This window comes from Miniopterus schreibersii (genome assembly GCF_964146895.1).
Source record: "Miniopterus schreibersii genome assembly, chromosome: 12".
NCBI lineage: Eukaryota > Metazoa > Chordata > Mammalia > Chiroptera > Miniopteridae > Miniopterus > Miniopterus schreibersii.
Window position 1 is genome coordinate 68,876,007 of NC_138112.1, and position 135,699 is coordinate 69,011,705.

Below are 135,699 nucleotides of genomic sequence, written 5' to 3' on the forward strand. Positions count from 1 at the left end.
AGAAAATTGAAAGTTAGGAAGCATATCCCTGTCACCCCACCATCTGGCCTATCAAATGCTCTCTAAGCAGGGGCAGACAAACCTTTAGAACTTGGAAGGTCCCTCTCACTCTCCTTTGGGTCTCAGGACACAGCCAAGAGTGCCCAGTGCACAGGGGCTGCGTCTTCTGGTCTGACCCCCATTTCAGCTGAGAAACCCAGTCACTAGAAGTCAGAGCACCTAGGGCTCTGCTAGAGTGTGGACAAGGGGACAATATGACACCCATGGATTGCCTGGAGCCCTAAGGACTGGACTGCTGTAGGCTCTTCACATAAGCTGCCATCTACCCACCACTCACTCATCAAATATTTCTCAACAGCCCACCAGGTGTAGAGAAGTTCTTCTTAACACTTGCCTTGAATATCAGAGGGAGTTGGTTGGGCCAAACTCTTCCCCAGACCCAGGGCCTCCCCACCCCCTGCAGTCCTGGTCCTGCCTATGCACCAAACCCCTCCTTCGAGGCCAGTTGCCATCTTATGTCCTTGGCCTCACTTGCCCAAAGGCTCTGGTCAAGAGCCGCCTGGTCAGTGCCTGGGGCAATAGGAGGCTCTCTAGGGTAGGGAGCCCTCTAATTGGGAAACCTGGGCAAATGACAATGCAGCCTTGGATGGATGGATGTGCCCTCAAGGTGCAGGCTCCAGCAAGAACAGCTTCCCTCACTTGAGGCTGGTCCACATTTTGGTAGTGGCCCCTCTGTGAGCCCAGGGCCTGGCACTGAGGAAGCCCTTTGGGGAATACTTGTTAAATGGACTCAGGCTAATCTGACTAGAGTTTAGCCTGATGATGGTGTCCGCATTCAGTAGGTCTGGCCTGACCTAGCACACTGATACCTAGGCAGCAGGTGGGAGGCAGGGAGGCAGCCCCAGGAGTGGGCAGGAAATACAGGTCATGGCAGGCTATCTCCAGAGGCCTCCCTGGGGCTGGGTGGAGCAGTCCTTGGCTGGCCCCTCCTGGACCCTGGCTGCCTGGTAAGATCCTATATGGGGCAGGGCTGCCCCAGATGAGAGTCCCTTTATTGAAGGGACTCCCATATACAAGACCCCTTGGCCACACTACAAAGCTAAGGGCTCATCCTGAGCAAGGGAACCCAGAAAGACAGTGTCCCGAGGTGCCTTCTGGGAACACTGACCTCCCCATTACTGATGCTTGGCACCCCCATGAGGGAGCCACCACAACACTGGGGGCCTTCCCTTCCATGGTGCATCCTCAGCACTGGTGCCACAGAAAGATGTGCTGGAGGGAGGGGGTGGAGAAGGAAAATGAGGCAGTGGGCTCAGCTCCCCCCCGACCCACAAGGACCAGTGGAATAAAATCAAACCAGCTTTAATACCAATATAGTTCTCTCTTTTAAATATGTTCCCAGACAGGGTGCAGGGGCAGGCTTTTGGCAGGAAGAATGGAAAGGAAATGTGGAACAAAATGGAATGGATCACCCAAGGCCTGCCCCCACCCTACCCAGGGCCTCTGCCACGGGGCACTAGGGCCTGGGCTGCTGGAAGGGGAGGGGGAGGTGACAGCAGCTTCCTCTGGTCCAGTTATTGCAGGGGTGTGGAAAGGGCTCTCCTCCCCTCCACAACCCAAAACTTCTCAGGATTATTACTGCTTTTTGGCCCAGCAGAGCTGGGGCCTGGGCTCCACTGATCTGGGAGGGGCCCCTTTGCCTAAAATGGACTGCAGCTAAGGCATGGGGGGAGGGTGCCACTGGCTAGGCCTGGACTGCTCAGTAACTGCTCTGATGGCCCGTGAGAATGTAGAGGTTGCTGTGAGCCCCAGGGTTGTCGGTGGGAATGCTTTCAAGGATGATGTCTCTGGAGGGGCGGGAGAGAGGCGGATGTAAGCAAGGCGGGACCACGCTTGGGCACATCCATCTGGCCTTGAGGGCATCTGAAAGGGAGGCCAGGGCACCATGTCCTACCTGTGGGCCCCAAGCACTCGGAAGACTCTCGTCTCATCTGTGATCTCTTGGGTCACCTGAGAAGAAAAGGGACACTGAGGCTACCCCAGCGGGTCCTCTCCTAAGAGGCAGAGACCACTGAGTAAAGGGCAGCCAGGTTCCCGTTCCTGAGCCCCACTCACCTCATTGGTGTCCAGGCTGCGGCCTTGCATTCCATGGCTCCAGAAGGCTAGCACGCTGTCCTGCAGACACACTAGGAGGGGCAGGGCTGCTATGAGTCCTGCGCCTGCCCTGAAGATGTTGGCTTCACCAGCCACGCCCTAGGCCCAGATCTTGTGTACCACAGGTGACCAGGATGGCTCTTAAGAGGGCCTAGGGGACCTGACTTCTTGTCCTGCTGCCAGCGGAAAGGCCCGGGATACTCCCACCCCTACCTCTGTCTGCCTCACTCACCCACAGTCTCAATGGGGAAGTCAAAAGTCAGCACAGGAGCCAGTGTGGCTGTAGGCTCGCCCAGCAGGTTGACAATCCTCACGCAGCCTGCACAGGGAGAGGGCTGGTGGGCAGGGAAGGGGTGGCTCCCTTCTGGGGAGATGACCCAGATGGCTTCCCTCACCATCCCCACCCTCCACTGTCCGAAGCCTTAACCCCAGAGGCACTCACGGTCAAAGCAGACTAGAACTGTGTCCCTGTCCACCTGGATCACCTGCTGGGCCGAGCCTGGGAGCCCCTCTATAGGCAGAGAAGGGAAACATGAGCCACCAACCCTGTTGTTGCCCCAAGAGGAGGACATGGGGACATGCTACCGGCAGCCCTTGGCCACAAATGTATTTCATTCTTCCAACCTGGCAGGTCAGAATCTCACTGCACAGCTAGGGAACTGAGGCTCAGAGGCAGTGACCCTTCCTCAGGCTCACAGGGAGCTGGGGGAGGACAGGGGCTCTGGAGTCCGGAGAACCAGGCTTTGGGACTCAGTCGCTGTGTGACCTTGAATCTGAGCCTCGGTTTCCTCATTCATAACACAGGCATGATGATGCTACCCTTGCAGGGCCATTGTGAGGACTGAGGATGAAATCCTGTTCGTTAGACCCCTGGCTCAGGGCCTGGGGCACAACAGGGCTTCAGTTCAGTGCACTGTCTCTTCTCCTTTACCCACTGCCACTCACTCTGCTCCCGTGAGCTGTCCCAACACCCAGTGTCCTGCTTCCTTGTTCAGAATGGAGCCTCCAGAACCCACTTTGCCCAGTCTGGCTCTGTTCCTGCAGCCCCTGCAGTGTTGGTCAGTTTTTTCTTGCTGCTGAGCCCTTTGATCTAATGAAATCTTTTACCGGAGCCCAGCTGAAGGGAGGCTGGCCCTCAAGGTTTCTGTGTGTGTGTGTGTGTGTGTGTGTGTACACACACACACACACACACACACACACACGGCAACCCAGCCCTCCTGCTTACCAGGTGGTATGAGTACATCAGGTGTCAGACCGGCCTCCAGGGGCAGGACATGGAACAGGACACGGCAGCCAGGCCCCTCAGGGCCCTCGGCCCCCACACACACCTGCGGTAGCTCCTTTCCATCCAGGACCAGTGGCTCCAGCATCGCTGCTGGACTGGGCAAGGGGCTGGAGAAGTTCTGGAGGCAGCAGGGGTGCTCAGATCTTCATGTCTTCCCCCAATCCCCCTGCCACCCACTGGGGGATCCCCTTGGCCTCACCCCCCCCCCCGCCCCACACCTTCAGCAGCAGGAACTTCTGTAGCGGCTCATACCACTGCAGCAGGAGCAGACTGGTGGGCAGGGCAGCCAGCAGGAAGGTGCTGCCTGTGTAGGGGTTCCGCACTGCAAGAGAGGCAGGCAGTGGGGACTGGGCCGGGCCTGCACCAAAACCCCTTTCTGGTCCCATCCAGCCCAGTTCTTACCCACACGACACTGCAGGCAACCTTTGGTGTCAGGAATCTTGGTGGACAGGGCAAAGCGCCTGCAGGGTAACAATCAGGGCATGCATCACAGGTGCCATCCACAGGTGAGGGCCCCGCAGAGCCCTAAGAGGTGGGTACTATCATCTCCACCTTAGGTAAGAGACTAAGGCTCAGAAAAGCAAAGCACCTTGCTGTGTAACAGCTGTGAAAAGCATGGGATCTGAAGCTGGTCTTGTGGCTCCAGCACCCACCTCTACAGCCTGGAGTCTCTGATCATTCCAAGGGTTTAGATCTCAGAATTACCTCTGTGTGACCTTGAGCAAGTCACTTAACCTCTTCATGCCTCGATTTCCTCATCTGTAGAATGGGATAACAGGGCCACCCACCTCACAGAGTCCCAATGAGGATTCAGTGAGTTAATACAGCAGAGCCTGGCACATCGCATGCTCTTACAAAGGGCTAGCTTAGTCACTGAAAATGGAGAAATGAATGAAGAGACAAGAGCATGAAGGGGCCAGGCGCTGATGCAGGCTCCAGCTCCACCAGGCAGCCAGAGTGCTCACAGCCCATCCCTGCCCCACATGACCCGTGTCATGGATGGGCAAATGGGCTCAGAAATTAAGAAAAAGGCAAGAAAAAGGCAAATGGCCAGTGGCTGGCTCACTTTGGTGCCTGGGAAGAAGTGGGGCCCTTGCCTTGGTTACTGGCTGTTCCCCAAACCCCCAAGGGACTTTCTGAGACTGTTTCTTCCTCTGGGCAACAGGGCTACATGTCAGCACCCCTACCACCTCCTCCCAGTGACCGTCTGTGCCCCTGCCAGGATGTGGGCCCTGCCGAAGAAGCCAATGCCCACCTGTGTGCCTGTCTTTCTCTCTCTGCCCTGTCCTCGTTATCTCTCCCCTTGTTCCTGCCATTCTCTTCCCCAATTGGCCTTTAGCAGATATTTTTGTATTTGATTTTTTTCTCCAAGCAATTCTGGTTCTCCGCTCTTTATATCTGAAGTGGATGCTGTGACTCCGTGATTTTCCAGACACACACTCAAAGCTGCCTGTGAATTGTTGGGGCTCTGATAGGCCTTTTTCCTGCAAGTCCCGGGCCAAAGCAAAGACTGGCTTGGGGACTGAGTCAGGAAGCCCTAAGGCCGGGGGCTCCAGATGTGGTCCTTGAGTGAGCCCAATGCAGGAAGGCCATCTCCCCAGCTAGTGTAGCCACTGGCCTGGCCTCCCCGCCTGGCCCACGGGCTTCCACCACCTACATGGTCATAACAACATCTAAGCCCACAGCCTAGCCACCCCCCCCCTTGGAACTCCGCCTCACTCTGACAGAGGTCCCACTTGCATATCTCAAACTCAATGTGACAACACTGAATTCTGCTCCACCCAGAGCTGATGACAGCTCCATCCTTCCCGTTGCCTAGGCCAGGAACCTTGGCGTCATCCTTGACTCCTCTTTCTCTTCCATCCACCAACTGTCAGGAAATCCTGTTGGTTCCACTTTCAAAATAAAACCAGAATCCGACCATTTATCACTTCCTTCACTGCTACCCTCACCCAAGCTGCAACTCCCATGTGATTATTTCACCAGCCTCCTGACAGGTCTCCTGCTTCCACCCTCATCCCTCTAGTCTATTCTCAACACAAAAGCCAGAGCAATTCCATGAGAACCTCAGTCCACACAACTCTACAGTGGCCCTCAGGCATCTGTGAGTCAAAGCCAGAGGCCTCACTGTGACCACGGGGCCCTTCCAGATCATCTTGCTCTTAATTCATCTGCTGGTCCACACCAGCCTCCTTACTGGACCTCAAACAGGTCAGGCTGACTCCTGCCCCAGGACCTTTGCACTAACGTCTACTCCCCTGAGATGCCTTTCCCCCAGATACCCACAAGGTTTGCTCCATCACCTCCTCCAAGTCTATGATCAAACAGCAGTCTCAGCGAGGTCCTTCCTGACCACCTGTTGTTTAAAACCACAGTCCAGCCCAGCTGGCATAGCTCAGCAGTTGAGCATCAATCTAGGATCCAGGAGACTGTGGTTCGACTCCTGGTCAGGGCACAGGCCCGGGTTGTGGGCTTGATCCCCAGCAGGGGGGCGTGCAGGAGGCAGCTGACCAATGACTCTCATCATTGATGTTTCTCTCTCTCTCCCTCCCTCTCCCTTCCTCTCTCTAAAATGAATTAAAAATATGTTAAAAAAACAAACCCCACAGTCCATGCCCAACACCTCCTGGCCCTCCTTCCCCTCTTCATGTAGCACTCCCTCTATGCATCAATACAGAATATACTACTTTTTTACGTTGTCCTTCTTTCTCAACAAGAAAGTCTGGAGAACACAAGGGTCTCTTTAGTTCACAGATGTATTTCATGCCCCAGCCCACTGCCTGGCACATTCTAGGTGCTGAGTGAACGAGGGACTCTTCTACCTTGGACAACTCCCAGCACCTCACAAAACGCACAACACAGTCTGCTCCTCTGGAGGTCTACCCACCCCTCCCCCTCCCTCCCACTCACTCTGGCCTGTCCCCAAATCCTGTCAATCCCACTTTCTCAACATTTCTCCAGTCTCTCCTGTTCTCACCATCCCCTAGACTAATCCCCACCTTGGGTCACTACACTGGCCTCCACCTTTCCAGGTGCCCTCAGCCTCTCCCACCAACTCATCCTTCCCTATCACCAGAGCCTGCCAGCTACACCTCTTGTTTTCATCCGTCCAGTCGAGTCCCTTTCTTCCTCCCCCAGCTCCAGGAGAGGGCATGTGAGGTAGGCCTGCCCCCCCCCCCGCCCAGTGCATCATCCCCTGGCCCAGTGATGGCTCAGGGGTGGGCATCGGCCTCAGCTAGACCAATGAGAATTGGCCCCCAAATCAAAAAGAGAGAGAGAGAGAGAGGGAGGGAATTGGTCCCCAGACTTTTGTGGAAATTACTTGGAAATAGAAGTTCTGGTTCCACAGGGTTTTAGGTAGTAGAATGCTGACCTGGAACTGTGGGCAACTGATCGGAAAGCATATGTGAGAATGAAGGTGATAAGAGGAAAAGGGAGCCAAGGGATGCACGAAGATTCCTGATGCCATTTACGCCTGGATCCAGCTGGGCCTGAAGCTAACCCTTCTCCTGACGTTCAGCTACATGAGCCATTAAATTCCCTTTTGTACTTAAGCCAGTGAGTTGAATCGCCTGTCACAGGAAGACTCCTGATTGGCATACAAGGGTCCTTCTAAAATGCTCACAGCACTGCTGCCAGTTGGATAAAGCCCAAATCCTGGGCCTGGCATCAAAGGGAGCGCTCTGCCACCTGTGCAGCTTCCTCACAGGCTGCTCCGCCCTCCTCCCGAAGGCCAAACACCTTGTAACTCCCCAGTCCCAACCTGATTCACACTTGCTCTTCCCTCTGCCTGGAAGGCTGTTCCTAAGTGCCTGGCAGACTGCTATGCACTTCCAAACTCCACGAGCTCACCTGCCCTTTTTGAGGCTTCCCCTCCCCTCCCAGCTCTCCCTCCTCTCCCTCCAGTTCAGCTCAGGGGCTGACTCAAGCCCAGCCTAAAGCCTAGCACATACTAAATGCTCAGTAAATATTTGCCCCCCATCCTAAGAACCACAACTCCCACAATTTGCAAAGCAGTTTCACATCCACTACTTCCTTCTTGCCTCCCAACAGGCCTGGGGTCAAGGGGAGGGGAGTCAACTGCAGTGACAGATGAGGAAACTGGGGCTCAGAGAGGCATAGTGACGTGTCTAAGATCACAACATGTCTAAGATCTAAGGTCCCAGTAACGAGCAAGGCCAGAGTCCAGCTCTGACGGCCCCTCTGCCTCCCCCTACACCCCTCTCCCCTGCACATCCAGGCTCCCCCAGGGTCCCCGACCTGGGGATGATGCGCTGGGTGAGGCGGTTGGTGGGGATGGAGAGGGGAACCTGCTGCTGTAGTCGCCGCTGCTCAAATAGGCCTGGGAGGTCATGGGACCAGATGTGCGAGGATTTCCCTGCCAAGGAGGGAGAGAGGGGGGCTCAGAGAGTGTGCTGGTGGGCAGTATGCACCCCTGCCCCCCTGGCTGCCCCAATTTGTACCTGAGAGTGACAGCAGCACATTATTCACACAGTACAGCCAGGCGCAGCGGTGTGAAATCAACTGCAGGCCACAGAGTGACAGGTAGACAGGCAGTCAGACCCCAGGCCCCCCAAGGCCCTCTGCCCTCCTCAGCCAGCTGGGCCTCACCTTCTCCAGTGTATCCTCGTGCAGTTCATGCAGGTTGAGGGTGTAGATGCCTTCCTCAGCCCCCACCACCAGGAACTGATCTGCAAGTTTGGGCACGGGGTCAGAGGTCAGTCATGTGCCCTGGCCCAAGCTGGGGATTCCCAGGCTCCTGCTTCCTCCCTGCCCTCGGCCTACCCCGGGTGACAGGGTGAATCCAGGTGACAGCAGCGTGGATCCTCAGGGGACAGCCATTAAAGACCTTGGAGAAGCAGGCACCCATCTGGGGAGGTAAGAGGCTGATAAGGAAGCACAGAGGCAGTGGCTGGTGGGGCGGTAGGGGCTGCAGGGCGGCGGGGCAGACACTTACGTGCACCTTGGGGGTTGGGGGGAGCCCATGGCAAGATGATCTCTGGGAGGGAAGGGAGGAGTCAGAGTCAATGTGATACCCCTGGCCTCCTATCTCCCCAGTCCCTCTGTAGCACCCCCTTACCTCAGGATCCCCTCGGTGCTTCACGGTGGCCCAGGCGGTGGGGAGAGGTGGGGGGCTATCAGGGCCTGGGAGAGGCTGGGGTGGGGTTCCTGCAAGCAGAGACCCAGTGTAAATTCCAGGCCTAGCCCCCACCCTGGGCCTGCCTCCTGGTCCCCTGAGCCTGGGACTCACCTGGGGGGCTAGACAGAGGGTCCTCAGCTGGAGGCTTATGTGGGGATGGCCCCAAGAACGGGGCCCGCTTGATGGTTCCTATGGCATCATCTGGAGAGTCCAGCTCCTGGCGAGAGGGTCAGGGGGCCCAGCCCAGCTGATAGCAGGTCACCTTGTAACCTGGTCCCACCCCAACTGCACCCTCTACAGCACTTTCCCCCATCCCCAGCTCCAGCTTCCCTCCAGTCCGCACCTGGAGTTCCAGGACTGGCCGGATGGTCAGGCTCCTAAGGTGCACAAATCAGAGGGAAATGAAGTATGAGATGTGACTGGTCCCGGGCCTGGCTGCCCCTTGCCTCCTCAGGCCCAGCCCCTCACCTTTCCTCCAGGGCCTCCTGGACTGACTGCAGCAGGCTCCTGGGCAGGGAGGGGAAGGGGTCAGAGCTCAGCCTTTTCTGCAGCCCCTAAACCCTCCCCTGCAGCTTTCCTCTCCCTCACTCACCCACTCAGCTCCTCCTTTCCCAGCAGTGTCCACTCCTCTTCCCACTGTGGGGAAACCAAGTCAGAAAGATGGGGAGAGAGACAGAAAGGCAATGTGAGAGGGTGACCAAGAGGTTATGGAAGAGAGAAAAGATAGATGGAAAGTGAGACAGTAATAGGCAAAAGACTTGTGAGAGAGAGAGGAAGACAACGAGAGGCAAAGAGATTGTGAAAGAGACAGAAAAACCGCAGAGAATAACAGAGATAGCGAGAGAGTAAGGCAGAGACTGAGACTGTGGGAGTGACGAGATGCTGATAATGAGAGACAGTGAGAGAGCAGAGGCATGAGTCAGCCAGCCAGTGACAAAGGGCCTGCTGCAGTCAGTCCAGGAGGCCCAGGCAGAGAGAAACAAACGTGCTGAACAGGGTGGGGTGGGGGTCCAGGCGTGTAACAGGTGCACTTTTTCTAAAGGTATAGTCACCTTGCCACCTTCCAGATGACTGTCCAGAAGGACTTGGCCCAGGAAGAGCCCCCAGCCTTCCAAGTCCCTGGGTGGGACAAGCCTGCTTGGACAGCTTTCCCAGGCCCAAGGGCCAGTGCTTCAAAGACCCTTTGATTCGAGATGCTCAACCTCCAGCATAGCCCCCTAGCCCACCCCTCACACCACCCTTCCTACACAGCCAGCCCCTCACCGGCTCATTTAGTGGGTCCGTTTCCTTCCTGCGTGGAGCGCCGAATTTCACCTGGTGAACTGGGGGCCCAGCATACACAGGTTAGAGGGGATGAAGACTCAGGACTTAACCCTCACACTCATACCAAATTCATATACAGCCCCCAAAACAAACCACACACACACAGTCCCCCCACCCAATCCACACACATAGCCCCACCCACCAAATCCACACACCCAGCCCCACCAAATCCACACACACAGCCCCCCACCCCACTGACTCACACTGGATCTCTGAGGGGGTCCTCTCAGCCTGGCCATGCTGACCCCGGGAGTGAATGGTGTCTGGAAACATGTCATAAGTCTAAGAGAGAACACAAACAGTGGACACACACCAAGCACTCACCTCACACCCACCGCACACCACATCCAATGTGCTTTACACACATCCAAGTATTTATTTTCATAACCTTCTGAGATTATTGTGAGATTAAATGGCACCCTTATTTCGCAAATGAGAAAACCAGCACACAGAGGCAAATAACTGGCCAAAGATCATAAAGCAGAAGATGGCTGAGTGAGGGTCATGGTCAGCCTGAGCCAAGGGCAAGAACCTATCAAAAGGCAGTACAGGGAGGCAAGGCTGGCTCAGGGAAGATTCCTAATGGGTGGTTCACCTGGAGGGAAGCTCCCTGTGCTGGAAATATTCAAGTTAAAGGGACCTTGACCTAGTCACCTCTGCATTCCCAACCAGGTCAGGCCAAGACTCAATTCCCCAGCTCCACTCACTCACCTCTAGATCACAGTCTTCTGGGGAGAGGGTGCCCAGGTGGGGGTCATTGGCCTTGTCCAACAGCTGCGTGAGGAGAGCCCGAGGGAGCTGTTGCGTTGTGAATGGGTGCTGGAGGATTGAGGAGAGCTCAGGATGGTCGCTGGCCCCCAGGCGCCTGCTTTCAAGCACTGAGCCCACTGCCCCACCCCCTGCCTCCCACCTGTAGAAGCTTCTCTGCTGTTGGCCTCTTCTTGGGGTTCTTGGTCAAGGCCAGCTTGAGGAAGTGGTGGAAATTCTGGGTCCTGGTGGGCATAAGAGCCCCCAGACCCAAGTTAGCCCTCACGTAGGCCATCCTGCCAACTGCCCCTTGCCGCCACTCCAGAGGAGTCTGCTGGGCCTGCCCAGGAAGGAGCCAGCCAGAGGCCAAGAGCAGCTGGCCTGAGCAATACTGCTGTTGCAACATGGAGGCTCCTCCAACAACCACCTGCCCTTCTTCCCTGTCCACACCAGTCATGGGCCCAGAGGTGGGGCCCAGGCCCCTCCCACAGATGGGTCTGCAGAATACCAGAGAGGTCAGTCAGGGCTCTTGAGGCTACACCCTGGGAATTGGCAGATGGCTCCTCGACTCCCATGAAGACTGCTGAAAAGGGGGCCCCAGCAAGGGACATGAGCCCTCACCAGTGAGTCTTGTCCCTTAGCTTGGGCGGCTGGAAGCTGCTCTTGGACATGAGCATCAAGGCCCTATGGAGGGCAAAAGGTCAGGAGTTGCAGGTCAACAGGCCCCAGGGGTCAGGCAAGGGGCAAGTTTTCAGCTGACCTCATGGGGTGCAGGTGGAATAGAGGGGGCTGCAGCTCGCCCAGCTCAATGGCTGTGATGCCCAGGGCCCAGACGTCACACAGCTCGTTGTAGCCACCTTTGCGCTCCACAGCAGCCACCTCCGGGGCCATCCTAGAGAAGGGGTCACAAATGGGATGGCCAGGTGCCCCACCTGTGGCCCCTTCTCCCTCAACTGGAGATGCAGCCTCACCAGTATGGAGTCCCAATGAAAGATCTCCTCTTAGCCACAGATGCCGTCAGCTCGCCTGACACCCCAAAGTCAGCTGCAGAGAGAAAGAGCTACTCTCACCCGCCCTCTGACTGCCAAGCCCCACCCACCTCTAAGGTTCAGACTCAGGATGCACCTGGCAGGGCTCAGAAAACAGGCCGACTAAGTTCAGCTACAACTGCTAAGGTCCCCCTCCTGGGAAGGGTCAACCACCTTCAATCTCTGACCAAGTGCCAGATCAGATGTTGGACTCCATACAGATCCAACCACATCCAACTTCTAGTGGGAAGGGAGGACTCTTCTACTTTTCTCAATGGGGAAACTGAGGCCCGCGCTGTAAAGTGATTTGCCCAAGGACACCCAGCACTTGAATGCAGGCTCTAAGATTTCCAGGAGCTCCCACAGAACCTTCACCCTGATTGTGTCCCCAGGGTACTGACCCAGCTTGACATCTCCCTGGAGGGTGAGGAGAAGGTTGGCTCCCTGCAGGAATGGAGAAGAGAGAGTCCAATCTGGTGTTTCTGAGAATCTCCTCCCTCCCCAGTGCCCAGGCCAGACCCCTACCTTGATATCTCTGTGGATCTTCCCCTGAGAATGCAGGTGGTGCAGCCCCTGGGGACAAAGAGGAGACCCTGAGAGCAGCTACCCAGCACCATCCCACCTTTCCTGAACTCTCTCTGAGGACTGGGCCCCCCACCCAAGCCGCTTCCTCCTCCCCTCTCCCCAAACAGGAAGTGACTGAGCCAAGAGGGAAATGGGCTGCTTCCGGCACCAGGGCTGGGGCCCCTTCTCCCAGGACCCACAGCCCCTCAGGCCAGCCCTGCTTGAGGCACTCCACCCCCCCATGCACTGGCCAGCTGGGCTCCCTGCCCACAGCAGGGAGACTGGGGGTGTGAGCAGCCTCATGGGCCTAGCTACCTTCAGTGCCTCTCGGCAGACGTAGGCAATCTGCCTTTCCTCCAGGGGCCCGGTGGCTGAAATGGAAGGGGTGAGAGCTGGCACGGTGGTCTGGGGGATAAGCTGACCCTCCCAGGCCACCCTGGGTCAAGGAAAAACCAGGCAGTCTGGTATACAGAGCCCAGAGAAAGGTAGTATTTTTCTCAAGGTCACACAGTCAGTGAGGTAGGCTTGGGCCCCAGCCCTCCCTTCCTGGCACATGTTGGGGTAGAGGGGGGGAAGAAGGCTGTGGCCCTCTGGGGCCTGGAGTCCTGGCCCTCACCATGGTAAATCTCCTGCAGGGACCCCCCTCCACAGAACTCCATGCAGATCCACAAGCGGTCATTCCTGGGGGAACAGAGAGCTGAGGTGGGCACATGGCAGGGTAACATGGGGGCTGCCTGAGAGTGGGCAGGGAGATAAGGCAGCCTCACCTGAGATAGCTGCCAATGTAGGCCACCACATTGGGGTGGTGGCACTCACGCAGTATAGTGATTTCCTGCTGGAGGGAGCTGATGTCGTCCCCTGGGGAGCACAGGGCATGGGGAGGGGGGACCTCAGAGAGATCACCCTAACTCAGTGCCCTCATCTGCAAATGAGCATAGAGTTCTTCCTCCCTCCAGGCCAGACAGGTGCCAGGAGACAACACCTCCTAGGAACTGCCTCTCAGGGGGTCTCGGAAGTGTCAACTCTCCTCCCTCACACCACGCAGCCAGGCGCTCTGCCCTTCCTTCAGCGCAGAGGCCCTGGCCCCGGGCCCTCACCTGGGTCTAGCTTGACTATCTTGACTGCGGCCAGTTCGGATGTGACCGTGTCGCGGGCCTATTGGGGCAGAGGGGGAGAAACAGCATGAGGAGGGGGCGGGGCTGGGGGCTGGATCCCGCGACAGGGCGCGGAGCGGGCATCCTCCTGGCCACTCTCCCGCCCGTCCAGCCGCCCGGCGCACCTTATAGACGTCGCCATAGGTCCCAGCCCCCACGCGCTGCAGCAGCTCGAAGCGGTCCCGCGGATCCTGCAGCGACACATCCCGCAGCAGCGCCATGGCCCGGCGCCGGCGGGCCGGCGGGCTGGCGGACGCAAGCTGCGGAGCCGGAGCCGGCGCTGGGCGGCGCGGGGCGGGGCGGGGCCGGGCGGGCGCCGGTGGCTCGGAGGCCGCGGGGGCGGGGCCGGGACCTGGGGCGGGGACTGGCGGGGGATGCCCCGCCGCCCGGCCGGGAGGAGGCGCCCACGGGACAGGCCCTCGGCGGGAAGGGGAAGCCCCGCAGCCCCGCGGAGCCGACCGGGCCGAGGTCCTTGAGCCAGCCACCGGTTCCCTGCGAGCCCGAAGGCTGAGGAAAAAGGGCGCTCCACCCCCGCCCCCTCAAATTCCCAGATGAAACACAGACATGTACTTTTTTTACAAAATGTATTCATCTTCCTTGGAACTGAAAAATAAATCTATGTACAAAACAGAGATCAGGTTCCCCTCACCCACTCGCAAACCCCTGCAGATTTCCTCCGGGGTCCCCTGAGAGGGGCGGGACCTAGGGAAGGTTCCCAGAGGGTCAGGAGAGAGGTCTGCTCTGATCTGGAGCCAGTTGGTCAGGAAGGAGGCGGAGCTCAGGATTCACACAGGCTGGATAAGTTACATATCCGGGACTCGTGGGATAGGGAGGGGAGGAAGCTAGGGTTCCAAATTCTGGAAGCCCCCCCTTTTAAATTCTTTGGGGTAGGGGGTTTAGATTCCCAAGGGAGGAAATGTTCTCCAGGCTGGAGGCGGGACCTGCGCATCTAGAGTTTAGGGTGAAACTTCAGCCCCACGGGCTGAGAGCTACCCAGAGCAACACTGGTTAGAACCTGGGTTCGGAGGTGGGGTCTGAGTTTCCTGTGATTGGACATTTATGGGGCCCAGGTGAGGTTTCAATTGGCCAGCTGGGATGCTGGGGGATGAGATCTATATTCCAATGACGAGCGCTGGGGTAGAGACTGACTCTGGGACCCGGGTACCCGAGGCTCAATTTCAGGTAGGGGTGAGGCCTGGAGGCAGGCTAGGCTCCACTGTCTGGAGTGGAGCCTGGGCTCCTGGACGGCCTCGAACCGGACTAAGAGCCAATAGGGACTGAGGGCCAGCTCCCGTGCGCTGACAGGGAGTCTTAGTGCACAGTTCAGAGGCCCTTGCGCTGCCGCTTAAGGAAGGAAAGAGTGTAGTCGCTGGGTGTAGACACCTTCTGCTTTTTCATCTGCACTTGGGATTGCGCAGTGAGCTGCAGCTTGATGGCGCTCGAGTTGATCTTGGTGGCCACCAGCAGCTCCTTCATGCCCTTCATCTTCTCGCTCTGGAAAGTGAGCACTGGACCCTCCGGTGGCGGCGACGCAGCAGGCGCAGGCGCTGGAGCTGTGCTGCCGCCTTCCGGGCCACGGGCAGTGCTCAGGACTGTGGCTGGGGGCTTCCGGGGGGGTCCTGGCACCATGCCCTGCCCGGCGCCTGGGCCCTTGTCCAGCGCCGGCTTTTTGGGCGGCGGTGGCTCTTCGGGCTTGGACTCCCTCCGGGGGCCTCTCCGCCGGCCTTCCCGGGCTTCCTCACCCCAGGGCTCCTCCGCCTCAGCCGCCTCTGACTCTCGGCTCACGATTCGCACCTTCTGCCGCACCTGGGCGGGACAGGGAGCGCAAGCTGAGGGAAAGGCTGCAACCCAGTGGCTGGATCCCCGGGACCCAGCCTTGGCCATCATTTTGAGGCCTCAGTCTCATATGCACCCAGAGGGGATGAGCAGATCCCCTTCAGGGCCACAAAGGCTCTGGCTCCTCTATAGCTGCTGCCACCACCTGTCTTCCTCAGACCTGTGCAGCTGCCCCTCACCTGTCCTTCGAAACGACCTAGGGACTGCACAAGGAAGGTGGCCCAGCCCACGTGCAGCACAGGCGTGGGACTGCCTTCTTCCCACTTGCAGATGCCATCGTAGAACCGAAGCAGATGAGCGAAGCACTCTGGGTCATGGAGAGCAGACCCCTGGCTCTGGGTGCCCTGGGCAAGGGGGAAAGGAGGGCACAGATCAGAACCCTACTCACCCCTTATCACAGGGCACAGGCCAGGCCCCTTGTCCAAGCAAAGAGCGCTGGCTCCAGAAGAGGTGAGCATAGGGGGAGAGAATTCTTAGAACCTCCTTCCTTTTATAAAACCAATCCTTAGCCAGGACTTGGAAAAAAGGGAGAACCATTCCTTATCTCCATCCCACCCCCCTCAATTGAATAGGGAGCCCTGGCCATGAAAGAGATGGGCTTTACCCCCTTTACCCAAAGGAATAGGGGAGAAACCCCTCAAAGACCCTCAGCTCCCTGAAACCCTGGCCCAGGACCTTGGCTACTGATGAACGGAACAAAGCTCTGTGGTGGGCCACCTTCCTCATGCAGTCCCCATATCCTGTGACTGGGAACCCTGATTAGGTGGGAAGGTGGACACAGGTAGAGCCCTTCACCTGGGTCTGCTCCCCTGGCCGCTCCTCGCCAGCCTCCAGCAGGCTAGCTGCCTCCTTCAGCAGGTTGGGGATGACATCATTGGCTACTTCAAAGAACTCCTTGTAGATCTCTTCATCTTCTCGGCAGTAGTTGTAGCTGTGAGAGCAATAGGGAACTGTGGGGCCTCAGCCATGGTGGGTACCCCCAGGGGCCTGGTGGGGGATGGAGCCCAGGTTTCTTTTCCTGGATCATCTAGGGCCCAGGTGAGTAAAGTCCTCACTGCAAAATAATGATGTCTGTACCAGCCCTGAGCAAGAGTGAGGAGGGAAGCATGGGGCAGGGGGGGCAAGGTATACTGCTGGATGATGGTGGTTGGCAATTAGGAGGAAGAGGGGGAGGAGGGAAAGGTGTGAGGCCCTCATCAGGGATCCCTACCTCCTGGGTAGAGAGTAGCCTTGGCTGCCTACAGAATAGAGGGAGGAGTGGGGCTTGGGACCCAGAACTCACTATTGGATAAGGGTGATTGGATATTGGGTGGAAGAGGAACAAAGGATGGGCTAAGACCCTAGTGGGGGGATCCTCACTCCTGGATGACAGTGGCCGTGTCCGCCCAGGCCTGCAGGGCTTCACGCACATTGCGGTTGCGACAATGGTAGCCAGCCAGGTACATGTAGGGGTAGATGTGCTCATCCCGGTAGTAAGTCTTGGCTGAGGCAATGCCCTAGGGATAGAGCAGAGGGCCCTCAGGGAGGCAGCCCCCAGCTGTACCATTTGGCAGGAAAGTCCCATCAGATCACACCCAGAAGGTGAAACAGGCAAGATCCCAGAGAGTCCCATCTTCAGTTCCACCTCTACCCCCTGCCATCCCCTCTACCAGTTGCTCCTTCAGGTCTGCAGAACTGCCTGCTGAGGCCTGGGCCAGAATGCAGCGAGTGGAGACCCCCACAGAACAAGGACTAGGGAAGGGGAGCGGTCCAACTGGCAAGCTCAGGGCATGTCCCTTTCCCAGGCTTTCCAACACACTCCTACACAAACGCCAAAGCCTTCCGAGCCCAGCCCAATGTCCCTTCTACCCCTAGCCCCACCAAGTTAACACCCCCTCCTCAGTGCTCCCAATTGTAACATCTATTACACTCCAAGAAGGACAATGAGAGGCAGCAGAAAAGGACAAATCCAGGCTCTGACACTCCCAGAATGCCCCTCAGCACTGCATATGTACATGGTAAATACAAAATGAGTGATAACTCCGAATGCATACAAAGTTCTTCTCTCACCTGCCCCCTCCCAGTTCCTAGGTAGAAGGGAACCCCAGCCACTGTTGGGTTTCCCTTCTGTACCCTCCTGAGATGTCCCCACCTTGTGGTAGAGGGTGAGTGGGTCTGGCCGGCCAGGGGTGGGCTCCAGCTCCTCCAGATCTGCCAGGTTCCCCAGCGCCATGGGGTACCTGGAAAAAGGTCATGAGTCCAGGTTGCCACCCAGCCCTCAAAGGCCCAGCCTGGCCACTTCCCCCTACTGACCTTTCCAGATGTCCCAAGTCATAGAGCAGCCAGAGCAGCTTCTAGAGGCCAAAAGAGAAGTATGAGTTGGGGGGATGGGGGAGAAGTCCTTAGTCTACCAGGCAGAGGTGAGGTCCAACACCAAAAGGGATCTCCCATCAAGTGGGAAGGGCCAGAATTTAGAAACTAGCCCCTTATTGGAGTCAAAGCCCTTTCATGTCTTTAATACCACTCTCCCAAGAGCCCTGAGAAAGGCCAGGCCAGGAATTCTTAACCATGTTGCAAAAGGGTAAGTTGAAACTCAGGGAGGGAAAGTGCCCCTGCCCAGGGTCCCAAGGGCACACCTCACCTGCTGCAGCTGCAGCAGCTCCAGGGAGTCGGTGTGCAGGTCAATGGAAGGGTTGATGGCGCACACCATAAATGCCACCTCCATCTTGCGGTCACAGCGCATGTATGATCCTTTTAGGTACAGCCAGCTCTTGGGAGAGGACAAGACCAGATGTCTCATCATGGCCCACCTGTGCCTACTCCAGGGAATGACAGCCAGGAAAGGGGCCCTCCTGTGTCCCCTTCCTGACATATATAAGTGGTGATGGGAAGAGGGGAGTGTGGCTCAGGAAAGCAAAGCCAGCCCCTTGGGTGGCTTGGGCTAGGAGTGTGAAGGGAGCAGGGGGAGGAGGCAATACCCGCTCAGCCACACCAGCGTTGACTGTCTGGCCCCTTCGGTCCTCATTGCCTTTGCCATGCCAGGTGACCTCAGCTGTCTGCTCTCCATTGGGCCCAAACACAACCCAGGCATGGTCCTCAGACAAGGCCAGGTGGACATCCCGGAGACCCAGAGCCTGGCAGGCCCCCACCACAGCAAAGGCCACACCGGAGCTGTCCAGTTTGGTGCCTATGGAAGGGGGAGGTAATGAAAGAAGATCCTCTCAGCTCTGGCCTAGAGGAAGGGGGCTAGGTAGTGACTGGCCATGTTCCCTCCCACTGGCACCTCCCAGCCTGTGCCCAAACCCCAGACCCTTCTCCATCACTCCTCTATCCCCTTCCTCCTATGTGTACAAAACCTCTCCCTCCCCATTTACATCTCCTATTAACAATGGACTTTCTTGGATCTTCCTAGTTCCGGAAAGTTTGTTATCAGTTATAACAAAATGGGCAAAAATAGGACCAGGAGACTCCTCTTTCTTTCACACACCCACTGGCAAATACTCCTAATTTATCTCTGCACTTTTTTTCCTGTTAAGCTCAGAAGCAGCCTCAAATTCCTTCTCAAATGGTCCTCCAGGATGTGATTGCTAGTCAACTGGGCTTGGAGCAAAAAAAGATCTTTGCAAATCTGAGCCTTAAGCTATCACCAGGAAGTGAAGCCCCTGGTCTGTTCACTTTCAAAGCATTTTCATAGATATTTCATTTAATTGTCTCAAACATAGCTGGACTTTGGCTCCTCACCCCCCAAATCTACTGCTGCCCTCTGTGCCTCATGCTGGGCTGTAGGACTCCTAGAGTTGCTCACTGGCTGGGATAGGAGTGCTGAGGGGGCAGAGGATGGTTAATGGATTTGGAGCCAAGTGACTGGGGTCTAGTCCCAGCCTTGCCATTCTGTGTGACTTTGGCACATCACTTCCCCTCTCTGGGCTTCGGTATTCCTAACTGCAAGGGGGGGGGGGGGGATTGACACCTGCCCCACCTCACAAGGCTTACAGGTCTCAAAAAGGCTCTGTAAACCATGTGTTGTGAAGAGGTGGGCCAAGGTTGTCAGGTGAGACAGGATTCTTGCCCCTTGCCACCTGTGGGGCTCCAACCTGTGATGAAGCTGAAGAGGGATTGGATATGGGCCCGATCCTTGAAGTAGGAGCGGCTAAGGCTGTTCCAGATGACATCGGAGACCTTTTTCACCAGCTCGCGGCTGGAGACACCCCCCTCTCGAGGGTACAGAGACAGGTCGACGGCACCTCGGATCTGGGCGGTGAAGCGTGCATAGAGCGCAGCGATGATGGATAGGTCAGCAACTGGGAAGTAGGTAAGGCCGCCAGGAGGGTCGGGCGCGGGGCTGGGCTGGAAGGTGAGCTCGGGCACATTGGTGGGGATGACGCGGTTGACAGCTAGGAAATGCTCCACGAAGCCCAGTACCAAGGATAGGAGCACCAGGTCCGGCTCCTCTCGGCCCAGCTCGGCTGCGAACAGGCGCACCACGTCGTCTATCGAGCGTAGCGGGAACAGAGTCTTCTGGGCGGCCTTCAGCCCCATGGCGGCGGGCCTCGGCCTGCGGGCGAGCCGGGAGAGGGAGAGTCGGCCGGGCACGGCCAGGGAGCCCCTTCCCAGGCTTCTCTAAGGTTCCAACACCCTCCCACACACAGACACACACACAATCCCTTGCTTCCCCGCACCCTGCACCCTCCACTCGTCTGCTCTTGCGTTGATGAGACCCCCTCAGCCAAGGCTGTAGGGCCTCCTCGTCCCCCACAACCCCAGGAGCCCCGGCCCCAATGGGGGTCGCCCCTGGAACCCCGCTGAGGGACGCCAATGGCCACCCCGATCCCTCTCTGCGACAGTATCCCCAGGCCCTAGAGTCCGTCCGGAAGGCACCCTCTGGACAAGCCCCCCAAATCCCAAGAAGAGTCCTGGCTTCGGTCCCCCGCGCCCACCTCCGCGCTTACATCCCACACAAGGCACCGCGGCGCCCACCGCCTGGAGCCTGCTGGGAAATGGAGTTCCGCCCCTTGGGCCGCACTGCCTGCCGGGAAGCGGGATCCCGGGCCCTCTCCTACCCCTGCCGGGCCTCGAAATGGTGGCCGGCGGCGTCAGTCCACTGTGGCTTATGGGAGTGGTAGTCGCTGCTCCGGGCGCCCCAGAGGTAGGTGAGGAGCGGAGGCAGCACCGCCTCGCTGAGGTTCTCAGGGATTGGTCATTCCATTCTACGCAACCAGGTAGCCCAGGGGCCGCAGTGCACCCTGGGAGATGTGGTCCGGAAAGTGACCGGGCACCCTCAGGCTGTCGCTGCGCTTTTGCGGATTATCACCTGTCGGTGAGACGTGAGGAAAACGGGTGCTTTCAAATGCTGCTGGGGTGTAAATGTGTTCAGCCACTTCAGCTGGACATTTTTGGTCTCCATTAACACGTAAACGTGCCTATTCTCTGTCTAGCAATTCTTCCCCAGTTCTGCCCATGAGGAAACTCGAACGCATGTGCACAGAGGAACACCGAAAGAGGCTTTGCAGTTGTTTGTAATAAGGTGAAAGAAGAATGCAGTGCTTCTATGCGTCCTAAAATGGCTCTTCAGGACACATTGTTGAAGGAAAAAAACAGCAGAACAACATGTTTGGTGGGGTAGTATTTATATTAACATTTAAACCTTCAAAAAAAGTACTAAATAGCCCGTCTGGTGTGAGTCAGGGGTTCAACATCCACCTATGATGCAGGAGATCGAGGTTCGATTCCGGGTCAGGGCACATGCCTGGGTTGTGGGCTCAATCCCCAGTAGGGGGCATGCAGGAGGCAGCCAATCAATGACTCTCTCATCATTGATGTTTCTCTCTCTCCCTCCCCCTCCCTCTCTGAAATCAATAAAAAGACATATGTGTTTTTAAAAGTACTAACTAACGTTTACAGAGTCATTCATTCATCCCTTATTCATTCAGCAAACAGATTGTGTGCCCTCAAGGGCCAGGCACTCGGTTCTAGGCACTAGGTATGCAGTGGTGAGTAAAACATCAAATTTCTGCCCTGCTTCTCCTTTGCAGGTTTCTCCCTTAAAACCCATAAGCCCAGTGCAACCACAAGAAAACATTCAGCAAAACAAAACTGAGGGCATTCAACAAAATATCGGACCAGTACTCCTCCAGAGTCAAGGGCACACCAGGCCCGCCTGGCTGTGGCTGTGGCTGTGGTTGAGCTGGGACCTATGAACTAGGTCAGGGTAGGTTCCATCCCCAGCAGGGGACGGGCAGGAGGCCGCCCATCAATGACTCTTATTGATGTTTCTCTCTCTCTGCATCTCCTTTCCTCTCTCTGAAATCAATAAAAACAACAACAAATAAACATATATTTTTTGAATGTCAAGACCATGAGAGACAAGGTAAACTGAAGACTGATAAACTGTTGCAGATTAGAAGAGACTAAGGAGACAGGACAACTAAATGCAATGTAGTGGCTTGAATCCTGGAACAGAAAATGTTAATTAATGGAAAAGCTGGTGAATACGGTGGCCTACAGTTCCAGTTTGCCCATTGCTGAGGGTACTCCATATATAACTTTCAGTTTTAAAACCAAACCAGTGAAGTCTTGGGCACCTTGGAGCCCTACTTGTGAAATTCAAGTAAAGTCTGTAGCTTCACTAGTAATTTTCATCAATTAGTTTTGACAAATGTACCACGGCTGTGGAAGGTGTTAACATTAGGGGAAGCTGGTTAAAGGGCATGTGGAGAATGAAGTCACCAAGCACTGAGTTCTGGTGTTCTCCCTGGTGTAGAAGTTGGGAGACCAGGAAGACCCAGCAAAGAAGTGTGAGAGGGCTCTGCCAGAGAAACGGGAGGAAAACCAGATGAGCATTGGGTGCAGAAGACCAGGCATGGAGGCAGAGGCATGCAGGAGGCAGCTGATTGATGGTTCTCTCACATCAATGTTCTCTCCCTCTCTCCTCTCCCTTCTTCTCTAAAATCAATTTTAAAAAATTAATTAAAAAAAAAATGAATCAACCAATGACTCTGGCCAGTTAGCTATTGGTTGGAGGATCGTCCCAATGCACCAGAGTTGCGGGTTCCATCCCATCAGTGAAAGCATGAATGAGCGGAACAGCAGATCAGTGCTGCTCTCTCTAAAATAAATAGATGAAAAATGGGAGAGTGATAATATACAACTCTGTCAGGGAGCTTTCCTGCAAAGAAAAGGAGAAACATAAGATGGCAGCTGGGGGGGGCGGGGGGGAGAAGGTTATTGTTGTTGCTTTGTTTGTTTTTTAAATAAGAGTTTATTTGAGCCAAACTAATAACATATGCTGGGGAGCAAGATCTCAAATGCTCCCAGTGTTGCTGTTGTTTAATGGGAGAGCTGCTGATGGCCTTGAACAGATGGAGGGAATGGGAGGGTCTGAGTGAGAGGCTTGGCCTTTGCTGGGAACGAAAGGAGGCAGGAGATGGGAGGAGGAATTTATTTCCTGGGCTGCTTTCCTGCTTGGTCACGGCCAAGTTCTTCTACTGAGAGCCACAGCTCCTCTGAGGTACCACCACTGCCTCTTCCTGCTGCCAGGGCTTGGGCGCACTGCCACTCTTCGGTGGGTTCCTTAATGCTACCATCCCTTTGTTATTAAACTCTCTTCATTTACCCCCATTTGAATGTGTCACCTGATTCCTGAAAATACAGGGAAGACAACCTGGTCTTTAACTTTACTTGATACCTTCCCTCCTCCCCCCATTTCTGATCCCCCCCTTTTCTGAACCCCAGGAAGACAGATCCAGACGGGGAAGACAGCAGCTTACAAAGTTGTCTTTATTGCTTTCTTACTGCCTCACAGAGCGTCAGGGTCGACCCCTCCCGGGAATAGGGCATTTGAGGAGATAAATACTTATTTTGCCCCCCACTCTTCAGTAGGGGGAGGTTTAATAAAAATAGTAATATAATAATAATAATAATAATGACTGTGATCAATAATAAAATGTCCCCTAAGATCCCCTAATACACAGTTGGTCGAAGCTTTGAGAAAAAGGACCCCCCCTTATAGGGGAGAGTCAATGTGTGCCTGGAGACCCTCCAGTGGACCTGTCGGGTGCTCATCTCCTACCAAGTAGCCCATATAAATACCCTCCCCATCCCATCCCTGTTTAGGAATTATCTTCTCCTCTGGACGGATTAGATGACAATGTCAGTTGGCTTACAGAGCCCTTCCCTGTTTCCGACCGCACCAAGCCCCTCCCCAGAGAAAGGACCCATGGGTGTACCCCAGTTCCCTCTCCCCTCCACCCTTCTCCTTTTGTCTCTCTTCTTCAGTGATCCTCCTTTATCTCTCTCCTCTGGACGGCTTTTCTCTCCTTCCAATCACTGTCACCTCCTCCTCCACTTCCTTTCTCCCTACTTGCCCCTCACTTCCTTCACCTACATTCTTCCCCTGCTTCTCTAGCTTTTCCCCTGGATCAGAGCCTGCCCTTCCCACCCTGACCCTGAGCAGAGACTGGGATATAGAATGGGATATGCCCCAACCTGGCCTCACTGAGGGCTAGACAGTGTGCAGCCCAGACTTGAGACTGCTCCCAGAGACCTAGCCCTTCATCCCTCACCCTGACTCTTACTTACAAGCCTCCTGAGGCTTGGCACTGGAAACGAGAGTTTTGGCACAATCATCCCTGGACATGGGACAGAGGGGCCCCAGCCCATGGCAGAAGGGGAACAATGCATTCTATTCCCAGAGCTAGCACAGGTTGGGCTGGGTGTAGAGGCCAAAGGTGGATGAGGGCTAGGAGTCAGGCTCCCCAGGTCCTGGGAATTCAGGCCAGCCCCCAGTCACTACCCAGCCCAGGCTCTCCCTGAGTCCAAATTTCCACATGGTCCGGACCAGCCGGAGTGGCATTCTTCAGGCTCTTTGCTCCCTCACATCTCAGTCCTGGGATTTGGGTGGGCCCTGCCAGAGGGTGTCAAGGGGAGCTCTCTGACTCAGGGGCTAGGGGGAGGCTCCGGGGCCGCTCTGAGACCTAGAGGGGAAAGAGAAGGAAGTCAGGTGGAAAGAGTAAAGTAGGACTTTCCTCACTGAGTCAGTGCCTCCAGAGGCCTTCCCAGGACCCATCACCTGCTGCAGCAGGGTCCTTGGAGGAGACCAGATGTGAGGTGGTGGTGGGATTAAGTGAGAACAACCTGGGAACTTGTACTTAATCCTGGAGTACACATTAAGTCCCTTTGTTCATTCACTCTTCTTCATTCAATCAACAAACATGCTTTACTTTGGACAGAAGACAAACTTGACCCCCACCATCAAAGAGCCCACAGTTGAGGGAGGAGGACTGGCACAGCAGAACTGACAAGGAATGGGTGGGAGGAGGGCAGTGAAGGTGGCCCTAGCCCCAGAGAGGCAGTGATCACCTGCCGAGGTAGCCAGGTGGTCTCTGGGAAAGGTAATATTGGTGCAGAGCCTTGAGGGTGGCCTGGGTATTAATCAGGTTGAGGACAAGAAAGGGCATTCAAAGCAGGGGGACAGCAGGGGCAAGAACTTGAAGGTCTAAAAGAACATGGCAAGTCCCAGGGTTCTGAGTGGCCTAGAGTGGCTGGGGTGGGGGTGGGGTGGCAGCTGGAGAGGAGGCTGGGGGATCAGTGGGAACCTTCTCATCTCCTCTTAGATCTTCCCCAGTCTCCAGCCAGAGTGGGTTGCTCCCTGCCATGGGCTAGGCCTCTGTTAAGAATCCTAAGAGGTCCTCCTCTGTGGCACTGTCCCCATGTGCCAAGCACCATGCTGAGGTGTCATCACCTCATACAAGTCTCACAATAACCTTATTTTAGAGGCAAGACTAGCTCAGGAAGCCCAGGCACCTTGCCCAGGCCACACTGCTGGGACAGTCAGAGGCAAGATTTCCAACTCCAGGCTTCTGCTGGGGCCCACTGAGGGGCGAGACAGGTAAGAGTCTGCATCTCTTAGGATCCAGGGAAGGGATGGGCTAAGCTTGTTTTCTGGCCTCAGGTCTCAGTGAAGGGCCTAATACAGAACAGAACTGCTTGTCCTTAAGAGTGGGGGAGGGAAACGCCCCACTGGCTCACCTGTATCAGGGAGGACGCAGGGCTCAGAGATCCCTGGGGGCAGGACACTGACTCGCTGGACAGAGACGTCCAAGGCTTCCTCTTCACTGTTCCAGGAACAGGATGAGGAGACAAAAACCCAAGGTCAGATTTAAGGGGCCCAAAGGGGGTGGAAACTCGGGGGAGAAACGAGGAAGTACAGGAGGCTGTGGGGCTGTCCTTACTGGGGTCCGGGTTCCCATCGCTGCCCATGGAGGCTGGGCGCCGCGAGGCCTCTGAGAAGCTGTGGGGCCGCTGCGGGACGGAGCTGCGGCCACCTCGGCCCTTCGCTTCAGAAGCCTGCTAGGGGACAGTGCGGAGAGGTTGGAACTCAGCGGCACAACAGCCCATGACAGGTGACCGCAGCCAGCCGCCAGCCTGGACCGGCCGAGGGCCAGGGTACCAGGTGAGCGGAGGGCGGCGAGCGCGTCGGGGAAGCGGTGATTGGCTCAGCCTCACCAAAGAGGTTTGTGATTGGCTCTGGAGGACTGACCGGGGGCGGGTCCCTGGCGTTGGGCTTCCTGTCCGTAAGGCCCACGTGTACCAGGTGGTTGAAGTTGGTGGGCGGAGAGATGAGTTTGGAGCGCACAAAGGGGTCCTTCAGCATCTCCCTGGCAGCAAAGTGTGTTTAGGGAGGGTGGCAGCGAAGGTGGCCGCCCCCCGCAACAAGGTTCTACCCGCCTCCTCTCCCAGCGCCGACTCCCCGCCCCCCGCCCCCGCGCGGGCTTGTGCTTCGCCCCGCCCAGCCATCGCATCACGCACGCGCACCTGCGCTGCTGCTGCCGCTGCTCCTCCGACACCCGGAAAAAAAAGCGGCGCTTGCTCTTGGTGCGGAACAGCTGGCGCCGGCTGTTGTCGGTGAGGTCGGGGATGTTGAACTCGTCCTTCTCTGTGGGAGAAGCAGAGAGCTGGGCAGTGCTCACAAGTCCCCAGGGCCCCAGTAAGCTGGGGCTCAGGGTCACACACCCACACGTGTGCACAGGGGAACGCACACGTGCGGACCCACATACACAGCACACACACACTCCCTCACCTGCCAAACGGTTCCTGAGGTAGGTCAGGCGGATCTTCTCGGTGCCATAGAGGAACAAGGAGCCCTCTGGGTTCAGGGGTCGCACCTGAGGCAGCAGGCACAGAGGTCAAACCATGCTACCCTGTCCCACCTCAGGCCAGCCCCCCGGGTCTTGGCAGGCCCTCACCTTCTTGAGTGGCACCGTTTGGACCCATTCTGCTTTCCTCACATCAAACACATCGATGGAGTTCTCACTGAACATGGTCAGGTAGGGGACTGCATAACCTGCAGGGTAGAAACTGCCTGTGCTGTGCAGCCCTGAGCAAGTAAAGCACCTCTCTGGGCCTGTTTCCTCCTCAGTACTGTGGGGAACACCCTGTGCCCTGCCACACAGCACAGTAACTTTCTGCCCCACCAAAAGTCCTTCTGAAGACTTTCCAGGTCGCCCCACCCAACTTCCATAACAAATCAGAGATAACAATCTTGGAGTGCCACTCTATGCCATGCCAGGCATAGTTCTAACCACTTTGCATATTTTTTTCTCCTTTAATTCTCAAACAACCCCTAACTTACAAATGAGGGATCAGAAACCTCAGAGCTAAGTAATGGGCAAGGACATCAGTGGTGAGGGAGAGCTGGGAATTGGCCCCGGGCTGTCTTTCCACCGCCTACATGCTGAATGTCTGTGCTACACCCAACTCACCCCAGAAGAGCCATTGCTCATGAAGGGAGCTCTGTCTTTCTCTTTCAACCCATACTCCACCACACCAGTTTACCTGTGAATGTGCCAAACTCCCCCACTGCCCCACTCATTCATTCACTCCTCCAAACAGTCCTAGCTCCTGGGGTATGCTTGCCAGGGATGGGTGCTGGATGTGATGAAGAAACCAGCCCCAGCCAATGTGCAGGCCCCCAGTGCACCAAAACAGTCATTACAAGAAGGTGCTAAGAGCCAGGGCAGAGGTTTGAACAAAGAGGTGGAGTGAAAAGGAGCAAAGCATCAACGATGGGGAAGGGCAGGGAAGGGAGTATGAAAACAATGACAACAACAGCAATCATGGTAGCCATTTATGGAGGGTCTACAGCTCCAGGCCCTGAGCAGACATTGGTTGGGTCTGGACTTGGTTAAGAGTTTGACAGGTATGACCCCAGCCAGTTTTGCTTAGTGGTTAGAGCACTGGCCCTCAGACTGAAGTGTCCTGGGTTCGATTCTGGCCAAGGGCAGGCACCTCAGTTGCAGGCTCGATCCCCAGTCGGGGCTTGTGTGGGAGGTAACCAATTGATTTCTCTCTCACATTGATGTTTCTCTCTCTCTCTCTCCCTTCCACTCTCTCTGAAAAGTAATGGAAAAAATAACAAACAACAACAACAAAATAAATCTTTAAAAAAAAGAGTTTGCCAGGTACAAAAAGGAGAGCAGTTCAGGCAGGAGGGAGATGTGAGCGAAGGCATGGAAGAGGACGGCCCCTATAAGTACTGAGGGCAGAGCAGGCCATGGCCAGGCAGGAGGGTGCACACTGGCTTCCAACGCCAACCTCAGGAGCTGGGTAGGACCTTGTCTTCCTCTGATGTATGGGATACACCTCAGGTGGCCCGGCCCCACCCCGCCTCACCCTCCATTGGCCTTACCCCAGCCCATGGGCAATGCTGGCCACAGCAGCTCATGGATGCGAGACTTGCGGCCGGCGCTGTCCACGTAGATCCCAGCAGTGGTGAAGAGCAGCAGGAACTCACTAAGGCTGAGCTCCACAGTGCCCAGTGCCTCGCCCAAGCCCCCTCTTGACGGTGGCAGCTCCTCAGGCATCAGACCGCCCCCTAACGCTAAGGGCGCAGCCTCATTGAGCAGCGGGTAGAGCGAGAAGGCACCAGCTGCACCCACACACAGCCGGTCGCCCAGCAGCTCCAGGCTCTGCACAGGTGCTGGTGCCTGCAGCTCACGGATGCGATGGTGCCAGGGCCCCAGGCCTGGGCCCAGCTGGTAGCAGAGCACTTGGCGCTTGACAGCTATACAGAGCACAGGGGTGCGGGCCTGCAGGATGCTCCCGGCTACCAGCACCTGGCAGCCTCGAGACTCAGGGATCTTGGCACCTGTCACCTCTGCACTCTCCAGCTCGGCCAGGGGGAAGAGGCGCACGCTGGGGCCTCGGCCACACAGCACAACCAGAAGGCCCGCAGTGGGGCTCACAGCCAGCCGCTGCACCCGCCGGCACTCACCCACCTGGAAGATGTCTGCGGAGTTGGTGAGGGAGAGTGTCACCACCAGGTGGGTGAGAAGCAGCCGAGTGCCCATCCTCCTGTCCCCTGGGGCCTATCAAGCCCACCCAAGCCGGCCTTGGCCCAGCCTGACATGTACCATTGCTGTGCAGGTGGATCACAAACAGCCCCTCCTCGGTGCCCAGAGCAAGCCGGTCCTGGTCTGGTAGAGGGAAGGGAAGGGTCGGGGGTCAGAGGGTCTGTCTAGAGGCAGATAGTGGGCAGCCCACGTGCCCTTGCTGAGCCTGTTTCTCCCTGTCCCTGTGTCACTGAACCCTTCTGTCCCAGAGTCTAGAGTGGCTCTAATGGGTAAGGGCTGTGGGGACAGGGATGGGGTGAGGTCCTCAACCCCAAGCTATGGGATTTTGAGTACGTCTTGGAGCCTCAGTTTCCCCCTAATGTAAAGTGGGGACAATAATGATACCTTCCTCACACAGCTGTGGTGAGACTGTGGCGATGAAGCAATGCAGGGTAAGTGTGAAGCTCATGGCAACCCTTGTTCGATAAATGGCCCTGCTATGTGCCCCCGACTCCTGACTGACTCAGGGGACCTGGTGGACCTGCACCAGGGGAAGCCAAGGAGCACTGCCAGCACCTCTCCCCCAGCTGCCTGTCATGGAGGCCTCAGGCTCCTTGCTGAACACAGCAGCCCCATGGGAGACGGTGTGAGGCTCAGGTGCATCAAGGCTCCCGCAGGGTCACCCAGCTGCTAGTTAAGAGGGCTGGGAGCAAAACCCTCGTTTATTTCTTATTAAAGCCTTTGTTCTGTTCACTGGCCTGAGATTCTTTTAGAAAAAGCAGAAACGGAGGCACAGAGAAGTTGAGCAGCAGAAGCCAGGCCCCCTGCCTCTAGCCTGGGCTCCTCACAGCCATGCCTAGGAGATGGTCGAGGAGGACACATGTGCAAGGCAGAATCCACAGGTCATAGCTGCAGGGACTGGGCAGTGACAGCTGCCCTTGTTGACTGTGGCGGGGCCAGCGCTGTCCCTACAGGACCTGACTCCTCCTCACAGCCTCCCCCCAGGCCACACCCCCTGGGCTTGAGGCTCACCTACGATGGCAGCACAGAGCGTGCTGGGCAGCAGGGGCAGCCCATTGTCGTAGGCTTCCTTGAGTGTGAACACAGGTCGGGGCCTCGGCCGAGCGTCCAGCAGCAGCCGCTGCAGCTCGCCTAGCACCTGCAACCAGCGCTCCCGCTCACCCTCGCTCTCCGCCAGCAGCAGCACAGTGCATGTGGCAGGCGGCACAGTCAGCTGGGAGGCTGTCACCTATGGGCAGAGACCCAGGCTGGAGGGCCACAGGCCGAGAGCCAGTTGCCCTTCCTCCCTTCTCTCTCTCCAGCAGCTGATGCTTATTAACCCAGGCATGAGTTTGCCGGGTGCAGAGCGAGGTGCTGTCTTAGAGCAGGTGATGAGCAGACAGGGTGGGCAGACAAGCACGTGGACAACTGCAGAGCCCTGACTGGTGCTGAGCGGGGGAGTTTGGGGCATCGTGGGAATACAGAGCAGGGCCCCCAACCCAGGCTAAGTGGGGAATGGTGACCTCCCAGGGGAAGAGGCATTTCTGCTGGAGCTGGGGGAAGAGCACAATAACCAGGAATGGGGAGCAGCTGGCAGAGGGAGCAGATGTGAAGAGGTCCACAGCGCAGGGCACTTTTATAAGTGGAGAAAGCAAGGTGTGGTAAGAGCAGAGAGACTCCAGGGAGAGGTGGGGAAGGCCTGCAGGGCCAGAAATGTAAGGCTTCAGGCCATGGGCGGGAGCACACTGAGGGTGTCAGGGAGCCATAGATGAGTCCTGAACAAGGCAGGATATCCAGCTTCATGTATGGGAAACTCAGCCCTTCAGGATGGAGTGTGGATGCATGGACCAGAATGGAGGCTAGTGTAACCACCCATGTGGAGAGGAGCAGGGTGGGATGAAGGGGTCAGCCATGGGGATGGAGAAAAGTCACTGGAAGGGGGTCAGCATGACAGCAGATGGTAGTCTGGCCTATCCTGCCCCAGGCACTTACCCTGAAGATGCGTGGCAGGTCCTTGGATTGGGCGTGGATAACATCAGAGGGCAGGACAGGGGTGGCTGAGAATTGGGGGTCCCTGGGAGGTCCGTGGAACAGGTCAGAGGTTGTACTGCCCCTGGCTGCACCCCACCCACCCACTTGTCCCTTGTCCCATGCCACAGCCTGGCACCCACCTCAGATCCAGTGCCTGTAGGAGGGCCCCGCTGGCAGGGCTGAGCCGAGGGTCTGGGGCATCAAACAACAGCAGGCGAGAGTCACTGAGGGCAGCAAATACCCGCTGCCAGCCCCGCCGAACGCCTGAGGGCCGAGGCACCTGGGGAAGACAAGCATGGGAGGGCCTGCCAGGTGGCAGCGCCACCTCGCCAGTCCTCCCCCTTCCTGGCCCCAGCTCACCGACAGGAAGCCCTCATAGGCAGTGCCCGTGCCTGTTTCGGGGTGCACTCCCAGGGCTGCACAGAGGAGGTCAGGGGGCACAGGGCAGGGTGGGGCCTGAGGAGCACAAGTAGAGTGACAGAAGTAGCCGCAGGCTGTGGGGGAAGCAGAAGATGGCAGATGGTGTGAGGCTGGGTGGGGACAGCCTGGAACCAGGACTCTGGGCGTTCCCAGCCCCAGCTTCCCTGAGGCCATGGTGGCACCTGAGCTGTCACCAATTCCCCAAGTGAGAAAAGAAAGACAGAAAAACTGAGCAGTGGGGAAAATAGCCTGGGCTGAGAGAAAGAGCCTGGGTGTGTCAGCATCAGGGCCACTTTTGTTCCCTCCTCCTAGGGGTGTGGCTGGTGCCTGGGAAGTGGGAGGACAGGTAGGGTGAGGGGTCTCACCATCACAGCCCAGGCCCTGGCGGCCCAGGCCCAGCATCAGCGAGGTGCAGCGCAGACACTTGGTGGGGGACGGGAAGCTCCGGGGGCGCAGCATGTGCAAGCCGGGCTGAGGTGTGGGAATATGGCCATTACTCACGCCTGACCACAGCTTCCCAGGGCCCTGCGCCTCACCCCCGAGGTCACCCTGAAGTGTCAGGCAGAACCAGGGAATGAGCCAGGTAGCAGTGTGAACTCTGAGCCCCTGTGAGTCTGTGGCAGCACTAACACTCATGGCCACTGCCGCCACCTGCAATGTGGTCTGCAGGCCATAATGCACATGGAGGGACCAAGAGGGTCCTTGGAAACCCAGAAGAATGGCTTGGTGCCCCCACCCTGCTCCACCCCGCTAGGCACCGACCTTTGCAGGAGGACCTTCCGCAGGGGCTGAGGTAGCAGCTGGTGCTCTGGGGAACACAGCCTGCAGGGGAGGTTGAGAGAGCAGGTGAGAAGCGCATGGGCAGAGGGCCCCCCAATTGCAGGTTTCCCACGGTCCTTACCCCCAGCCGCAGGCTGCGTCGGCCCTCTGGCCTCAGCTCTGGCTCCACCCCAGGTCTCAGGGCCTCTCCTGAGATGCCAGAGTCCTTGGCAGAATCCTTCTGGGGTTTGGGGGCAAAATCAAGCTCCTTGTCCCTCTCCCCAGGGCCCCTCCCAACCAAACCCTGCACCAGGTTCTTACCTCTGGGCTGCGGAAAGACAGGAAGGGAATCAGGGAATTTGAGGACTTCGTGTCTGAAAACAGAGGGTGTGGGTCACAGCCCTGACACTTATTCCTGAGGAATCACGGGCCAGTGGGGGCCTCAGTTTCCACCTCAGTAAAATGGGGCAGTGACTGCAAGCTGTGGTGGTGGGACCTGGCATATAGTAGGTGCTCAGTAAGTGCTGGCTAACAGATGGTGGGGTAAGCGACAATCTGGAACAAATTCTTGTCTCCATGGCCCTGCAAGGCTGTGTGGAACCCCTCAGTAACTGTGAGGCTGGAGTGGGGAACTTGCTCCAGGACAGGCGTGAAGCAAGCCATTCACCTCCTGGCCCCCGGGTTCGCAGCTCCTCCCGAAGTGCGGCTAGCTCCTGCTGCAGGGACCGGTTCTGCTTCTCAGCCTCCTGCAGACGGCTGGGGGAGAACCAATGAGAGCTCACCACCGGCCTCTGCATAGGTCCTGGGTCCCCTCTGCAGCATCTGCCCCTGGGCTCACCTCTCAGCCTGCAGCTGGGCCTCCTGCACCTGTGTCAGCCGCTCCTGTAGGCCCTGCTTGGCCCGGATCTCAGCCTCCAAGGCCGACTGCAGCTCCAGCCTGGCTGAGGCCTCCATCTTCTGTAGCCGCCTTGCTTTCCACTGGTGGTCCTGGTGGCCACACGGCACCCATGTAAGATGTCCCCTGGGACTGGCTGCCTCAGAGGCCTCCTCCCACCAGAGCACACAGTGCCCATGCCACCTGACCAGGCTCAAAGCCCCAGCTCTGCCGATGACTCACTGTGGGCTTAAGTCACTGCCCTTCCATGAGTAGCAATCTCACCTTAGAAGGCTACTGGCACCCCCTCCCCAACGGGAATCTCTGGGGCTTACCAGCGGCCGGGCAGGGAGTGTCTGGGTGCCCACGTTCCTCAAGGACTCCAGCTCCTCGGCCATCTTGGTGGCCAAGGCCTGCAGGTATCCTCTTGAGACCTTCTCATCATTCACCCTGATCGGAAAGGGGGCTCAGGTCTTGGGCTGGGCTGTCAGCTCCACCTGGGCCCAGCCCCCCGCCCCCAGCCCCCTGGCACCCACCAGCTGAGGATGTCGGCGATCTGGGCCTCCCAGTTGCCCTCTGTCTCCCGCCGCTCGCCCTCCAGCCGCTGCCTGTTCTGCTGTTCCCGCTCCAGCTCTTCCACCAGCTGGGGGCCAGGTGGGAAATGGGGTCAGTTCACAGGGGCCTGAGCACCCCTGAACCCTGCCTGTGTCCACCCTTGCTCAACCGCTGCAGCTTGCCTACCTGCTACAGGCACTACACTGAGGAGACAGCCAGCCCTGAGACCTGCTGTGTTTCTTCCCTGCTCTGTCCCATTGCCTGGCTGCCTATCTTGCCCTCTGTCTACCCCGCTCACCCGCTCCTGCTCCTGGCTCAGCCGCTGGTTCTCTTCCCGTAGCCGGCAGAGGGCCTCCTCCTTTCCACTGAGCCTGGGGAGGAGAGGATGACTTGTTACTCCCACCTTGGGCCCTGGCCCCGGCCCCGGCCCTGCCCCAGCTGCCCAGCTTACTGGTGGCCGCAGGCCTGCTCCAGCTGCACACGCAGGGCGGCCACCTCCTTCCTCAGCTGTGCTTCCTGGGGCCCGCCCTCAGGCAACCCTGTGCCGTTGGTCTCAGAGGCAGTGTGGTTGGTCTGGAGGACACGGAGAGGGGTCAGGGCAGGGGTCCGACAAGCCATGGCCCACTCTACCACTGGGACACAGCCGTGGACCTGAGGGCCCTGAGTGAGGTTGGGCAGAGGGAAGTGCCACTTGGCGGGGGTAAAATCTCACTACCTTGACCTGGGAAGACTCCTCAAGGCTTCGTTCCCGCTGTCTCTGAAGCTGTGTCACCTCCTGGCTCAGGGTGGCCACCTGGGCCTGCAGCTGTGATGGGTGCAGAGGCAGCCAGTGCTGACCTTGTCCACCCCAAGCCTCTACTTGGCCCTGCTGCAGACTTGGGCTCTCCCAGCCATAGCAGGAATGGAGGCAGTGAACTCCCAGCGTGCTCATCCTAACCATCAACCCTTTGCTCAGGCCTCTGCCAGCCACAGTGGGGGGTGCAAAGGCACCTGGTGTTCCCAGAACCTCAAACCAAGCTCCCTGGGCTTCTTCTAGCCATGCCAGGAGTTACGGGGGCAGGGCCCTACTGCAGTCCCTGCCTACCAGTCACTTACCTCCCTCCGGGCAGCCTGGGCTTCCTCCAGCTGGGAGCTCAGGGCCTGGGTCTGGCTGGCTGAGGCTGCCTCTCTCTCCTGGGCCTCCTGCAGCCTTTGGAGCAGCTCCTCCTGCCGTCCCTGGGCCCTGCACAGCTCCTCCTCCTGTGCCCGCAGCCTGGCCCCAGCCTCGGCCAGCTCCTGGGGACCCAGTGCAGGGGTAGGGAGGGCAAAGCCTGGGGTCAGGGCAAGGATGTCCTGCCACCTACCACTGAGCCCTGAGCCACTCACCCACCTCACCGGGGCCTCACCTGGAGGAGCTGGTCTCTCTCCTGCCGTAGGTCACTGTCTTGGCCTGGGCTATCTGCAGGGGGCCCATCCATCTGGGACAAGGGGGCCTTGCTGTCCCTCAGCGTCTCTGCCAGGAATTGTCACTGAGACCTGCACATGCTGACTGCCCCAGCCTCAGCCAGGCACTCCACATGCGGGGTCTCATGGAACCCTCACCGCAGCCTGGGAGGTGGGTCTCCTCGGCCCATTTTCTATGTGCAGGCTCAGAGTTTAAGAAAACTCCCTAAGCTCACACAGCATGTACAGAGTGGGGGCAGGACTGGAACCCAGGTTTGACTCAGGTGTTCTGGGAAAGCAGGTCAGCCACCAAGGTGAGGGTAGGGGGAAGGAAGCAGCAGCGATGGCGGGTAGGGATACCTGACAGCCTGTCCTGTAGGGTCTGGACTTCCTTCCGTAGCTGCTCCAGCTCCCGATGGTCTGAGGGGACCTGCAGGGCCTCTGCAGTGGGGAGAGCCCACAGGTGAGTGGCTAGTCCGGTAGCAGTAGCCCCAGGTCTGACCCACTCACCCTGGCCCAGCTGGCTCCCGATACCATGGAGCTTCCGGCTCAGCTCCATCTTCTCCTGCTCTAGACAACGGAACTGCCGCTCCAGGGCAGCCAACTGCTCGGAGCTGCTCTCAGGGCCAGCACTGGGCAGAGAAGGACAACACAAGTTGGCAGAGACCCCACCTCCCAAAGCCACCTCCATTCTCCTGCATCCAATCATTCATTCACCCAAGAAACACCAACTATGTTCCAGGTCTGTACCCAACCCGAGGCTCTGTGCCAGGAAGAGAAACAAATCAGACCAGACCCTGCCTTTGGGAGGCCCCAGGCTGGTACCATGGGCAGCAGCCCAAAGCAATGGCTCCAAGGACCCCCAGGTTCAGTTTCAAGCACTAGCCCTGGCCCTTACAAGCTACGTGACCATGAACAGTCATCTAACATATCTGAGCCTCAGTTTCCTCACAGGAAAATGGAGGTGATAACAGGGTTTCTTCCAAGGATTATCAAGAGGACTTGGTGACATGGGTCCTGCCGACCCCACGCCCAGCAAACAGTGGGCACTCCATGAGTGCAGCACACAGTGGGCACTCCTGAGTACGAGTCAGGTGCATTTGCTTACACCTTGGAGTGCCTCTTCTCCCAGGACCTCACTATGGCTTCAGGTCAGCCCCATGCATGGAACTGGATCATCCTGCCCATTTTACAGAGGCACAAAGTGAGGCTCGGGGAACACTAGGGGCCCTTCCAATGCTAGGCTTCTGGTTCCGAGTCCAGTATACTCCCAGCCTGCCAGAGAGAGTGCTGTGAAGGCCAAATGCTGGGGCAGGACCCAGAGGGGGCATGGGCATTGAGTCACTAGGACCCCAAGGGCACAGGGGACTGTTCTCGTGAGCATACTTCCTCAGCACCTGTCACGTGCAGGCACCAGATGGCACATTCAGCCTCTTTCCCACATCCCTGACAGGATACACTCCCAGTGTCCTCTAAGCCAGGCAGACCCCAGCTTCTCACCAGATGTGTGAGCACTAGACTCACCTGCCTGAGGTATAAGTGAAGCCCACAAATGGTAGGTGGTGGCCTGAGAAGGTCCCATGGGAAGGTGGTGGCAGGGTCCCCTGTAGGAGGGGAAAGAGAGTCAAAATCATCAGGCTCAGCTCCAGGCTGTGGCTTGAGACCTGGGAGAAGCTTTGGGACTGGGAGTGCCGACCTCCTGCTGCTCAGATGGGAACACAGCCCCCAACTAAAAGGACCACAATTCCCATGCGTCCTTGAGGTTATGGCTCCTAGGCACTGCTGGGTCTTCTTCCTTATTCGACTTCTGGTTAATAGAATGACACAAGGTCAAAAGACCTTCACTTGGCACAACCCACCTCAGGGCAGGTGAGCTGTAACTCCCAAGAGCCTCTGGGGCCCGAAGGTCTGACAGCCTCACCCCCAGCCCAGCAACTGCTTTGGGAAACTTCTAGGGGGTTTTCCACAGTCATGGAGGGTCAAGCCAGCTTCCCTGATGCGGTGGGACCCACCACTCACTGGATGGTTGAGGGTGTCATCGTCCACATCAAAGTTGGAGGTATCCATGGGCCCTCGAAGTTCAGGAATATAGGGGGCAGTGCTGGTTGCCAGCCGCTCCCAGTCCACACCTTCGAAGAAGGGGTGGTTCCGGAAGTCATCCAGCCCCCCTCGGCCCAGACGCTCCTCCTGGCGGCACAGCAGCTGGCGGATCAGGTCTCGGGCACTGGCCGGCACATCAGGCACATCCGATGGGAACTGCAGGTGGTCCTGCAGGCCCGGGGGAGAGGTGTGGATGGGTATCTAGGATCCCACCCCCACCTACGGGCATCACCGACCTCATCAACTTGGGAGTCCCACTACCCTCCTAGAACCCCGGAGCCTGGCGGCCAGACCTCATGGTTCATGATCTTGCCGTAGGTTTCCACCAGGGATTCAGCATAGAAGGGCGTCTCCCCAAAGAGTAGCTCATAGGCGCAGACCCCCAGTGACCACCAGTCGCACTGTGGGCCATAGTGGCCCTTGCCCTCCTCCATGGCCTGCAGGATCTCAGGGGAGATGTAGTCGGGAGTCCCCACTGCCACGGAAGAAACCACCTGTCGGTGGTATTGTTGATGAGGCCATGAGGACAGCCTTGGGCTTGGCTGGGCCTGCTGGCCCCTCACCAAGCATCTAGGTCTGGCATCCCCACTCCCTAGGGGTCGGCTGGCCTGCTGCTCCCACCTGAGGCCTGGGCCTAGTCCTTCCTTCCCTTGGGAGCCTGATGCCCCTTGGACTAGGCCTGGTGCCTCCCAGGCCCTGGGAGCTTTTCCAGCCAAATGTCCCCTGCCCCTACTCTGGGGTAGGGTCCTTACCATGCCACTGTTGTTGAGACGTAGGCATGAGCCAAAGTCAGCCAGGCGGATGTGCCCATTCATGTCTAGCAGAACATTGTCCGGCTTGACATCCCTGGGGGAGGCACGGACAGTGAGGGGCCTGATCTGTGTGTATGGTTGGGTGTGTGTACACAGATAAGTGGACATCTCAGCATGTATATGCTCACACATGCTCCTGCATGCATGTGGGATGGGCGAAGGCTGGTAGCCAGGCCTCCTAGCTCCCAGGAAGGAAAAAGTTGGTTAGGCTGGGGAAAGGGATCCATAAGGATGACCCTTGGAGGCTGCAGGGTGTGCTATGGGGGACAGAGGAGTCAGACATCCCCAGTGCAAACCACAGCTCGGCTGCCCACCAGCTGAGTCACCTGGAACCAGGCAGGTGCTTACCTGTGCTAAGCCCTGACTTGTTCATCTATAAATGGAACAATAGCAGCCCCCATCACATAAGGTTTTTGTGAATATTCAAAAGCATCATGCAGGTGAAACACCCAGCACAGGGCTTGGCACGTGGTAAGTGCTCAGCAAATGTCAGCTGTTCCCAGAGCTGTCAGCAGGGGCTGGACAGGGCATCGGGAACTTTGTGGGCCCCACCTGTGGACGTAACCCAGCTGATGCAGAGAGTGGATGGCCAGCACCATCTCAGCCAGGTAGAACTGGGCCAGCTCAGGCGGGAGGCGGTCCTCAAAGCGGCTCAGAAGAGTGAGGAGATCCCCACCAGCGTAGTAGTCCATCACCAGGTACTGGATGGGGGTGGGTGGGGCAAGAATCAGATGGAAAAGGGGGACACTGCCCAAGGGCCCAACCAACCAGTGGTCCCGTGGGGCTCTGGGAGGCAGGGCTGTCTCCCACTAGCTCTGGGGTGGCCAGCTCCCAGCCAGTGCTCAGGCGGAGGCTCCAGGCCCTGGAGCTGGTTGGGAGGGTAAGTCTGTTGGCCCAGTAGGAGGGGTCTCTCCATCTCCAGGCAGCCCCCTCCCGCCTGGCCCAGCATCCTCACCAGGTATTCCTCATCTTGGAAGGCGTGATGCAGCGCGGTCACCCAACGGCTGTCCCCCTTCACCAGAACATCCCGCTCTTCCCGGAAACAGGCTGTCTATAGCAGGTTTTAGGAGTGGGGATGGGGTAGGATGAGAGGCCAGGAAAGCCCCACGCCGGCTACTCAGGGGAGGAGTAAAACTCAGGAAGTCCAGGGGGTCAGATCAATGTTGCCTGTGTGAGCCTCAGTGTTACATAAGGGAAGTGGGAATAACTCTGCTTGCTCCTGAGAAAGGTTTATAGTGAGAAAGGGATGGGGGATGGGCAGCTGTTGGGGCTGGATCCTCTGCCTGTAGGGCAGCCACGCCCAACCCTCCCCCTGCATGTCACTGGCAGCACATCCTCCCCCCTTACCCATTTTTAGGGTTCCTAAGTCCCACCAGACCCCAAACTAACCTCGGCCCTCTTCAGCATCTCCCATTTGTGCAGCATTTTCATAGCAAAAATCTGCCCACTGTCCCTCTGCCTCACCACGGCGACCTGAGACCACAGAGAGCACTGGGCTCAGCCCAACCTGGGTCAGACACCCTCCTCCCACCGACCCCAGGCCTTCTGCTCACCTCCCCAAAGGCTCCTCGGCCAATCACCTTCAAGATCTCAAAATCATCTCTCTGCAGCCGCAGCTCTTTCACCTTTGTAACGAACGGGCTGGCTGAGGAGACATAGAGTGGGGCTCAGGGAACCTTTGGGGAGAGCCCCAGATCCCTCTCTCAGCTGGGGAAAGCCAGGAGCTAACGTAACTCCTGAGGCCAGGGCAAGGATGACCTCCCCAGGGACAGCCCCTGGCCAAGGGGTTGACAGGCACTGCAGCCATTCAGCCATGATCAGGAAGCATGCAAGGTAGGGTCCTCACTCTGCTGACCACCTGGTCCTGAGACCTCCCTGAATCGATGGTTCCCTGGACCCGTCCCAGACTCCAGGTAGCCTGGGTCCCAGGGACTGATGGAACTTGTAGTCCTCCCCAGCTTGGGGGCTGACCCTGGCCAGCCAGGTCATCCTGGGACAGATGGGGATACCATTCCAGCCCCTAGCTCATAGTTCTTGGCCACCTAGCAAGACCAGGCCAGGGCCTGTCTTGGGAAACTGGACAGACAGCATTCCTCGTCCCCAGAGAGGCTTCTCTGCCATTGAGGAGCTGTGGCCCGGTCCTGGGACCCAGTAGGCACAGAGGTACCTGGCTGGGGGTGAGACCTGGGGAGCCCCAGAAGACAGGGAGGACAGCGGTTCTGCAGGGCTCTGGAGGAGAGGTTATCTCCCATGTGGGGCCTCCTCACCTGCAGGCAGAGATAGCTCTGCCCAGATCCTCACAAGACTCAAAAGCAAGGACAAAAAACCTTTCTCTGGCACCTGACGCTGGCACTGGAAGATGCGAACACTCAGGATCTCCTCCAGGTCTGACCAGCCCTACAACTCTGAGCCCTGCCTCCCTCTCTGGATTTGGCCTTCACCTGGCCAAGAACCTCCTCCTTCCTCACAGTCCCTGATACTCCCATGAGGAGCATCTCTAGTCACTCTCAGGCCCTTTCCAGGCCTGGAGGAAGGAACTGGGGCCTAGAAACTTAGGGAGGCAAGAGTGACCAGTAGGGGCTGGGGTCAGCTGCAGTCTGGCTCCCTGCCTCAGTTTCCCCCTGCCAGGAGGTAAACTCCCTGCCAGCTGGGCAGGTCTGTGGGTGGGACAGAGAGCTGCTCCACAGGTTTATCAGGCAGAACCCCCGCAGCAGGGGTGGAAACCTCATTACAGAAATTAATTGTCTCTTTCCCAGGTCTGTGTGTGCAGCTGAGAGGAGCAGCCACAGGCCTCCAAGGGGGAACCGAGGCCAGGACGGCTACCCATCAGCCAGACAGGAGCCCAAACTAGGGGCCCATACATAGCCAGGAGGATCCAGGCCCCCAAGACAGGTTGCCCAGTTCCCTTGCCCTGCTCCAGGGGATGGGGGCTCTAGGTAGGATCAGGGACAAGTTGTGGCAGGAGCAGAGTGAGTCACCACCCTGCAAGTTACCTTGGGAGATGTCAACAGACAGGCCCCCACGCTGGGGTCCTAGACAGAGGTGCCAGGGGCAGGCAGGCAGGAACACATGTGTGCAAACACACACACGTGGGTGTGGCGTCACAGGGGGTGATGACAACACAGTGAGACACACACACATAAGGTGCAGGAGTCCTGGGAAGAAGGGCAGGCAGCAGAAGGGACGGGGCCCTCTTACTGCCCTCACTCCCGAGGAAAGGGCTGGGGGCCAACTCTCTGGCATGTCTCAGGTCCCCAACCGTGCCAGGCTGGGCTTGTGCCTGCCCAGAGCCCAGGAGTGCATGAACGCTAGTTGTGCACTGGGCAAACACCCACTTCACCCCACCCTCCAGGCAGGCCCCATGCCCTACCAGCATGGCCTGACCATGGGACTGGCCCTGGGACTGGCGCTGGTGCTCATACTGAATTCAGGGTTACCCCGGGCCAGCCACTCCCAGTGACTCAGATGAGTCAACCAGGAAGGGGTGCAGACCCACCTCCAGCCAGGCCTCTCTCCCTGGCCCTGAGGAAAAACCGTCAGGAGGCCTGGCCAATGACTTACACAAAGGGGCTGAGGTTGATTCCTATGTCCAGCCTGGGGTGGTCTTATATGCAGGGAGATGGAAGTGTGTGTGTGGGGGGGAGTGTGTAATACCTACAGATCTGTGAGTAGAAACAGGTGTGTGTCTCCACCAGCTGCACATGAGTCTCAGTGCATCCGTGTGGTATGTGGGAGCCTGAGAAAACATGTGCCAGTGGGTGACATGCACAGGAGTCTGCGTGTGAGTTTGTTCTCACAGGTCATGAGGTGTGATGTGTGAGCGAGGATTCTGGATGTGACTGTAGAGCATGCATTGTGTACCTGTGTCTGCGGTCTATACCTGGGACCGTTTCTTTGAGTCTATCTATGTGACATGTGTGTTGTGTACATTTGTCAGGTTCTGTGAGTGGAAAGGAGTGTGTATGAATCTGAGTGAGGGTAAGGTGTGCAGGTGACTGAGAGGCCCGCGGGGTCCCATGGCACATGTCAGGGCAAGTTCCCGGCGTCTGCGGGTGGGGGTAGGAGTTGTGGGAGTACAGCTCCGGGGCGGGGGGTGGGGGGGTGTCTGTGGGCGTGGAGGGCGAGGGTCCTGACGCGGTGTCCCTCGGTCTGCCCCTCCTCGGTCCCGCCTGAGTCACTCACCCCAACTCAGGAACTGCGCCACGTTGCGCTCTCGCCGCAGGGGGGCGCTGCTGAGCTCGTGGTGCAGCCCCAGCAGCAGATCCAGGAGGCCGTCGAGCCCCGGGCCGCCACCGGCCTCGCCCCGCGCCAGCCGCTCCAGCGCACGCAGCCGCCGCTCCATGGCTGCGGCCGAGGCTCCGCTCCCAAACTAGAACCAGGCCGTCCGCATGCCCGCCCGTCGGTTCGTCCGTCTCCGGGTCCTCGGATCCTCCGCGCGTCTGCCCCCCACCCTCCCGCCCTCCCCGCTGTCACCTTCGTCCAAGGCCTCCTGCGCGCCCTCACCTGGGCGCCCCGCCCCGCCCTCCGCCCCGCCCCCCGACGGACGGGCAGGTGCGCGCCGGCCAATGGGAGACGAACAGTAGGTGAAGGTGGGAGGGCGGAGGCGAGTGGGGGCGGGGCCAACCCTCGGCCAGGAAGTGGGGGGGCGGGCCCGAACAGGACTAACTCCTGGGAGGGGCGGGGCAAGGTGGGGTTCCCAAGGGGCCCGGGAAGGCTGGCTAGATCCCCGTGCAGCCCTAGACCCAGCCTTACCTGGGCCCTCGCCTGCCCATAACCTAGGTAGGGATGTCGGGAGTACTGCAGCTTCCCTCGTCTGTCGGGGCAGCGGCCGCCTCTTTCTCAGCTAAGGGAGAGGGGCTGGGGACGCGGCCCCGGAGCCGGATGGGAGTTGTAGTCCGCTCCCTTCCCGGGATGCCTATCGTGCTTGGCACCCCCCTTCAAAAACCTCGCTAGTTTCTGATTCCATTTTATTTGTATCGTTATAGCCGACCTGGGAGACAGGTATGTGAGGCAGGGATGGTTACACCCATTTGGCAGATGGACACACTGAGACTTGGGACGGACAGAGATTAACTGAGGGGATGAAGGGATCCTGTAGCTAGACCTTGCACTGGGGCTGAGCTGCTAACTCCACCATAGGCTCCTTTGTTGTTGTTTTTTTGAGTATTTCTATTAAAGCTGGGGATTGTGAAACAAGGAAAGGCTTAGGATAGAAGAAGCAACAGGAGGGGCAATGCTGCTTTGGCTCTCTAGAAATATTAAAAGAAATGAGCCTAGGCAGGCAGAGCTGCTTTGGCTCACTGAGAAGTCAGAGAAAAGGGGCCTTGGGTACAGTTTCGGGGGGTTAGCAGGGAAGAGCTGCTGCTGCTCATTGCCCCTCAAGTTGCAAGTCTCCTGGGGTCCCTTAGAGTTTAGGAGATTCAGGCCTATGGGGGAAGGAAAGGGGGAGGGAACTGTGCAGACTTGCTCCCAGGAGGAGAGCAGGCCACTACAGGCTCTTAAAGCCTTAGGCAGGAGCAGGGCCTTCATTGGCCTGGAATTAAAGGCCAAGGAGAAGTCCAAACTGGGCTGGAAGAGGTCAAGAGAGGAGAAGCGATTGGCTCTATCCAGTGGTATTTCTGATTTCTGCCCAGCTATCTCCAGCTGTGCTGGACCAGACACCACAGGACTGTGGGTCTGTCCAAGAGAAGAGATCAATGGGTGGAGTTTTTAGTGGCTTTAGCTAACACTTCCATTAAAAACTATCCATTAAAAACTATCTCTTTGGGGGTTTTCCTCCTTCCTCAGGTGGGGACCTCCTTGAGTCTTGACAGGGTCAGATTGCCAGCCTTGAGAGAGGAGGCACTCTGAATGGCCTTGGAGCTGAACTAAGCATCCCTAGCAGCCCCAGGGCTTCCCCTTGGGTCTCTTCCATTTGGTCTCTGAGACCTGCCCCTAGTCTGTGAAATGGGAAAACCAAGATGGGCTCTCTCCTTACCCAAGTCGGGTGGGGAAAGGGAGCCAGAATTTAAATCCAATTGCCTAGGTGTCTTCTGGGAGGGGGTCTGGGATTATAAAGTTGAGCCCTAGGGTTCTCACCTGTAGCATTCTGGGCCCTCCTTTTGGGGGCGGGGCAGGGGTGGAGCCCACAGGAGGGTTTACACCATGGGAGGCCACAGGGGGGTGCCAGAGACCAGAGGAGGGCCTGGTGTTCAGGACCAGCTCAAGTTCCCATCTCCTGGGGAACTAAAGGATACGGAAAGGCTCCTGGGTGGGAAAATGGGCCATTCCTCATTGCCCCTCTTGGTCACCCTGATCCTGTACTCCACTCCACCCAGCCCCCAGGGATCAGCAGTCCTCTGGTACCTCTCGTGAGGTCTCTGGGTCCTGGCTGTCTCCCTGTGTGACCTCGGGCAACTTTCTTAGCCTCTCTGAATACTGAATTCTCAGATAGGCCCATCCCTGGCCCTTCAGAGTCCATCCCCACATAGAACAGCAGACAAAAACAGACCCACAGATATCTACATGGGGCAGTCCATCTGGTACTTGATTCTATTTGGTCCTGTATTTGTTTAGTCACATCCTGTTCCAAGTCTCAGTTTCCTGTTCACTCCTTTGCAGCTCCAAGGACAGAAAGTCCCTCAAGACTCAGTCTGTACCTGAACCCCTGCTCCAGGCTCCACAAGCAGCCAGTCCTGCAGCCCTGCCATCAGAAACAGCTCTTGCACTTGGCCCTGCTTTGGCTCCAGCAGATCTGTTGTCTGATCTTGTGTGAGCCAGACCACCAGGACTGCACAGCCTCACCCCAGGAAGCAGGGCCTGGGTGTGGCAGAGACCCTGTCCCAGTGAATCTGAGCAGGAGACCTTCCCATCACCTCCTCATTCACACTCCCTAGTCACTGCTTCCCAGTGGCCCACCCAGGTGCAAAGCACCTGCTGCCCCCATAACTTCTCCCCCTTCCCAGCCCCTTTGGTATTGAGGTGCTGGCACTCACTCTCACATAGCCCTGGGGATAGCAGATCACAGTGATTACACCTTCATTGCTGTGGTCCTTCTTAGCATTTCAAAGTGACTACAGATCTGCTATCTTCACAAGGGCCCTGCCAGAGGAGGGAGTTATTACCCTCCCTTAACAGATTAATACCTTGAGGCTGGGGAGGTGGGAGGTGGGTGGTGCCAGCCTTGAGCTTCTCCAGGTTCCAGGACTAGGCCAGTGCCTGGCAGGAGAAGAGCAGAGTGCCCCAGACACTGGGGACAGAGGACAGGGAAAGGCCAGATGGCGGTGGACTTGTAGGCTTCTGCGAAGGGCCTTGGATGAAGAGAAAAAACTATCAGGCTCTGGCCATGTGGTTCAGTGGTTGGCACACCAAAGGGTTATGGGTTTGATTCTGGCCAAGGGCACGTACCTGGGTTGCAGGTTCCATCCCTGGGCCCCATTGGGACTCTAGTGGGAGGCAAGCAATCAATGTGTCTCTCTCACATCAATGTTTCTCTCTCCTCCCACCTCTTCCACTCTCTCAAAATCAATGGAAAAAATATCTTTGGGTGGGGATTAACAAAAAAAACTGTTAGTTCAACCACCCAGGCCTAGCAGAAAGAGGGTGGTCCCCAAAGAGCAAGAGGTGAAGCCCAGTGCAAGGGAGTGGCAGGGAACTCAGGCTTTCTGACCCCAGAGCATAGGTCTCTGGGTCTGGGAGTAGCTCAGAAACAGGCAGGATTGGGGGTCTGTCACATCTAAAGCCACATCTTGGGTCTCCGAACTCGGCCTGTGGCTCACCCTCCCCAAGGTGGAGATTCAGTCCCCGTGGCAGAGGATGAGCCTCTCCAGCCCCGCCTCAGAAAGCAACTCTCAGCAGATGGTCCTGCAGGCTACCTGCGTTGGCAGGCTGCCCGGGCCATGCCACGCCGGGCCGAGCGCAGTGCCCCACGCCGGCCCCAGGGAGCCAGGCTGACTGCGGGGTCATACTGTTGACTAGGCATGTGGCCTCGAGCAAGTCGTCTCCTCTCTCTGTGCACAGTGGAGAACTGGCCCGGCTCAAGTGTGAGGGGCAAATGACACACCAGTGGTCACTGGATGAGAGTGTGTGGTTGGAGGGTGGGGAGCTTGCTACTCAGGCTCCAGGTTTTATTTAAATGTGTGTATTTGGGGGAGGGGCTAATGGAAATGGGGGGGTTGAGTGTCCCCACTCCCAAGATACTTCTTGGCAGCCCCACACTCCTACTCTTTCCCGCTCCTCCACCCACCCCAGCACACCATGGGTGTGTCCTTTGACAAGTCCAGAGCTCCAAATGGGTGGACATATGGTGATTGCATCATCCTGGCTTTTCTTCCAAAAACCTTCTCTGTGATGCTCCAACAACACACCATAGGGGCTCCCACGCCCACAGAGGCTGCAGCCCATGTGGTTTTATAATTAGCAATCCCTCTGGGTGCACAGGAAGCCAGGCTTGAGCCCCCTTGGCCACCACCCCTCTGGCTGATGGGCGCCACGGAGTCTGTGAGCTGCTTTAGGGAAGGGTGGGTCCTACCTGCTTTGTTCTGGGAGTTGGGTGGGGTGCTGGGCTCCCCACACTGACTCTTACCCCTACCCTGACCAACTGCATTGGGTGCTCAGCAAAAGCGGCCACCCTAGGGGCCCTGCCTCTATGAAGCAGGAGTTCCTGTTTGCATTTGGCAATGGAGGAAACAGACTCAGGAGGGGAGAAGACAGCAGTCGCAGTGAGCAGCAGAGCTGAGATGCGAACCCCTGCCTGTCTGCCTGAGGCCTGCCCTCTGTGTGCTTTGAATGGAGACTGGTGGCTGGGTATCCTAACCCTGTCACAGCCTGGTGGACTGGGGCAAGTTCTATGACTACCTCTTTGAGAGAACAGGACAAGGGGTCAGATTCATAGTAACAGTTACTAAGGAGCAGAAGTGTTTGTTTTGATGATATCTCACATGGAACCTCTGCAATAAAACAGGGCTGCCGTGTGGGGGCCTGGAGCCCTGGGTGCACCCCGCTGCTTCCTGGGTCCTGGGCTCTGACGTGCCAGGTGGGCGGATGGCCCTAAAGGCCTCTTACTGCAGGAGCTCTGGGTGAGGGTGGAATCAGCTCTCCTGTGCCTGGCCGGCGTCTGAAGGGGGCCCTTTCACCCAGGATCCTGGCCAGCTAGGGAGCTGGGGACAAGGCAAGGGGCAGATGCTGCTCTCTGGGGGGTGGCCACACCTTTGTTCACACACCCTGGCCCTCCCTGAACTCTGATCACAGCCTGAGAAGACCCCCAACCTGTAAAACTCAAACCAGGGGCCTGAACTCCAGGCCAGCAGGGGTGCAGCCACCTGCCCCTGGCCCTCTTTCAAGTCTCAGATCAGCCACTATTTCCTGGCGCAGCCTTAGGGGGTTCAACCTGCCACTCCACGCTGGAAGAGGGTGCTAAGGGTGGGACAGACAGGAAAGCCCCGAGGCAGTGGGCTCAGTGAAGGGGCAGAGCAGCCAGGCAGTGCTGCTCTCACGCTCCATGAGAACTCTAAATTCTGTGTTTTGTGTTCCATCAGCTTGAATGAGCATTCTGCACCTCCTGGGTGACCCTGGAAATTGAGGCGCTGTGCCAAGCCTTCAGGGCCCCAGGCTGCAGTGATAGAATTTAATCTTTTTTAAAAATACATTTTTATTGACTTCAGAGAGAGAGAGAAACATCAATGAGGAGAGTCATTGATTGGCTGCCTCCTGCATGCCCCCTGCTGGGAATTGAACCCACAACCCAGGCATGTGCCCTGACCAGGAATTGAACCTCGATCTCGTGGATCATGGGTCAATACTCAACCACAGCCATGCCAGCTAGGCACATTTGATCTTTTTAATCTTCCATGTGGGTTCCTCAAATCTGAGTTTATAGCTGTAGAATTGGGGATGGGGGGAGTTGAGCTGTAAACTTGGTTTTTTCCTTTGAAAGGGTACTTTGGATTAGAGACTTGTGGGGCTCACATCCTGGAGTCAGGCAGACAAGGTTCGAATCTCGTCTTGTACAGCTGCCCTCCTGTCTCAGGTTCTCGGCTATGAAATTGGGGAAAACATCTCCCCATTATGAGGGTCAAGGTAAAACCTGTACAAGGCAAACTCTCTGAGTGGTGCCTAGAGGGCTGCCAGGTGGACTGACACACACAACCTGGCTGTCAGGGTCACAGGCACCTGTTCATTTACTGTCTTTTGCCACAAGTGTGCCTGGAGCTCGCTCCACCGATTACACAAGTCTAAACCCTTCCATGGTGCATCAGCTCCCAATTTGTCTCCTTCCCTCTGCTGGTACAAGCAGCTCCCTACCCCCATCTGTAACATGGCTGGCCCCACCCTTAGTAATTGTATTTTTGTCACTGGTCTGAATACCAGCTTCACTGAATCTAAACCCCCCTGGGCCTAGCACGAAGTCCAGTCAACCCGTCTACTTGACCCCTCCCAGTGCCCAGAGCCCCATGGGTGCCCACCTGTCTGTCCATGTCAAGGGAGGGGCCCAGAGCCCATGGGCACCCACCTGTCTGTCCATGTCAAGGGCGGGGCCCAGGTTGTAGGAGATGCTGTGATCATACAAAGCAGGTACCTTCTTCCCAACCCCAGGGCAGGTAGCCTAGTTCTGTCATCAGAGGTTCTCCCAACCTCACCCCATCCTCTCAAATAAACCACTGCTCAGCCCCCACTGGGCACAAGGGAAGGGGGTCATCAGCCCTGTTTGCAGGCGTCTATTAAGAGAAGGCAGTAGCTGCCAGAGTTGAGCATGACTGGGCACATACCAATCTGTCCCTGCTGGCATCTTGGCTCCCCAAATGCTTTGCCAGTGCCCCAGCAGGCACTGTGGGGAGCAGGCCCTGGGAGAGAACAAAGCACCAGAAGCAGCTTCAGCAGTTAAACTTTTAATGCGAGAAAAAGTCTTAGTTGCTTTTCTTCCCACAGACGAATGTGGGTAAGCCACTGCATCTGAAACAGTGAATTCTCGACGGTGCACCTTCATCCTCTCCTGATACCGTACGGAATGGCGGGCCGAGGCCGGCTGGACATAGCCAGGCCAGTTCCTGGCCACTTGGACCCAGCAGACGGAAGCCTGGAGAGCAGCCCTGGGCGGGTGGGCGGGTTGGAGAGGTCAGAGTGGAGTCCCTGAGACCCCCATGGGAGTGCCTGATGGGAAGCCTGCTTCCCCCTGCCACAGTGGCTGTGATGACGGCTCCAGCAAGTATGTCCAGGCCCCCAAAGCTGTGCTCAGGCAGCCCAGCCGAGGCAAAACGGTGAGGTGGCCTCAACTGGCCCCTCACTGCCTCATGTTTATTGCTCAGCCTGGGGAGGGGGTTGTTCTGAGGGCATCCCAGTTATGAGCCACCTTCCTTTGCTCAACGGAGGGAAGGCAGGAGAGGGCTTTCCTGGGAAATGAGGGGCTGAAAGAGGGAAGAGGTGGGTTGTCTCCGGTCTCTGGCCATTAGGCTGAGGCTGGAGCACCAAGCCATACCAAGTTCATGAGGACCTAGCACCCACCCAAAGGTGGGGCAGGGAGGTGCACTAGAATGTCCCAGGAAAGTGAAAGGGTGCAGCAGAAAACACCCCTCTGGGGTCCCTGGCGGCGGGAGCTCTGCACGCACCCGTCTAATGGCTCCTGGGTGGAGCTGCCCCGGTTGGTGTGGGAAGCAAGACAAAAATCACAGTTTCTGAACGAGTGGTTGGGAAGTTACTGGAAAATTCGGTCAAGTATAAAAGGTGTTACTTTTACAGAACCCAAACTAGCTTATATATTTTCTGGAAGATGTTTTCTTTCACACCCACCCATCCCTCTGACCCCCCCAAAGGAGGCAGCTGGGCTTTGCCTTTGTGACTGCCAAGTGAGGGGTGGGAGGCTATGAGCAAAGAGCAGGACCTGCGCACAGGGGGCTGAGGGGTGGCAAAAGGCACAAGAACAAACGGAGCCCGGGAGCATGGGGAGGAAGCCACTGGCCCGAAGAAACAATACTCAGCTTAGAAATAAACGTGATCCAGTCATTCCTGCCTACACGAGGCCCCGTGCCCGGCAGCTGCCAGGAGGGGTGAGCTGGGAGTGGTCACGGGGCAGTAAGTACTGTACAGCCAGAGCAGGAGGCAAGGATGGGGGGGACAGAGCTGTTTGCATGAAGGCATTGGGGCTGTCAGACGGAGGAGGCAAGAAAGAAGGCCGCCTCTAATGTTATATATTAAAAATATCCATAGTTCTTGTGCATAAAATTCCATCATTCACATCCAAGTATTACCCCTACCTCCCTTGCTGGGCCAAGGAACAGCCTTTAAAAGAAAGATGGTGGTTTTCCTTTTCAAGAGCTGAGGAAACAGCCACTCAGTCTTTATGGACCTTGAGAACTGGTGAGCCTTCCCTCCCCCCAGTCTGCCTGGCCAGGCTCTGAGAGGGCTGGACGCATGGGGCTGGGTGGTCACTCGAGCCTCCGCTTGGAGGGTGGGATCAGGTGCGGGGGGAGGTCAGAGGGCAGCTCGTGGCCCTCCAGCTTGACTTTGATGAGGTGGTTGGCCAGGGCAAACTCCTCATCGTCCAGCAGCCCGTCCTTGTCCACATCAGCCAGCTTCCAGATCTTCCCCAGCACTGTATTGGGCAGCTTGGACTTCACCATCTCCTTCTTGGCATTGGCGCCTGTGATCTTGCCATTGACGGGCGACAGAGTGTAGAAGATCTCGTCATAGGTGGGCTTGTCCTTGCCTACCACCCACTCGATGTCATCTATGCCTTCACCGGCCCCCTCGCCATAGCCGTGCCCGAAAGGCCCGTTCATGGTGCCATCAAAGGCGCCACCCTTCACGGCCTGGGAGGGCATCAGGGACTCCTCCTGGCGCACCATCACCATGAGCCGGGCGATGTCGTTGGCCAGCATGTCATCCACTGTGTCCAGCAGCTTGGGCTTCAGAACCTGGAACTTGCTGAAGTCCTGAGTCTGCAGGAGTTCCTGTGGTGGGTGGGGAGGAAGAAGGGTGAGTTGGGTCCCTCTCAGACTCCAGGTGGAGTGAGCAAAGCAAGGGTTCCCAAGAGAAAGAGCGGGCTCCTCGTCACAGCCCCAGCTACTTCACAGCTCCGGCAACTTGAGCAACTCCACTGGGCCTTGGACCCTAGTCTGTAAACTGGAAGGTAAAAGCAGTCCCTTCCTTGCAGGGCTATGGAGAGAATGAACTGGGATGACGCCAGAGTGCCTGGCGAAGTCCATCTTCCCACTGCCCCGGCTGTCACCCCATTCCCCTCAGGACCTGTGTCAACTTCTTCAATTCAGGCTGATGACTAACCCAGCTGCTTCCATTTTGGGAGCCCCCACCCCATGGAGACCCACTGCCCCAGGCCTTGCTCATACCCTAATGGCCACCAGCCTGCTGAGGGTGCGGGACGTCGTACCTGCATCTTGCGGAGGTTGGGGAAGTCGCCGGGAGAGATCTGATGCTCCCGCTCAATCTTCAAGTAGATCTCTCCCAGGTTGCTCACCAGCTCTTTCTTTTTGCTCTCTTTACCGAAGACATTGGGCATCTCCTTCTTGAGGGAGCTGATGATGTAGGCGTGAACCTGTGAAGACAGGGAAGGGGCGGATGTCAGGGGCTTCCTGGACACCTTGTCAGGAGCATGGTCGTGCCTGGGTTGCCCCACAAAGCTGGGGCTATAACCTGAGAGGCCAAAAGCAGTCCAAAGCCCACGCCCTGCTTCTCCACACAGCCTCCCTCCCCCAGCAGCCCCTCCACGTGGCAGATGTGCAGGGCCCTCACCATCCTGCATGTGCAAACGTGAACACTCACATCGAGGTCATAAAACTCCAACATAGCCTGAATTATGCTCCACTTTGTCAATATGAAAGCCACAGGGATGACTAAGGATTAGAAAAATCCCACAAGGCTTTTCCCAGATGTTTCAAGCTTTATGTCAGCTTTAATACCTTGCTTAGACATTTGCCAATTCAAGGCGGCACACAGTTCCCCACATCGGGGGGTAAGGTTGACAACCCTCCGAGGCACCAGCCCTTCAAATCCTCTGCCTTGACAATGTCCAGCAAGGAGGTCTGCAGCCAGCCAGCCAGCCTTGCCACCTTCTCCCAGACCCCACCCCATCAAATTCCCTCTGCCAACCAGCCCATCTGCCCTGGGCCAGGAACCTGGCTGAGAGTGGCCCAAGGGAAGCAGGTCAGTCACACAGTGTCCCAGGCCAGAGAGTCAGCCAGACAGCCACTCACTCCAGGAAAAGGAACAGCAGGTGGGGAACAAGATTGGAGACCACGGGGTTTCCCAGGCATGGTGACTCAGTGTGCCTTCAGGCCAGATGACACAACCCTTTCTGTAAACGAGCAGGCGACCAAGTCTGCCCTTTGTTCTGTCCTGGTAGGAGGCTGGGTCACAGCAGGGCTGGACCAGTCTCTTCTCCATTCACTGCATGTCCTCCTTCAGCTCAGGGTGTCCCTGGGCTCTTTGAGACCAGGAACCAATTACTCAGGTTTTCTCACAGGTTCCTTTCTTAGAATGAGCTGCACTCACCAGGAAGGTTCTAGAAGTGATGTATCTAGAAAAACATGCAGTCCTGTGTCCTCCAGAGCAGGCCTCTGCAATTTCACTAGGTATACAGACCACCAGGGGTTCTGTTCAAATGCAGACTCTGGTTCTCAGAGCACAGGTGGGGCCAAGAACCTATCTTCCAGCAAGCTCTGATCTGCTGGTCCGGCCCTCTGGGTCCCCAGGGAGGAGACACAGCCCAGTGGTAAAGGATGAGGGTCAGTTCCCATTGCTCAGGCCAAATGCTACCTGACGCCAGGTCTCAAGACAGTATGGGTGCCCTGGGCCACTGTGTTCTGTCCATGGTGGAGTCTCAAAGTCTCAGGGCTACACCCTGGCAGTCAGCTCCCTGGAGGCAGGAACATGGCCTGCAGGGCTCTTCTCGGCTCTCCCAGGACAGGGCCTGCTGCCCAGCTGGGAAGCCCCATTCCTCAGTCCTGTGATACTCAGGAGCCTAGGGTGACCATTTCACTGGCCACAGAACTGCCTTCTCCAAAGTTGAAACACTCCCACACTGCCTTCCTATCCTCTGCATGCCACCCTGCTGTCCATGGAGTTTCATTAGAGAACTTGTGATGCACCAGCCGGGGCTGATGGCCGAGCTCTGGTGCCAGGAGGATCAGTGACCCTCATGTGCACACTGACCCAGCCTGAAGACTTACCCAGGCAGGTTCAAGACTTGGCACTATTCCAAATCAGATGTCCTCAGGGAACATGTTCTATTGTTCTGTGTTGGAAGGGTCCACTGGTGGCACTAACCTTCATTTCCCAGCTCAGTCACCCCAGGGTCTCATGTGCCTGGCAAGGCCCTGAGAGTCCAAATTCTTGGGCCCATGGTCTCCCCAAATGTGCTTTATATGCTGTATGCTTCCCCCTTATGGCTGAGCAGTGCCTTAAGGGTGGGGACTTGTTAGTCCCCTCTGAGTCCCCAAGCACCAGCACCTGCTGAGTATACTTCAGTGCTCAAGAGACCTAAGAGGGGAAGTGCATGAGGCCTTAAACTGCACCCCCACCCCCCACTTCCACTCCCTAGGCTGTTGATGGTACAGTGGTACCTACCATTTTCAGGTTTATGTGCATTAAGAACCTCACTTAAAAAAAGCCTGTGCCCACAGGTGCAGAGAAAGGGCTGGTTGACAGTGCAATGGGGTTGTGGCTGGAAGTCTGCAGAGATGGGTCTTGGGCATCCCAAAAGGCAGGGCAGACCAATCCCCAGGCTCCAGTGGCAGTCCCAGCGCAAGAGCCCACCCAGGAGCAGGTCCTGGCCCACCCAAGAGTAGGCCATGCCCCACCCCAGTCTACCTTGGCCAGCCTCGCCCTCTTGATCAGGTCATTGAGCTTCCTGAGGGCAGCGTTCCGGGGCAGAGACTGGATGTCTTTAAAGAGATCCTGCTCCTCGGCCTCGAAGAGCTTGCGGTTGTCGGGGATGAGGAGTGGGTGAGACCAGAAGGAGCCGATGTAGACCCTGACCACCTCGGGAGTATTGATGATCTTCCCCAGCGACCACATGAGGGCCCCGTACACCCGCATCAGCTGCTGGGTCTCGATCTGGTCGGCCTTGTTCAGCACCACGCGGATCTTGTCCTCGTGGTTCTTGAGGGCCTTGATGACTTCTGAGAACTCGTCGGAGATGTCCAGCTTGTGGGCGTCAAAGAGCAGGATGATGCGGTCAACCCGCTCGGCGAACCACTCGAGGACAGCCGCGAAGTCGTACCCTGTGGGAAGAGAAAGGTGAGTCAGGGGCCCTAGGCAACAGGCAGCTTGGACCTAGCCTGGTACCTCTCCACCTGAGGTCATTTAAATTTCTAGAATGTACTCACATGGACAGCACAGCACCCTGAGGGCAGGGTCATCAGGTCCCTCCATTTCTGTACCCACCATGGTAGTGCCCTCACCCACGCAGCACCTGGCATTAAGAGATGCTTAGAAAATAAATAATGCAAAGGAAGACACAAAGCCCAAGCTCTAAAGTGGGTCAGACTATGGCAAGAGTGAGGAGACCCCAGCAGCACGGCTCAGCACCGTGTGGCAAGGGCAGACTCAGGTGATGCCAGCCAGGTGCCCTGGCACAGCAGTGACAGCAAAAAACAACAATACTATCTGCCACCGCTACCTGTCCAGGCTCGGTTCTGCAGGAATCTCATGTATTCTCTACAACAGGCGCTGGCAAACTACAGCTCCAGGGCGAAATCTAGCCTACCACCTGCTTCTATAAATGAAGCTACACAGCCACCAAGCTCTACTGCCTATGGTCACATTTATCTACAATGGCTGAGTTCAGTTGTTGCGACAGACCGTAAGGCCTGCAAAAGCCAAATATATTTAGTCTCTGACCCCGACAGAAAAGTTTCCTGACCTCTGCTCTACAGCGAGCTTGTGAAGTGTGACAAACCACTTCCCTCGATAAGTCTTAAACACTTCTCTAAAACAAAGTGGCAGACTGAACTCTAGCTTTCCACTCCGTTCACAGCTGGTTCCCACCGACCAATGCCATCCGTGGCAGAGCGCTAATGGCAATTCTTCCTTTTAATAACAGAACTGTCCTGTTTCAGCTGGATTCACTGCCCCGCAGCTGGCTGGCAACAGCAATGAGCACCAAAAGGAGTATGGACCCTTTGTCGTTTTTCCCTCTCCCGAGGACTGGAATGTACACACGTGATGACAGGAGCTGAAGCAGTTACCTTGCGTTCAGGATGACAGTTGAGCGTCCAGGGCAGCCTTGCTGGACTATCATCTTTCACATAATCACACAGCTACCTGACATCAGCTTTAAGCCAGTGGGTTTTGGGGTTTCTGTAAGGGCAGTTTAATTTGTATCCTATGTTGTAGTTATAGTTCTTCAAAATGTTTCTTCCACAGCCCCCTGAAGAAGTGAAAATTCTGTTTCTCACCTTTTAGGACTCCCAAGGAGAGTTGGGAACCTACATGGAAACAATGATCTAAGAGTCTTTGGGAAGCCTGGGTCCCAGCCCCTGCGCTGCCATTTCCTCTTGGGTGATTCTGGGCAAGCCTCCTGTCCCTAGGCTCCATCTCCTGGTTCTTCACCTGCTACCCATGGGCCACCCAAATGTAGGCCGACCCCCTTAGGAACCACCAGTACTTCCCAGGGTGCAGCCAAGCTCCAGAGAATTAGTCAGAGAAGCCATTCCTATGGCGAAGAGCCAGGGACATTGTCCAGAAACTAGCCAAACCAACTTCTACCCCCCAGCCAAGTGGGGATTCAAACCTGCATTTTCTAGACTGTGGGAACAGAAAAGCAAGCAGATAGAGGAGGAGAGCAAAGAAAAGGACAGTGTGAAGAAAAGGCCCAGCGTGACCTACAGTACCATGAGGAGGGCAGTCCCTCTCCTTCAGAAGCTGTGCAGTAATGCCAAGCCCCAGGGCCGAGTGCAAGTCCACAGCCTGGCTCCCAAGAGGCTGCCACCTCCACTGGGCCAGAACCCTGGCCCCCTGCCTGGTTGGATAAACATCCTGGTTGCCAGGCCCCCAGGTTCAAGTGTGCTTCAGATCTGTCTGCGCGCCTGAAGCCACAGTGTTCCCAGCCTCTCCCCACACTAAGCACTCAGAAAACACAGGCTTTTAAAGAAGATAGCTATGGACTCAACTCCCAGCTCCAGCCACTGACTTTGCGACCTTAAGTTCTTTTTTTTTTTTTAATTTAAAAATATATATATCTTTATTGATTTCAGAGAAAGGGAGATAGAAACATCAATGCTGAGAGTGTCATCGATCAGCTGCCTCCTGCACTCCCCTTACTGGGGATCGAGCCCACAACCCAGGCATGTGCCCTGACCTGGAATCGAACCGTGATCTCCTGGATCCTAGGTCCATGTTCAACCTCTGAGCCATGCTGGCCGGGTGTGACCTTACATTCTTAACTTTTTTTTTTATAATCCTCACTCAAGGAATATTTTTTCCATTGCTCTTTCAGAGAGAGTGGAAGGAAGGGGGGGAGGGGGAGAGAAACATCGATGTGAGACACATCAACTGGTTGCCTCCCGCACAAGCCCCGACCAGGGCCAGGGATCGAGCCTGCAACTGAAGTACGTGCCTTGGCAGAATCGAACCCAGCACCCTTCAGTCCACAGGCCGACGCTCTAACCACTGAGCAAGATGGGCCAGGGCTAAGTTCTTAACTTGTGAGTTACTCGTTCTTAGCCTGTTCCTCCTTCACAGATCATGGGAGGGTAACGTGAGGCAACACGCTGGGCTCCCAGCACAGGCCTGGGCACTGGAATGACTTCCGTGAGTTGGGCAGGCAAGGGGAGAGGTGACGGGGCCCACTGGAACAAGGGACAAGCAGCCTGGCATTGCATCACGGGTCAAGAACTAAGAGCGACAAATGTTGAGTCCGGCTCTGAGGCCAGAGGCCAGCTTTTGTGCCGTGGCAAGACAACGTAACTCAAGGAAGATCCCAAATCCACTGCTTCTGTCCACTTGGAAGGCAGCCTCTCCAGGGCAGCGATGTACAACCCTCTCCCACCCAGAGCACCGGGAAATAGTGTGTTCTGAGCAGAAGCAGCCACTCAACGGGGAACTGGTTGGAAAGGGCAAGGCCACCAGACTCCCGTGCTTGGTATGGCAGGGCAAGGAGCAAGTCCCCTCACAGGCTGCAGGTTCCAAAGTACAAGTCCCTGTGGCCCCAGCACATTGCACAGCTGGGTCCCAGAGCCACGGAGAGGACGCCCAGAGCGAAGCTGTCAGCAGAAAACCAGAAAGGAAGGCTGAGGAGCAGGCTGAGGAAAGTGGGGCAGGGAGTGGCAGCTGTACCAGGCTGGGGAGTCTGCAGGGCCTGCCCAGGCCACGCTGCTGCCACTTTTTATGGCTGGCTCTGGGACCGGCAGGTCAGCGCTGAAAAAGTGATGACTCAGGACTGAACAGCAGCTCCCTTTCAGCAAAAATGAGGGCCAACTTCTCCCTTCATCAAACTATTTGTCCTCAGACAAACACAAGTTCAAATGACCAGAGTCACACAGCTGGGGAGGCAGCGATGCCAAAACTAAGGCATTGGGAACGGGGGCGCCCTGATGGGCTGGGCTTGAGCCCAAGTTAGCTTTGGCCCAGGAGTGAGGACAACGGCGGGGAGCTGAGGTCACCCCCACACTCCATCCAACGTGGCCTCTCCCTTCCCCCAATGGTGGGGGACCAAGAGCAAGATGGGGAGAAAGGGGGAGGTGGAGTGAGGCACCCAAGTCACTGCCTGCAGGTCTGAGCCCCCAGCCGAGCCCCCGCCGCCCGCACACTGCTGCTCGCCAACACCTCAACTGGGAGCCAACACAGTGAAGTCCAGTTTTTGCAGGTGAATGAAATTTCCTGTTTATTATGGAAAACACTTTTGGTGAGAGAGACACAATGGCTGGCCAATTCCACCCACAGGTCATGAAAAGGGTCCCAACACTGAGCTTGTGTGATTTCATCGCAGGTGTGTGAGCTTCAACAACCAGGCGGCGGCAGCCACAGCCAGGCCCACCCAGTGCCCCTTAGCCCACCGAAGCCCACCGGGCTTCAGAAATGGTCACTTGACAGGCAACCGAGGGCTAGAGGCACAGCTGCAGCACCAAGAGCACCAATCAAGTCCGTCCCACTGGCCAGGCGGCCACAGCCACCACTCAGCCTGGACCTCTGCGGCAGGTGACAAACACAGAGAGGAGTTTGCCAATCCCTGCCGCCCAGGGCTGCCTAAGGCAGTGAGCCTTCAGGCTGTGGGACACACTAGAGGCCAGCCTCAGTGAGCCGATACATTTAGCCTCCCAATCGGGCATCAGACACCATGGAATGCACAGCGATTCCACAGCAAGTGGGAAGTCGTGGCATCCCTGGTGAAAGAGAAAACTGCCCCAGCCACAGAGATGGGACCCCGGTCTGCAGCTCCCACGAAGGACACAAAGAGTGCAGCCTGAGGGGTAAGCTGGAAAGAAAAGGCCGAGCCCGCAGTGCAAGCAGACGCCGGGCCGTCTCTGACGGGGGCCGGCTCTGGCTCGGACGTTGTGAGGTAACAAGCCAGTCACAAAGGACAAACACTGTACAACTCCACTCACAGGAGGGACCTAGAGGCGGCCATCAGGGGTGAAGGAGGGAGAAGGGGGTCAGTGTTTAATGGGGAAGAGGTTCCTTTTGGGAAGAGGAGAAGGTTCCGGAGGTGGATGGTGACGGGTGTACAACAGTGTGAATGTCCTTAATGCCGCTGAACTGTGACTTAAAGATAAGTCTTAACCCCTCCCCCACACACAGCGTCCTGGGGTGGGGGAAAATAGGAGAAAGGTGGCGCCCATCAGGCTGTGCGGAAGGAGGCCCTCACCTTGGCTGGGTTCCTGAACCTCCTCTGGTCCCCTTCTGCCTCACAGGTGGCCTCCTGAGGGGGTCTGACTTCGCACAAACCATGCTTTCCCCTCCTGGCACCTGAGGTGCAGAGGCAGCAGGGCGATTGATGCCTCCTCAACCTGTCCCAGCAGCCTCCACACACAGGCAGTTCCAGCAGCCGGGGGAAAAACTGCTTCATACATTCCAAAAGTCTCTAGAACATGAACAATAGAGGGTTTGTCTCCAATCAACTTCTGTTTCCTGCCATTCAAGCTGCGTGGGCCTGGATATTTCTTACCAGCTTTCCATCTCACACGTTTCCAACTGGTGCTGGGCCCAGGAGAGCAAAATAGAGAGTAAAGGGCTGAGAACTGACACTGGGAGGGCTTGTTCCTGAGCCTACTTAAGCTAAAGCTCTTAAGGACTTTTCCAGTGGAGCACAGCCGTGAGGAGAAAGGGGCCTCCCCACTCCTAGGCGTTTGCCCAAGATAAATTAAGAAATTAAAATTTGCACTGTACACAAATGTTTATAGCAGCTTTATTCAAAACTGCCCCACACTGGAAACCCTTCAACAGCTGAATGGATGACATGACGGTGCATCCACAGGATGGGACAACACAGCAACAAAAGGGGCAAACCCTGGTACTGAGTTCCTGATGGACCACGGGAGCACAGGCCAAGTGAAAGCAGACAAACAGCAGATGCAGACTGTACGATTTCACTAATGATGTTCTGGAAAAGGCAGAACTTGAGGGACAAGTACCAGATTAGTGGGTTGCCTGGGATCAGGAGTGACAAGGGGTCGCAGGGAACTTTCCAAGGTGATAAAAATAGTCTATCTTACTAGGTCACGGTGGTGGTCACATGGCTGCTTCAGAAAGCTGTACACCTTTTTTAAGGTGAATGTCACCATATACAATGTAGACCTCAGTAAACCTGACCCAACACTACAAAAGGACAGGGCCAGAGGGAAGGACAGATGGACTCTGGAGTCAGGTTCCCATTCTACTCAACAACCGGTGTGACCCTAGCAAGGCCACATTCCCTCTCTGAGCCCGTTTCCTCATCTGTAACGTGAACTGATAGATATTTCGACCTCATGGCGCTGCTGCGGGCATCGAGTAAGCGCCTGGCACACTGTAAGCTCTTGGTAAATGTTTGCTAGTATTTACTAACAGGATCTGTACTTTGTACTCAAACTCAGATTCTGATGGGTGTGTAGGCAATGACTGCTTCTAATGCATGAAAAATGTCTTGTACTCCAAATATAAACCGAACATTTGCAGGCCCTCGGGCCGGCAGCCTGGGAACAGGTGCCGAGTGCTGGCACCAGCTGGTACCACTCCTCTGCTGGCAGAGCAGCCCACGCCCCTCGGCAGAGTTGAGCGCATTCCCATCCAGGGCTGGGCCAAAAGCTGTCTGGCTGGAGAGGGTGGGGGCAGTGGGGGTGATGGTGAGAGGAAGGCTTTTAGAAGGTAGCTGCACTGGGGCCGAGCGCCCAGAGGACCTGCAATTTGAAGGGAAACCCTGCTGAGTCAGTGCTTCCCCACCCTCCAGCTCCTTGAGATGTGATTCAGAAAAAGGCGTTCCTCATCAAAATCTTGGAATTTCTTTCGCATCAAAGTCTGGGAATTCCTGGATTTTCCAGTGTCTTTATTTTCAATCAGCTGACATTTGTAGGACATTTAATTGTGTACTAGGCACTGCAGCGAGAGCTTTCTACCTGGAAATGCCTATAACGCTGACAAGAACGACAGGCTCTATTACTGTCTTGTTTTACTGGTGCGGCTCCAGAGGCTGCAGCAACTGCGGGGGCCCTTGGCCCCTAGTACTGACCTGGAACTGGAACCTTCTGTTATTAGCTGTGCACTGGGCACTGGCAAGCCAGGAGGCACGCAGCACTCAGCCTTATACCAGGCTTTTGGACAACCTAATGAAGCATTCTAGGAACTGAAAAACACTGGTGGAACTCTGGCCTGGAGGGCTTTTAGGGGTGGGGCATCTCAGGAGATGGTCAGCATGAGGGTCAGTGGGAAGGGACACCTGGGGAGGCCATACCTGACGATGAAGGAGCAGGCACCTCCTGGTCTTAGACAGAGCCTGAGAACCAGGGACAGTGAGAACCCAAGGGACCAGCGAGCCTTGGTCAGGGCTCCTAGTAATGTTGCATGGATGGCCTGAGAGGCAATTTCTGGCTGGAGGCAGAGAACTGGAAAAGAAGATCCCAGCATTGCTGTTCAAAGCCCCGGACCTCAGGTCCATTCTGATCTCAGGCTAGGAGAGAAGCACTTAAGAGAGCTCAGGAGCGCTGCACAGTAATGACCTAAGAAGGTCAAAGACTTGTCTGATCCAAGTTCTCAGGGGCTCCTTCACCCCAGATCACCCTCTCTCAGCACAGTGCAGTGTGAGCGCTTCTGCTGGGTTCCAATCCTAGCGCCGACCCATGCTAGCCTGTGTGTCACCTGGGCAAATTACTCAACTTTGCTAAGCCTCCGTTTCCTCTTCTGAAAAGCAACAGCTTCCTCCTAGGTGCAGCTGCTGTGACAAGTACGTGGAGTGGGTTCACGTGGCAGAAAGCCAGGCACAAGGCCAGCTGGGCTCTGATGTCCTAATCCAAGTCTAAACACCACTTCACTGCTGACACAACTCCCAAGTTCCGGCTCAGCTCACAGCCACATAGTGACAATGGCAGAGAGCACACTGGCTGGGTCCCTGCCTCCTGGGCTGGGACTTCCACCTGAGGGTGCCTCCCACCGCTGCTACCAAGGTCCCTGATGTAACCATGCAGGCGTCCAGCAGTCGGAGAACCAAGGGCACCAGCCCAGGCAGCCCCAGGCACCCTTTGGAACGCCTTGGTCTGTCACACAGGAAGTACCCGGGAATGAACATGGTGTCCACAGGTCACTTTCTCTGCTGACACAGGAGAATGTTATCTTTAAAGTCACTCAGGAGATTAGCACAACAGGGAAGTGCAGCCCGAGAACCCCGTAGGATTCTCAGGGGTCTCTCGCAGAGCCTGGGCTATGTCCTGACTGCTTTGGGCCTGTACGGGTCTTACCTTATCTTCCAGACAGCATCTCCTGCACATGTTAGGGACCATGGGGCAAAAGTCAGGAGGAACCAGGCAGGCAGGGTGGGAAATGGAAGCAGATATAATGAGCAACTCGAATGCACATGCAGCTTCCAGAAGGATGTTGTTTCCAGGGAGCGAGGCTGGCAGACCACAGACCTGGCTTACACTGCTTGCCCCGGACTCAGGATTTCTGCTGGCTCTATCCTTCTGGGAGGGAAACGCCTGCTTTCCCCGCCATCAGCAAAGGGAGCAGAGAGGCAGTCCCAGGGAGCCTGGAACACACTGCCCTACTCTGACTTCCCCTGCTGGACAAGGCAACACGGGACCTTTGCAATAACCGATGGGTGGGGCCTCAAGGAGAAATCCACTCCTTTTCCATCCACCCAGTGGTCACCACCCCTGGACCCACTCCCAGCACATCTAAAAGGCCCCGCATGATGGACTTTCTCCTGCTGCTAACATGCTGACAACCAAACATATTCCAGAGCTAATCCCAACTTGGTGACTTTCAGTAAAATACTTTAAACTAAGACCTTCAGAGTTATGGAGGGAAAGAAATGGTAAAATCAGTTTGATGTCTCGATATTTCATAGGGAAAGCCCATTGCCAATCAGAACAATGCACTTATCTTTATTGTAATTTTTTAAAATTGATTTTCGAGAGAAAGGAAGAGAGAGAAAAACATCAATTTTTGTTGTTCCACTTATTTAAGCTTTCATTGGCTGGTTCTTGTATGTGCCCTGACCAGTGATTGAACCCACAACCCTGGGGTATCAGGAAGACACTCTAACCAACTGAGCTACCCCACCCTGGCTGGGCGCTTATCTTTAAGCCGCCCTCCTTCCTGTCCATGATGGGCTGGGGAGGCCTTCTGTGGCTGCCCAGGGACTTCGAGGGACCAACACCTTACACCTGGAGAGGAATAGGCGGGGCTCACTGGGGGAGCTGGGTGGAAAGCTACTGGAGCCCATCCTACTGGCTTCCTTCTCCAGGTCTCTGCCATCTGCACGGGCAGCTTGAGGGCCAGGGCTGCCTTGCACGCTAAGTGTTCCCCGTCCTCAGTCCAATGCACTCTATGTTACTGGAGGGCACGGTGAGGCACTGCTCTGGGGAGAGGAGAGGCAGGGGACGGTAACATCCCACCAGACAGGACCTGGGTACCTAATGCATCAAGACATACACTCCCAACTTTTGAGCCAGCTAAGGTCTAAAAACAAGCTGAAGTGTCAAAGACAGCCCAGCAGGGGAATTCCCAGCACTGGTAGAAAAGAGCTGTTTCTGAGTTCCCCTTTCCGTGACAACAGGGGCCACAAGAACCCTAAATTCTTCCTCTCAGATATCTTAACTCCCAGTTCTGAAGGCCACACTGAGGGTGGCATTCTGGGGAGATAAGCCTCTTTTTGTGAGTTACTGTCCCTTATCCAAAGATATGTACACTGACTGGCCCCTGGGGCTGGGAGCATTGTGCAAAGCCCAGAGGTGGCCCCCAGTCAAAAGCCCCATTTACTCCTCCAGGTCATTAAAAAGACAGCTCTAAAGAGGCTCAAAGAAAGTCCCTCTAGGATAGCGCAACACTGGAGGGAGATTGGACATAAATTCCCCTTTGTGGGTCTTTCCCTTTAAGAGTAACTGATTCAGCTTTTCTAGCCTTAATTTGGCAAATGACAAGGCTTTAGCTTATCAGGCATTTTCTTAAAACCAGGTTGGAACAGTAACAGCAATAAGAGAAAACTGGTCCTCGCCTTTTAAAAGGGGTCCCTAAATGTGCTCTCTTGAACTCCTAGAGCAGGTTCAGTAGCTCTGATGCCCGCAGCCTGGGAAGGAAAACAAGCAAGGTTTCTCAGCACCGGTGACTGGGCCCCCCTCACAGCCACAGCACACACACCCCCAAACCTCAGGCCGTGGGCTTTGGCTGCAAAGCTCATCAATGCTGGGCGGCTCAGAGGGGAAAAAAGGGTGCAGGAAAAATTTGCAAGTCGAGGATAAACAAACTGCTCCGTTGTCCTCAACCCCTCTCTGAGTTTGCTCTCGTTTCATTTTCACATTTGCAGCTGCAGGCTTCACTTCTGGTCTGCCAGATATCATCTGACTGCCCTCATGCTCCCCTAGGCCCCGACCTCCCCTCCCTTCTACAAAGTGGGGTGGGGGTGGGGTGGGGCAGCAGAAATAGAACCCAATTCAGGCACATCCTGAACCAGATCTTCAGAAAAGTTTGGCAAAATCGAACCAATTTACACAACTCAAATGGGCCTGGTGCACTAATACTTTCTTCTTCTTCTTCTTTTTTTTTTTAAATATACCTTTATTGATTTCAGAAAGAGGAAAGGAGAGGGAGAGAGAGAGATAGAAACATCAATGATGAGAGTCATTGATCGAGCCCACAACCCAGGCATGTGCCCTGACCGGGAATCAAACCCTGATCGCCTGGATCCTGGGTCGCAGCTCAACCGCTGAGCCACACCTGGCCGGGCAATACCTTCTGCCATGCACAGCACGCAGGGAGGCTGCTGCTCACTAACATTTAAGCAACTTAAACACATTTCCACTAGCCCCTAAACATTTAACAAATTCCTGCCCGAATCTCCTCTTGGTGGCTTGTTGAAGTCCAACCGTTCTCTCACAGGCCTGCAGGACTCAGTAGGAATGTATATGCCATTGGGAGACAAAGCTTTTAAATACAAAGTGAGTGAGCCCAAGGAGCCAGGGGCTGGCTCATTCAGTCAGCAATGCTAGCTGAGGTACCTTGGAGCCCAGATACTAAGTAATTTTCTATGACCTCACAGCCAGCCTGAGGCCCCATCTCCCAATCCTGTCTTCTTTCCCAGCATGCCCCAGGGGCTGGAAAGCATGAAACCCACACAACATTGCCAGTGGTTTCACCTGACAGCTCTTGTAACTTTAGCAAAGGAGCCAAGGAAGAAAGCAGCTCCTGCCTGTCAGGGCTCAAAGCACTGTGGACACACAGGGCCAATGGGAAATGAGCTCTCACTTGGGCTGGAACAGACCTCAAGGGTGTCATCTGGGCCACATCACAGACATTAGATGAAAGTAGTCTGACCACCACAGGTGCCCCAGGCTGTGTCACAGCCTGTTTACCTCTGCTGATGCGCTGTTTCTCTCCAGACAGAATCCCAGGAGTGTCGATGATGCTTATGCTATCCAAGACCGGGTTGGGCAGCTGGGCGCACATGAACCTGCACAGGAGCAAGAGCCGGGAAGAGGGCAGTCAATACTCAGTTATCGCTGCTCTAGAGGGCCCAGTGGTGCTTTCTCTGCTCCATCACAACCTCTGCTTCCTTTCCAAGAGCAAGAAACTTAATGGAGGTTTTCTATCATCTTAGTTTCCAGGAGTGGCCAACAGACTGTACACATATTTTTTAATATCTTTATTGATTTATCTTTATTGATTTCAGAGAGAGAGGAAGGGAAAGACAGAAACATCAATGATGAGAGTCATTGATCGGCTGCCTCCTGTAGGCCCCCCACTAAGGATCGAGCCTGCAACCCGGGCACATGCCCTGACTGGGAATCAAACCTTGATCTCCTGGATCCTAAGTCAATGCTCAACCGCTGAGCCATGCCCGGCCGGGCTGTACATATTTTCTTAACTGATATCCAACCAGCAAACTCAAACTGACCCACATCAGCACATCCCTCACATGAGCTTTCCTCCAGAGTTCAAAAGTTCAGCGCTCAAGTTGCTGATGTGTTAGTGAGAACTGCATGAGCCTAAGTCACCATTCAGTCCCAGAAAGGAAGCAGAAGGGTGACACAGGAACCGTGGGATTCCTTATTACAACTTATAATTTCTAACCACTGACTACATCTCTTTTTTTAAAATATGTTATTGATTTTAGAGAGAAGAGAGAGGGAGAGAAACACAAATGTGAGAAACATCGATTGGCTGCCTCCTGCACGCCCTCTACTGGGGATCAAGCCCACAACCTGGGCATGTGCCATGACTGGGAATTGAACCAGCCACTCTTTTGATGCATGAGATGACGCTCAACCGAGCCACGCCGGCCAGGGCACCACTGGCTACATTTCCATACACCGAAGAGAGAAGGTCCTTTCCCACTGCTGCTGGGCCCAGCCCTTCCCTTCCGCTCAGCTCCTTGGGGTAAAGGACTGCAGTGGGTGGCCAGTGAAAGCTGGAGGACCACACAGGCTGGTTGGTGGGGCAGAGAAGTAGACACCATTTTCTGAAAGTCAAAGCCTGCAGAGGAAGAATGAAGAATGAAGCCATGGAGAGGCTAGCAACTCATGAGTGGGGGCTTAGCTGTGTATGCCTAAGTTACCACTGGACTTAGAACATCCCAGAACAGCAAGGGGCTCTCCCAACTGATAGCAGAGATTCTTGATTGGACACAGAATAGTCTCCTTTTAAAACTTCTCTGAAAAAGGTACTGTAAGCAAAGAAAACACTGACCCAATGTCCATAGGACTTGGGCCTAAAGCTGCCTTTCCAACAATAGGGAGGAAACTGAGCTGATTAACTTCCCCTTTTGGTCCCACCTCCCAGGTGGACCAGTGGCCTGCAGACTAAGGGTGAAAGGTGCTGTCTACAAACACAACAGAGCAAAACCAGCTGACCCACAAGGTGAGCAAACCTTGGACCTCATCCTCCCTAGTGCCAGCAGCAGAGCCCGTGTGCTGTAAACAACTGTGTGCCAGGCCTGGGGCTCCTGCTAGGGAAAGTAGTCACTGGGGAGAAGACCAAATAGAAGGATCCCAAGTATGACTGGCTCTGGGTAGCCCTGGCCGGTGTGGCTCAGTTGGTTGGGTGTCCTCCAGTGCACTGAAAGGCTGCTAGTTCGAATACTGGTCAGGTACATGCCCAGGTGTGGGCTTGATCCCCGGTACAGAGCGTGCAGGTGGTGGCTGATCGCGATGTTCTACTCTCACACTGATGTTTCTCTTTTTTTTCTCTCTCCCCCTTCCTCTCTCTCTAAAAATCAATTTTAAAATCTTAAAGAAAAAAAAGCCTTGCAAATAAGCCTGGTGAGTAATCTGTAGGACCCAGAAACAACTGTCACCCCAATAAACTTAATTTAAAAAGGGGGGGACAATTGCTCTGTGGTGGAAAACATGAAGGGGAGCAGGCAGTACAGATGCATCCACCCATCCCATCCCTTCTCACAAACAAGGATGCACAGATTTCACTCTACACTACAAGTGGGCGGTAACAGTTACACAATGAGTTTTCACAGGATGATCTTAGGGCATCCTGACTGTGCCCTGCCTCCCTCAGTCTGCTCCATCTGATTTTTGTCTTAAAACAGCCACTTAGGGGGAAAAGGCTGGAAAGTCAAGTTCATGACTCAATGAGTCTCTTTAAGAGCACTGGGAGAGGCTGTGTCAGCCAGAGAAGAGCCCCCTTTGTGTGCCCTGGCTGGCCAGGAGGCACAGGCTGACAAAGCTCAGGCCTCTGCCCCAATACAAACCCATGTGCCCCGCCCTTAGCTAATAAGGGCCCTTTTGGCAGGGTCATTAGCATTTGGGGACCCTCTGGAGATGAGGTGGTGGCAAGAAGGAAACAAGTGTGGTTGTCGGATCCTAGGGCACCAACATCATCAAAGTACCTGTCTGGTGCCCAGCACTCCTGAATTGCTCTTTTTGTGGGGTAGAAGCAGCAGCAACTTGCTGAGCAAACACAGTCAGCACTGCATCCCCTTGCTAGGTGAGCTTGACAAATCCATCTGGCTCAGGGGACAATTAGTTTCCTGAACTAATGAGGTGGATGAACTAGATGTCGGAGATCCCTTCTAGCTCTGAAACTTTCAGTCTACAAATTCAGAAAACAGGCCATATGCCTTGGCCAGGTAGCTCAGTTGGTCAGAGCGTCGTCCCAATATGCCAAGGTTGCGGGTTAGATCCCTGGTCAGGGCACATACAAGAATCAACAAATGAATGCATGGATTGGGTGGAACAGCAGCATTTCTCTCTCCCTCCAAAATCAATTTAAAAAATAACAACAACCAAAAAAAAACAAGCCATATACCCATTTCTCCTTTCAAAACAAGGTTTGCGATCACAAGCAGAAGTGGAGACCCAGGAGCAAATTAGGTAGGTATCGCTACCCTTCCTTCTAGCTTCACAAAGTTCTGTGTGAAAGAAGAGACCTAATAATGCTTGGAATTCCCAGCATAGCAGCCAAATTTTCCACAAGATTGCACCGCACCCACCAGCTAAGAGTCTGAGCCAATCCCCTATCTATAGACACAATAATTCTAAAACACCAGCATCCTCCGGAGAGAGGCTCCAGGCTAAGAGGGCCGTGCCTCTTCAGGAGCCCTCACCAAAGGGCTTTAATTCAACTCAGGCCCTTTATGCCATCAGCTATAAAATAGGAAGACAGTCTTAAAGGCCTGAAAAGGGCAAAAAGACAACAGTAGCCTGTCTCCTCCGTTAATGGTCAGCTCTGACTGGACAGGCCTGGCCCCAGCTTGGACTGGGGGCGAGCTGGTCCACCCTGTGCAGTTGGACAGTGTCTGGAAAGGAATGTGATCATACAGGGTGGAGACCTGGAAGGCGAGTCAAGGTTCTTACCCAGACCCAGACCTCAAAAGGCATGTCGAGTCACTCCTCCTGGAATGGGAAGTGTCAGAGAGGGCAGATCTGTGAAGTCCCTTGGTATGCACCATGAGGGTGGGCGGGGGGGAGGATTTTAAGAACACTGACTAGCTGGTTTGGTTCAGTGGTTAGAGCATTGGCCCTCGGACTAAAGGGTCCTGGGTTCAATTACAGCCAAGGGCATGTACCTTGGTTGCAGGCTCGATCTCTGCACGTGTGGGAGGCAACCAATCGATGTGTCTCTCTCACATCGATGTTTCTCTCCCTCTCTCCCTCTCTTTCTCCCTTCCACTCTCTCTGAAAAAGCAATGGAAAAAATACCCTCGGGTGAGGATTTGAAAAAAAAAGAAAAAAAAAAAGAGAAAAAAAAAGAACACTGTCTAGGGCCTCCGAGTTCCTTTACAGAAAAATGAGTTTGGCCAAGTAGTTCAGTTGGTTAGAGCATTGTCCCCATACTCCAAAGTTGCAGGTTCCATTCCCCTTTAGGGCAGATACAAGAATCAACCAATGAGCCTGGCTGGTGTGGCTCAGAGATTGAGCATCAATTATTATCCAGGAGATCTCAGTTCAATTCCCGGTCAGGGCACATGCCCAGGTTCTGGGCTCAATCCCCCAGTAGGGTACGTGCAGGAGGCAGCCGATCAATGACTCATTGACTCATTGATGTTTCTCTCTCTCTCCCCCTTTCTCTCTCTGAAATCAATAAAGATATAGTTAAAAAAAAAAAAAAAAAAGGATCAACCAATGAATATACAAGTGGAACAACAAACTGATGTTTCTCTCTAAAAGAAAAAAATCAATAAACAATTTTTTTAAAGTGAGTTTGGCTGTTGCGCTCCTTAGAAAGGAGGTCAATGTGTTTCATTCATAGCATCGTGAAGGTTAGAATCTTGGAGGACTGATTACTCTCATCATGAGAAGGCAAGTTTCACCCATTTAACTAAGGGAACTGAGGCTCAAGTAGGTTAAGGAAGCTCCCAGTGAGTCTACAGAGGGACTCCGGGTCCAAATCTCATTCCAGGGCTCCCAGGGTCACCACTTGATGCTGCTTCCTGTAACCCTTAAGGCAGCACAACTCCATCTGCCTGCAGCCCCAAACTCCGCAGGCTACAGCCAGATCCTCCCTGTTCTACAAAAACCACCGGCCCCAGGGGACGGACAGCACAGCACACCAGCAAAAGGAATGGCTAAAAGTTTCACCATATTTTTCCACTTAAGAAACAGATCCTCGAGGGAGGAAGGGGTGGTTTGAATGAATTAAGTGCGTCCAGTCTGGGGGAAGGATGTGGAGACATGACTAACCCCTGGTTCGGAGGGAAGGGGAGCTGGAATCTGCGGGGATAGCGGTGTGGGTTGGGAGTTAAACTGATAACCTAGAAAATTCGGGGGGGGGGGGGTGACAGAAGCCGGGGAAGCCGATGACGCGCACTCCCAGAACCACAGTTGGGTTTTCTATGAAGTGGCAGGGGACCCAGTCCCGTCTCAGGGAGTGGTCGCTGAGGGTCTCGCCAGAGCCTTGAAGACAAAGGACAGCGGGGCGGCGGCCACGGGAGGGTCGGGACCAGAGTGCGGGGTCGGAGCTCCGGTCGTCCCCGCAGCTCCCCAGGGCGTGGGGTGAGTACCTGTTGAGGAAGGCGTTGCCGAAGGCATTGAGCTTGCGGAAGGGGCGCCGCGGGTCCACGACGAGCGCGTTGCCCGGCACCACGCCCTCGGTGGGGCCGTGCATGACGGCGATGAAGGAGTCCGTGGTGGGCTCGGGCCCGATGCGCATCCCCGGGAAGTCCTGCTCGATCAAGTGCCGGATGAAGGTGGTCTTGCCCGTGCTGTACTGGCCCACGAGCAGCACCATGGGCTTGTTGTCGAAGTCGGCGTCCTCCAGAGCCGGCGAGTGGAACTCGTGGAAGCGGTAGTGCTCCTCCAGGGGCAGCAGCTTCTGCGAGTACAGCTGCCGCAGCCCTTCGGCCACCGTCTGGAAGAGCTCCGGCTCCTTCTTGCGGCGGGCATCCTTGCTCACCCAGCTGAACATGCTGCCGGAGACCGGGCTGGTTGCTGCGGGCAGAGCGGCGGCTGGAGCTGGGTGAAGGCGCGCAGCCGAGGCGGGGCCCGGCCGGCGGAGGGGCGGGGAAGCGGCGGGGCGGCGGGGCAAGGGGCGGGGAGGGGCCGGTACTGCGCAGGCGCACGTCACAGGCCGTGCAGCGCCCTCTGCGGAATGAAGAGCGCGCCCGGTCCAGCGCCCTTTATAAGGCCGTTCTCCGCGTTCGGGCGGGCGCGCCGCCGGGGGGCAGGGAACTGGGAGGGGGAGGGGAGGGAGAGCCGGGCCAGCGGACCCCACGCCACGTCTTCCCTTCCCCATCTCCCATTGGCCAATTTCAAATCTCGCGAGCGCCGCTTGCTCGGCTTCCAGCCCCTGGCCCGGGTGCCATGGCAACCACACTTGTTTAGCCTCACATTAGTGGGCGGCTCCCAGAAGTACTGTGGTGGGAAAGGCGGGAAGCGGGAGTCGCGAGGAGGTCCGTGGGGCTTGCGTGCCTTCCAGCGTGCGCGAGACGCCCAGTTAAACACCCCAGCTCCCTGACTGCGCACCCCACCCGCAATTACCCCCAAGACGGTCCTCCTCCTCCCACGGGCTCAGAACCCCCTGAAAGTTGGGACGACCCCCGGAGGCCTCCTGGCCTCCTCCTCTCCTCTCGCCCCTGCTTTCCCGACACTTCCTCTCATCCGCGCATCTTCGCTTTGGGAGAGGGAGTGGCAAGCAAGAGGTTGTAGAGGAAGCTGAACATCCCAGGCGGGGAGTGACTGGGCAAAGAAAAACGGGGAGGGAGAGGAGGCCGTGGGGAAAGTCTGACTAGCCGCAAGGGGTGACATCCCCTCGGGCCAAAGGGGCTGGGAACTGGGAGATGGACGACAGCATCCGGGGAGAAGAGACAACCTCCTTAAGGAGGCTGCATCTATGGGAAGGTGGGAGCGTAAAGAGGAAGCTGAGGCCCTCTGGCCACATGAGTTCTGAGGAAGAGGAAATTCCCTATGTGGGGAGGAGGGGAAATGGGCAACAGTGAAATCTTGTGGGAACTTTGGGGGAATTAAAAAGCCCAAATACTTCTGCTTTCCTCTCAAGGTCACCACCAGTTACCATTTTTTCACTCTGACCTACCAGTTCTTGGCTGTTCCACTAGGCTCATTCCCCTGCCATCATCCCTGGCCACACATAGGTCCCCATGGCTGTCCAGGTTGGTGAGAATCTTCACTGGGTGATGTCAGAGCTTTGGGGACTGTGATTGTTATGTAACCATTACAGGATACCAAAGTGCAGGAGGGGATCCTGGAGGGCTCCTGGACAGATCTAAAATGTACTTGGGAACTTGGAGGCCTCATCTCCAACTTTCTGGCTTCTGGGAAATGTGGGAGCCTGGAGGGCTGGGCGCCTATATCAGGGAAGAAAGCAGACTGTCATGCTAAGGGGACAGAGGCAGGAACTCAAATCTGAGAACAAGCAGAATATTAGGGGAGCAGGGTCAAGTGGAAGCCAGAGGGGGCAAGATGTGAGGTTTGGTCACCCACCCCTTAGAGAGTCAGGCCTCGGTGCCTTCTGAGGGGATAAGTAATGTTAAATTGATTGCCTTCCCCTGTTCTCTAAGCATTAGAGAGCCCTGCCTGCACTCTTAGGTCCCTGATTTACCTCTTTTATTTGGATTTCATTCCCATCTTTTCATCAATCACAGTAAGACATGTGATAAAAAGCCGTAAGACTTTTTTTAGCTTTCTCCTCAAAAGAGGATATTGAGACTCCTAGGCAGGCTGTTACCATAAGGCTGTGTGCCAGCTGGTGACCAGGAACCTCCGGCAGGCCCTGTTCAGACTTCCTGGGTCGGCCTTAGAGCCAAAGGACTTGCCTCCTACATGGCACTTTGAGGGGTCCACCCCGGAGATGCAACTTCTGGGCTGTTCCAGGGAAGGGCCCGGGGCTGAGGATCCTGAAAGAGGTGGTTGTTCAGTGGCTTGAATGTGGTTTTAAGGAGCTGGGTCCCGGCAGCGCTCAGACTGACCCACCATGGTTTGCATATCTCCCCAGAGCGCTGTGTGTTGGGAAAGCCCAGCCCTATAAAATTGAAAACAAAATGTTCCTGGGTTATTTATAAACGAAACCCAGACCCTGTTGTCTCTGTATGGCCACTTGATTTTCTCTAAGGAGCTCAAAGGGCTGGAAGAGGGGATCTTTCTCCCTCATGAGGCTCAAATGGGCGGATATTAGGTTCCCCAGTTTCACAGAGTTGGCACCTAGATCCTGGCAGCTTCCTTTTCTAGTAATGCCCCAGACTGGGAACATGGCCTAACTTTCTTTCGTTCTGTTTTTTGAGTAAAGTAGCTCTGTTGGATGAGAAAGTTGTGTGAACTGTGAATGAACCATTTCACTTTTGGTTTCTCTGTTTCACTTTCTGTCTTTGCCCGCGTCCCGGGGAAAAGATTGAGGGAAGGGTTCAGATATTTCCTTTTATATCAGAAATGATGTCCACCCTGCACTCCCAGTATTTTTTCTTCTTTCAAATTCACGAACACACCTGCAAAACCCAGCCTCCTCAGAGACTGCACTCAGCCAGCAGAAAGGGGCCCCCTGCTTTCCCTCAGAGTCCCTTTTGCTCAGTCCCAGGAGGGCCTGGTCTAGAGAAGTATCTACCAGGCCCCTAAAAAAAAAAAAAAAAATGGGGTTTTTCTCCAAATATGGCAGAAAAATCACGCTGGGACAAACCAAAAACACATAGGTTTGTCTCTGGGATGAGGAGTGGTTCATTCTTTCCACTGAGAAAATTTGCATATTAGTGCAGCTTTTTGGTCTTGCAGTCACGAGAAATAGATTTGGCCAACAGATCAGTTTTGCCAAAACAAGGTAAAGAACTGGAGAGGCTGTTCCTCCGCAGGCCAGGGTCTCCAGTGCCGGCCAGAAGGGTGTCTACAGCCCATGAGGCCTCTTTCTCTCCTAAAGAGGCACAGCAGTGGACATGGCCTGGCGCTAGGGATCCAGGAGAGTTGCTGGGCTCCAGAGGCCTCTGAGGGGTCCAGCAGCCAGGACAGGGTCTGGCTTGGAGGTGACAGAGTGTCAGGGCTGCTCAGGACTCTGCTTCCAAATCCCAGTGAGAAGAAGCCAGAGGCTCTGGGATGTTGAGTGTCTTCCTCGAAGTCACTGAGGCCGGATGAGAAGCGGAGCCTTTGGAATGTTAACACTGTACTCTTTTCACACTTGAACCATCTGAAGTCATAGGTTGGGCTGGAGGCACAGCCGAGGAAGAGGGTTTCAAGAGCCTTTCTCATGAAGCTGCAGCTCCTGCCCTGCATCTTGGGTCTCGTGGGAACCACTCCTGCGACTTTCCAGGATGCAGTGCGCTTGTAAGGGCCACAGTGCTTTCCTGAGCTAAGTTGCACGGGCCTCTGAACACTTTTGATAGAAACCATATGCTGGGCTAGAGGACGCCACCCGCTGCCAGGCTTCCAAACTCTTCCAAACTTGTATCTTTAACTCTGTTGCCCTTGGCCCCATCTTGCAGGGGCTGTGGGGGCAGGAGCTGCAGCTGCAGCCAAGCCCAGGGTGCAGTGTTTACTCCGAACCCTGCAGCACACAGGCACCACCCCAGCCCTGCCCTCCACGCCTTTGCTGTGGACACATTGCAGTCAGGACTCCACAGGGAGTGATTTATCACTGCACATGAGAATTCTGCCTCTACAGTAATACTACCAGGGATCCCCTGACAGGGTCTTGGAGTCCCCTTACTCTACATTGATGGAAATGGTGGGTGTAGCCCTGATGTACTGTGATAGCAGCCTGAGAGTACACATGAGGTGTGTGGATATTGCTAAGGACCCGTGCTCTTAACCCTGCCTGTGCCAGGACAGCCACTTGCCATCCTGACCTCTCCAGGCATGTCTTCCACTCCAGGTGCTCTCCCTCACCATGGCCTCTATCCCCTGTTCCCCCATGGCTGGAAAACAGCCTGAGCCTCACAGTAGGCCTTACAGGCTAGGGGCTAGAGAGTTATTCTGTCCCCAATCATGTGTCACACTAAATTACCAGGGCACAGATCCCAGGTCATCCTTAATGAGCCCATCCTCTGGCCTCTGGCCCAGGCCCTCACATCCACACCTCAGTGAGGGGTCATTGTGCCCAAAGTCACTCTTCAGTCCCCTCCACATAGACAGTCCATGAAGCTGTCTTGGCCAGTCAGTCTCTCACTCCCTCCTGGCCTGGCTGAAACATTCCCCTGACCTTTGTCTTCTCCATCCTGCCCTAAGTACAGGCAGTGGGGGTGGGTCATCTGAAAAGGGACTGGATGTTGAGGAGATGAGAGGGCCATATCCGCCCAAGCTCCATGTTCACTCTCAGAAGTACATGTTGTGGCTTCTCCGAGGGCAGGAATGCAATGAGACCCTTCTCAGAGCTGGGGCTGAGCCTCCGAGACCCTTCTCAGAGCTGGGGTTGAGCCTCCGAGACCCTTCTCAGAGCTGGGGTTGAGCCTCCGAGACCCTTCTCAGAGCTGGGGTTGAGCCTCCATCTGCTCATCAGCCTGGCCTCCTGCCCCTTGATTCCAAGAGCTCTCCCTGAAATACCCTCTTGCCCTTTGTAATTATTGGTAAGCAGAATTCTAAGATGTCCCCAAGATTCCCTACCCTGGTGTACACACCTGGTATAATGCCTGGGGTGATGAATATGGTGGGTTTACTCCTGTGATGTCAGTCATGTTTGATTGCACAGTTGACTTTGGATCAGGGATTATTGGAGTGGCCTGACCTTATCACAGGAACTCTAAATGCAGAGTTTACTCCGGCTGGCATCGGAGGACGGAAGTCAGAGATGCAAAGCGGCAGAGTCAGTGTGCCCTTGTTGACTTGAACCAGGAGGGGCCACATGAAAAGGAATGTGTGTGGTCTCTGGGAGCTGAGAACAGCCTTCACCTGACAACTGGCAAGGAAATGGGGATGTCAGTCCTACAGCTACAAGCATCTGAATTCTGCCGATCCAAGCCAACCATCAACAAGGAGTGTGGAAGCAGATTCCTTAGAGAGCCCGCAGAGGAGAACTGAGCCTGGTCAACACGTGATTTCAGCATTCCAGGCTCGGACTTGTGACCTTCAGATCCTGAGCTGAAAAATGGCTGTTGTTTCAAGCCACTAAGTTTGTGGCACAGGTATTCCTGGAGTTTTGAAAGATCACATTGCATCACTTCCTTTTTATGAAAGACCTACATTAGTGCCTGTTTTTGCTAACCAAAAGAAATCCAAAGAGATTTTCACTTTTACAAAAAAGTCGAAAATAGTGTTGTGTTTGTTTGGCAGTGAGCCATTACAGAGGCAGTGCGTGCTCCAAACAGCAAGACTGGCCCTGCTTTTACTACGTATTAGTGTTATTCTAGGTGTTATGTGTTAGTTGGTATGATTGGGAGGTTATTTTTTGGGTCTGGGACTGCTCAAAAATTTTTTCACAAAAATTAATGGTTATTGCAAAATTAAAAAAAAGATGAATGGTAATTGCTTCTTTGCTTTAGGCCATTTCAGCTTATGAAAGGTTTCACAGGGCCCACCGGAGTGGCGCAGTTGATGGAGCATCATCCCACGCACTTAAAGGTTACCAGTTCGATTCCCCATCAGGACACATACCTGGGAGCATACAGAAGGCGACCGGTTGATGTTTCTCAGTCACATCAGTGACTCTCTTCCCCCCTTCCTCTCTCTAAGCATGTCCTCTGGTGAGGATTTTTTTTTTTTAAGAAGGGTTTCACAGGAACACTCTACTTTCAAATAGTGGGGGGAGGGGGCCGGATCCCGTCATTACTTTCGAATAGTGGGGGGAGGGGGCCGGATCCCGTCATTTGTTGCACAGCAGTGGAAAATTATTACAGCAATGGATTTGTCCTTTTGTCAAGCAACAATTTACTTGATTGGCAACACCTGGAAGCCACTCAACAGGCGACAAGAAGAAAACGGAAGGAAACAAAAGTGATGGTGGCTATAGCTGAGAAAGCAGATTTCAAAACTGAATACAGTGTGACCTGGCTACACACACACTACCAGCGACAATGAAGAGGGCAAAGTGCACAGTCAGGTTCAGGTCCGAAAGACTGTGTCATCTTTAACAAGACGCAGGTGTCAGGGACCAGCTGTGAAATGGGATAACAAAGCCCTGGCTAGCAGGATTAAATGAGCATGTGCAGAGCGCACAGCACAGAGAAGTCAGATAACTCGAGTGATGACAGGAAATGTCTACAGGGCTATCCTTGCGCCAGCGAGACTGCAGCAACTTTGGTTTACTTCGCTATATTACCCAAATTTTATATCATGGACATATTTGATTTCCTTAATTGAGGGGTGAGAAGGGGAAGGAAAAAGCTGAGTGATGTTCTACAAAACAACTGACCTGTACTTTTTTTTCCTTCAGATTTTTAATTGAGTCTTAGAGAGAGAGGAAGGGAGAGGGAGAGAGAGAAAGAGAGAAAAATATCGATGTGAGAGCAAAAAATCCATCAGCTGCCGACCGGGAATTGAGCCCACAACCCAGGCATATGCCCTGCCTGGGAATCGAGCTGGCAGCCTTTCAGTGCACAGGAGGAGCCCAAGCAACTGAGCCACACCAGCCAGGGCTGGCCTGTACACTTCAAAAATGCCGAGGTCTTGAAAAACAAAGAAAGGCTGAGATGGTTTCAGATTTAAGAAGACCAAAGGGGCCCGACAGCCAAATGTGAGGAGCGATCTCAGTTTATTTTGACAAGAGACCTCGGAAGTGGACGGCATATCAGATGATAGTCTTGCACCACCGCGGCTATGCGTGAATGTGGCAACGGTACTGTGGTTGTGTAAGAGATGTCATTTTTCTGAGGGGATACATGTTGAAATATTTAAGGGTGAAGGGTCATGACCTATGTAACTCACTCTCAGATTGTTCAGAAAAAAATGTGTGTGTGTGTGTGTGTGTGTGTGTGTAAGAGAGAGAAAGCAAATATGCCAAAATATTAACTATTGATGAATCTGAATGAAGGGTGTATGACTGGTTATTGCAGCTTTTCTGAAGGTTTCATAATTGTCAAAAACAAAGAGTCCTAGCCGGTTTGGATCAGTGGCTAGAGCATCCATCCGCTTGCAGACTGAAGGGTCCGGGGTTCGATTCTGGCCAAGGACACATACCTCAGTTGCAGGTTTGATCCCCGGAACCGGGTCCGGGCTCATGGGGGGTGGTCAACCAATCGATGTGTCTCTCTCACATCAATGTTTCTCTCTCTCTCTTTCCCCCTCCCTTCCACTCTCTCCGAAAAGCAATGGAAAAAATATCCCCAGGTGAGGATTAAAAATAAAAAGAAAGAAAGGCTGTTAACAAGATACCCCTCCTTCAGGCACCATGTGGCTTGGTCCAATATTACATTTACGGCCTCATGACCCAGCAGAACCAAAGTCTATCTATAGTCAATCAATCAATCAATCAATCAGTTATATTCTGTTCACATGTTGGAACACCGGGCAGCAGTGAACGAGCGTGAATAAACTGTGGACTCCAGCAACCAGATGGACAGCCAGACACAGAAGCAAGATTCATTTATATAATAAACAACCACCCTGGGCAAAATAAACACATGGCGTTTGGGGCTGCGTACGGATGGTCAACCGCAGAGAAAGTCAAGGGAGTGTTACCACAAAGGTCAGCGTTGTGCTTACCTGGGCGGGGTCACCTGGAGGGACACATCTGCCGGGACTCACTTCAGAGTTCCCCAAGCAGACACGGTACATTTATGTCGTACGCGCACATGGCAGCTGGATGTCCCACCGGGAACCCCACTCCGTGCGAGGTGAGCGCTGAGCCCCTGGGACCCGCCTCTGCGTGGCGCTGGCAGCCCCGGGGCGCCCCGGAGGGGCCGGGGGCTGCGGGGGGCGGGGCCGGGGTGGAGCGGGCGGGCGGCTCCGCAGCTCCCGCGGCGTCGGCCTGGGGCGCCCCCTGGTGGTGGTCTGGGCCGGAAGGCTTGCTGAAGAGTAGGCTTCCCTGGTGCCCGCTCCCTTGCCCTCTCTGCACCTTCGTCCCCGTCGTTCCTCCGTCCTCCAGCGCTCCCGACACCTTCCTGGGCCTCACCTCAGCAGAAGCTGCACTCGGACTCGCCTCTGGGGGAATTTGCCCCTTCAGGGCCGCCCAGTTCTGACCTCGCCTTCCCCTAATCCTTCCCTTGCGGTTGGAACTCCGTGCATTTGCGCAGGCCCTCGGCCTCGCGTCCTACCTGCCCGCACCGCACTGACGGCTCTGGGCACCTGATGCCCACCTCGCTCCAGGCGCGTCATTCATGCGGTCTTTCAGCGTGCATTTCATCTAGGTATGTGTTTATTTTCTAACACTGCCCTCCTCTCTTTGCCCCTGCAGCCCTAACACTAGTGTCCAACGCCTTTTAATAGGCCCCTCTCTTTGAAATACCTGGAGTCTCCTAAGTCATTATAAATAGGTAGCATTGCCAGGCTGGTGTGGCTCAGTGGTTGAGCATCAACCCATGAACCTGGAGGTCATGGTTTGATTCCGAGTCAGGGCACATGCCCGGGTTGCGGGCTCCATCCCTAGTAGGGGGTGTGCAGGAGGCAGCCGATGGATGACTCTCATCATTGATGTTTTTTTCTCTCTCTCTCCCTCTTCCTTCCTCTCTCTGAAATCAACAAAAATGTATTTTTTAAAAATAGGTAGCATTATTGGATAAACGGTGTTGGGAAAATTGATAACTGTTGTGTAAACTATAGGGAGATCTCAACATCATGCCGCATAATAAATAAGCAATAATATCAATTTCCTTACTCTATTCCAGTTGGTCCTGTTTTAAGGGCTCTTTTATCAGTTCCTGCATCCAAGAAAGAGACATGGGCTCACCATATCCTCCTCTTAACCCTCTCGTCATATCCAACCACCCAGCTTTCTTCTCCTCTAACCCTTACAATTGCTCTTGCCTTGACATCTCTTCAACAGCCTTAATGAGTTTCAGTCTGTGAAAACAGTGCTCTCACTGGCCTTACTCTCCCACTCTCCATCTCCAGATTTGCTCCATTGAGTGTTATCTGGCTACTCTTCTGCTGAGACTTTCCAGGGATTCTCTGCTGCCTAAAGAACAAGTACGGATTCTGGAACCTGAGATGGAAAGCCCCCCAATACAGTTCATGCCCCTCTCTCCCAAATGAGAAAGGAAATAGGGTGTATGTCCCATAAGTTACTCAACACCCCGCAGGCCCAAGGCGGGCTCTGCCATTCAAATGCATTGATATTCCTGCGCAAAATGTATAGAGATGTATGTAAGAAAAGTGTACATTGATGCTCTTCGGGTGAGGTTGAGTGTGCATTTATTAAGCACCTACTCTGTGCCAGTCTCTGAGGCTACAGGAAACAAAAAGTCAGTGGCTGCTGCTCCCAGGGGTTCACAGGTGGGGGGGAACAGCCAGGTGTTGGTGGTGGGATCTCTAAGGGAGACCGCTGAGCATCATGGGAGCCAGTGAGTGGAGGCTGGATGCAGTCGAGGGAGGTATGCACAGGCCAGGGGCCTGCTGGGGAAAGGCCGCAGGTCAGGAAATCAAAGAGCCAGTCAGAGGGACCTGGGCTGGCCTTGCTCACGAGTGGAGCAGGGTCTCTGAGAGCTGTCAGAGGCTCTGCAGAGGCAATGGAGGAGGAAACCCAGGGTGTATCTTGAAATGCCCCCCCCAGGAGGAGTGAGTCATGGACTTTATCCTAATGGAGTTTGGGACCAATGGGAGGGTAAGATAAACACACAGAGGCTCTCAAGAAATAAGATAAGGGGCTGGTGGGCGAGGCCCACAGAGTTGTTGCATTGAGGCCAGGAGCTGATCCAGCAGAGTCATGGGGCGGGGGGCATCTCAGCTGAGGAGATGGGGACCCAGGGATCCAGAGCTGAGAGGGCAGCGTGAGCAAAGCAGTCCGGGGGAAGGGACAGTGACAGTGATATAGAGACCAGAGCAGGGGGTGAGAGGCGTGTCAGCTTCAGAGTCCTCAGAAGGAAAAGGTCTGACTGTGTGACTTTAGCAAGCTGCTCACCCTCTCTGAGCCTGTGTCCTCATCTCCCAACCAGGTTCCCTAGAGTTACCTTGCAAGGTGGCTGAGCTGATTCCCGGTGATTGATGTGTGCCAGCGCCCAGCCCACAGAAAGGGCTCAAGAACCATTTCCTGTGATTAAGCAATTTGGGCTTTATTCCTAGGTCTGTTTTTCCAATTTTTACCAGCAGAAATCTTTGTGGTCAAATGAAAATTTCCCCAGAATCCACTGTATAAAAGCCAGGTAGGAGGGAGGCTATTGTGGGAAGCTGGAGCGGGGGTGGGGCCACAGTCTCCCCCATTCGGCTCGCAGCTGTGCAGGAGGATGAGACTGGCAAGAGAGAGGAGGGGGGTGAGCAGAGGGGAAGGTTGGCACAGGGTCCCTGTCTTGGGAGGCTCTAGCACAGACTGGGGCCAGAGCCTTTGGCCCACCCCGGCCACACTGGATGTCGGTGGTCCTTCCTCAGGATGCAAGATGGAAGCTCAGGATCTGTTCAAACATTTATTGAGCACACACCTAGGCTCGGCCTGGGCCGGGGGCTGAGCTCACAGGTGGTGGAGAGGACAGAAACCTTGGGAGAGTGTAGTACTCAGGGGCAGCACTGGGTGCTGGGGGTGCCGGGCAGGTATTTAGGATCAGTGGGCTTCAAGAAGGCTTCCTGGAGGCAGCAAATGCTTAGGCAGAGCTTGGAATGGTTAGTAAGAGTGAACCTGGCAAAACAGCTGGGAAGGGTATTTCAGGCAGAGGGAACAGCATGGGCAAAACACAGAGGCATGCCATGTCGCAGCAGTCAGTACAGGTGGGGCCCAAAGCAGTTCAGGCTCAGAGGGGCAGTGGAAAGGTGGGAGTGAGACAGGAGGGCATTGGGCCTTGAGTGCTGCGCTGGGGTAGCAACTCTTCACTGCCCACTGGACACCTCCAGCCCTGGGCCTGCCCCACAGGTCCTGGCAGCTGGCATTGAGGCGAACATACCTGTGACCTATGGAATTGGCAGCCAGAGGGGAGACGAGAGCACTGGCTGTCAATTCATAGGTCAGAGCCCTGTGCACTCGGTCTCAGCAGCCTACTGACAGCCCATTACCCTTCGCCATCCTGGGCCTGAGGGCACAGCCATGGAGGTCCCTACTGGTCTGCTGGTCTCCACCTCCACAGGGACTGGCCCCCACCCCAGATAACAGCAGCCCCACTGGAACTAGTGGGCACTTCCACATGGAGTTGCTGTTACAGGGGGTGGGAGCCACTTGGAGGCATCTCCTCTTGGGCAGAGGTCTAAAGAGTACCCCGCACCCACGTAGCTGGGCCCCTGGGTCCTCATGGCCTGGGTCCATGGTCTTTTTATTGAGACTCCTTATCACCCAGGGCCCACTCCTCTGGGCGAAGTCCAGTCTCAACCCCAGATCTGCCCATAAAGCCGGGAGTGGCTGATTTACAGCTCAGAGGCAGCCTTTGCCCGCTCTGACACCCACACCCACTGTCCCCAAGTTCCCGGTTTCCTCCTTTCTTTCCCAACCGGAGCTGGGCCCCAGTTCCAGGTTTGGCTGCTGCTGCCTCCCTCCGCTGCCCTTTGCCCACCCTTTCCACCTCAACCACAGGGCAGAGGGACATCGAGGGACGGCTGGGCCTCCGTTGTCTCCAGGGACCTCCAAATGCCCAGATTCCTTAGGATGGCCCTGTAGGAACTGGACATGAGAAGGGCAGGGGTGAAGGGGAAGTAGAGAAAGTGGGCGAGTGAGGCAGAGAGGCCAAAAGAGAAACAGATGAGACAGGCGGAGAACGGACAAGGGACAGCGAGGGTGAGGTGGAGGGAGAGGGGACAGACAGGGCACTTGAAAAGGTGCCGATCCACAAACCTGCAGACACAATGGTAAGAACAGGGCTGCAAGCAGTCACCCATCTGGAAGACACTTAGCACCTTGGTGGCCTGGGAGCTGGGTGACCTTGAACATGTGGCTTAACCTCTCTGAGCACTGCCGGTTCCTCATATGCACTTTAGGGCCTGTGAGGCTGTCCTGCACACTGGCCTAGACTGGTGGGAAGACCCTCCCTTTAACCTTTGGGTCTGTCCCTGCTGTAGGGAGGGGAAGGAGCTGCTGGCTGGGGTCCCTGAGCTAGCCCCTGGCCCCCAGGCCCTGGCCTCCGGGGAGGACAACTTTTTGCTGCAAAGTGTTTTCTCATCCCCCCTGACTAGCTCTGGCCCAAGAGGCTTCAGTGACAGGTTCCTGCCAAGGGGATATTTCAGAGATCCCAAGACTTCCAGAGAGGAAGAGCTGGGACTCTGAGCTTTTAGAGTGGGCTTGGGTCATCCCTCCCTTTCCCTGTAGTGGAAACTGGCCCAGAGAGGCAAAGGAGGCTGCCCAAGGTCACAGAGCCGGACCTCGAGGCCTGTCCTGCCCGGCACCCTCCCTGGTGTCCTCCCAGGATGCAGTCAAGTGGGGTCGGGGGTCCCCAGGCAGGAGTCCTCTGCCTAGGACAGGCCTGTGAATGAACATACAGGCCTGTGTGGGAGCTAGTAACCTCCCTCCCCTACAAGCCCGCAGGCCCTCCCGAGGATGCAGGGGCAAGACCCAAGTGCCCAACCTGGTGGAGACAGTGGCCACACAGGGATGCCAATGCCACAGCCCATGAGTCCCGCTACCTCATCCCACAGGTGGAAGCTGAGGCCCAAGGATGGAAGGAGCTTGGTGAGATCACCCAGCCGTGATCCTCAGAAGGGCTAGGGAGCCTGCAGAGATTGCTGGGTTTAGAGTGCCCTCGGGCAGAGGGGCTGCAGGGGTCTAACCGCCTGGGAAGGCTCTTACCTGGGTGCCTGGCTGGCCCTTGGGGTGTAAGGAGGAAGTGGGGACGCCCTGGGCCCAGCGCCTGCCTTTTGAGCCGTTGGCCCAACCCTGTGGCCGTTAATGATTATCCTGCTGCCTGTCAATACGGATCACAAGTGCAGTTCGAAGGGCAGGAAACCCTGGACTGTGCCTGGGCAGGGGGGCAGCTCCATGAAGCATGGGGCCAGGCCCATCTGCCCTTCTAGTGGCATCAGACCCCAGCTGTCCACACCCCATCGCCCTCCTGGCCCCCTTCCCTCCAGCTCGGCCTACTGCCCCAGGTATCCATGCACAGCAAGGACCCCGCGTCCACCAGAACAAAATCTCTGCCCTGTTCACTTCTCATGTCTCCCTCACTGAGAAAGGGACACTAGGGACACAAAGGGGAGCTGAGGGAATATTTGCTAACCACAGAGGGGTCTACAGTTGGCCCCAGCAATATGAAGGTTCTCTGAGTCTGTGCCTCAGTTTCCCCATAGGCCCACCTACCTCAGTGTAGTGCTACTGGGGAGTGGGGCAGGGCGGGGCAATCTGAGCAGCTCCTTCCTTATTCTCAAGAAACAAAGTATGTGTATGTGTGTAGGAGTGTGGACAATGGTTATTTACCTGACCCCATGAAAAATTTCCGTGCAGAAGCCACTGGCAGGACCCCTTCCAGCCAGTGCTACCCCCAGTGCCCCTCTCCCCCTGGTGTCATTAAGCTGGGACCCCAAGACAGAGTCTCCAGTCACCTGAAGAGCCTTCTGCTAGGGATGGTGAGAGCAGCCTCCAGAGGGCTCGGCCTTCCAGGAAGGGCCTTGACTGACCCCCCCCAGTCCTCAAAGCTGGGCAGGGATTATCAGGAAGGACCTGCGACTCAGAGACCAAAGGCATAGCAGCCTCAGGTCACACAGGGTCTGAGCCTCAGCCCACAGCCCTGCCCTCTGCTCTGTCCAGCATCCTCCCAGTGGTCCCCTCACACCTGGCCCCAGGTAAGGCTAGACCCTGGACTCTTGCATGGACAGAGCCAAGAAAGTAGTCTGGACCAGGTGGCTTCCGGGGCCATTACTCCCCTTCCCGTCACTCAGCTCCTGCCGCATCAGAGCTGGGCCAGGGTGGTGGCCCACTGGGAGGGTAGCAAGGAGCCCAGGGAACCGGAGGGAAAGTGCAGGGATGGGCAGGTGGCTGGGTTAGAGGTTAGGGCGGGGACCCTGTCCCACTGGGTGGGGGTGGTAGGGTGCGGCAAACCCTGGTGGTGACATGGGAGTGCTGGGTGCAGAGGTGGGAACCTGGGTGCCAGCCAAGGTCAAGGCTGAGGCTGGAGCGGTGCAGGTACACAGGATGAGGGGCTGGCGGTGGGCACAGTTTATTCTACTTCATGCAGACACTGACCCGCACGCTCAGGAGCTTAAAAATAATACATTGAACCACACAGTGTCTCTCCCCACAACTTCCTCGGAGATAGAAAGACACTTGGCTGAGTGGGGTCAGGGTCTGAGGGTCCAAAAGCCTCTGTCCTGGGACAAGGCAGCAGTGTGGGTCCAGGTGGTAGTGGGGGCAGTGTTCTTTCTCCCCAGAGAAAAAGTGCAGAGACAGAGCCAAGGGCCAAGGCCCCAGGCAGGGAGGCCCCACTCTCAGCAATTGGCAGCAGGTAGGCCAGGGCCAGGGTCCTTCCCTGTCCTTCCTGAGGGCCCGGCCCGCCAGGCTGTGGACGACAGCTCTTGGGGGGCGTGGGAGCTGAGGTGCCGCTGCGCCTGGCTGGGCGTGGTAGGCAAGCCACACCCTGGAGTCCTGGGCACCTGGTCTCAGTCCTGGGCCTCATCTGAACGCCACTTGAGAGTGTGGTCCTTGTGTGCATCCGGGAGGATCTGGTTGCGCATTCCCCCGAGAAGGTTGGATGTGGCCTCTGTGGCCAGGATGAGGGGCTTCACCACTGTTGGGGGCAGCTGGCGGATCACGCCCCCCACAGCACCTGTCAGCCCCTTCTGCTCATGACCCCGAGTCGCCACATCACAGAAGGTCTGAGCTGTATCCAGGAGGCCCTGTGGAGGTGGGAGGTCAGTGCAGGGGTCTAGTTGGAGAGCGGGTGTGGGAAGATGGGGAGGGCTGGGCCTTATTACCTCTCGAACGGTGTCATAGGCCTTGGCCACGCCCTCCCGGAGGTCAGCTGGTTGCTGGCCCTTGCGCCTTCGCACAGAGCGCTTGTCCTGCAGGGAGCGGGCTACAGGTGCCGCCGGGGACAGAATATCATACACCGTCTCGGCCGTGGCCTGGGGGAGCACAGGGACACCGATGAAGAGAGGTGACCCGGGCAGACATGATGAACCCCTAGGCCCTAGTCCAGGGAGCCCACCGCTGCCTCTCCTCCACCCCTGTGCTTTACTGAGCTGCTATAGGGGTCCTGCCAAAGCTCCCACCAGCCATGTCAGGAGGCTTCAAGTGGACTGCATGCCTCCTCAGGAGCTGCTCCTAATGTCCTGTGGACCCAAACCCCTCCTGATGATCACCACACCCCTGCACCCCACCATGTCTGTGGGGTACCCCAAATGCAGCTTGCCTGAGCCAGATGCACTGCTTAGCCTCGCCAGTTCTACAGAGCGGCCCTGCAGAGGCCAGGGGTTCCCCCTCGCTCACCCCCATGGACCAGTGAGTCCATTCCTGAGTCCAGCCTGCCTTTTGTGTTCTTATCTCTACTCCCATGTCTTTCACCCAGCATCACTCCTTCCTACCCAACTTCCTTGACTGATGGTGCCACACTCCAGCTAATGCCCTGGGGTGGGCCCTCCGATGCTAGCTTGTCCCTCCAGCTGCCTCTCTAGAGACCTGCCCCCTGCCCTCATGGGGCTGGATTGCAGGGCCCAGAAAGCACCATGATCCCTATGCATCTGTGCGCTCACTCCCACCTGCTATGACTGTCTACAAATCCCTGCCCATCCCAGCCCCCAGCCCACAGCACTCACTGAACTGAGCTACACCTGCCCACAGGATAACTCCCTGGGATCCACCAGCGCCTAGCAAGGTGCAGGGCCTGGATGAACCAAGGCCAGTGTTGGCCTTATTTTTCTGTCTGTAAAGAGAGCCCCCTTCAAGACTTGACGATGACTAGAGACCCAGTAGGCTCTTAAGCGTGGGGGGCACTCACCCTACTGCATGGGCCGCAGTGGGCCTAGAGAGACCTGGCTGTGGGCCCCAGCCAGTTACTTGGCCTCTCCCTCTCCATGACTTCACCACTGTTGGGGGCAGCTGGCATATCATGCCCCCCACAGCACCTGTCAGCCCCTTCTGCTCGTGACCCCGAGTCGCCACATCACATTTTTCCTCAAAAAATGTTTTGTACACCCAGACTACCCACCGTCAGTAGAGCTTTGGGGACCAAATCGGACGCCATGGCAGACCCTCCCTGCCCTGTATAGGTAGGAGCTGCTCACCTGGATGGCCTGCACCAGCCGGTTGCTGAGTTCCAGGGCAGCAGAAGCCGTAGACGAGCCAAAGGAGGCAGCCCCCCGTTGCAGCCCCCGCATGAGGCGCCCATCCTTCCTGTACTGCTCGATGGGCAGCCACAGCAGGTCCCGGAACCCTTGGACTGGGGAACGGGGTTGTCAGAGGTGCCCGAGGCTACAATGCTCCTACTTTAGGACCTCTCCTACATATTCCCAATGGCAACTTCTAGGATGCCCAAGAGTACAAGCAGTTTCAAGAGTCCCCAGAGCCAGACACTTACAGAGCTGGACAACTGAGTGCATCGGGCCCACCCCTCGCAGCAGGCCAGGCAGCTGGTTCTTGCGGATGTCCTGCAGCCACTCATTGAGAGCATAGCCCAGCACCTTGTCCACGCCTAGGAGTCTGGGAAGGAGAGGAGAGGAGGGCAAGGTGGAGCAGAAGCACACACTGAGGGGTCACAGGGCCAGGAGGACCCAAGGCACCTCAACACTCCCCATGGTGCCGCCCAGCCCCATGTGGGGGGATGACTGCACGTATTTCACAGAGGGGAAAATGAGGCCCCAGAGGGTTGATGTCTTGGCCAAGGCCACACAGCCAGTCAGGAACAGAGCAAAGGGAATATGGGGACCCTGGAGAGAGGTTGGGGTGCTGGAGTGTGGAGGCCTCACCCGTGCCGGCAACACAGTCGCTTTAACTTCAGCTCAGAGCAGTTGAGCTGGGCCAGGCCAATGAGGAGGCCAGTGAAAGTGCCCTGGGGAGGGAGAAGGGGTTCGGATTTACACCCACAGGAGGCCAACTCAGCTGCAATGGAACCTGGACGCAAGTCCTGGCCTCCTGGTCCCCAAAGGCCAGGTCACACCTGAACAGAACCAGGACCCCAGAGGGTCCAGCCCACTCAGCCATCCCACCTAATGGCCCCACTTACCACTTGATCCATGGTGACGTGCTTGCCGTGGTAATCCAGCCAGATGGGCACCTCAGATGTGAATCGAAACTCCCTGGGGATGAGGAGAGAGGGTCCTTTAGTCACTGACCTGGCGTTGTGCAGCCCGACCCAGGGCCCCCAGCCCATGGCCCTACCTGAAGTAGATGGGCTGCTGCTCAGAGGAGCCCTGCCCACCCTCTGCGGCCTCCTGGATGCTGGTTGTCTCTACATCCTCAGGCTGCCCTTCTTGGGGGCTGCTCTGCTGGACTCGGGTCTCAGGGTGAGCTAGAGATTAGACAGAGTAGGGATGGGCCCACGGGTGGCTGGGAAGCAGGAAGCCATGACCCTCCCCTACCAGGTCTAGCTTCTCACCCTCAGCAGAGGCCTCTGCAGGGACCATGGGGTTGATGCCGGCAGCCAGGCTGCTGAAGTAGTCTCTGAGGAAGAGCAGAGCGTCCTGTGGGGCGAGAATGTGGGCACAGGTTGGGCTCAGAGGCTTGGCAGCAGTGGGGCTCACGCCAGACCTGCCCCCACCCAGTCCACTCACCTGGTCCACATTGAGTCGCAGGGGCATCAGTGAGACCCGGAGACAACACTCAGGTCCGCCCAGGTTGGTCGCGGGGGCCACGTGCAATGCTTTGATGGTGAGCTGGGGACAGAGGGTGAGCTCTGGATGCCTGCTGGGCCTCAGGCCCCCGGTCCTGGCTCACCGCTGCTTGCCAGTCAGTCTGGGTCCACACAGGCTGTTCCTTCAGCTAAGCTGGCCCGAGCCCCACCACCCTCCCAGGCTCGCAAACAACCCAGGTGCAGGTGTGCAGCCCCATTCCCTGCCCAGGACCACGGGGCTGCCCACAGTACCATGTTGGAGTGGGTGCGCCGCGGCATCCGCTCGCTTGTGTACAGGTACAGGAACTTGTTGATTTTGGAGGAGGGGAGCCGGTCACGGACCTCGAGCTCCTGTACAATGAACACCTGGCGGGACAGCGGCTGCTCCTCCAGTTCCTTGCCTGGGGCTGCGGAGTCTGCAGCTGGTTCCACTGGGTACACCTCATGCTGGAAGCTCACCTGTGAGATGGATGGAGGCCTGAGCCAGGTGAGCAGGGCCCAGACAGGGACAGAGGGGTTCACCACAGGCCCCTCCTCTCCCAGCCACTCTTCCTGCACGCAACCCCATCTCAGATCCATGCCTCGCTGCTGCCTGGACTCCTTTATGTGGCCATTCCACAGGTATTTCAAACCCACAATGAACTCTTGACCGCCTTTCCTGAATCTGTGTCTCTATTCCCACCTGTCTCGTTACCCTAAGCATCAACCTTCGCTCTCCAACCTCTCTATCACCAGGGACATCGGCTTTACATCCACAAAATGTCTGTAAAATCCATTCCACAAAGTAAGTTTCCATGGAGTCCTGGCTGAGTGGCAGGGATGGATGGCCTGCCACTGTCCCCCACCCCCCCACCCCAGCTGGCCCCTTGCACCCCAAGCCTCCAGCTCACCTTGCTGAGCTGGATCTCCATGAGGACCTGGTGCTGCCTCCCGCTGCCCCCCTGCATGCGCCAGGAGTTCTGGGGCCGGTTGGGGCCAGAGCTGTGAGAAGGGGAGCCCCTGGGACCCGTGAGGCCAACTCTTGCCCTGGGAGGAGAGACAAGGGACAAGCTGACTCAGGGAAACACCCTTTCCTCACCCCCTCCTCTCAGAGTAGGCCTTTCAGCCTGTGGCGGGAGACCTTCTCCTGGGAGGTAGATGGAATAAGGAAAGGGGAAGAGCTGAGGCCAGGGAGGTAAGGATATGGCTCCAGGTTACCAGCTACTGAAGGCCAGGGCTGGATCCCAGCCCAAACCCCATCTCCTGGGTGGGCGAGCCCCGCTGTCATAGCTGCCACCTTCACTCTCTCCTTACCTGTGGCTGGGGTGAGGGCCAAAGTCTCGACCCCCATAGAGGTGCCAGACAAGGGAGACTTCACGCAGCACCACACGGGTGCTGGGCACTGGGAAGTGGGCAGGCGCCCGCAGCAGGTCTGTTCTGCCCAGCGGCCGTGAGAAGTGCCCGTCCTGCACAATGATGGGGCCTGGATGCAGCTGTGTCACCACGGGTTCCCCGTCTCGGGGCTGCAGGGAGGAAGCCAAGTGAATACATGTGGCACAGATGCTTTTCCCAGTCCAGGCCACCCTCCACCCATTTCTCCCGCCTTTACAATTCCCTCCCAATTTTTGACAAAGCTGGCCCTCCTGGGTCACTGTTCCCACAGCCTGTGTTTGAATATTCTGTCTAGGGTGGGGCCGAATGCCCCTTGCTCCTGCCAGCCTTGTCTCCCTGGGTCTTGCTTGCATATGGCATTCCCACTGGTGCTTGGGGGCTAGGTCAGCACCCGTGCAGCAAATGGTTCTCCTCACTGTTCCACTAACCACCTGCCCTCGTCCTCCCTACTCTGATGTTCCAGGCCCTCTGCCCAGGACGCCATGCCTTCTCTTCCTCTGAAATCTACTACCTCCTTCAAAACCCAGGCTCAGGGCTGCTCCCAGAAAGACCCCCCCCAGCCCCACCTGCCCGGGGGTACCTACCACCTTCTGCCTCTCCCATGGCTTAATTTCTAGAAGGGCAGGGGACTGAGCCACCCTCTCCCACCACTTCCTGCCCCTGCCAGTCTGCCCGCCACACACCGGGATGCCCAGGCCAGGAGCGTCAAGGATGCAGAACTCATCACTGTCCAGAGTGTCTCCATCCCATTCCTTTTCCTTTTCATCTCCCTTGGCCTCTGAGCAGGACCCGCAACTGCCAGCAGGGACCCCAGCAGGCAGCGAGGGAGGTTGCTGCGCCCCACTCCGTTCACCTGGGAATAGGTAGACGGACACGGGCGAGGCCTGAGGGAGAGTGCCACCTGTAGGAGAGAGGCTGGTTTTGGGGGGATGCTTGACGTGGGTGCTGATTGTGTCCGCTGGCCCCAAAGCCCCCCCACCCCACCTGAAGACTGGGCCAGCTCCCGCAGGCTGCGCTCGGTGTCCAGGAGGGCGTCAGTCAGGTCCCGCTGGTTGATGAGGGCTGTCTCCACTGTGGGGCATGAGGGCAGGGAGGCGGGGCTCTCGGAGAGCTGGGCCAGGCAGGGGAGGAGGGGTGAATGAGTGCCAGGAGGGAGGGGCAGGCCCAGGGGTCCCCCATGGCAGGGCAGGGGGCCAGGCAGAGCTCTGGCAGCCTGGATGGCCAGGCCTCACCTGTACCTTCTGGCCGGCGATCTCAGTGGGGCTGGGGGGCCGGGGTGGGGGGTGCAGGTCGCCCGCACTCATTACGTACTGCAGCAGGTTGACCAGCAGAGCGCAGGAGTCGGCGCAGGTGTGCATGTGCACCACGTTGTTGGAGCAGCGCAGCTCGAACAGGGGCTGGCTCTGTGCAGATGGGGCAGGGGGGCCATCAGCCCAGGCTCTGTCCTCTCCATACACAGATAGGACAGGCTAGGTCTTCCCTGGGGTGGTCAACCTGCCCAATAACCCCACTGAATGGATGAGCAAGCACGCGGAGCCCAGAGAACGGAAGGGGCTTGGACCCAGGCTGCCCAAGAAGCTGAGTGCCACCCCGAGGGAAAGGCTACATGAGATAAACACCCTCTCCTTTGCCCCTGACCCCAGCCAGCCAGGCAAGGCCTACTATCTCCATTTTACAGAGGAGGAAACTGACTTCCAGGCTCTGCTTTTGCCCTGGCTGCTGCTGCCCTCTAGTGGCAGGACTCACACTGAGGGACACCCACTATGGGCCCGGCCCTTCCCAGGAGGGCCAATACCACAGCCCAGCATTGGAAGGGCCAGCAGTGACTGTGACCTGAGCCTGGCCCAGGGAGCAGAAGCAGAGAGAGATGGTGTGTGGGCGAAGGGTGACCCCCTTGAAGGCACCCTGGGCCCCTGTACTGCTCTGGCTCTAGGGATTCTGGGAAACAGCCGCACTCACCAGTTTGCCCTCAGTGCTCCCCTTCCAGGTTTTGATCACGAGCTCCAGGAGGTCAACATCCAAGACACAGACATAATCTGAAGCAGAGGACAGGAGACATTCCTATTGCTTCCTCACACCCAGCCCCTGACCCGCCACCAGAGGGAGAATTGGGGATTTGTCTGGGTGCAGCCCTTGTGCTGTGTACATATGTCGGTGCTAAAAACCTGGCCATCAGTGGGGGAGGACACTGGCTGCTCTGTGTGGGCCCGGGACCATGGTCCCTCAGAGGGGAGGGAGCCCAGTCCAACCCTGCCCACCTCGCCGCAGATCCAGGGTCTCCACCTCACACTTGTCAGAAAGGTACAAAGCTGAGTCGTCGAGGATGAACCTGGTGGGAACAGGGCTGAGAAGGGTCTGGAGCCGCTGCAGGCAGCTCCACGGCAGCCAGCAGGGGCAGGGCACCCAGAGACAGGCAGAGGGACACCCACAGCAGGTCCCAAGCTCATAAGAACGAGTGCTGGGCCCTCCGGCCTCAGTGCTGTCTGTGCCATGGGGAGGCCAGGCCTGGTCTCCGTGGCCCAGGCCGATTTGTCCCTCTCCAAGTACCTCCAGCTCTGCCGCCTCATCCAGGCCTCGCAGCAACCCTGGGAAGGGAGGGTCCTACTCCCCTCCTGCAGCCATTATTCTTTTAAAACAAGTCCTTATTTCTTTTCTTTCTTTTTATTAAGAGATAGCAAAAGTTTATTGAAGGAGAGGAGAGACAAAAGCCCCCGCCGCAGTGAGAGGGGTCCCAAACAGGTAGCCCCCTTATTTCTTAAGGGGAGAGACCAAGAGGATCTCTCATGCTGCCATTCCTCTGATATATAATTTTTAAATTTTATTTAATTTTGTTTTATACAAGCCCTTAGTTTAATGTCAACACAACACAAGCTCCTTTAAAATATTTTAAAATATAGCAATAGAAAAGATGCGATCCCTAATTCCTAATCCCAAATTCTGATACACACTTTCTACCAAGCCACACAGAGAGGTATAAGTACCTCCTCATAAATCTGTTTTAAACATATGTAGTTTTATATCTTACTTTTACACTGTACCATGGCATTTCCCCATATGTTTCAATGTTATTCTTTGACTTGACTTGAAAGATTGGATGGGTCACAATACTGACTCAGGTTATAATTTGGCAGCATTTGGACAGTAAGTTCTGATTGTTTTAAATTGTACTATAGAGGCATTATATTCCACCTGTTTTATCCTTACATCCCAGGACAACCACCAGAAGTGAAATCATTAGGACAGAAAGTGCGAACACCAGTAAGGTTTGGGTTTGGAGGTCCTACTGCTCTCCAGGAAGGTGGACCCAATTCTGATGGAAGGATCATCACCAGAAAGTACAGAAAGGCTGAGAGTGACCTGAGGACACACAGCAGGTAGGCAGCACCCTGGGGGAGTGGCAGCTGTAGCCCAGCTTGGGAGGGAGGGGGCTGTATACCTGAGCAGGAAAGTGGAGGTGTCCATGATGATGTTACTGGAGAGGGTGAAGGTCTCGGCGGTGACAAGGACACGCACAGGAAGATAGAGGGGCCTGGGGTGACAATGAAGCTGGGGCAGGCTCCTTATACACACGTGAGAGTCTGCCCCCAGCCCCTGGCACCCAGCCCGCCCAGCCTGGGTACCTGTAGTCCACAGCGCAGGAGAATAGGTGTGTGTGGAGGACGGTAATAACCGTTGGGGGCAGGTAGCCGAGCACTGGGTCATCCAGCACATCTAAGAACTCCAACAGCTTTGGGGACCAAAGTGGGAGAGGTGGTGAGGTTAGGGTGGCCTCGTCCTTCCTCTAATCCCCCAGCGCAGCCCAGCCCAGCCCATGCCCATGGCACTGGCCTCCTCCCAGCCTAGAGAACTGTCTGCCCATGCCACCCTTGCTCACCTGGGAGTGCCAGCTCTGTTCTGGTAGGGTTATGTAATGGCGTAGGGTGGCTTTGTGCAGCCGCAGTGTCACTAGGAACTCCTGGGGGCGGGACACGGTCAGTGAGCAGGAAGCCCAGCCCTCCATGCACCAGGTGGGTGGGCAGAAGCAGGCGTGGCTGTACCTTGATGTTCTTGTGGGGGTCCAGGTGGATGCGCACAGCAGCGGACAGCATGTGGGGATCCCGGCCATGGCCCTTTCGGCCTGCGGCTCCCTGCTTGGTTACCCCTTCCTCTGATGGGTAGATGGTTGCGACCAGCTGGGCCGGAGGAGCAAAGCTGGGCAGCTCCAGGTGACTGGGCAGCAGGTAGTCATCCACAGTCGCTGGGGAGGCATCAGGTGAGCCCCCTGCCAAGACTGCTGATTGCCCACTTCACCCTGAAAGCCCCTGCCCATTGGACCCTAGAGACCCCTTGACAACTGGCCCACCGCCCTCACCTTGGTGGTAGAGCGTTGCCTTTTCAGCCTCCAGGCAGAAGTAGCCGAGCCCTGGCTGGCCTCGGTACTGGGAGACACTGAAGATGGTGCCTTGTTCCACGTCCAGCACCAGCTCCCCATGCACGGCCTCCAGCTGCCTCCCGCCCTCATCCTGCAGACAGAGCATGTGGCCTGGCCTCACCCGCAGCACTGAGCAGTGCCCACGCCCTCAGGGGCAAGGGGGACTCCTGGAGCCCCGGCCTAACTAGGATCAGCTCCAGCATCTACCCAGGCTCTGATGGAGGCCCAGGGCAGCACTTGTCTCTTTTGCCAGAGGGGAGGAATCGCCCCTGACCAGTTTGCCTCCCAGCATGAGATGGTGCCCTTTCGGACTCTTGTATACAGCAGGTGCTAATAAGTGGCTGACAGGGTACAATGGGATGGGTGTGGTGTCAGGGGAGTGCTAGTGGCTGGACAGGCCCCACTCAGCCCCCACTGGGGCCCATTTCCCACATCCCCAACTTGGCGCTGCTCACACCTGTCTTGGTCTCCTGCCAGTGGGAGCTCTGAAGTCAGGGGCTCACCTCCCCGGGGCTGCCCTCACCTTGGTCTCACAGAGGGCGGTGATCCGGCCCTTTAGCACCGTCACCAGCATAGAGAACGTACTCTGGGAGCGAGGGCTCGGGGTCTCGGGGGCGGCCTGGGGGGCACCTGATGCCCCCACTGAGAAGAAGTGGGCATCCTCGTCGTCCGAGTCTGAGTCTGGGGTAAGATCAAGGAGCCAAGTGGGAAGGAGACCTGGAAGGGCTGCCCTAGCCCTGCCCGGCTCTGGGGGCCCCAGGACCCCACCAGGTGCCCCTCCTACCCAGCTTGAAGGCTGACTTGCACATCTTGAAGTTGTCATGCCAGAAGCCTGAGGGGCCCGGGAAGCCAGGAGGGTGAGCGGCAGAGGCAGGGGTGGGAGCAGGAAGCAGGTCTGCGGGCTCCCACATGAGCAGGTCGTTGTTGATCCTGAGACAGGCAGATAGATGGCGGCAGTAAGGGAGGCCCAGCCCCACTCCCTGCCACCCCCCATCTCCACCCCACTCCCATCCGCATTGCCACCTGTTGTAGAGGCTCTCGTAGACCTCCTTGCTGGGCAGGAAGACGTGGGCGCTGGGCAGGACCACTTCCAGGCTGCAGCGTGACAGCGCCAGGGCCCGGCTTTGGAAGGTCCTCATCTCTTCAGGGTCTCCAGGAATCACCATCTATATGGGGGAGCGGGGAAAGGCAGCTGAGAAATGCTGGAGTCTACGGTTGGCTGGGGAATCAGACCCAGGTCTTCATCCTAACCTTCTATCATTCATTCATTCTTTTTTAAATTTAATTTTTTCCCATTGCTTTTCAGAGAGAGTGGAGAGAGGAAGGGGGAGAGAGAGAACATCAATGTGAGAGGCACATGGACTGGTTGCCTCCCACACACGCCCTGACTGGGACAACTGGGTCGGGAGCAAACCTGCAACCCTTCAGTGCACGGGCTGACGCTTTAACCACTGAACAACACCAGCCAGGGCTTAATTTTATTTTTTTATCTGATCCTCACCCAAGGATATGTTTATTGATTTTAGAGAGAGAGGGGGAGGGAGAGAGAGAGAGAAAAAAAACACATGGATGTGAGAAACATCGATCAGCTAGCTGCCTTGTCCCAATTGGGATATCAAACACCAAAGCCTAGGTATGTGCCCTGACTGGGGAGCAAACACACAACCTTTTATTGTACAGGACAATGCTCCAACCAACTGAGCCACATTGGCCAGGGCCATTCATTTATTCTTACGGAGTCATCCATATGAGCCCTTCTCTGCTAGGATGACAGCCATCTCGTGCCAAGCACTGACCACATGCCAACCTTGCTCTGCGGGCTTCACACATGTTAATTCCTTTATCCACAGGACAGGCCTGAGAGGGGTCACTGTGCCCACTTTCCAAGGAAACTCATCTGTATGTAAGTCTCCAAGAGGTGAGGCATCAGGCTGAGATGACATGGCCACTGGGTAGCAGAGCCTGGATTCAAACCCGGATGTTTTGGCCCAGAGGTCAGGCCTTTAACTGCCTCTCACTCAACGCTCATCACCTTCAGAGAAGAGGACCCTAAAGGACACTGCCAATGATGGGACAGGGTCCCGCTCTTCCCCACAGGCCTGCCCTCCCCAGTGCCCTCACTTCCAGGCCCCACGGCTTCCAACTCCCCATTGACATGAGATGATGGAAGAGACAGAATTCTCACAGGTGCTGGGTCACATCACTGGGTACCCCAAGTAGTCTCTCCTCTGGCCCACAGACACCACATGGCTTCCACAAGACCCAGGCGCCCCAGGCCTCACCTCTTCCGTCTCGTACATGGTCCTCTTGGAAGAGAAGGGTGAGGGCTCAGGCGCCCGCAGCTCACATGGGCTCTCAACAGACAGCTCCAGCTCCTCCCCCTTCTCTGGGGCCACGTCCCACTGTGTGCTGCTGATCCTGGGGTTCAGGGTCACCACTACCCTGCCAGGGCAATAGGCCTGTCACTGGTCTGCAGGGCGTCCCCAGCCCCTGATCCCAAGAGGCCTCCCACCCCCTCAGTAGCAAAGCCCTCCTCTCCTGTTTCCACTTCCCGAGCCCCCACTTACTGGGGCAGGAAGTATTTGTGACCAGGGCCCTTGGGATCCAGGGCTTTGGAGACTCGCAGGCAGGGGACAGGTGGCTTCTCTCCATCTTCATAGGTGGCTGGAGGGAATGGGGAAAAATAGGGGGAGTGTCACTGCTGCTTTCCCCCCATTTCCTCCCCAAGGCCAGGTGGAGTCAGTGGTGACTGTCCTGTACTGTTTGCAGACCTGTGCCTTTCTCATGCCCAGGTCTGCAGCAGCCCAAGGTGAAAGGGTCCACTCTGTCTGCTATGCAGAGCAGGCATGGACAGGCAATACTGGTGCCCCACAGAGCTGGTGAGGCCTGGGCCCAGGTCTGTTCTCCCATCACCCAGCCTCTTCAGTAGCCCTAAGCCCATCTCTCCCAGAGGCCCGAGCCCCTGTCCCACATGCTGTCTCCCAGGGGCTCTCACCATGTAGGTCGGAGCAGGTAAGTTCCAGGCGGGTGGGGGCTGGGGGGCCAGGCCCACTACTCAACTCTGACCGGAACTGGGGCTCACTCAGCTCCAACCGCAGCTGCTCGGCCCGAACGGCCTGGCCCGCCCAGGGATCACGCTCAGGCCGCAGGTCGGCAATGGGGAAGTGCAGCCGAAGTGTGGCCCGGGGTGCTGATAGCTGCACCACTGTCTCCTGTTGGGCAGCTGGCGGGGGCTCTGTCTGTGAGAGGGTATAGGAATCACAGCTGCCATCGGGGCCCCCACCACTGTGAGCGCAAGCCAGAAGACCTGTGCTCCACTCCCAGCCCCAGCTAGGCATCTTACCAGCAGGCCGGTAGGTGGCTCAGGAGAGGTTATGGTGGCCAGGTGCAGCAGGGCAGCGAGCCGGTCCAGGGCCCCCAGCTCCAGGTCTGCCTGGAAATCGGCCAGGTCCAGGGCCAGCTCTGAGTGGCAATGGCAGGCAGCTGTGCGCCGGGATCGGCTCTGAAGTTGAGGGTGTTCAGGTCAGCAAGGGCTGTGGGGTAGGTGAGGGCAGGATGGGAAGGGGCCCCCTTGAGCAAAAACAGAACACAGAACCCTCCCAGGTTCTCATGAGAAGAGCTTGGGCAGGGGAACCAGGAGGGAACAGGAGACCCTCACCACCCTGCCTCAGGCAGATGACCGTGCTTGTTTAATAAAGCCATCCAATACTCGCCACTCCCAGGGGACTGCCATGATGAGCCAGGGGAGGGGCGACCGGGCTAAGAGAACAGCATGTACAAGTCCAGATGTATTCAAGGGTCCCCGGATGGGGAGGCATGCTCTGCTTGGAACACAGGCTAGGGGGACAGTGGGTGGGAGCAGGTACCAGGGGAGGCTGGGGTTGGGGCTGTGATGTCAATGCCCCATAGGAAACAGCCAAGGGCCTTTAGGCCTGGAGGCGGTGGGTTACCTTGGGCACACGGCGCAGGGTCTGTGTGTGGTGCAGGTGGGCGCAGGGCTGAGCTGAGGCCCGGGAGTCCTGGCTGCTGGGGAAGCTCAGGATCTGGGGTGGGACACGGGAGGTAAGAGGTTCAGGCCAAGCCCTCACATCTACCACGACCAACAGGCCCTGACCACACACACTTGCCTTTGGCCCTCACCTCCATGTACTCAGGCTCTGAAGAGCCCCTGGGCCATAGACACTCTAGCACCTCAAGCTGCCCGAAGTGCACGTCTGTGCTGGTGGTGCGGCGGCCCCTGCCTGTCTGCAGTTCCCAGGACAGCTGCACAGCTGTTCCTGTTAGCCTGAAGGGAGGAAGCTGGGCATCAGATGGAGGGATTACGGGGCTCAGGGAATCTCTCCTCAGGCCCCTGCCTTGGGCTTGTACCGGACATGGCTACAGGGACAGGCCCTCTGGAAGCGCGGTCGGAGATGGTGGAAGTCACGGGAGCCGAAGGGCCCATCCTTGGCAGCATCAAACTCGGCAAAAAAATGGGTGGTGAAGTCAGGTGGTCCAGAAGACGGGGCGGATGTCTCAAGCAAGGTCAGGGTCATGCCCCCCAAGGTCATCTTCAGTAGTGAGTCAGGGCGCATGGTGTCCGGATGAGGCGTAAGGGCCGTCTTGCCTGAGGGGACAGAGGCTTCACCAGGGGCTCCCCAGAGCTCATGGGCACCCCAGGCTGGGGGCTGTGAGAAGTCCTGGCCCAGCTGGACTGTGGCTCTGGTAGGAGGCTTGGCCAGGCAGGGGTGACATGAAGCTTTGTTATGCCAGGAACTGAGCTCAGGCTCAATTCAACCCTCTCTAGGGAACTGGAAGGACCTGAGGTAATAAAGCACTCAGCCCAGTACCTGACACAAGCTCTTGATAAACATCGGCTAAAACACACAGCCCAGCAAGGTCAGGTCTAATGTCCCCATTTGATGAAAGGGGAAACCAAGTCTTGGGGAGTTGAAGTGCTTACCCAAGATCACTGACTCTAAAACCCAGGCTTTGGACATTGCATCACCAGCCTCCCCAGGGAACCAAGTCACCCATGGTGGGCCTCTAGGCATTGCCAGAGGCCTCCTGCTACTCATGACATCACACCAGCACCAAGGCTTCTTCCAGTTCTTCCTGCCCCTGGAGCACTCACCAGCTGGGTGGCCCTGGGCAGAGAGCCGGCGAGGGGTCATGTCACTGTGCACAGAGGAGCCCAGGTCTACGTCGGCGAGGGAGAGCTCAGAGACGGCTGAGGCCACACTGCTCGTGAGGCCCGCCATGGAGAAGAAGAGGTCTGTGGGCCAGGCAAGGGGGTCAGGCACAGCAGGCTTGGCCCCCTGACTGCTGCACTAGCCACCCCACCAACCACTGGGTCTGGCCCCACACCCACCACTGTTGTCCAGGTTGACAAGGGGGTTGGTTAGGGGGTCTGGGCTGAGGGGCTCAGCCACAGCCCCTGCCTGCAGCTGCTGGTTCAGGTCCTGCTCAATTAGCCACAGGTCTTCAGTGCCCAGTGGGCGGCTCTTGTTCAGCTTGTCAACTAGGGCCTTGGGGTCTACAGGGGAGGAAACTTGTGTCAGTCCAGCCTGCCTGTCACCTCTCCAGCCATCCAACGCCCTGGACTGCCCAGAGGCCTCACCTGCAAGACTCATGGCACTGAACAGTTCCTGAAGCTGCTGGAGTTGCTGTGGAGTCAGGAGCAGATGCAAGAAGCCCAGCTGTCCGGCCACCTCCAGCTGGGGGCAGAGGGGGCAACCATGGAGCCTATGCCTGCCACCCAAGCCCCTGAGAACCACTACTACCTGCCCTCACCCTAAGGAGCTAGGATGCCAGTTGTCAGGCTAAGCTCGCTCACCAACTAGCTGTGTGACCCTGGCCACAACCTGACCTCTCCGAGCCTCAGTTTCTCTAGTTGCCAAGAAGGAAGTAACTTCCCCCACTCAATGACCCCGCTTTGTTCGGGGGAAGATAAAAACTGCTGAGGATTCTGAGGGAGTGGAGCGCGCTCCCTCTTCCCCACAGGCCCACGCACTCACCTTGGGGCCTGGGAAGGCCTCATTCTGCTTCAGTTTCACGGTCAGCTCCACGTACCCTGAGCAGCTGCCGATCTGCATGGGGGGATCTGGGGATTCTTCCTGGGAGGCAAGAGGTTATAAGAGGGGAGTGGTCGAGAAGATGACATCAGAGCTGGTCAGAAGGGATGGAGGGGAAGAAGGGTCAAGGGACAGACAGGGCAGGGATTGGAAAAAGAAAGAGACTGTGGAGTCAGAATTGGCCCACCTGTCGGGGAAGCTCCTCGAAATGCAGGCGGACTCCGACCAGCTGCAGCAGCTTGTGCAGGAAAGCAGGAGGCTGGTGAACATCCACGGGGGGCGCCTGGCTTGGGTCCCGCACTGCCTCGTCACAGTATTCTAGTCTGGGGAGTGGAGGGTCAGCCTTTGCCCTGGTCACCCCAGGTGTGCAGCCCCTCTGCCTGCACAGTATTCTGTTCTAGGGGTCTCGGGTCATGGAGCTGCCCCATCACAGTCAGGCCATCCTGGACCTCCATGGCCAGTCCTGGCTTCTCAGACCCTCAGCATGCAACCTGATCTTTGCACCCCCCCACCACTCTGTGCCTGCACCACCTGGCCCCTGGACACCACTGCAGCCCACCTCCCCATTGCTGTGGCCACTGCCCAGGCCTACCCAGACTTGCTCTGCCACTTCCCAGGAGCATAGGCTGGGGGCGGGGCCAGGGCCAGGGCCACTTGATAGCTCCTCACATCCCCTTCCCTCATGCCAGTCCACCCAGCCAGGCCTGCCCCTACCTCTGCACATGGACTTCCACTGCCACACCATGCTCCCCATCACCCGGCGAGTGCTCCACCCTCACGACAGTGTCCAGGAAGGTCACCTTGATCCTTCGCAGCACTGAAGGGTGAGAAGAATGTCTCAGATCAGGTAGAGCTGTAAAGGGCAGGCAGAGTTTCCCCATTGGTGTAGCAGGGTGGCCTGGAAGGGCCTGCTTACCAGTCTCGATGGTCTGGGCGAACATCTCCAGGCCTTCCAGGGGTTGTGGTGGCTCAGAGGGCTCAGGCAGCCCATCTCGCAGGCACTCCTGAGCCAGCTGCAGGCTCGTGGTCATGCATGAGGCCCAGCTCTGTGAGTCAGCAGGCCCCGGTCCTGCGAGTAGGCCCAGTCAGCTCCTGAGTGCCCAGGCCCACTCCCACCACTGCCCCAGCCTTATCCTGCCCTCACCTGGGCCCTGGCGGGGCTGCAGGGTGAGCTGGAGGCCTGACACGAGAACAGTGCAGTGGTCTGTGAGCAGCGCGGCCCAGGGCACGGCCACCTCGATGGAGCCCACAAAGCCTTCTACCAGCTCCAATGGCGATTCCATGGACTCCAGCACCTCGTTCACAGACTGCAAGCAGAGAGGGGACAAAGCTGGCTCAGGAGAACCCCAAAGCTGGCTGTGTCCGTGGCTGCTGTGTCCCGTCTGTCTGCTCTACCTTGGAGAGCACCTTCACTCTCTGGGATCCTCCACATGCTACCTACAACTACAAGGTCCTACCTTTGCTCATGTTAATCCTTACTTTTGGCTGGGTCACATCACCCAAATGTGCCCAATCTTTCAAGCCAGAGGAGGAAGACCTGAAGGATGAAGAGAAAACCAGGTGTACAAGATAGGTGGCATGTTCCAGGCTTGGGAACAGCACATTCAAAGGCCCGGCAAGAGGGTGCAACAGCACCCCACGTTCACTCTGGTCAAGCAGAGTTCATGGGGAGTGCCCAGGAGAGGCAGGCAGGGACCTGACCTGAGCCAAGGGGATGCCCCCCAACTCCAAACGGTATAGCTGTACATCTCTCTGAGGCACAGGTTGAGCACCCCCCACCTGCCTTTACAGATGGGGGAAGAGTACCCCCACCAGCCTAGGAGCTCCTCAAGGGTAGGAACCCACCTGCTTTCTCCATGTGACCCAGACAGGGCCTCAGTAAACACTTGTTGCATCCATGAGTAAACAAACTAGGCCTACAGAGATCAAGTCCAAACTCCTCATGCAAGATCCAGAGATGGGGAAACTGAAGCCTAGAAAAAAGACTATTCTAGTCACCCAATGTACTGGGACCCCTGCCTCTCCTCATCCCATCTCAGGGTCCCCAGGCACTCAGCTTCTTCTGGGATCTTCAAGGTAGGGGCTGCAGGCAGAGCAGCTGGGAGGAGGGACTGGCTATTGAAAAAGCACCAGTAGCCCGGCCACTGTGGCTTAGTGGTTGAGCATCGACCCATGGACCTGGAGGTCAAGGCTGGATTCAGGTCAGGACACATGACCGGGTTGTAGGCCCAATCCCCAGTAGGGGGCGTGCAGGGGGCACTCAATTGATGATTCTCTCTCATCATTGATGTTTCTATCCCTCTCTCCCTCTCCTTTCCTCTCTCTCTGAAATCAATAAAAACATATTTTTTTAAATGTTAAAAAAGTAAAACAAACCAACATGGTAAAAAAAAAAAAAAGGAAAGGAAACGAAAGGGGAAAAAAAGGAAAAAAGAAAAGGAAGAGAAGAAGAGAAGAGAAGAGAAGAGAAGAGAAGAGAAGAGAAGAGAAGAGAAGAGAAGAGAAGGAAAAAAAGAAAAGAAAAGAAAAAAGAAAAGAAAAGAAAAGAAAAGAGAAAAGAAAAGAAAAGAAAAGAAAAGAAAAGAAAAGAAAAGAAAAGAAAAGAAAAGAAAAGAAAAGAAAAGAAAAGAAAAGAAAAGAAAAGAGAACCTGCATTCCACCAGGGCATAACTAGCTAGGCACCAATTCAATCCCAACAGGGCTCAGTGGGGGAGTGTTTCCTGGGACTAGAAGTAGGAAGAGGCAGCTGAGAGGTCTGAAAAGGCTTCCTGCACTGAGATTTGAGGAGGTCAAAAGACTACTGGGAAGTGCCCCCGACTCTAGGCTCAGGGGACTTCTCTTACCCCACATTTGCTCAGGAAGACCTGGCCTACCTCTAAAGCCCAACTCTTCCTGCCCAGATTGCACTGTGCCCAGCCAGAAAACTGAGAAACCCCCACCCCCATGCCCATGCAGTGCCAGCCCTGGGCTGGTGCCTCTAATTGGTGGCTCCTTTGCAACTTTCCAGGTCAGCTGAGCTGTAAGTCACCGCCCCCAGACTCAGGACTGACCCAGACCTTACTTCTCTCTGCCTCCCCAGCATCTCCCCTGCCTCCAACCAGCCTGGGACCAGACCTCTCCACCCTTCCCTGGGGGCTTCCCTCCGGGTGGGGATGCTAATTCCCAATCCCCTCCCCAAACACCCACTTGGTCCATTCCACTCTCCCAAAAGCAGGAAGTAGGCAGCAAGAGCAGCAGCAGCATTCACACGAGGTGTTGATCAACACAGGCGCTGACGCGGCTGTTGACATCCACATCCGGAGGCGAACCCCACCCACTGGGCCCACGATTGTAGGGTCAGGAGGTTAGGGTACCTTTGCCACAGGTGTCCTCAGCTGGTAATGGACCCCTACCAGCCTTCCCAGTCCAGCTACATGGCCGCAACTCTCTCAGTACCCTGGCCTGGTCCTACTGGAACCCCCTAGTTCCTCCGCTCGGCTCCCTCCTCACCCTCTCCTTAAGTTCCTCGGCACCACGCTCCTCAAATCAGGCCCCAAATCAATGTGCTTATTCTGGCGTCCTCCAGACCAGTGACATCCCTCTCCCTCGCCTCAGTTTCTCCTCCCGTGAAGTGGACGCAAGGAACCCCTTCCCGCCCAGGTTCTTGCTCTGGAGGCGATCAGTCGGGTCCCTCTGACGCCTGAAAAGGGCCGGACTTCCACGACCTCAGCACGCCCGGTACCTGGTCCCCCGGCTGCGGCCCCGTGCCCTCCGCCCTCTTTCCGGGCTCGGGCCTGGTTCCTCACCCAGATCTCCAGGTGGATATCCCGCAGGGCAACGCTGCCCTTGTACAAATCGAGGCTGAGCTGGTCCAGGCTGAGGTGCTCCTGGAAGAAGTGACCCAAGTAGTGGTGCAGCAAGTAGCGGCAGACCCGCTCTTTTACACAGTTCGACCATGGCCACAGCCATCGTGACATCTCGGAGACCGCCGAACCCGGGCTGCCTCCGCTCGCCGCCCGCCGGTGATACCAGTCCGGCTGCGCGGCTCACGAGAGCCTCGGGTTCGCCCCGCCGCTTCTCGCAGCGCCAGGCCGCGCCCCGGGGCGCTCAGCCACGCCCCCCACGCTCACTACAATTGGACATTGCAAAGGGCGAGGCCTACTGATTGGCTGAGGGGGCGGAGCCTTTAGGCGCCAAAAAGGTCCTGGGCTCTGCGTGATATAGTGCTCCCAATCTTGATTTACGCTTGCGTATAAATTCTGTGTTGGAGAACCTTAACCTTCCTTCTACAGACTCTGGGAAGATTTGTTGGAGGTGCCAGCCCCGCTAGGGAATGCGCATGCGCTGACTAGTCCAATTACTTGAAGTTGTTGGGAACGTTTTAAAGGGACAGCGTCTAATAAAACTTTGTAGAAAGCTTCTCAGAGAAATCAAGTCGGTATGAGAGCCGCAACACCTGTAGAAACAATAAACATTTGCACCTTACAAAACGCTTTACCATCGTTTATCTCTTTCAACCCTAATAACCTTCTAAAGTAGAGATTATAGTCACCATTTTAAAGATGAAAATAGATTTATAAAGGTTGCTGTGAGTACATCACAAAGATCTTTTTAAAAAATTTACCTTTTTTGTGCAAAGTATTGCAGATGTCCCCCTTTTTTTCCCCATTGACCCCTTCTACCCCCCACCCACCCACACCCGAGGCCTTCACCACACTATTATCTGTGTCCATGGGTTATGCATATATGCATATACATTCTTTGGTTAATCTATTCCCACCCACACCCACCAAGGTCTTTTTCCACTCCTCGCATGGAAAGCTTGGCAGGAGATTTACTCACCTTTCCTTCTCTCTTCAGTTGGTCAGAACTCCACCCCCTCTCTGGAATAATAATAGTTTTTTTTCAATATTTCTAATCCTAAAATTTATAAAGAATGGTTTCTCTATCCCTCAAGTAGGGGTCTATTGTTTTTGCACAGTTGGTGAGCTAAGAATGGTTTTTACATTTTTAAATAGTTGGAAAAAATCAAAAGAAGAATAAGATTTCATGATATGCAGAAATCATATGAAATTCACATGCCAATGTCCATAAATAAAGTTTAGTGGGCCCTGGCCAAGTAGCTCAGTTGGTTAGAGCATTGTCTGGATAAGCGAAGATTCCAGGTTTGACCTCCTGTCAGGGCACAAATAAGAAATAACCAATAAATGCATAAATAAGTGGAACAACAAGTCAATGTTTCTCTCTCTCTCTCTCAAAATCAATAAAAAAAATTTTTTAATTTATTTAAAAAAAAGTTTTAGTGGAACACAGCCATGCTTATTGACTAAGTACTGTCTAAGGTCGCTTTCTTGGTACAGCAGCAGAGTTGAGTACCTGAGAAAGACACCTGCAAAGCCTGAAATATTTATTTTCTGGCCTTTTACAGAAAAAGTTTGCAGATTCCTCGCCTGTCCAGTGTGGCTCAGTGGTTGAGCGTTGACCCATGAAACAAGAAGTTACTGGTTTGGTTCCAGTCAGGGCACATTCCCAGGTTGCGGGCTGGATCTCCAGTAGGGGTGGAGCAGGAGGCAGCCAATCAATGTTTCTCTCTCACATTGATGTGTTTTTGTTTTTTAATATTTTTATTGATTTCTGAGAGAGGGAGGGAGAGAGAGATAGAAATATCAATGATGAGAGAGAGTCATTGAGAGGCTGCCTCCTACACTGAGCTCGCCACCAGGGCATGTGCCCTGATGGGGAATCAAACCTGGATCTCCTGGATCATAGGTCAATGCTCAAACGCTAGGCCACGCCCACTGGGCACATCGATGTTTCTATCCCTCTATCCCTCTCCCTTCCTCTCTCTGAAATCAATAAAAACATATTTTAAAAAAAGTTTTCAGATTCCTGCTCTACAGGGTTGGTCATGCAAGCCCTGTTACATCACTGGTGACTTCAGAGATACCCAGAGGTCATTGTAATTCTATTTCAGCCTTGCTAGGGGACATGTACTCAACTGCAATCTAATGGCAAAAGCCAGCCTGAAGCAAGGGCAACCGCCCTGGCCAAGGGGCAGGGACCTGGATGTCAGTCCGTTCTTTGTGGCCTCAGGCAAGTCTCTGCTCCTCTGTGAGCCTGTTTTATTCCCTGCAACCTGGGGTTGGGTTAGTAAGAGGGGGAACTCCTGGAAGGGGTTAAGGAACAGCCTTCAGGAGAATTTTGGGAGATACTGGGAAGGCCCCACTCAAGGACGCAGTTAATAGGATGGCTACTCAGAAAATGCTTATGGAATGATTTAAGAGATCCACCTGGCCCGGCCAGAGTGGCTCAGCAGTTGAGCATCGGCCTAGGACCCAGGAGGTCAAGGTTCGATTCCCGGTCAGGGCACATGCCCGGGTTGCAGGTTCCATCCCCAGTGGGGAGCGTGCAGGAGGCGGCGGATCAATGACTCTCTCATCACTGATGTTTCTATCTCTCTCTCTCTCTCTCCCCCTTCCTCTCTCTGAAATCAATAAAGACACATTTTTTTAAAAAATAGAGAGAGATGTATCTGTCTGTCTCCCATGACAGACCGGGGGCACTGCTGTGTTCAAATTTTTATTAATTTGATAATATTAAAAAATAATAATTATGAACTGAGCCTGGGTGATGTCCTGGGCCCTGGGCTTGTCACTTTACTTGCATTGTCTCTTCTGCTCTTCACCACCTCTCTTAGAGAGACGCTATTAATATCCCTGTTTTACAGGAGAGGAAAACAGGCTGTGTGCCTAAGTGCCTGTGGAGCGAGTGAATGAAAATCACTTCCGCACCCAAAGGCAGTGAGAACAGAAGACTAGGAAATGTTGTCCTTGTGTCCACTATAGGAGGGGTGACCATTCCCCTGCAGTGGGAATGGGGTGCACCATGTGCAAAGGTGGAGGGTACAGGACCATGCCCAACTGGGTAGCAGCTTCCCAAGGTGGCTTCTCTCTAGTGAAGCTGCACTCACATCTGTCTCTCATTGTACAACTGACTGGGAGCCACATCTGTCTCTTAGGAGTGGGAGCCTGTAAGTCCACTCCTCGTCTGATCCCCTCCGTGGGGCTCCTTGGGGACCTCCTCACATTCAATTATGTGGGACCTCATCAGGCAGAACCTGATTTCTAGGCCTCAGGGGCTCTAGGGAGGAGGCTCTCCTTTCCCCGGGTCTGGCACACCCAGCAGAAGCCCCTCTGGGGACTTCCTCTGTGAAATCAGGATGGGTGTGGATGGGATCATAGAAGATAGCTGGGGGCTGTGACTTTTGACTTGGTCCAGGATGGAGGGCCTTGATTTTATACCTTGTTTAAATTATGGTAAAATAACACAAAATCTACCATCTTGCCTGGCCAGCGTGGCTCAGTGGTTGAGTGTTGACCTAAGAACCAGGTGGTCATGGTTGCTTCCCGGTCAGGGCACAGGCCCAGGTTGCTGCTCATCCCCAGTAGGGGGCGGGCAGGAGGCAACCGGTTAATGACTCTCTCACCATTGATGTTTCTATCTCTCTCGCCCTCTCCCTTCCTCTCTCTGAAATCAATAAAAAACATTTTTTAAAAAAATTTACCGTCTTAGTTGCCCCGCTGGTGTGGCTCAGCAGTTGAGCATCAACCTATGACCCAGGAGATTGAGGTTCGATTCCCGGTCAGGACACATGCCCAGGTTGCGGGCTCGATCCCCAATAGGGGACATGCAGGAGGCAGCCGATCGATGACTCTCTCATCACTGATGTTTCTATCGCTCTCTCCCCCTCTCCCTTCCTCTCTCTGAAATCAATAAAGACATATATTTTTAAAAATTTACCATCTTAATCATTTCTAAGTGTAATTTGGTAATATTAAATTTATTCACGTTGTGTAACCAATCTCCAGAATTTTTTTCATCTTGCAAAACTGATGCTCTATACCCATTAAACAACCAAATGAGTGAATTTTATGGAATGTGTATGGTATCTCAATAAAGGTGATAAAAAAAAATTTTTTTTATCTGCTTCTCCCAGGTGACATAGTATCTACTTTGAGACCCAGTTCAAATACCACTTTTTGCAGGAAGTCCTACGTCTGTTCCCCACCCTTCAGTCCTCCAATTCTCAAACTGAGCACCGCCATTGTACAAAGCACCACCTTCCACTGTCAGCCTGACCTTGAGTCCAGGACACTAGCCTCCAGGGGGCCTGGAGCTGGTACCTTCCTGACTTAGCTGGGAGATGGGAGTCTGGCCCTGGTCTCAGCTTTTGTTAATAGGCCTTGCGACGTTGGGGAAAGCCTTGTCCTCTCTGGAGCTTGGGATCTTCTACTTGGCTGTAGAAGTCTTCATGGGCTTGTCCTCCTCTGGCATTTTGTTTTTCTTTTTTAAATTTTTATTTGATTGACTTTTCTTTTTTAGAGAGAGAGGAAGTGAGAGAAATAAAGAGATAGAAACATCGATGAGAGAGAAACATCATTGATCGGCTGCCTCCTACACACCCCCTACTGGGGAATTGAGTCTGCAACCCAGGCATGTGCCCTGACTGGGAATCAACCTCTGGGTTCATGGGTTGACACTCAACCACTGAACACACTGGCCAGACTATTTATTGATTTTTAGAGATAGAGGGAAATATTAATTTGTTGCTCCACTTATTTATGCATTCTTTTTTTTTTTAATTTTTTTTTATTATTGACAGTGTTACAGATGTCCCCCATTTACCCTTCATTATTTTCTGTGTCCTTCACCCCACTATTTTCTGTGTCCATGGGCTTTGCAGATATAGAAGTTCTTTGGTTAATCTCTTCCTGCCCCCCACCCCCTCTCCTTCTGTCAGTCTGTTCCATGCATCCATGTCTCTGGACCTATTTTGTTGGTCAGTTTATTTTGTTCATTAGATTCCACATGAGTGAGATGTGATACTTGTCTTTCTCTGCCTGGCTTATTCCGCTCAGCAGAATGCTCTCCGGGTCCCTCCGTGCTGTGGCAAAGGGTAAGAGATCCCTCTTCTTTACAGCTGCGTCGTCTTCCATGGTGTGAATGTCCCACAGCTTTTTTATCCCCTCATCTACTGATGGCACTTGGGCTGTTCCAGATCTCAGCTATTGTAAATCATGCTGCTGTGAACATAGGGGTGCATATATTCTTTCTGCTCGGTGTTTCTGGCTTCTTAGGATATATTCCCAGAAGTGGGATCACTGGGTCAAAGGGCAGTTCCTTTTTTTAAAAAAATATATCTTTATTTACTTCAGGGAGAGGAAAGGAGAGGGAGAGAGAGGTAGAAACATCAATGATGAAAGAGTCATTGATCGGCTGCAGCCCATAACCCGGGCATGTGCCCTGAATGGGAATCGAACACTGACTGCCTGGATCCTAGGTCAACGCTCAACCGCTGAGCCACGCCCGGTCGGGCGGCAGTTCCATTTTTTATTTTTGGAGGAAACTCCACACTCCACACTGTTTTCCACAGTGGCTACACCAGTCTGCATTCCCATCAGCAGTGCACTAGGTTCCCTTTTCTCTGCACCCTCGCCAAACTTGTTTGTTGATTTGTTGATGGCAGCCATTCTGACAGGTGTGAGGTGATACCTCATTGTGGTTTTCATTTGCATCTCTCGGATGATTAGTGACGTTGAGCACTTTTTCATATGTCTCTTGGCCATCTGTATGTCCTCTTTGGAGAAGTGTCTATTCAGGTCCTTTGCCCATTTTTAATTGGATTGTCTTCCTGGTGTTGAGTTGTATGAGTTCTTTATATATTTTGGAAATTAACCCCTTATCACATGTATCATTGGTGAATATGTTCCCTTTTCATTTTGATAATGGTTTCTTTTGCTGTGCAGAAGCTATTAAGTTTGACGTAGCCCCATTTTTTTAGTTTTTCCTTTCTCTTCATTGGTTGATTCTTTTTGTTGTTGTTGTTAATCCTCACCTGAGGATATTTTTTCAGAGAGGATGGAAGGGAGAGAGGGAGATGGAGAGAGAAAGACACACTGATGTGAGAGACACGTTGATTGGTTGCCTCCTGCACACGCCCCAGTCGGGGCCAGGGATCAAACCTGCAACCCAGGTATGTGCCCTTAACTGGAAAACGAACCCTCAACCCTTTGGTGTGTGGGCCGTCGCGCTAACCACTGAGAACACCAGCCAGGGCTGCAACCTTGGAGTACCAGGATGACACTCTAACCAACTAAGCTACTCGGCCAGGGCTTTCCCCAGTTTTTCTGCAGGGATGTGGGAGACACTTCACTTCCTGAGCCTGGGAGTTGGGCAAGGAGAAGATTATGGGTTTCCATAATCTTGGTGAAGATTTCTGAGCAAGGGGATCCTGGCTAGCTCTCCAGAGGTGCAGTCCTGGATGCCAGCCATGCTAAACTGGGGTCCTGGCTTTCTGTTGCTCTAGCAGGTGGGCATCTTTGGGTACCCAGGCTCCCTATGCAACAGGGAAGATGACTGGGTGGTTGCACTGGAGCACTGAGTGCTCACCAAGGCCCAAGGCAGGGTGGGGAAGACTCTGAAAAGGGCCCTAGCCCCCAGTCCCTTCCCTGACTTCATTATCTGGTCTCATTGACCACTCCTGTTGTTCACATGGACCAGATAATTGTTCATTCAAGCAAAACTTCTGGGTGGTGATTTCAGTGTAGTGTGGGGGCATGGAGTTCGGGGGTGTAAAGGGTATTGGGGTCCAGGGTCCCAGGAAGGGGCAAAAGGAACTGTAGGCCAGGCAGGAATGCCCAACCCCTGGAATGGCACGTGTGCCTTGCATACTCTGCACAGGCTTTTGAACAAGAGGGGCTGCGAGGTCTGTCTTGGGAGTCCAGCTTGCCTGGAGTGGGGTGGTGTCAGGGCCAGGGAGCACCTCCAGCTCTGATGCTTTGCCACTCCAAGGCTGGCCCTTTAAACCCCAGTCCATGATGTCACCATAGACAGCAAGAGATGGGAGGGGGACTGCAGGCCTGGGGACCGACTGCATTTCCCAGCAGCCTCGGGCGCGCCACACCCCTCCCAGCAGGCACTGGGTCTCGCAGACTATTAACTAGCCCCGTGCGGGTTTCCAAGGGGATTCTAAAGGGTCTGGCCATTCTGGGATGAGACTGGGGCTCCCATGGGGGTGGAATGGCTGGGGCACAGATGGAGCAGGCTAGATCTTTGGGCCTGGCACAGCATTGGGTCCCTTTCTGCCATCAGTGTCCTGTCATCAGTCCTAGCTTCCTGGTGCAAACTCCGGAGTCCTTCTCTTTCCCTATGCAGCCTCTCTCCCAGAACCTAGGAGCCCAGCCCCATTTGGATCCCATCCCACTCTGCTTCAGCCTTGCCCCTGGGTGCCCGCAGGAGCTACCCCTTTGGCCTGGCAGCCCCCTTTAAGCGGTGCGGAGACTACATCTCCCGGCGGCCCCGAGAGCTTCCTGACGCAGCCCCCCGCCCCCGCCCCGCCCCCTGCCCGCGGGGCGGTGCGGGCCGGGAGGGGGAGGTGACTTGATGTCATCCTGAGCAGCTGGGCGGCGGGTGCCGGGGCGCGCAGAGCCAGGGCTCCCGCGGCGCCGCGCTGCGCCAGGTCGGGTCCCGCGACTTGAGAAGAGGTCCGCGCTCCGCCTGGGCCAGCCCGGGGCCCGCCGAGCGCCCGCGCCCCGGCCCGGGGCTGAGCTAGGGGTATGCTCCAGCCCCCCCAGAGCCCGAGGGAGAACCCAGGAGTGCCGCCGCCCAGCACCCGGAGCAGAACCGCCGTGAAGGAGCTCTGAACAGCCACCCCGTCCCCACCAGCTGCCCCTGGGGTCTGGGGGCCCAAAGTCTGGGCTTCTTGGAGTGAGTGTCCCTCCACCGGGAGGCAGATGAGATTTGGGGGGGCGAGGAAGGAGCTGAGGTGGGGGAGGGTGCTGGGTTCGAGGAGGGGGATGCCATAGGGATAGGGCCCTGTTTTAGGTAAGTCCCTGGTGGCCGGGATTAGTGGGGCAGAAATGGGGCCCCATTCTCTTAGGGGCCCGCGATGAGGAATGGGGTCCCCATTCTAGGTATGGCTGGTTGGGGGGTAGGCTGTATTCGGAGAGGGGTTATTTTGAAGCTGGGCCCATTCAGCCTGAGAGGAGGGAGGGACATGTATCCTATGGGAAGGGGCTGTGCCTCTGTTTAGGGTATGGGTATGGGCAAGGGGAGGAGGGAAAAGACTTGGGCACTCACCCACAAGCTGTCTTTCCTGGAAAAACTGACAGGCTCTCTCTGTCTCTTTCTTGCTGACCTCTGCCCTGACTTCGTTTTCAAAAAGCCAGGGTGGGAACCCTAACTGGACTCTTCGTGACCCCCAGGAAGGACCCGAGGCCTGAGCCATCCTGCTATCTATCCTGCCTACCCCCCAGGACTGGGCAGTTGCCAAAGGCCCTGGGGGGGGGCCAAGGACTGTGGTTGTGCCCCCCCCCCCCAGGATGGGCCCAAGTTAGTTAGCCAAACCTCACTCAGCATCCTCCAGAGACAGCGGGAACCCCAGGGTCTCTGAGGGCTTGACCGCTGCTTGGCTGTCATGGAGACAAAGCTGCCCCCTGCGAGTACCCCCACCAGCCCCTCTTCCCCGGGGCTTTCGCCTGTGCCCCCACCGGACAAGGTGGATGGCTTCTCTCGCCGGTCCCTCCGCAGGGCCCGGCCCCGGAGGTCCCATAGCTCCTCTCAGTTCCGCTATCAGAGCAACCAGCAGGAGCTCACTCCACTGCCCCTGCTCAAAGGTGAGCCCAAATACTGGCTACCAAGCTGAAGGGGTAGTAAGCAGCAGCTGGCAGCTGCCATCAAAGGGAGTTTGGACAGCCCCTTCCAGGCGAGGGACTCCACTACCCAAGCTGACCCCCACCCCCAGTCCTCTCTGCTGACGCATGGCCTGACTGGCCTGTCATCCTTGGAGGTGGGGCATCTGGAGGTGGTGCCACCTTGGGGGGCAGACCAGGGCCAAGGGTGGGGCCCACAGCCTGGGTTCTAGGAGGCCCGAGCAGCTCAGGCGCTGCCAGGGTCATGGAGCAGGTGTTTAGCATGGCTCCCTGCGATCACCGTGTAGTCCCCTCTACCTCTGAGCCACAGGGCCTGTCTGGCTGAGCCAGAGGACACCCTAGAGATCCTCAGCTCTGACCCTCCACCCCACTCCTGGCTCTTAGAACAGAGTGCTACCTATGAGAGGGCGGCAGTGGCTGTTTTGGGCACCTGTGGAAAGCCCAGGCATTCAGGGTCTGTCGCCTTGCTTTAAAATCAGGCCATTGTGCCCTCTGAGTGGGTTAGGAGGGAGAGAACCAAGCTTCTTTACCCTACAGGAATGGAGGGTGGGACAGGAGTCATTTGCTCTCTGGAGTAGGGATGGCACAAGAGCATGGGGTATGGGAGCAGGGGCGGCTGTCCTAAGGATTAGAAGGGTTCACCCCTGCCCAGAGCTGTGGCAGCCGAAGCCCAGGCTCAGCTCCTCCCTCCTTCCCAGATGTGCCGGCCTCTGAGCTGCATGATCTGCTGAGCAGGAAGCTGGCCCAGTGCGGGGTGATGTTTGACTTCTTGGACTGTGTGGCGGACCTCAAGGGGAAGGAGGTGAAGCGGGCAGCGCTCAATGAGCTGGTGGAGTGTGTGGGGAGCACCCGGGGGGTCCTCATTGAGCCTGTCTACCCAGACATCATCCGCATGGTGAGCACCTGCCACCCACCCTCTGGGGGAGGGTCTGGGGGCACAGGAACACTACTGACCTGCCTGTGGGCTCCTGTGTGGAGAAAACCCCTGATACCCTTCTGCTTGACCTCAAGTCCCACATCTCCCCTCCCTGCTCTGTCCTCCAGTGCACCCAAGCCAGTGGCAGTGTAGGTCACTCAGTCGCCCCTGGGCTTGTCCCACCCAGCACTTTTGCTTATGCTCTCCCCAGGCCTGGTGTGCCCTCCCCCTTATCACCAAGTCCCTTATCACCAAGTCCTGGCTCCGGTGCTGCTTCTTCCATGAGGCCTCTCAGTGCCCAAGCTAGAAATCTCCCCTTTGCTGGTTAGAATGTCTGTAGACCTTACTGCTTCCCATCTTGTCTTCCCCACTGGCTGCACCTGATAGAGGGCAGGGATGGGTTTTGTCCACCCCTGGGTCCCCAGCCCCTGGCCCAGGGTTCCCATGAGGTATGTGTTCAGGAGTGAATTGCTTGCTGGGCAGGTGCTGAGGTCCTGGTTTCTGCCTTCAAGGGCTCTTCCTTAAAGAACCCTGACTCTGTCCCTCAGATCTCGGTGAATATCTTCCGGACCCTGCCGCCCAGTGAGAACCCTGAATTTGACCCTGAAGAGGATGAGCCCAACCTTGAGCCTTCATGGCCACATCTTCAGGTATGAGGGCTGGGGAAGGCAGGGATCGAGTTTTAGAAGAGATGGAGGGCTGGGGAAAGGGTCTCCTTAGGTCCTAGACTGATGGATGCAGGCCATAGGGAAGGGTGAGTGGGGGAGTCTGTTCCCAAATTCACCTTTTTGCCTGTCCCCTCCCCCAGCTGGTATACGAGTTTTTCCTGCGTTTCTTGGAGAGCCCAGACTTCCAGCCCTCCGTGGCCAAGAGATATGTGGATCAAAAGTTTGTCCTGATGGTGAAGTGGGGACCCAGGCCGGGTGGTGCCACAGGGCGGGGCGGCCTCACTGAGGGGCGTGGGGCAGGATGAAGCAACCTGATGGTGGTCTCTCTCCTGACGCTCGACCCCGGGTCCCACAGCTCCTGGAGCTGTTTGATAGTGAGGACCCCCGGGAGCGTGAGTACCTCAAGACCATCCTGCACCGGGTCTACGGCAAGTTCCTGGGGCTCCGGGCCTACATCCGCAAGCAGTGCAGCCACATCTTCCTCCGGTAGGAACTGGCAGCTGCCCAGATGAGACCTGGAGAGAAAGGGGGACAGCTGTGGGGGAGAGGACCGAGGCAAAGCTCCCGGGCAAGGGGCCCCAAACTCTGTTCTACGGAGTCCTTTCTTGGCACCATATTACATAATATTGATTATTCAGAGCCTGTGAAGTCAGCAGAGAAAGGGTATTTATTGCCATTTTACAGATAAAGAAATAGAGGCTGAGAGAGATGGAATGATTTGCAGGGACTAGGTTAGTCCATAGGGTGCCTAGGATCTCTCTTTTGACCCCTACTGTGCTCAGCCTTAAGGACCTATAGAAAGATTCTTTCTGCAAATTAGTATCTAGCACCAGTGCCTGCATGGCCTTGTAGTTGAGACTGGCTCAGAAGTTAGATGGCCTGTATTTGAGTTTGGTTCGAACATTTGGGTACTTGGGCAAATTATTTAAGCTCTCTCCTCGTTTCCTCATCTCTAAAATGGGAATGATGCTGTACCACGGACAGTCATCAGGTGAAATGAGGCAATGCCTCCATAGCACTGAGGACAGCGCCCTGACCAAGGCCGGGACTCTAAAATGTTAGCTCTTCTCATTATTAGCTACAGAATAGGTGAGACCTGATCCCTATCCCCCAGGAGCTTGGAGTTCCTTAGATCCCCTGCTTATTAACTTTGGGATAAGTTTTATTGAACCACTGAGCCTCGATTTCTTCATCTGTGTAATGGATATAATAAGCCCTGCCTCCCAGGCTAATTTTGAGGAGTACATGGCAGAGTAGATGCTCTAAGTGTTCGTCATTTTGGTGGACTGGCAGGAAGAGTAAAGGACACAGGCTAGGTGCCTGCTGGCGGATGGGGACCAGGTAATGAGGGTCAGGGTCCGGAGGAGATGAATTGGAATGCTTCATGGAAGAGAGGTTTGAGCTGGGACCCAGAATGGCACAGGTGGCTGGGCTGGGCAGGGCAATTTAGAGGGAGGCGTGGATCTCGGTGGGGCCTGGTTTAGGGTGTTGGGAGGGAGCACGGCCTTGTGTGGGGAGAGAGCTGGATAGCATGCAGGGGCTGGGAGGGGCTAGGCCTGCTCCGATTGCTCTGAGCCCTTCGGCACCCTTCTCTTCCTCTCACAGGTTCATCTATGAACTCGAGCACTTCAATGGCGTGGCTGAGCTGCTAGAGATCTTAGGAAGGTGACTCTCCCTGGGCCTCGGCCAGAGCATCAGCATTCTGGGAGGAAGGATTGAGGCCCGGTCATCTGAGCCCTCCTCCTCTCTTCTGCCCCCTCCTCAGCATCATCAATGGCTTTGCGCTGCCCCTGAAGACTGAGCACAAGCAGTTCCTGGTTCGGGTCCTGATTCCCTTGCACTCCGTTAAGTCGCTGTCTGTCTTTCATGCCCAGGTAAGGCCCAGGCCTAGCCCTGCACAGCAGAGAGCTGACAGGGCAGTCATCTGGGTCAACCTGACACTCTGGCTTCAGCCACACTAAGTCACCAATTCATGGGATCCTCTCACTTTCTCTTTCTTTACTGATTCTGTTCCAGCTACCTTAGAGAAGTCCCATGACCCTTTAAGTTTGTGACATCAGCTCTGTGTGAAGCCTTCCCAGCCCCTTCCCTCTCGACCTGCCCTCAGCATAATTAAACTCTCCTCCATCTATATTCCCATAGATTGTGATACAGATTTTGATTGTGGAAACTTCTGTAAAATTTATAAGGATTGTTTTGCTGAATGTTACCCTGTGTGATCATCACTGTGTCCGCGCACACTGAGTATGGTACCTGTACATCCTAGGTAGTAGTAAATACTTTGTGAGAGTAGACGCAGCAAGTGAGCAAACATCTGGAGTCCTGTCCTGTCCCCTGCTGACCTGTCTTCTTTCTCTCTGCCCCCCACAGCTGGCATACTGTGTGGTGCAGTTCCTGGAAAAGGACGCCACCTTGACAGAGCATGTGAGTACCTCTGGGGGAAAAGGCAAGTCTCCATCCCTACAGGTCTGACTCCTTTCTGCCTCAACTCCCACAGGTGATCCGGGGACTGCTCAAATACTGGCCAAAAACCTGCACCCAGAAGGAGGTAGGAAGAAGGGCTCTGACGACCACCAGAGGGAGGTTGGGAGAGCTTAGCTTCCGGAGGGCAGTCAGGTGTGTATCAGGGGAGATGGAACTGCTGCCCACTGTGTCCCTTCCCACCCAGGTGATGTTTCTGGGGGAGATGGAAGAGATTCTTGATGTCATTGAGCCCTCCCAGTTTGTGAAGATCCAGGAGCCCCTCTTTAAGCAGGTGGCTCGCTGTGTGTCCAGCCCCCATTTCCAGGTATGGGTGGGGACGGGTGAGGGTGGGAGCCGGGGAATGGACTAGGAAAGTTGACCAGTTGACCTAACACAGCTCCCTCAGCCTTCTGGACCCTCCTGGGTCTGATAGTGGGGAGACATTGCACTTAGGGTCAGGAGACCTTGCGTTAAGCCTCAGATCTGCCTCCCACTGGCTAAGGGGCCTTGGGCAGATCACTTCACCACTTGAGTGTGACTAAGCTTCCTCATCTGTAACATAGGCCAACAGGGATCTCTTCACAGGTGGTGATGAGGATTTTAGAGATCATAGTGTAAACATACTTGGTAAACTGAAATGTGCTCCACGTGGGTTATCACTTCTCTCCTTTCTTAGTGGCTTTCAATTTCATCAGTTCCACTTCAGGGCCCAGCCAACAGTCCCCACACCATGAGGCTGGCTATAACTAATGTTCTTCTACATGTGTGTGCAGACTTTCTACCATTCTTATGAACCATAACCTGGTGGAAGTTGATTCTTCCTCACAGTGCTTCTAGTACTGCATTTGATTCTTACAGCAGCTCTGGGAGGTAGCTATTAGCCCCATTTTACAGATGAGAAAACTGAGGCTGAGAGGTTAAATGCCAAAGTCATGTGGCCAATGTGCAGTGGAGCTAGGATTCAACCCTGAGCATTGGACTCCAAATCCAGTGTTCTTTCCTCCTTGTCACATTGCTTCCTCCAGTGGGTCAGATGAGCCCTGAGGATGGGGTGGGTGGAGGGCAGGGGTGGATATCAGCCCTTGCACATGCAGGGAAGGCACTGCCAGGTACTCCCTCTGCCATCTCACTGCCCCAGGTTGCAGAGCGGGCTCTGTATTTCTGGAACAACGAGTATATCCTGAGCCTCATTGAGGACAACTGCCACACTGTGCTGCCTGCTGTGTTTGGGACCCTCTACCAAGTCTCCAAGGAGCACTGGAATCAGTAAGTGCCCAGGCCTTGACCTAACCCACAGAAGCTGGTCCAGGGCCAGCCAGTCCAGACATGGGGTTACTCCCAGCTAGAAAAAATGAGGGAAGGCGTCTCAGAGGGCTGAGGGTGGTGAAAGGGGCAGGAAAAGGGCAGTGCCTGCGGTGTTTAGGGCTGCACACTGTGTTTGGGCAACAGGGATAGAGCACTGTAGAGGGAGGTGGGCCAAACTGAAGTTGCTCTCATCTCTTCATCCCCGCTCCCTTGACCTGCCAAGAACCATCGTATCTCTGATCTATAACGTGCTGAAGACCTTCATGGAGATGAATGGGAAGCTGTTTGATGAGCTCACAGCCTCCTACAAGCTGGAAAAGCAGCAGTGAGTGTTGGGGGGTTGGGCACAGAGGGAGAGGGCAGAAAAGCAGGAAGGTACCAGCTTCTCACAGTTGGAGAGAACCTAAAAGGATGACCCCACATCCAATCTGATCAGATATTTAAAATCTCTATGTCCTGGCAAGTGCTGGGCCGTTCATGCCTGACTCCCCACTGCATTCTCCAGTCAACCTCCCAATGCTTCTCCAGGTCTGGAGCTTTGACTCCCTGGAGTTTCCGCCTCTTCAGCCAGGCCTCTCAGAGCCAGGCTAATTCATCTGCTCCGTGACCAGTCTCTCCTCGGTGACCTCTTCCCAGAGTGGAAGATTCCCTTTGCAGATGAGGTGATGGTGAGGGAGGCTGGACTGTAGTCAGGGCCACAGGTAGGGGAGCTGCCTTACCCTCTCTCCCCAGGGAGCAGCAGAAGGCCCAGGAGCGTCAGGAGCTGTGGCAAGGCCTGGAGGAGCTACGGCTACGCCGGTTACAGGGGACCCAGGGGGCAAAAGAGGCCCCCCTCCAGCGCCTTACACCCCAGGTGGCTGCCAGTGGGGGTCAGAGCTAGAGATTCCATAGAAAGGGAGGAACTAAACCCAGAGCTATCAGTCCCTCTATCCCCTCTCCTGCCCAGGGGCCCAGAGAGACACATACCTATCCCTGGCCTTGCCAGAGTGGGCTTGGAGGGCTCCCTGCCTGGCCCCGTGTGGGCAGCTTTCACTGTGGGGAGAGGAGGAGAGGAGATGGTGGTCCAGGCAACAGAACTCTCAGGCCCTTGTGGCAGGACTTGACCAGGGCAAGCTTGACCAGGAAGGTGCCATCAGGGATCTCCCTGCCCCAAAAAGCTGGGTTCCAGACTGCAGGCAGGTTCCCACCCCTTGCTCCCGGCCTAGGGCAAGGGACTCAGCTCCTCATGTACCCCACCTCGTGCCAGCGCGAGGTTCTTCCCCACCCCACCATGGATCCATGGTCTATTTATTCTCCCCTGCTCACCCCAACACAGACACTGTCCTGGGCCTGGGGCATCCTCCTTCCCTACCCTCCTTCACCCTGTAATTTCTTATACCCTTTTTATTTATTGGGCAGGGGGAGGGGTGAGGGCACAGGCAGAAGAGATTCCCCATGTCTTGGGGCAAGGTGGGCTCACAGTTACCATGGTCTGTCCCCCTTCCCCTGGCTGGGGGTAGACTTAATAAAGACAGAAACTCGAGGACTGCTTGCTTTATTAAGGGATGGGGACAAAGGGAGTGGAGTGATGAAAGGCTGGTAAGGAGGCCAGGCAGAGGCAGGAAAGAGGCAGAAACTCCCCTCTTTTCAGGAGGTGACAATAGCAGAATCTTAAGAGGGTTGAAGCTGCTGTCCTCAATGAGGCTCAGGATATATGGGATATACCCCAACTCAATCCCTCTGACCAAGGGGAGGGAGGTGGGGAAAGGCTGGGCTAGTAGCGTGAGAGGCGACACATGTCACACTGGCAGGCCCTGGCCGTGAAGATCTCCAGCTCTTCCCTCCGGTCCCCCCCACACTGCAGCTGCACCTTCACCTGTGGGAGAGGGGGGATCCGTGCTCCAGTCCTCTTCCTTGGGGCATTTTAGACCCTTGTCTCCTCTGTCTCCCCCAACCCCCAATGAGCCACCATGGGGCTTGGCCCCCTCACCTTCCTTAGGCCACTGATGGTGCAGCATTGCGAGATGGAGGTGACGTTGTGTCGATAGCCACTGGCTACCAGCACAGAGTACCGGGAAGGGAAGGCACCGGATTCGCAGTGGCCCACACAAGCCTGTGCCACATGGGAGCCCTGGCAGGTGCCTTGGCGGTCACTTCGCACTGTCACATTAAAGGCTAGAAGGAGACAGGCGAATGGTATACGGTCCCTCTGCAAAGGCTTGCCTGGCTCCTACCTGTTCCCTCAGTGTGAGTCCATCGAGGGTGCTGCCTCCCCTCTGTCCAATCCATCAGCTCTTTGTTCCCACCCAGCTCTCTGCTCCCAGGATTACTCACGGTGCAAGTGGCAGCCTGGGATGGCCACCTGCCGACCCCAGCCTTCAGTGATCACCAGGAACAGCAGGCAGAAGAGCAGGGTTTGGGGGGACGCCATGGGCACCTGAAACAGCGGGTAGACAGATGTCTCTAGATAGGTGTGCAGGTGGACGGGGAGTTCTCTAAATACTGCATGCTTCCAGGTGAATGAGCCAGGGCTAGGTTGGCCTGTCTGACTGGGGTGAGGCAAGCCTGTGAGTGGGGCTATCTTTTCCAGGTACCTGCTTTTGGGTGTATGTGTGAGTCTGTCTGTCTGTGTGTCTCTCTGGATGGGTGTCAGTGTGAGCAGCTGTCTCCGGATGTGACTTGTATATCAGCCCACTGTGGTGATTTTCCCCAGCATTTTCCCCACCACCTGGAGCACAAGCATCTGCCTCCCTCCATCTGCCCCATCTTGGCCTGCAGGACCCCATCTGCAGCCCCCAGGTCCCCTGCCTCAGCGGCTTACCACTTCCAAGGCCCAGGAACTGAGTGGTTTGCTGAGTGGCTCCTCACGCCTGCTGCTGGTTCTTCGGATTTTTATCTGCCAGCATTTGGGAGCCACACCCTCTTAGAGATCAGCTTTCAGGCCTGTTGCCCTGCCAGAGGCCTCAGAGCAATCCCACCTGGGAGATCCAGCTCTTGTCTGAGGTGTGGTCCAGGAAGAGTGGCATCTGCTGCTTTCTGCTCCCTTCTGCCCAAAAGCTGCCCAAGGTCCAGGGCTGCGGGAAGTGAGGTGTGGAGAGAAGCCCTGGAGCTGGTGGAGTGGGCGGCTTTGTGCAGTTGGAGAGAGAGGGCCCAAGACTGGGCTGAGTTGTGGCCACCTGGGTTCTCTTTGCTGTGCGGCCTTGCGCAGGACACATATTGAGGGCCTCACCACCCCCACCTTAAAACTACTAAACTCAGCCCTGCCTGTCTCCTTAATCCACTGCAGAGGAAAGGTATGGGAGGAGATTCTTAAGGACAAGGGGAATGACAGCATGTTTCCAAGGCCTGTGGCTGTTTGTAGCCATAGGATCTCTAACTGCATGTGAGAACAACCTGAAAAAATTAAAGCTCAGGTCAAAGTCAAAACTCAAGGCAGCTGCCACTCACTGTTCCTGTAATAAATAAATAAAAAAAGAAATGACACCAGCGGCAGTCTCCTGAGATGTGCCCGGTGGCAGAGCCAGGAGGAAAGGGGGTTCTACGTCCATTTCAGAGTTGTCAAGTGAAGGGCTTCTCATCCTGGGGGTCAGCTGCAGAGTGGGCTCCCCCTAGTCCCCAGAACAACAGAAACTTGACGCTGAGAAGAGACTGAAGCTGTTGATCCTAGCAAATCCCATCATTCAGTCCAGCTCTGGCTCTGGTTTTACAGGTGAGGCAACTGAAGCTCAGAGAAGGAATGTTACTGAAGGTCACACAGCTAGTTAATTTCAGGGCTGACTGGGAACCCAAATCTGCTATCCATGCATAGTGCTAAATTACACTTGGGACAAGAATGAGGTAAGTTGGAAAAAGACCCCCCAGTTACCAGTAGCTGCAGGGGCTGGGGAGGGGTGGAAATCAGAATGAAGCCTGTGGTGAGCGACCCCAGGGCCACTGCCTCATGGACCTGCTCAGAAAGGCAGAGCCAGCGGCATGGACTGCCAGAGCTGGAAGGCATTGAGCTCATCAAATCCTACCCTTTCATGTTCCAGATGAGAAAATAAGAACCAGAGAGAAAGCGACTTTGCCAAGACTCCACTGTAAGCTAATCAGTCAGGCGGCACTCAGCTCTCCAGATTCCCAAGTGTGCCTTTCGGCAGCCTTGTGAAGCAGGCCAGGTTTGGGACAATAGGGCAAAGGCTAACAATGCAACTTGTCTCTAGTCCTCCAGTCCTGACACACGATGGCTTTCCCTTTGGCCTCCCCTCCTCAGGTCCCAGGCCTTTTCACAGCACCCTGCCTTTTCTTCCCACCCAAGGTAAAGGCAGCAAAACAAGGGGTCTCCAAGGGATCCAAGCAGTCCAGCCCCAATGTCCCCACTCATCCTGAGAACTGTCCAGCACCTGACAGATAAATCAGCTGTCTAAAGACTAGAAGTGACAAGGGCTCATTACTTCACAAGGTGGTCCATTCTAATACTGAACATCTCTAACAGTTAAAAAGGAATTCCTTTGTCCTCAGCTAAAATGAATTTCCCTAAATTCCCAACAATCACTTTGATCCTCTGTGGCCACACAACATGAATCTAATCTGTCTGTCCCAGATCAGCCTTGTGTTACATGAAGACAGAGCTCAGGTGCCCTGGTCTTCTCCAGGGGCCCTAACCTGGACTGACTTCAATAAACTTACATGTCAAAAGCCAGAGGGATGGGTGGGTGGGAAGCATTCATCAACTGAGAGGCTGCACTTTGGAGCCAAACTGGGGGAACTGGGAAAGATGACTTTTCAAGGTCAGCAGGGCTCAGAACAGTGAGTCTGGCAAGACGCCATTTCCTAAGCGCCAGGGAAGGTACAGACCCCACCCACTCAAAGCATCCTGTCAACAAGAACAGGTAGAGCCAGGGGAGAGTTCAGGCATTGCTTCCCTGCATCTTGAGGGAAGAGTATGAGCTGTCTCACTCTACTCCACTAAACTCAGTCAATAACTGTTCATAAATAATTTATTGTCATTAGGATCCTAAGTGCTAGAGATGAAATACCTAAACTGAACCTCTGAGCAGTACAATTCTCAGACTAGTGCATTTTAGAAAGTTCTTTTCTTAGTTTTAAATTGAAAAAACATTTCACTGAAAAGGAGCGAAAGACAGAACAAATGGACAAGAGGACTCAGGGAGTTTGGGGCCCTCATTCCCCATGACTGGAGTGTCATAAGGAGAGGATAAGGTGGGAGGAGTCACTGCGAGAGTACACTTCCACTGCTGCATTTGGAAGGCTCACTGGCTGCTCTTTCTGAAGAAATATCTAAATGGGAAGAGAGAGCTGCAAAAAAGAAAGCAAAACAGGTTGAGACTCTAGAGGTCCCCTTCTCTTCTCCCAGGTCACATTAGGGCTCCATTAGCTAGGGCATTTTTGCTCTGGGGAACCACTCAATGGAAATTCAAGTCTGGACCAACATTTGAAAAGGAACCCAAATTAGATTATACTCAGGCGGGGGAAATAAAGAATTGCTGAGCTCTAGACAGACAAAGGGATTTGCTAACTGCCCTCTGTGAAAGGGACGCTGAAGACTCGGGGGGAGAATGGAAGCATTTTGGTAACCAAATCACCTAAATGAGCCTAGTACAATGGGAATAATCTCCGTCCAAGCAGCATTTACGGAACCAGGCCCAATGCTGGGCACACTGGGTAGGGTGGGGTGTGTACAAATGAACAAAGTGCAGTTTTATTAAATTCACAGTTAGGGGCCCTGTGCTCAATCTCATTTTCACCTATCCTGCAAGAAATAGAGACTATGCATGTAATCTGCTTTCTTTTCTACTCTAATTTCCCAGAGAGACCCAATGCGGCAGACTCTGGAGCTACTTCACCCTGGGTCTCAGTGTGATGGCAGGAGAGGAGCCTGTCTTACCTTAAAAACCCAAAGAAGCCACTGGTTCCCAGGTCTGTGGGTCCTCTAGGTGAAGGTGGATTGCTCTGCTGCAATGGTGAGCTAATCTCTCCTGCTAGGCTGTCCTCCCACCTAGAGCCTGCAAGGAAAACACTCAGTCAGGGAAAGGCCACTTTCATGTGAGCAAAAGGCAAGATACTTGGCATGAGCCAAGGGCAACCTCACATGAGCCAAGGGCAGCCTCACACCAGGATTTTTTGAAGCCAGGTGAATTGTTTGTTCTGACTTTCCCAAGTTCATCTCAGCTCAGTAAGATGCTATTCAGACCTTGGAGTATTTTCAAAGTCAGACCCTGAAATTTGTACACTATTCAAGTCCCAGCCACCCCCCATGGCGGGTATCTTCACACGGAATGACAACTTATTGGAGATCTCACTTGCTTACACCCTGCACCTGTGATGACTGCATCCATACTGAATGCCCAGGCCGAGTGAAAGATCATCAAGTTAGAAGGGCAACACTGCGACATGCATTCCCAGCCTTGCCAAGCATCTGCTGCACCTTCAGTATTAACACCAACACCCCGAAGGGAAGAGAAGAGAGCAATCCTAGAGAGTGTTCTCCAATAAGATGAAAAAGTGAAACACCCCTTCCAACTTTTCTGTAGAACTTATCACCCCACATGGAAATGTTCTGAAACATTGTGGGCATCAGTTTCACTATTAAAAGCATGGGAAGGACATGTACTGCCTCCCTTCACTTCTCATGGGAGCCGGGTGTGAGGTGGTTTCTATTACTCAAGGGCAGGCCCCCAGACTGGAGGGTGGCCAACAGGCACCTCCACAGGAGTGAGGCACATGGCCCACCAAGCATGCCCAGACTCAGAGCTCTGTGCTGCTCTGCTCACCAGAAAACTAAAAGGGACAGAACAATTATTAAAGGTGAATAAATGCATTTCCCAGAACCTACCCCGTTCCTGGACATCAGTGCCATCAAATGCTGGAGTCTCCTGATATTCCTGCTGGGTGTCTCTTTCCCTGCTCTGATAAAAAGAGGACCAAGAAAAGTTTTAAATTTCACTCCTATACAGCTTGGGGGTCTGAATGCTATTTGCTGGAGAACTGATTTCACATCAGCACTGGGGCTGGCTTCTGACTGCCAGGCAAGTTCTATATTTCCTTCTGTATGACTGTCCTTTTCCCATTTCAGCTTCCTGAACATGGTCCTTCCAAAATCACAAGATTTAAGAGCTGAGAATAAACCAACCTGGGCCTAATTTATCATTACATAGTACTGAGTGCCAACTATTAATAAGGATAGAATATTGAGGTTTCAGAAATCAGGAGGACTTTAATTTTACTGTGGACAAATGTATAATCTATGTGGTAAAACTGACACATAGACTAAATATTATAAGATGGTGTGATAAGACTACCCCACGAGTCTATACAGAGTGCTGTGGTCGATGAGGAAGATGTGAATAGAGCGGGTGGCAGTTAGTCAAGGAAGACTTCACAGCGGAAGTGCTATTTGAATGGAGCCTTGATGGATAAGTGGGATTTTGTCAAAATGGGGGTTAATGGGGGTGAGGAGATGGTCAGAGAGAGCAGGCCATTCCAGACAGGGACGTGATGTACAAAGGCACAGTGCCATTACGAGTAAATATGATCAGCATGGTTAGAGTTGGCGCAGGGGAAACATGGTCACAGCATAAGCAATCAGCACACAACACAATCGCATGACTTCTCCTTGTGCTATCCCTTTATAGAGCTTCCTTTTGACATCCTACAACTGGTTCCAAGCCCACATTTCCAGTAGACACTGTGCTAGTCAGAAACATCGATCATATATTTTCTTTGGGAATCTCTACCAACTGACCACTGCCTTCACCTGGGCAGAACCTGAGGGCCCGACCACCAAGCAGTGCCGGGGAGCTCTTTGAGCCGTTTTGCTGGTGAAGAATTCTGTAGCAAGCGGCTGCAGACTATCAGGGTAGGTCTGGCAGGCAGAAGCATGGCAAGCCCTTAGGGAAGCTAGAATATAGCCCCCATCCTAAGCATAAGCTGCTATTTCTGATATGAGCTTTTCCACAAACCATCAAATTCTAGACCGCATAGACAGTCACTTAAGTCATATTCCTATAAAAGTGAAAGGAAACTCTAGGAAGGGAGAAGACCATCTCTTACCTCTTCTAGACAGGGCTGATATGGAACTCAGAGGGCCCCGCTCTAATTTCTAGCATGAGGGAATGATTCTTACAAATTAATGAAACTGGTTTGGGGCTTAAATCCTGTTAAAACTGGTTTGACGCATTGACCCTAATGAAAGCATCTAGTAAGGCTGGTAGTGGGAACCAGAGGGCAAAGGCCCTAGGACAGAGGTAAAGCCTACTTCTGAACCAGGGGGGATTTCCCTCACAAGATAATTTAGCTTCCCTATTCTGAAATCTTGCGAGAGGTCTTAGGCAAATGTCAAGAGAGGAAAAAACATTATAGCCTGAAATAAGACTGAGGGCACCATCTGGGACATCCAATGTACACAATACCCTGAAAACCACACACAAGGTTGTCTTCTGTATGTTTGGGGCCAGATATGCTTAGAAGTACAATTCAAGCAGAGGTGGAAAAAGCAAAACAAAGCAAAAAAACCTACACACACAGCAGTGTTTCACCTCTGGATGATTCTTCTGTCCTCACCCATTTTTTATCCTTCCACCCTCTGGATCTCTAGGTCTGGGACCTGGGGTAACAAAGGGAATGAATGGGTCTGCCCTTCCTTCCTATTCTCCCCAAAACGCCTTTTACGGAACAGAGACTTTATTCAGATATGTGTTGTATTCTTCTAAGCTTTCCCCACATAGGCTTTCAATGTGTTCAGACGTGCATAACCCACACTGTGATCCTACATCCTAACTTCTATCAAAGGGGAGAGAAAATTTTAAAGCATTGGACCATAGGAGCAAATTCAATTTTTCCAGCTCAAGTGACTTACACTGAGAGTCACTGTGATCACGTTAGTTTAGGAAAAATCCTTGCCCTAGGAACAGGTCTACAATGGAGACAGTCTTTGGGCTTTGAGTCAAAATCAATAAACATGTTCCTTTTCGTTTTTTTGCAAAGAGTTTTTGCTAAACTCAGTATCAGGTTGAAAAGTTAATTATGTTGAATAAGAAACTGTGGGTACTGTTCTTGAGGGAGATGATTTGTCAAACTAAGAATAGGAAGGTATGAAGGGTAGAGAGTGAAGGAAATGTTCCTTTAGCAGTAATCATCTTGGTTGTATAAAGCGTCTTTGTTCTCCAGGGCTTCATATACCCCTGTTGTACTTCTTCGGTTTTTCTTCCTTCTCTAAAGGATGAGAGGATAGAAGAGGGTAATTATCTACCTAAAATCACTCTATCAGCCATTTGGCCACAGCACAAGGAGGCCCTGTAGCCCACTCCTGCCCACACAGGTAGAAGTCTGAGTCCCAAAGGGTACAATCTTCCTCCAACTAAATGGTAAACTCCTAGAAAGAAACCAAATTTTACATGTTTAGGCACACCCCTGAATCTAACACAACACCTTGCAAACAGGAGACAGAAGAACCATTTCGGAATGAAAATCATTTCATTTTTCTACTTAAAATTGTTTTAGGGAATTCCTGTAATCTTGAAGGTAGCCGTAAGGCTTTTCATGATCCAGCCAGTGTGGACCTCTCCAGTACCATTTCCCAGCACTGTACTTGCTCCAAGCTCCAGGGACACCGGCTTGCACTCACCAAAAGCACTGTACTCCCTCCTCTTGGCCTTAATTCTTTGAGCTACTGTGAGCTACTATAGGAACCCTCCCTCACAGCCACCTAGTCTGAGTGAGGTTCTCCTTTGCGGCCCCTTTGTACCCTGTGCTTCCTTTATTCCTGCACATAGTTCATCTATCAGTAATTGTCTGCCTACCTTTATATTGTTGGCACTTCTCTTTAGGAGAGATTGTGATATCCCTGGCACATAGCAGACTCAGTAAAAGTTTGTTGAACGAATGCATATATAAATGTGTACTCACTAACTGATCATGTTATGGGTCCTGGGAAGGCGAGGGAGGTGAGTTAAGAGTGTTTGTATACTTAAGGTAAGACCTACTTTGGAGAGAGATATGAGAAGAAAAAGGCATCAATAACAGCTATTTGGAGAGAGGGAAAAGAAAAAGGGTGCTATTTTAGAGGCTATTTGGAGACCACTATGGAAAAGCAGCCCTGAAATGGAGGAGCAGCAAAGAGATAAATATCTAAATGGAGAATAGACCTCAGAATGAAATAAAAGATGATTAGGACCAGTCCATCACTGCTCTAAATAAGTTTTCTCTTACATGCCTAGCTAGTCTGTAAAACCTAGATGTTCCTAGACTCAGACCCCAATATAGATGAAGGCAAAAAGGTTTCTAAAGAGAAAGTTCTATACTGGATCCTACCTCAATTCAACAGACCTCTTTTCTTATTTCAACTACAAGTACAAGAAGCAGCTTTTTAAGCTGAGAAGAATTAACAAAAGGACTCATCGATGTGTACAGTGTTATGCAGCTACTTTTGGGACAGGCTGTGGCCAGGACGGAATGGTTAAAAGTTGTTCCACAGACAGTGAAACCTGAGAATGAGTTCAGTCAATTCAGTCTGTACTAAGGACCAAGATGTGCTGGTAACAGGAATCCTGACTTGCTTGTAGCAGAGTGGGAACGGTCAAGAGCCTCGAAGCCTCCACTGTAGTGCTTACCCTCCTGGTTTCCATAAGGAGCTTCTTGTTGCTGGAACCTTGGCTGGAAGTCCTCATCTTGGCCCTGAGGTGGGGGGAAAAGCCCAGGAAATGTTACTGGCAGCAGCAACATCACCACATTCAAGCAAATGGGGCTCAAATGAATATTTCAGCAGGTTGGCTATTTTTATACCAGTCCTGGCCTGCAGAATAAATTGTGTGACCAAATCCTCTTTGGGTGCTGCTTTAATTCACAGTAGAATCCCAATTTGAGATATTCAGGGATCTAGTAGTTGAGAAAAGGAAAGTGGATTGACAGCAGGTATCAGATTTTGAAATATCTGATCGTACATCAAAACCCAGAGAAAGGTAAGATGTAAAGCTTTGTCTCCACAGAAAATTCAGTCAAACGGAACTGAGCAAAGCTTCACACCTCCAAGTACCCTCACATTCCACCTGGCTGGGAAAGGAGTTTCCTAATTCTTCTCCACCATGTGCATTAGAACATTAGGAGGGTGTAGAAATCAGCTCCCTCATGGTCTACTTTCACTAGTCCTGTATGTCTTGGGACCCACACAGACCCAAGAAAAAAGCAGCTGCTCTCTGTGAACCTGGGCTGAAAGCACTTTGGGCTGGGGAGCAAACCACACCTTGGATTATTCCAGCAGCCCTCTCTGGGTGCTACTAAGAACTGAATTGTTTTACTGATTCATTCTGTCCCTGACAGAGAATCAAAAGAAAATAAGTAGCCTCCTCAATTGCAACTTCAACATGTTAGGGATGTGCTCAATATTCCACCTAATATCGCAGCACCTCACCCGATAATTGATACATACCCTCTTGCAGACATTTATATATATATATATATATTTTTTAATCCTCACCTGAGGAAATTTTTTCTGTTGCTTTTTCAGAGAGAGTGGAAGGGGGAGAGAGAGAAAGAAACATCGATGTGAGAGAGACACTGATTGGTTACCTCCTGCACGTGCCCCGACCTGGGCCAGGGATCAAACCTGCAACTGAGGTGTATGCCCTTGACTTGAATCATACAGAGACCCTTTAGTCCAATGGCAGACACTCTGAGCCAAACTGGCTAGGGAGCAGACATTTATATTTTAGACTGGACTATCTTTTAAGGTAGATTTCTAAAAGCTTACTGCTCACTAGGTAAAACAGAATTACATTTTATTTGTTTTGTGTTCTTGTATAATATCCTGGGACTTCTTAAATCTTGTGCCTTCTGATTGCATTTTCTGGTAGTACGACCATAGTAAGTACTCAATGAATACGTGTTGGACACAATTGTATAGATCTGATTGCATTTCTTGTCAGCCTTCGTCTTAATGAACAGAAGAATCCTGTTTTGCTGAGGAAAGGACTGTATTCAAATTACATTGCAAATATCAACTTGCTTCCTTCCCTTAGTCCATCCACTGGAATAGGCAGGTACCAATGAAGCCCTGAGAGAGAAGGTGACTCGCCCAAGGACAAGATCAACCAGCAGCAACAGCTGGCAAGGCCTAACTAGAATGCAGGATTTCGACTCTCTCCCAACACCACTGACCTGTCCAGCGCTGGCCTGCTGGGGGAGCTGGACACTTCCATGCGTTTTCGTTTCTTCTTCATGGCTCCTGCTGCTTTCTTCTCAGCTAGGACCTTCAGAGAGGAACCAGACGCCCATGAATCCTCCTTTTCCAGAGCTGTTCAGTTCATGAGGGCACAGTGAACTCCCCATCTTTAAGTTGTCAAAGGCAACTTTGCCAAGTTTGCAAGTAAGGGTAGACATTCTGTTAGTCTTAGAAATTTATCCAAGGGGGAAAAGATGGTTTCATGTATCCAATTCTTTTTTTCTTTTTTTTAAAATTTAGTTACTGATTTTAGAGACAGAAAGGAAGGGGGGGCGGGGAGAAACATCAGTTTGTTGTTTCACTTATTTATGTATTCATTGGTTGCTTTTTGTATGTGCCCTGACCGGGGATCAAACCCACAACCTTGGCATATGGGGACAATGCTCTAACCAACTGAGCTATCCGGCCAGGGCTCATGTGTCCAATTCTGATTGAACCTGGGCAGCAAAAAGGGAAAAAGTAAGAGGAAGAGACGAGAGAAGGATTTTTTAGACAACATGAAGCAATAAAGGCAATTTTCACATTATATACAAAAGGCAAACTTACCAACCCAAGAGGACTGTCCTTTATTGGTTTCCCTGCAACAGGAAATTTAAACGTCATAATGGATCGAAACACTGTTTCACCTGGATTTCTGGCTACCATTTACTTGTTTTACTATACAAAACCTCTGTGTATACCCTTTCCTCTTCTGCCTGGTACCACTTATCCTAGAAATAGTCTTCAAAAGTATCTTTCTCCCCTATTTTAGAACTATTGTCATCTACAAGCTGAAAATTTAGAGTTTGATTCACACTGTATTCTAATGAGATGCCACTTAAAAAGGGGGTCCCTACTATGAAATAAAAGGTGGAACTTCAAGCATCAGTAACAAATTAACTGGGGAGATATTTTGAGGCAAGGCCTTTGTACTCTTTTCCAAATCAACCTGGCAGGTGTCTACTTGTTCCTCTATAAGTAAAAATTGTGATGGCCCTTAGAGATTAAAAATTGGGAGATACCACTAAAATGAAAGTCACTGAATACTCTAAAATGGAAGGAAGCACTCATATAATAAATAGGTCTCTTCCACTGAGTGATTACTGTCAGACTTTGTACTTACTTTCCATCTTCCATATTTATATATTTAATAGTTTTAACAACTCAACGAGATAGGTACTACTCTTCTTCACCATTTCACAAAGGAGGCACAGAAAAATTAAAATTAAATTTATCTAAAAATTAAATTTAAAAAATGTATCTCAGGTGAGGATTAAACAAAATAATTATCGAAGGTCACACAGACTCAGTGGCAAAGCCACCAGGATTTGAACCAGGCCATCTGGCTTGGAGCACATGCTCCTGACCTCTGCACTGTGTGGTACTGGCCCAGCCTGGCTGACATTCTGCCGTATTCAGCTTGCACCGCTAACCCACGGAAGCTCAACCTTCTCCTTTTATTTCTCCACCACCCACACTTCCATCACTCCACTTACCAGGTGACAGGTTTTCATGAAACCATTTCATCTCCACGTATAGAGTCAAAACAAATGGGTAGGGGACCAAGACGATTTCCCCGTGTTTGAATTTCAAGCGGGACACTCTCTCCCATTTGCTTTTATCTGGGAAACGGTGCTAAGGAATGAGGAAAGAAGTCAATATGAATCCCTGAGTACTTTTTAGGGATAAGACTCTTTCTCCTTTCCCTGACTTACCCTCCAAACTACCTAACGGTTTGTTGCTTCCATTTCAACCTACAATGTAAGTTGTAGCTCATTCCCATCCAGAAATGAAAGGATACAGGGAAATACAATGAAGTGTTCTGTAGCAAATGGCTGCAGATTGTCCAAATTTCCCAAGACCACACGAATGGAATCCTGAAAAAAATATTTGAAATGACTTTAATCCTGTCTAGTGTCAGCCAATCTTTCCATTTATACTTGTCCCTGTTCTTTACATACCCCATATTCTATTAAAGCTGAACTATTTGCTGTTCCCTAAATGTGGCTTCTGTATCTCCATTTCTATGCTCTTGCATAGTCCATTCCCTCTGCCTGAAATGCCCTTTCCACCCATCAGCTTATGTCTAAGTCCTACCTACCTTTAAGGTACACTTCAAAGCCATCTCCAGAAAATTTCCCTCAATTCTCCAAGTTGTAATTAACTGGCCTTGGGCCTTTACTACATTCCATCTATATATGTTTTATTTTCCTTACTGAGAAATCTCCTCAGGTAGAATATATACCTGATTTATTTTAGTACCCCTTCCATGGTGTCTACCATAGTGGATGATACAAAACAGGTCTCCAGTAAACATATACTGAATGAACGAATAATCCTGGTATTTACTGATACATAGTTATATTGCCTTTGCTTAAGTCAAACCTTTTCTTCTACTCTTTTAAAATCTTAATCAATTAATCTCTAATTAACCTAGGCTTATTACTAATTAAACAATTTGGTATCATAAAAAGACTACTAGACTTCTATAGGGGAAAAAATCTGAATCTCAGTCCTAACTTTGTCATTTCCTCTCTCATTTGGGCTCATTTACTCATATTTGGGCTCAAAGAAGGCAGAAATTGTGTCTTATTTATCTTTCTCTGTACTAAGCATAGTATCAAGCTTATAATTTTTAATATCTAATGTTTTGATACATATTAATTTAACACTCACTAAAAACCCTATGAGATAGACACTTGTATTATCCCCATTTTACAATAAGGAAACTAAGATAGAGAAGTGAAATAACTTATTCAAGGTTCATAGCTAATAATGGTGGAGCCAAGATATAAAACCAGGTAGTGGGGTTCCAGAACTTACATTCTTAACAATTAGGCTACACTGCCTATCACTAAATGTTTCCTAAATGAATGAAAGAGAATAACATCTGCCTCAAAACTAATGACAGCAAGAGAAAGAGAACATATAAAAAGCACTTTGAAAATTTTACTATGTGGCAGGCACTGCACACATCTATTTCTAATCCTTACCACAATCTTGAAAACAGGCATTATCTATTTCCCTGATTGACAAGTAAGGAAACAGACTCAGGGAAGGTAGGTCACTTGCCCAAAGTTACCTGTGAAGGCAGCACTGGAATTCAAATCCAGTCTGACTGGCTCTAAAGTCTATGCCCGTTCCACTTTACTATGCTGTCTTGAGTTCTCTGCCCAAATTAAGTGAAGCAAAGTGAAATAAATTCTGCTCTACTCACAATTAAGACAAGCAAAAAACTGTCATGGTCCTATATTGTTATTTATAACGATGTCTCTGAGGTCCTGCAAGATCCTAATATATCTTTCAACACTTACCCAAAGAACCACAAGTATCTTTAAGGCTATGACTCAAATTTTTGGTTTCACAGAGTATTTGTGTATTTAATTATATTTGAATTCTTTGAAATGTGGCAGCATATGTCTTCATAACCCACAATAGTCTTAAATCACTGAGTTGTGAAGTTAGAAGAGAATAAACTACTTTAAAACTCTATCAATGAGGCAATCAAGACCCAGAGAAATAAGTGATTTGCTGAGGGCCACACAGCTAATTAGTGGCTCAGCCAGGACTGGAATCCAGGGCCAGTTCCCAGAACTCTAACCCCTAGCCCAGTGCTTTTACCAATACAAAAATGTCCACCTGCTCAGTCTTCTTCCTGTGGGAAAACCTAAAGCTAGAGGAGCTGGGCAGAAAAGGAATGAAAATGAAGTAGGAATAAAGCAATGGCAAATGTTTCCAATTAAAATGAAGACACAGCAGCCTTGTCTCTCTATTTACACTGGAGTTTCCTGAACGTCAAGTACCAGGCAGTGGTTGGGATGGTGAGGTTTCTCTGAGCCCTGGAAGGCGGCAGTCCTTCCAGTTCTCCAGAAGCTTTCTCTATGCCAGCTGCCACAAAAGAGAGCTGCACAGGGCTGGAAACCCTGGTAGAAACAAAATAACTCGGCCTGAAAGGTGCTGACACTTCAACTAGGAAAACTGAGAAAGGATATAGGCTTTAATTTCCCTGGAAAAACAGTAAAATTTCTTTGCAGAGGAAATGTGGCAGGGAGAAGTAATCAAGTGGAGGTTGTGACTCAGTTGGTAAGAAATAATTAAAATCTGGATATGGATGCATCCTTGGCTTAAAGAATTACTTTCCCAGAAGCTGTCAGCTTCTTTCCCTACCTCCAGCTCCTGGACGACGACTTCCTTATTTTCTATATCTTCCCCTCTAGAAGGTAAATAAACAAGAGGTAAGTAAGCCAAGAAGAAAAACTCTGGAGACAACAGAAAGTAGAGCAAAAATAACACTTCCACTGAGCTAAAGAAACATGACTAAATAATAAATGTCTGTGCTGACCCAGTACTCATGGGAGGAAGTGATCACCTAGGTGGTGTGGTCTGAGAATAGGTACAAGGCTATATACCAAAGTATCTTCTCCACTAACTTGCCAAGACCTGAAATTCCCACTGTGAAAGTTATTAATTTGTTAGACCATTTGTACTCAAGTATAGTTTGATGACTCCTAGGGGTCCTCAAGACCCTTTAAAGGGGTCTCCAAGGGCAAACTTATTATTTTCATAATAATACTAAGATGTTATTTGCCTTTTTCAGTGTGCTAACATTTGTAATCATTAGTACAAAAACAATGGTGAGCAAAATTGCTGGTGTCTTAGCATAAGTCGAGCCAGTTACACTAAACCATACTAACAGTTGTAGTGATCATTACTGCCACACAGGGAAAAAAATCCAGTTTCATTTAATATCCCTGAGGGAGAAGTAAAAATTTAATCTCAACCTTTGAATGCATGTCTTTTAAATATGTTATGTGATAAAGTGGGAAGCATGCATAAAGCACTTCTGCCTACAGAAATATCAGAGTTGTCTGGAGGAAAAGCACTTGTGCAACTAAGCTGCAAACAACTAGCTGCTCTTTTCATGGAACAGTATTTTTTTAAAAATATGTTTTTATTGATTTCAGAGAGGAAGGGAGAGGAAGAGAGAAACATCAATGATGAGAGTCATTGATTGGCTGCCTCCTGCACACCCCCTACTGGGCATGGAGCCCTCAACCTTGCATGTGCCCTGACCGAGAATCCGGTGGTGACCTCATGGTTCATGGGTTGACACTCAACCATTGAGCTACACCGCCAATCTGGAACAGAATTTTTTTTTTTTTGTTTTGTTAATCCTCACCTGAGGATGTTTTTTCTATTGCTTGTTTTTTAGAGAGTAGAAGGTAGGGAGGGGAAAAGAGAGGAAGAGAAAGAGAAACATTGATGTGAGAGAGACACATCAATTGGTTGTCCCATATGTGCCCCAACAGGGGCTGGGGATCAAAACTGCAACCTAGGTACGCGCCCTTGACTGGGAATCGAACCTGTGACCCTTTGGTGTACAGGCCGATGCTCTATCCACTGAGCCACACAGGCCAGGGCTCACAGAGCAGCATTTTACTTGAATGATCAGTTGACACACAAAGTATGGTTATTATTCAGACTTGGTAATGTGACATTTCCTCAAAAATAAACAGTAAGTTTATCAATTCAAGTATTTGTTGTCAAATGACGAGTGATAGTATTTGTCATCAATGATAAATTTTGGGATTTCAAGCAAAAATTTGCACTTTAGAAAACTTCTGTCCACCACAATGAGGTTGGCAGGTTCCAAATACTTAAAATATTTTTCTGATGAGACAGTAGTGATATTAGCAAATATGATTTTTTGATATTGTACAGGCATACCTCATTTCATTGTGCTTTGCTTTATTGTGCTTCATAGATGTTGCCCTTTTTAAAAATTCAAGGCAAAACTCTCCACCGGCAAAAAGATTACGGCTTGCTTTACTGTGGTGGTTTGGAACCAAACCCACAATATCTCCAAGGTATGCCTGTATAATGAAATGT

At 54.5% G+C, this 135,699-nt stretch overlaps 8 protein-coding genes across 14 annotated transcripts in view; 1 reads left to right on the forward strand and 7 right to left on the reverse strand.

The window, feature by feature from the left end:
- Positions 1-1,347: 1,347 nt before the first annotated feature.
- On the reverse strand, positions 1,348-13,678 carry MAP4K2 (mitogen-activated protein kinase kinase kinase kinase 2). Its single transcript, XM_081153415.1, has 32 exons — positions 13,521-13,678; positions 13,339-13,396; positions 13,009-13,099; positions 12,858-12,922; positions 12,557-12,612; positions 12,203-12,250; positions 12,079-12,121; positions 11,621-11,693; positions 11,410-11,541; positions 11,271-11,333; positions 10,813-10,894; positions 10,614-10,721; positions 10,106-10,184; positions 9,843-9,901; positions 9,172-9,215; positions 9,048-9,086; positions 8,923-8,956; positions 8,691-8,796; positions 8,520-8,608; positions 8,397-8,438; positions 8,225-8,309; positions 8,051-8,130; positions 7,903-7,963; positions 7,700-7,817; positions 3,842-3,900; positions 3,658-3,761; positions 3,380-3,557; positions 2,597-2,665; positions 2,387-2,473; positions 2,116-2,186; positions 1,955-2,010; positions 1,348-1,847 (listed from the first exon to the last, which is right to left on the reverse strand). Exons 1-32 carry the CDS (start codon positions 13,614-13,616, stop codon positions 1,760-1,762), a joined length of 2,463 nt encoding a protein of 820 aa, XP_081009541.1. The 5' UTR covers positions 13,617-13,678; the 3' UTR covers positions 1,348-1,759.
- A 293-nt stretch (positions 13,679-13,971) lies between these two features.
- On the reverse strand, positions 13,972-20,394 carry MEN1 (menin 1). 3 transcript variants are annotated; one of them, XM_081153460.1, is made up of 10 exons: positions 20,160-20,394; positions 19,305-19,765; positions 18,189-18,397; positions 17,852-17,980; positions 17,524-17,564; positions 17,363-17,450; positions 16,591-16,727; positions 16,027-16,162; positions 15,411-15,575; positions 13,972-15,201 (listed from the first exon to the last, which is right to left on the reverse strand). In XM_081153460.1, coding segments are annotated over exons 1-10 (1,851 nt in total). In that variant the 5' UTR covers positions 20,162-20,394; the 3' UTR covers positions 13,972-14,718. The 3 variants fall into 3 exon arrangements, with proteins under 3 accessions (XP_081009586.1, XP_081009584.1, XP_081009585.1); XM_081153458.1 differs by having other exon boundaries at positions 20,148-20,386; XM_081153459.1 differs by having other exon boundaries at positions 20,271-20,380.
- A 2,570-nt stretch (positions 20,395-22,964) lies between these two features.
- Positions 22,965-42,324, reverse strand: CDC42BPG (CDC42 binding protein kinase gamma). The gene is made up of 38 exons (XM_081153411.1): positions 42,264-42,324; positions 41,694-41,880; positions 39,065-39,156; positions 38,901-38,984; positions 38,467-38,562; positions 38,064-38,212; positions 37,452-37,545; positions 36,993-37,193; positions 36,619-36,867; positions 36,124-36,203; positions 35,134-35,231; positions 34,960-35,040; positions 34,563-34,669; positions 34,273-34,452; positions 33,893-33,982; positions 33,629-33,750; positions 33,476-33,548; positions 33,159-33,265; positions 32,958-33,072; positions 32,587-32,735; positions 32,416-32,504; positions 32,070-32,122; positions 31,891-31,989; positions 31,752-31,811; positions 31,355-31,460; positions 30,930-31,063; positions 30,710-30,849; positions 30,531-30,612; positions 29,571-29,787; positions 28,620-28,682; positions 27,896-28,495; positions 26,454-26,551; positions 26,288-26,372; positions 26,023-26,143; positions 25,748-25,865; positions 25,440-25,554; positions 25,237-25,322; positions 22,965-24,182 (listed from the first exon to the last, which is right to left on the reverse strand). The coding sequence occupies exons 2-38, from the start codon at positions 41,851-41,853 to the stop codon at positions 24,126-24,128; spliced, it is 4,650 nt and encodes a 1,549-aa protein (XP_081009537.1). The 5' UTR covers positions 41,854-41,880; positions 42,264-42,324; the 3' UTR covers positions 22,965-24,125.
- A 6,036-nt stretch (positions 42,325-48,360) lies between these two features.
- On the reverse strand, positions 48,361-77,710 carry EHD1 (EH domain containing 1). Of its 2 annotated transcripts, XM_081153475.1 has the most exons (6): positions 77,642-77,710; positions 69,577-70,003; positions 64,478-64,575; positions 53,310-53,722; positions 50,872-51,036; positions 48,361-50,434 (listed from the first exon to the last, which is right to left on the reverse strand). In XM_081153475.1, exons 2-6 carry the CDS (start codon positions 69,978-69,980, stop codon positions 49,910-49,912), a joined length of 1,605 nt encoding a protein of 534 aa, XP_081009601.1. In that variant the 5' UTR covers positions 69,981-70,003; positions 77,642-77,710; the 3' UTR covers positions 48,361-49,909. The 2 variants fall into 2 exon arrangements, with proteins under 2 accessions (XP_081009601.1, XP_081009602.1); XM_081153476.1 differs by lacking the exon at positions 77,642-77,710 and having other exon boundaries at positions 69,577-70,283.
- Positions 77,711-84,130: 6,420 nt separating this feature from the next.
- On the reverse strand, positions 84,131-103,673 carry ATG2A (autophagy related 2A). 3 transcript variants are annotated; one of them, XM_081153394.1, is made up of 41 exons: positions 103,380-103,673; positions 100,739-100,901; positions 100,511-100,663; positions 100,309-100,411; positions 99,782-99,917; positions 99,538-99,636; positions 99,141-99,237; positions 98,892-99,056; positions 98,655-98,795; positions 97,910-98,147; positions 97,682-97,826; positions 97,492-97,584; positions 96,885-97,043; positions 96,537-96,780; positions 96,109-96,205; positions 95,824-95,983; positions 94,565-94,707; positions 94,326-94,471; positions 94,065-94,222; positions 93,482-93,632; positions 93,168-93,367; positions 93,005-93,085; positions 92,751-92,857; positions 92,567-92,659; positions 91,389-91,459; positions 91,090-91,166; positions 90,369-90,533; positions 90,115-90,241; positions 89,814-90,031; positions 89,053-89,261; positions 88,650-88,785; positions 88,012-88,218; positions 87,701-87,802; positions 87,526-87,610; positions 87,309-87,438; positions 87,154-87,226; positions 86,897-86,979; positions 86,509-86,630; positions 86,216-86,370; positions 84,908-85,057; positions 84,131-84,829 (listed from the first exon to the last, which is right to left on the reverse strand). In XM_081153394.1, the coding sequence occupies exons 1-41, from the start codon at positions 103,548-103,550 to the stop codon at positions 84,593-84,595; spliced, it is 5,790 nt and encodes a 1,929-aa protein (XP_081009520.1). In that variant the 5' UTR covers positions 103,551-103,673; the 3' UTR covers positions 84,131-84,592. The 3 variants fall into 3 exon arrangements, with proteins under 3 accessions (XP_081009520.1, XP_081009521.1, XP_081009519.1); XM_081153395.1 differs by having other exon boundaries at positions 89,814-89,983; positions 90,363-90,533; XM_081153393.1 differs by having other exon boundaries at positions 90,363-90,533.
- A 7,308-nt stretch (positions 103,674-110,981) lies between these two features.
- PPP2R5B (protein phosphatase 2 regulatory subunit B'beta) lies at positions 110,982-119,157 on the forward strand. 2 transcript variants are annotated; one of them, XM_081153490.1, is made up of 14 exons: positions 110,982-111,339; positions 111,801-112,247; positions 112,982-113,178; positions 113,748-113,849; positions 114,008-114,100; positions 114,223-114,353; positions 115,473-115,532; positions 115,633-115,741; positions 116,238-116,291; positions 116,365-116,415; positions 116,536-116,655; positions 117,469-117,596; positions 117,859-117,960; positions 118,368-119,157. In XM_081153490.1, exons 2-14 carry the CDS (start codon positions 112,049-112,051, stop codon positions 118,513-118,515), a joined length of 1,494 nt encoding a protein of 497 aa, XP_081009616.1. In that variant the 5' UTR covers positions 110,982-111,339; positions 111,801-112,048; the 3' UTR covers positions 118,516-119,157. The 2 variants fall into 2 exon arrangements, with proteins under 2 accessions (XP_081009616.1, XP_081009617.1); XM_081153491.1 differs by having other exon boundaries at positions 110,992-111,339; positions 112,162-112,247.
- A 231-nt stretch (positions 119,158-119,388) lies between these two features.
- On the reverse strand, positions 119,389-120,045 carry GPHA2 (glycoprotein hormone subunit alpha 2; the record flags this gene model as incomplete). The annotated part of the gene is made up of 3 exons (XM_081153589.1): positions 119,389-119,490; positions 119,605-119,789; positions 119,949-120,045. 3 exons carry the CDS (start codon positions 120,043-120,045, stop codon positions 119,389-119,391), a joined length of 384 nt encoding a protein of 127 aa, XP_081009715.1.
- A 390-nt stretch (positions 120,046-120,435) lies between these two features.
- The window catches only part of MAJIN (membrane anchored junction protein), a 23,021-nt gene continuing 7,757 nt past the window's right edge, over positions 120,436-135,699 (reverse strand). The window contains exons 3-11 of the mRNA XM_081153546.1: positions 133,978-134,023; positions 131,612-131,687; positions 131,307-131,432; positions 130,378-130,409; positions 129,768-129,859; positions 128,225-128,288; positions 124,450-124,522; positions 123,502-123,619; positions 120,436-122,912 (exon numbers count right to left, since the gene is read on the reverse strand). Of these exons, the coding sequence (XP_081009672.1) occupies positions 122,867-122,912; positions 123,502-123,619; positions 124,450-124,522; positions 128,225-128,288; positions 129,768-129,859; positions 130,378-130,409; positions 131,307-131,432; positions 131,612-131,687; positions 133,978-134,023 (673 nt within the window). The 3' untranslated portion in view covers positions 120,436-122,866. The remainder of the gene's footprint in view (positions 122,913-123,501; positions 123,620-124,449; positions 124,523-128,224; positions 128,289-129,767; positions 129,860-130,377; positions 130,410-131,306; positions 131,433-131,611; positions 131,688-133,977; positions 134,024-135,699) is intronic.

What these genes read in the sequence shown, in the direction of transcription:
- MAP4K2 (XM_081153415.1), bottom strand. Translation starts at nt 13,616, where the DNA reads ATGGCGCTGCTGCGGGATGTGTCGCTGCAGGATCCGCGGGACCGCTTC. An exon ending in CAGCAGAGAAGCTTCTACAG is followed by an intron (nt 10,722 to 10,812) that starts GTGGGAGGCAGG and finishes TCAATCCTCCAG; the next exon opens with CACCCATTCACAACGCAACA. An exon ending in CCCTCTGTCTAGCCCCCCAG is followed by an intron (nt 8,609 to 8,690) that starts GTGAGTCCCAGG and finishes CTCTGCTTGCAG; the next exon opens with GAACCCCACCCCAGCCTCTC.
- MEN1 (XM_081153460.1), bottom strand. An exon ending in ACGGCCACTGTCATCCAGGA is followed by an intron (nt 16,163 to 16,590) that starts GTGAGGATCCCC and finishes TTGCTCTCACAG; the next exon opens with CTACAACTACTGCCGAGAAG. An exon ending in TAGGTCGTTTCGAAGGACAG is followed by an intron (nt 15,202 to 15,410) that starts GTGAGGGGCAGC and finishes TGTCCCGCCCAG; the next exon opens with GTGCGGCAGAAGGTGCGAAT.
- EHD1 (XM_081153475.1), bottom strand. Translation starts at nt 69,980, where the DNA reads ATGTTCAGCTGGGTGAGCAAGGATGCCCGCCGCAAGAAGGAGCCGGAG. An exon ending in GGCAACGCCTTCCTCAACAG is followed by an intron (nt 64,576 to 69,576) that starts GTACTCACCCCA and finishes GCTCCTGTGCAG; the next exon opens with GTTCATGTGCGCCCAGCTGC. An exon ending in AGAGGGCGAGGCTGGCCAAG is followed by an intron (nt 51,037 to 53,309) that starts GTAGACTGGGGT and finishes CTGTCTTCACAG; the next exon opens with GTTCACGCCTACATCATCAG.
- ATG2A (XM_081153393.1), bottom strand. Translation starts at nt 103,550, where the DNA reads ATGTCACGATGGCTGTGGCCATGGTCGAACTGTGTAAAAGAGCGGGTC. An exon ending in TGTCAACCTGGACAACAGTG is followed by an intron (nt 98,796 to 98,891) that starts GTGGGTGTGGGG and finishes CCTGGCCCACAG; the next exon opens with ACCTCTTCTTCTCCATGGCG. An exon ending in CCGCCCTCTGTGAGACCAAG is followed by an intron (nt 93,633 to 94,064) that starts GTGAGGGCAGCC and finishes CTCTGTCTGCAG; the next exon opens with GATGAGGGCGGGAGGCAGCT.
- PPP2R5B (XM_081153490.1), top strand. Translation starts at nt 112,049, where the DNA reads ATGGAGACAAAGCTGCCCCCTGCGAGTACCCCCACCAGCCCCTCTTCC. An exon ending in CTTCATGGCCACATCTTCAG is followed by an intron (nt 113,850 to 114,007) that starts GTATGAGGGCTG and finishes CCCCTCCCCCAG; the next exon opens with CTGGTATACGAGTTTTTCCT. An exon ending in TACAAGCTGGAAAAGCAGCA is followed by an intron (nt 117,961 to 118,367) that starts GTGAGTGTTGGG and finishes CTCTCTCCCCAG; the next exon opens with GGAGCAGCAGAAGGCCCAGG.
- CDC42BPG (XM_081153411.1), bottom strand. Translation starts at nt 41,853, where the DNA reads ATGGAGCGGCGGCTGCGTGCGCTGGAGCGGCTGGCGCGGGGCGAGGCC. An exon ending in AGATGCTGAAGAGGGCCGAG is followed by an intron (nt 38,563 to 38,900) that starts GTTAGTTTGGGG and finishes AACCTGCTATAG; the next exon opens with ACAGCCTGTTTCCGGGAAGA. An exon ending in ATCGCCGACATCCTCAGCTG is followed by an intron (nt 33,073 to 33,158) that starts GTGGGTGCCAGG and finishes CTTTCCGATCAG; the next exon opens with GGTGAATGATGAGAAGGTCT.